The sequence below is a fragment of the Toxorhynchites rutilus genome, chromosome 3, assembly GCF_029784135.1.
Source record: "Toxorhynchites rutilus septentrionalis strain SRP chromosome 3, ASM2978413v1, whole genome shotgun sequence".
In the NCBI taxonomy this organism is placed as follows: domain Eukaryota; kingdom Metazoa; phylum Arthropoda; class Insecta; order Diptera; family Culicidae; genus Toxorhynchites; species Toxorhynchites rutilus.
In genome coordinates, this window is record NC_073746.1 from 36,700,712 (window position 1) to 36,826,624 (window position 125,913).

At 39.0% G+C, this 125,913-nt stretch overlaps 6 protein-coding genes and 1 long non-coding RNA gene across 15 annotated transcripts; 3 read left to right on the forward strand and 4 right to left on the reverse strand.

Moving 5' to 3' along the window:
• Positions 1-4,028: 4,028 nt before the first annotated feature.
• Positions 4,029-7,586, reverse strand: LOC129773034 (uncharacterized). Its single transcript, XM_055776587.1, has 2 exons — positions 7,576-7,586; positions 4,029-4,878 (listed from the first exon to the last, which is right to left on the reverse strand). Exons 1-2 carry the CDS (start codon positions 7,584-7,586, stop codon positions 4,029-4,031), a joined length of 861 nt encoding a protein of 286 aa, XP_055632562.1.
• A 3,938-nt stretch (positions 7,587-11,524) lies between these two features.
• On the forward strand, positions 11,525-12,570 carry LOC129774342 (uncharacterized). The gene is made up of 4 exons (XR_008742723.1): positions 11,525-11,822; positions 11,875-12,048; positions 12,120-12,289; positions 12,453-12,570. It is a non-coding gene; the product is annotated as an uncharacterized LOC129774342 (long non-coding RNA).
• Positions 12,571-19,949: 7,379 nt separating this feature from the next.
• On the reverse strand, positions 19,950-27,263 carry LOC129772876 (pre-mRNA-splicing factor CWC22 homolog). The gene is made up of 2 exons (XM_055776405.1): positions 25,874-27,263; positions 19,950-21,365 (listed from the first exon to the last, which is right to left on the reverse strand). The coding sequence occupies exons 1-2, from the start codon at positions 27,102-27,104 to the stop codon at positions 20,011-20,013; spliced, it is 2,586 nt and encodes an 861-aa protein (XP_055632380.1). The 5' UTR covers positions 27,105-27,263; the 3' UTR covers positions 19,950-20,010.
• Positions 27,264-32,515: 5,252 nt separating this feature from the next.
• LOC129772877 (FMR1-interacting protein NUFIP1) lies at positions 32,516-34,076 on the forward strand. The gene has a single exon (XM_055776406.1). It carries the CDS (start codon positions 32,592-32,594, stop codon positions 34,065-34,067), a length of 1,476 nt encoding a protein of 491 aa, XP_055632381.1. The 5' UTR covers positions 32,516-32,591; the 3' UTR covers positions 34,068-34,076.
• On the reverse strand, positions 34,068-34,654 carry LOC129772879 (mediator of RNA polymerase II transcription subunit 11). The gene is made up of 2 exons (XM_055776407.1): positions 34,518-34,654; positions 34,068-34,461 (listed from the first exon to the last, which is right to left on the reverse strand). The coding sequence occupies exons 1-2, from the start codon at positions 34,588-34,590 to the stop codon at positions 34,127-34,129; spliced, it is 408 nt and encodes a 135-aa protein (XP_055632382.1). The 5' UTR covers positions 34,591-34,654; the 3' UTR covers positions 34,068-34,126.
• Positions 34,655-43,125: 8,471 nt separating this feature from the next.
• LOC129772875 (rho guanine nucleotide exchange factor 7) lies at positions 43,126-119,996 on the forward strand. Of its 9 annotated transcripts, XM_055776400.1 has the most exons (9): positions 68,379-68,553; positions 80,290-80,512; positions 80,570-80,726; positions 89,543-89,743; positions 89,805-90,474; positions 90,741-92,310; positions 92,386-92,961; positions 96,960-97,197; positions 97,258-97,397. In XM_055776400.1, exons 1-8 carry the CDS (start codon positions 68,545-68,547, stop codon positions 97,187-97,189), a joined length of 3,636 nt encoding a protein of 1,211 aa, XP_055632375.1. In that variant the 5' UTR covers positions 68,379-68,544; the 3' UTR covers positions 97,190-97,197; positions 97,258-97,397. The 9 variants fall into 9 exon arrangements, with proteins under 9 accessions (XP_055632373.1, XP_055632374.1, XP_055632375.1 ...); XM_055776398.1 differs by lacking the exon at positions 68,379-68,553 and adding an exon at positions 43,126-43,640 and having other exon boundaries at positions 90,741-92,961; XM_055776399.1 differs by lacking the exon at positions 68,379-68,553 and adding an exon at positions 66,802-68,351 and having other exon boundaries at positions 90,741-92,961.
• Positions 79,061-79,775, reverse strand: LOC129772880 (uncharacterized). The gene is made up of 3 exons (XM_055776408.1): positions 79,447-79,775; positions 79,289-79,383; positions 79,061-79,228 (listed from the first exon to the last, which is right to left on the reverse strand). The coding sequence occupies exons 1-3, from the start codon at positions 79,602-79,604 to the stop codon at positions 79,092-79,094; spliced, it is 390 nt and encodes a 129-aa protein (XP_055632383.1). The 5' UTR covers positions 79,605-79,775; the 3' UTR covers positions 79,061-79,091.
• Positions 119,997-125,913: the final 5,917 nt, after the last annotated feature.

Consider the following 125,913-nt stretch of genomic DNA (forward strand, 5'->3'; position numbering starts at 1 on the left):
GCGACAACATGCTCCAATTGCTGTTCAATTAGAACTGAGTGGATTTCCGAGCGGCGCTCGCTTATTTACCAATTGGTGATTTCAATAGCCTATTTTGAAAGCAAATTTAAGACTATTGAAACAAGTTTTTGGATCAGAAAGTAACAAGTATAGAACGCGTAGACATTTTATCTTTCGAATGAAGTGTTTATCATACCATTTCGTTCAGTTGTTTAGGAGCTATTAACACTCAAAATCTCGGTCTCCGGCGTAACGCTTTCGTTTTCGAAACTTTGATTTTACACCCCGGTATAGAAATGAAAGACGTAGTCCTACGTCAAAATTCTCAGACGGACAAATTCCGTTAAAGTATCATTAGAGGGCTCCGCACTGTCAAGTTGGAACAAGAACGTATTTTACGGACTCCGATATGAAAGAAAACGTTGTGTTCGGTTTGATTAACTCATAGTCACTGACAGCTTTATTCTTGAGCACGGTTAATACAAAATATGCAATCGTGGATATAACCCAACTTCGTTACATCCCCCTTTTTATATAATGATATAGAAAATGAAGACAATACATTTCAGTTGAAGAAGGGATCAAAAAATAAGGAATTACATTAAGAAAAGATAAAGTGAACATCTCACAAATCTAGTCTATTGGGTGGTTTGATTTCACGACCATGCGGCTCAAAGGAATTGTCCGACTGCGCTGGAGTTATCTTTGGCATAGCTTGCGGTGATGTTGAACTCGTTACTGATACATCAATATCCTGAGCTTTTATTCAGCTAGTCGCCTCACTTGTGGATTCCGCTTGTTCCAATAGTGGATCAACAGGATCAGATCCAGATGAAAGTCTTGCGTATCTTTGTGGAACAATCGGCTCTCTTACACTTGTAGGTTGAATGAAGTGACTGCTGCGCCAAAGTTCACGACCGTCATCCAAATTTATCAGATATGATCTATCCCCTTTTTTAAGCCTTATTATTCCGGTCTTCCGAGCCGAGCCGTCTGGATTCTGCACACACACTCTGCTGTTTATGGGAATTTCTTCGATTTCAATATGTTCTTAGCGGCACACAATTGATTTCGGGTTTTTCTTCCAAGTAATCTCTCTACCGGCGAGTTTAAGTTTTCACCAGGTGTGTTCCTCATTAAAAGTAATCCTCGGGTCCTCTCCACTCAGTGCACATTTCCTAATCAAGTTCTTCGCACTTTGCACATAACGTTCTGCTAAGCCATTGGCTCTAGGGAAACTTGGACTTGATTTTTCATGCCTGAAGCACCACTCTTTTGTGAATTGTGTAAACAATTTACACGAATACTGTGGACCTCCGTCACTATTAAATTCTTCTGGACAACCAAAACATGCAAACTTTTCTTTGAGAAATTTAATCACTTCTTCTGACGACGATTCTTTGAGTTTTCGAAACTCGTAAAAACCGCTGAAGGAATCCACTAAAAGCACAAATATTTCGTTCTTTTGCTTAAATTTCTGCGTTTGTTGACAAATCTTGCACTTTCCCACATAGTCGCCGATAGCTTTTGCCATTCCCGGCCAAAACACAAACTCGCGAGCTCGTCTGACCCAAGCTTGAATTCCACAATGCCCCTCGTGTATGACTTTTAGCCAGTGCTGAAAATATTCACGTTCACGACAATCAAATTCGGCGAATTTCTGCCTTCCTTGTATTGATAACCTACTGCTCAAGCGAGAGTCGATAAATATGGAATAACACTATCAATGAACCCCAGTGGAATGAACATCAACATCAGCTTGCCATGAAGTTCATTTTTCATTTGCATCTTCTTTTTCGTCATGGTATTCGCAAGGTCGAAAATGAAGATCATTGCGTGTTAGTGAAAATCAAAGCATAAAATTCAGCGTCACCAATTGAGAGTGAAATCGATTAATGGTAAAGGATGGCAATTCATCACACAAAATTCTTGTTTTTGGCAACTTCGGCAATGGAATGTATAGAATAACTCTGGCTACGTTTTATGAATCTACTCACGATTGCCCGGAAATGACATACACCACCATTTATATGTGCAATGGGTAACACGTTTTCAATAAAATTTCACTGCAAGTGATGAAGATCAACTTAACGTTCGTGATAATCACCTGAAATTATTGACAGTAACGAAAGTGCCTGAATGCAGGCTTTTCGAAATTCGTTCATGCTGTTTTCGATCTATATACCAGACAAAGTTCACGCGTCTCGACTCTTGTGTTATACTCATTATGCCAGATATGGAGTTGAGTTTTAACAGAAGAGAGTTCATCCGATACTGGGAAAAATCTAATTCCTTCATTCGTGAATAAATTTTGATAATTTATAACACTGCTTTTAGCAATGCATTTCGTTCGGTCTCGGGAACAACAAGTTTTTCGCCTTTAAAGACCAAACCATCTAATTCCGACAACTGCTCACGAAACGAGAAATAATAGCGAACATTTTTCTTTACCTGTTGATCATTACTGGGCCACACACCCTATATACCCTAACAATTCCTGTAGATTACGATCTTCCGCAGTGGCTTTTTTGTAATGCTCTTCGGCTGAACGTTCAAGGCAAGAAACGGCATACACTTTTTTTTGGTCTGATAGTTCTTCTTCAATTGCAGCGCTTTCGGGATCGCAGATTCGGCTCAATGCATCAGCAAAAGGAATATCTTTGCCTCTTCGATACACAATCAAGCGCGCATAAGGTTTCACATCGTACAGGATTCGTTTTAGTCTAGGGGGTGCATCTACCAATGGTCTCTTGAAGATACTCTCCAAGGGCTTATGATCTGTCTCAATCGTCAATGGAGCTCCCCATACGTAATCATGAAACTTTCTGCAACCAAATCTTATCAGGCTTCTCGTTGTCGACCGAAAGTACTACTGGTTCTCCAACCTTGAAATATTGCAGAACTGGAGCTTCAACCAATCTGCTTTTAATCGATTTAAATGCTTTCTGCTGGTTCGAATACCATAGGTACACTACGTCCTTCTTCAGTAGTTGTCTTAGTGGTTCCGTTAGTTGTGATAAATCTGGTATGAATTTGGCCAAATATGTAATCATTCCGATGAATGTTTGTTCCTTGGAGCGTTCATTCACGTAATAGCTTCGACTTTTTCCGGACAGACTTTTAATCCCTCGGATGTAATCAAATGTCCTAAAAAATGTACTTCTTTTCTGTTGGAAATACACTTATCAGTTCAATCTTCATACCGTTTTCGTTCAATCTCCTGATGACCTCCTTCGTAGTATTCTGAAGCGTTTCTTCATCTTTCGCATGGATAAGTATATCGTCCATGGAAATTTCCACCCCCGCAATGTTTGAGAGCAACCGCGTCATTATCTGTTGAAACAGCTCAGGGGCAGATGCCAATCCGAACGGGAGGCGTTTGCAGGGATAGCGACCCCACGGTGTACTGAATGTGCAAAGCTTTGCGGACCTCTTTGTCAAGGCCACCTGCCAGAAACCCTTTCTGCAGTCTAATATAGTGAAAAATTTGCTGCCTGACAATCGACTGGCAATATCTTCTAACGTCACTAATGGGAAATGTCGCCTTTTCACATTTTTGTTCTCATCTGTCAAATCCACACATAATCTGATGTTTGCATTCCGACGTACAATAACGAGGGGAGAAACTGATTCTGTTGCTTCCAGACAAGGCTCAATAACACCGAGCTTCACCATTTTATCAAGCTCGGATTTCACAGCTTCACGCGCGCGATGGGGAGCACTTAGAGCGAGATGTATAACAAATTTGGGATTCTCAACTAGATCAATATCATACTCAAAGTCTTTCAGTTTTCCCAAGCCATCGAAAATGCGATTGTCTATCAATAAGTGCTGTACACGTTTGATGAGGTTGGCTTTTTCAGCAGAGATTCCGTCCAAGATAGTAGAACACTTTTGTTCAATGATTTGGAACATCAAATCGTACTTAAATCCGCGAAGCTCGCACGACAACATAGAACATCCTTTGACGATGATTCTGTCACCGCTGTACGTAATCAGTTTTTTGACGGACGATTTTTCAATTTTCTTCACACCGATTGCTGCGGCCGTCTTGGCGGACATAACGTATTCACAGCGAACACTCTCAGAGCATCAACAATTTTTTCTTCGTCATCACTTTCGTCTTCTTCACGGTCAAGCATTTTGGCATCGGCGTTACTTTTACTGCGGCAAACACTCCTGAAGTGGCCAGTTTTCCCACATTTATTACACTTTTTTCCATAGGCGAGGCACTCTCGAGGCCGATGACTACGTCCGCACCAGGCACACTTATTCATTTTTTCTTTCGGAGCTCTAAAACTTTTTACGACATGCACCTCGTTGCTACTACCGCTGGCACTCTCCGCAATGAGCTTATTCTGCTCAACAGCTGCCTCGTTGGCTTTGCAAACATCAACTGCCTTCTGGAGGGTGATTTTGTTGTCCTCCAAAAGTTTGGTTCGCAGCACTTCCGATTGAATTCCACTAATCAATCGATCTCTGATGAGGCGGTTAATCAACTCTTGACCATTCTCCGTATACTTGCACTTTTTTGCCTGAGCTCTCAATCTGATGAGAAAAGCTCCGACGGTCTCTCCTTCCTCCTGGGTGATTTTATTGAAAAGATACGACTCATAAATTGGATTGTCGTGTGCATCGAAATACTCGGCGAATTTATCTGAAACAGTCTTCAGTACTACTGTCTGTTCTGCTGTGAGCTCAAAGCTCTCGTAGACATCTATTATTTCCGGGCCCAGGCAGGAAAGGAACACGGCTACGTGTCTTTTTCCAGAAAGCTTCTCCAGCTCCACGCTGCTGGCGTACCAATCGAACGAAATTTTCCATAATTTCCATTTAGATTTTTCATCGCCTCGAACGGCTTTGGTCTCTGACCAAAAACTTTCGGCATTTAAGGATTATCCGGTGGATTCGCCATTCTTCAAGTGAAATCAGCCACTTCTGACACCATGTCAAGTTGAAACAAGAACGTATTTTACGGACTCCGATATAAAAAAAAACCTTGTGTTCGGTTTGATTAACTCATAGTAACTGACAGCTTTATTCTTGATGCACGGTTAATACAAAAAATGCAATCGTGGATATAACCCAACTTCGTTACACGCACTTCCAAACTTCGTTTCAATTGGTGCATTTCGTTTTCCTGTTCGATTGTTTGTACACCAGGCAATGAATTGCAACAAATGAAAGCAACTTGATCACTCGGCTGTCTACTGTTGCAACAAAAGGCGTTGCACAGATTGTGAAGATAGTATTGAAATATGTAGAAAATTTTAACATGACATTTTTTTGCAAGACATTTTATGTGAAAATAATTCTGACGTCGGACTACATTTTTCATTTCTATACTGAGGTGTAAGTTCAAAGCTTCGAGAACGAGAGCGTTACATTCAAAGAACAGGATTTTGAGCATTAATACCGGTTGAAAGAAATGGTGTGATAACCGCTTCATTCGAAAGATAAAATTTCTACGCGTTATATGTTTGTTACTTATTGATCCAAAAACTTGTTTCAATAGCCCAAAAATTGATTTGTAAGCAAGCTATTGAAATCACAAAAGTCTGTATATAAGCAGGTGCCAGCTCGAATTCTACTCAATTATAATTGTACAGCGGATGGATCACGTTATCACTGCTCAAAATTGATATGGCGAAACTACTTATATCACACACAAAGGAAGGAAGGAAGGTATTGTATTATAGAGACTTTAAACTTTTGCAGTTCATTCGTCTCTAGCCTTGAGAAAGGCCCCTTGAAAACTCTACTCTATTCTACTCCAGCGCTACCACCTCCGCCCTCTTGCCTTGAGAAAGGCACTCGATCCCTCGCCGTCCAGCCCGTCCAGCAACGATGTTGTCCAGTCGGTGTCCACACAAAGAATGACACAAAGGGGAGAAAGACTCTTGACCCTTTTAGTTTTGACAGACTGATTGATTCACCTTCACTATCGGTCAATTCAATCCGAATCGTGATCACTACCTATTAAAAATGCAGACACAGTTGGTTCTGCATTCTTTTTAGTCAACCTAGTATTTTTTCCATCGGACACAACAAAAACTTTCCTCAAAACGCACCTTGGAGAAATCAATGTTGATTTTTTTTAATGGGGGGATTAGCACTTATTTTATGTATTCCACATACGCTGAATATTCACATTGCATCGGAGAATATCCAATCATCGCCCACATTGCAAAAATCGATTCACTGAGCTTGCAGCTATAAATCATCCTGGAACTAGTGAAATTAAATATTGGGGTGAGATTTTTTGCTCTCGCCACATAAACTCACCTGGCATCTCATCTTTGTTGTACCGAATCATAAAATTACACCGGATCGCAAAAGGCAAACATTAATCGAAACTAATCAATCAAAACACGAAAAGATGGGTAATGCCGGGGACATAAACGGAGGGACGTAGGACTACGCCTAAGGTTGTCAAAAATATAAATAAAGGGTGTTCGGATCAAAAAGTGGTCAAACTAAATTGCGTGTAAATCGATTATTTGTTTATTAAAAAAATCAAAGTATCTTTCTTTTTGAAGTTCAATATGTATAAAAGACGGAAAAAAATACTCAGTTAAGATTCCGGTCGACCTAGTCTAAATTGGCGAGCCTTCCGTTTGACGCCTGCCATCACATTTTGTACAGTCACCTTATCCACTTTCTTCGCCGCAGAACGCCAGTTTGCTTTGAACTGCTTCTCGCTGCTAACAGTTTTTTGGGTCTTCTTAAGGTTCTGCTTAACTATCGCCCAATATTTTTCGATTGGGCGAAGTTCTGGTGTGTTGGGAGGGTTCCTATCCTTGGGCACAACCTGCATCTTGTTAGCGGCATACCACTCCATGACCTTTTTTCCATAATGGAAGGATGCCAAATCCGACCAAAACAGCACACGCAAGTCATGTTTCTTCAGGAAAGGCAGCAAACGCTTTTGAAGACACTCTTTCACGTAAATTTCCTGGTTGATGGTCCCGATTGCAACGAAAATGTCGCTTTTCAAGCCACAGGTACAGATAGCTTGCCAAACGAGATATTTCTTGGCAAACTTTGATAGTTTAATATGCTTGAAAATGTCTGCCACCTTTCCCCTTCCGGATGCTGTATAATACTCTTGTCCAGGAAGCTGTCTAAAGTCTGCCTTGACGTAGGTTTCGTCGTCCATTACCACGCTATCAAACTTTGTCAACAATGTCGTATACAGCTTCGAGATCTTGTTTTTGCCGCAAGGTTTTGCTTATCGTTGTGATTTGGAGTCACTACCTTCTTATAAGTCGATAGTCCGGATCGTTTTTTAGCTTCATGCACGGTTGTAGACGATATTCCCAACTTATTTGCGACATCTCGAACGGAGAGGTTGGGGTTGCGCTTGAAAGCGCTAGCCACCCTTCTGTTCGTCACTGCGGCTCCCGGCTTTCGATTTCCCCCAGATCCAGGCTTTCTAGTTGTCGACAAACGTTCCCTGAACACTTTTATTACTTTGGTGATTTGGCCACATTCAACGATTTTGCTATTTCTGCGTGCGTGTAGTTTGGATTTTCACGACGCATGTACAAAATTTTGATTCGTCACTCCTCTTACTTTGACGCCATTTTGATAACTAAAGATCTAATGTCAAAATCCAAATAGAGGCATCATTCTACACACACACACCTACAAAATGAGGGGTGATCAGGTTTTTTATATGAATGATTAGAAAAAATACGGCGAATTTAAGTTGACCACTTTTTGATCCGAACACCCTTTATTGTTTTATTTTCATTTGTTCGAATTTAGGTCAAGTTATTCCACTATCGAAAAACAAGCTCTAAATACGTAATCCATTGTTTGGCTTTTTGTTCATATTTATATACAGCGCAAATGTAATATAGATAAACTAAATGCGCAAACCATTATCAAAGCAGTGGAATAATAAAACTTCCGAATTAACTCTCGGCCTCAACATTAGCATGTTGATTGTTAAGTGCCTAGAGCAACCCTGAAACACTGAACTCATTGAATATAAAATTAGTTTTTCAGTATGATTACTGCAAAATTTAATCTCAAATGCTCTCAAAAGCATCATTCCCAAGTAAATAATCCACAAATTTGCTTATACACCACCTTTCGGGGAACGGCAACAGTTATCCTACCCGAACCGTTTGGTTTTGGCAACCGCAGTGAAACGAATGTTCACCTTTTGTTTTCAATCGAAGAAAAAAACCTCTCGCCGCTGCAAAATGCCTTCTTCGCGTCCAGCTTGACTTCTAACTCGGAAACAATGAAATAATTTGCGATAACTGAATGAACGATCGGGAAAAGTCACAAATGAGCCCAAAACACCCATAAATCCACACAAGATCTCCACCGTCTGGAAGCCATGATGTGGGCTGACCTGGTACATATTTTATTATTTCCTACATGATCAGTGTTCAAATTATCGTTTTACCACCCATATATTCCTGTTAAACGTATTCCTAAGTCAAAAATCAAAGCGGGGTTAAAAAAGCATAAATGTACTCACAAACAAAGATTCACGTCAAGTTTGAACACATTTCTCATAAATGAATGACAACAACTTGCTTGGTTGAAATTGTCCTATTTGAATTTTCTTGATGAGAAAGCGTAAAAAGAATAAGAAGAAAAGAAACTATCTGTCATTCAGCTGGCTCCTCTCTCTCAGGTCATGATGAGACTCCTTGCGCAAAAGGCGCCTCATTACGGCGATTCACCCCATGATCTTTTACAATACCCGGTGTACCATTTTGTCTCTAATTCCGAACACTTCATTTTTGAATGTAAATTTACTGAACTTTAATGTTATAAATAATTGAATAGGGGGTCTTTGTAGCCACTTGGTTACGCGTTCGCTTACTAAGCGATCGATCGTGAGTTCAAACTCAGGACCCTCAATTGACCATCTTTGTGTTGTTATAGAATAACTACGTCCAAGCAACCATCATCAGCGATGGAGATCGATCCACGGTCGAAATAAGATCGATTCATCCATACAATTGCTCTGCTCTGCAAGGACATCGGGCTGCTGTTCTATAAATAACCCAACAATGATCAATATCAACTGTCTCCGCCGTCCGGTCTGCTGAACAATGGAAGAACAGAAAGAATACCCTTACGCCTAAATGGCTACTACTGTGTAATTTACCATAATGTAATTGAACAGAAAAACCTAACGCCTAAAAATGGCTACTGTGTAATTTACAATTTATAGAAACATAAACATATGTACATGTACACGATTAAAAACTCGGCTCTGTTACAGCTAAAAAGCTAATGAGCCTAATAAACAAATAAATGGGATAAAAAAAAATAAATGAATAATAAAAACCCTGACATTCTTTGTGTTATAGGCTTCATTTTAACATAATTTATAGGTATCGATATTGCATATAACTTATAATACTAAGCATTTGCAAAAAAGTGACTGTCAAAACCAGCGATGAAATGCTTGCGTTAGCAAATTCGAAATTTGGATCAAGTTTCGAAGCAAAAAATCCAAATTTCTGGGGAGTATAGTATTTGTTCAAAGAAGAATAGTTAATTTGGTTTAATTTGATATAGGGGAAAAGCGGTTAACACCTTCGTCGCCCAGAGCGATTCGGTCGAGTTTCCTGCGGGGCCCAAATTCAACCGTCGGTGCACTAGAGAAATAAGCGGGCAACGATAATAATGAACTTGGGTTTCGATTCAAGACTACTTTTCTGTTGAACCCGAATGAAATCAACCGACTGCTGATTAGAAAACTTATAAAAATAAGTTTTCAGTCAATAATACAGTGTTGGAAATGATAATAAAAATGAAATTCAACCGAACGTACTTGCTTTATATACTATATTCGATGGCGATGAATAACAACTTCGATTCTCCGATTCTTTTAGACACACATGTGTTTTTATCATCCTTAAAATGTTCACCGGACGGCGTAATAGTAAATCTGAATGCGACGAAAGTAGTAATGACGAAATAGTGCGAAGCGTTAGAGGAAATGTTTCGAGCATTATCTCATCGATTTCCGATTAGGATATTGAGGGACTATACGCAAGTGAAGACCTGGACGATATGTTAGAAGAACTTACTGTACGACATAAAGAAATTGATTTTTAAACAGTACATTTAAAATGTGATTTTTAACAAATAAGTATGTTCTAATAGTCAAGCCATTTCGTTTGATACCCATATTGATGAATTGAAAAAAAGTCACATTTTTTAGCGGCCGCCATCTTGGATTTTCAAGATCATAGAATACGCAGTTTTATAACGATAGCTGAGATAAGGTTGTGCTCGAACTGAAAAGTTTAAACCCTCTTAAAGCCAAAAAGAAGAAGAAGAAGAAGGTTGTGCTCCAAATTTCAGATCAATCGGTCAACAGGAAGGAGGTTAAATTTCTATTGATGTGGGACAACCCTGCAGATAAACATACAAACATATTAACAGTAGGTAACGCTAAATAAAACCGTTTAAAAGTATAGTATAAAAACTATATTTTTATGTTTTTGATTTTTTGATTATTCTACATAACCCATATTTACATTTAAGTGCCTATTCTATGAATTTCCGTTTAAAAATCCTATTCAAATTAACACGTTTGACGCCCAACGCGACGTTTTTGAGTTTCTTGCAGAGCCCAACTTGCGATTAAATTATTAAATGAAGATCAAACTTAGTTTATAGATAACTTTTACATTATCTAGCAATGTTTGTTTTCAATTGAAGACGAATTGATGACAATAACATATGCCAAAGTCATAGTATAGAGGTTTTGCAAAAAACTGCAGTACAAACCATCCATACTATAAAATAATGAAAAGTATAGTATAAACAGTATAATATTATGGTTGTGATTCAATTATTTTTCTACATATCCTATAGTTACATTTAGGTGCCTATTCTATCAAATTCCTTCTAAAAATCCTACTCAATTTGAGCGAGGAAAGTGTCACCCATATCTGGGTGACGGGGCGTCGAAAGTGTTAAACGAGAAAAGTGTCACCCACATCTGGGTGACGGGGCGATCAGGGTGTTAAAATGAACACCCTATGGAATATGCTCATTGACTACGTTCACATACCGCTACAATTTCCGTTCTTCAAAAAATATTATACCTTAACTAATTGTTGTTAATGATATCCAAAGATTGTTATTGTAAAAAATAAAAATAGTACATTTTTCATCAAAAGAAAAAAAAAATGTAAGATCGAACATATTTTTATCGTGCGGTTAAAATGATCACATGGTGGTGGTAAAATGAACAATTACACATATCATGCTAAATGGGATTGATTTATGCGTTGTTCCTTATCTAAATTTGTTTGAATCATTTTTGAAACAGTAGGTACATGTATGAATCAAGCAGAGCTAATTCACCTCGAGTAGTAATTACAATTTTCTCATACGTACGAAAACGTAGTAAGAAACACATATTGAGGTTTGGTTTTGGTTGAGGTGGCATATTTTTTCTGGGACAAAGCCACAAAAGGAACCCCTTGATAAGCAACATGTGAGCTTTGGAAAACATAACATTGTTAGTCGTTATCCAGTGGTGGCTCATTTTGCCCCAAACAACAAAGTAATTTCGAATGCGAATTGATCACCGAAACCAAACTGATGATTTGTCGAAAATATCAGGTCGAATAATTTAAATGTCACCGGAAATTCTTTAAATACGAATGGCTACCGTGAGATACGAATACGAATTAAATACGAATGGCTACCGTGAGAAAAGATTCGTATATTTTACTACATAGCATTTGTAACCTTGTGTGTTTTCATGCCTAGCAAATGTGTGTGCAGTCGCCTTTTTTCTACTAGAAGCGAAGCGAAGCGATTTGGAGGTAAACGTTTTGCTTTTGCTCTGGTTCATTATATCTAAATATCTTTTTTCAGCTTCTAAGCGTAGATAACAATTTATTCACATATTATATGGCACGTTGGAGCAGCGTAACAGTAACGAAAATCAACGAGTGGAAAAACTAAAATTAATCAACAAAAATATAGTCCGTGCTCCGCTTGTTCGTAAGGATTTCACCAACAGCACTTCCTCGCGATCGAATTTTGCAGGTAAACAGGTTCATGATACAATTATAAACAAGCCTCTTTAGCTAAAATCCGCCACTTCTTCATTTCTACAGAAGTACTCTAGCGAAAACACAAGGGAGTACCGAAAGACAAAATTCTTTCACAATTTTAACCCCTCAGGAAGCGGCGTACAGCTGGGATGGAGAAATCTGACTCCGAGGAGATTTGCTAGACAACAGCTGGACAACAGTATAATTGCTTATGTGCAATTTGGAATTCGGAGGTAAGTATTTTGTTTTCATTAAATATAAATTTGAATCCGTCTCCTCGGTCGAGAATCTTTCCATATTTCCGCCGGGGAGAAGCTTTTTTTTATTTTATTTTTCAACTGGCATTAAAAACTAATATAAAATCATTAACATATTTATGTTTCATGTTTTCATTAGGACATGAGAGAAAAAATATGGAGGGAGAGTGCTGCTTTCTAGTATCATCGACTGCCTGCTAATCAGCTGTCACTGTCCCCAGAGAAAGAAAAACAGCGATGTAGCCAAAAAAGGAACTATTATTTCTATTATAAATTACAATGTTATGATTATTATTATGTAACTGTTATTGTAGAATTACTGCTTTTGTATATAGTTACACAGCTTTTTAAATGAATATAGTTAATTAAAAATATTGTCTCAACTCTGATATTTACCATTGGCGGACCAATAAATCTGTCATTATTAAACCGACGAATCGCTTTTGTTCGACCAATATTGATCCAATATCGGTATAACAAATCGTAATTTTTGCTTGACATATTTGCCTACCATTTGTTTTTCGTAAAATGTACCAATGATTAGTAGGGTCGAAAATCACTAAAGAATTGGTAACATGTACCAAAAAATTGGTCATATTTACTAAAGATTTCTCTCAGTGTAGTAGCTGAAAAGTTATGATTTTGACATAGGACTATGTCTTTGATTTCTATATAGGGGGGGGGGGGGGGGGCACTCTACGAAAAATGTAACGATTTATTAAGAGTTTTGAAACGCATATTACTCAAAATGGTTATTGCGACATATGTTGTGTTATATATCATTAGACAGGAAATTTATCCAGATTTTTTTCTGCTTGAAACATGAACAGTGAATATAGTTAGAAAAGGTTAACAATTTGACGATTTAATTTGGTATGTTTTCTTTCGATTGCACGAACCACTCGCTTCCTCCCGATGCAACGAGCAATCTTTTTGCCTAAATTCGGGCGTTAGCTCATAATGTGAGTTGATGCGTAAAATCTAGGTAGTGCGGATAGAATCAAAACGGCTGTCAAAAAAGGTCCAATTGAAATGTCAAAAGAGATCCAACGATTAGGAATGTTATTTTTCTTATGATAATCAACACTATAAAAAAAAGGTATTGTTATCAAAGGCAAAAATAATTAAACTTATAAAATGAACGAACTTCATTTTTCCGTCAATTGTTTAATTGGCCATTGCATCTCTGAAAGAGAATCTCATATTGCAAGGTATCAGAACCTGACCGATCATCAACAAACTACGAATAACGCTTAGTTCACTCCAAGATTTTAACGTGGGAGCGAAATTCGACATTGGCGAATTTTGATACGTACATACATAGCAAAAGTGAAATGTTTTGAGGACTATTTTTTCTAACGTCGGTGAAAACAGTTTTGCTAGTGAAGCTGGCTGAATGAAATCCGCGTAATTATGATCCGCTAGTACTGGTTATGAATATAACGGTAAAGCGATCTGCGCTTCGAGGTTTCTTTTCCGGTTGAAATGTAACGATGTATCTCTTTCAAAAATGTACAGTCGCAAGCGCACTAAAGAGAGAACAGATGCATGCGATGCAATCCCTCGACGCCAGATCCTAAAGTGCAATCCTCAGCTCTCCTGCAAAAAGAATCGAACATGCTCCGCCAACGGATTGGACAGCACACTAGTTCGATTAAAGACAGCAGAGTGTACGCAACAGCAGTAAATTTGAAGCAGAATTTAAGAAGAAATTTAAGTGCTTGTATAATTTATAACTCTGTATAATTTCATATATATTTCTATAGTATTAAGTAAAATACAATGTACATAGTTATAGTTTAAGCATGTGTTGTGTTTTGTCTCCGATGAAACGAGTCCCTCAATCTGCCACAGTGATGTGAAGTTCCATGCGAATGGAAAATCCTCGCTGCATCACTGCAATGAAGGCAGTCTGCATCGCGCCCACAGGGGGAATTTGGTTTCTCACGCTGGGCAATCCGCATAAAGGCTGCTTTGGTATCGCGCAGCGGGATTAAGTAGCAGTTTTTACAGTCCACTGTATTAAGACGCTATAAAAATAATCCTGAAAATGTGTATGAAAGGTTTGCTACACTTTTGATTTTCAATAATTCAAACATCGTACTTACTCCACAGATACGCGAATCCTTATTCGGAACTAGTTTGTTGTCTCCTTAAAAATCGACCCAGCGCGTCTGTAAATACGTTTCCGAGTGAATACAATAAAAGCTAACGCGAATATTTTCACTCGTATTCGGGCAGCCTTACACTGAGCAACGCATTTTTAATGTCCAATTTCCGTGATATAATATTTCTCCGAACGAAATAAAAACAAACGAAGTCAAAGTCACGTAAATGTTTACTCCTGCGATTTGAAAACATTCTATGAAAAGTGGAACGAAGAGTTACCAGATGATTTTTAAAAAAAAGTCTGTAAAAATATGTGAAAGTCTATTAAAAATGTGGAAATGTCTGTAAAAGTGTGCGGATCTGTAGAAATGTCTTTTAACGTTAATTTTTCCAGATTCATTGATGCTTTGTACATCGCGATGCTCGTGAGATTGTCTTTTGTATTATATATTATTGTATATTTTGTATATGTACATCTTTCATATATACAGCCATTCCATGCCCAACCGATATAGTGGTTCTCAGATTTCGATGAAAAGTGGTAGTTTTCTGCTTTATCGCAAAGCATTAGACCCTTTTTTTATTTTTTCGTTAGGGTGACCATTTCCATTTTAGAGTGGTCCGAAAAATCATTTTCCCCAGTTTTTCCCAAAACTGACTTTTTTCAGAAATTCTTTACTTTTGAATCACTGAACCGATTTAGATTATCGGCATATCTAATTGAGGCCAATGAGCTAGCTTTTCATTAAAATATAATATATTGAAATTGCAAAAAAAAGGATTTTGTTTTCGTAATTATCGATTGTAGTTTTTTTTTTATTATTTTCATGGCGTTGGACTAGAGCTATATATTTTTTATACTTTTCTAGAAAGCTGCGGATGTTATACATAACATATCTCGATTTCAGAGAAGCTTTTTTTACGTTTTTGAGATATGATTTTTAAGGTAAACTGGTGGTCCGAAAAATAATTTTTCCCCTTGAGCACCACTTTATTTGCATGAAATGACTGTATATACAGTAGTTTACATTTAATGCGACATTTAGCAAATTGAACAGACCTGTAATGCGGCACGTTGTGGGCAGAATACCACAAATACAATAAAATGAAGACAGCTCAAAAGTGACCTTTCCTTCATTGGATTTTGGGATAAGCAACAGATTTAGCCTTCCATTTTTATTTAAATAGATAGATAAAAGATATAGGAATGCGTTGTTTTGTCTGAAAATCCATTTCCACTTTCGAACAACGATCAACTTCGCTAGCGCATATATTGAATGGACTAAAAAAGCGTATCATGTTGTAATTTTCGGTCATATGGGAATTCATTTTTCAGAATTTTTTGACATTCTGAGTTTTCCGGAAACTTTCCGATTTTGCTCTCCACTATAATGGTCTACAGGAAGAGACGAACACAACAAAATAAAGAAGGCTAAAATCGGATCATCCCTCCTTCGAGGCCCGCTTACGAACATATTTGGCCTTCCATTTTCATTTATATAGATAGATATAGGCTAACAGTGCGAGGTTGAAGGGATGCTCAAGGACTGGGATGAAACGGTTTCCGTTTTCGCTCGGATGTAGTCAATCTCAATATTACTCAAAGTTGTTCAATTAACCCTTTCATTACGGCAGTGTGCTCCGCCACAGTGCTACACGGAATACTGCGCCGAAAAGTATGCACATCGCGCTGGTGTGATCGAAGAGCAGTATGAATTTCATGACGTCTAAAGACGACGCTTGGACATCACTGCAATGCGACCTATTTTGCGCACGTAATCACTGTGGTGACACCGGCAGTTAGGCGCTAGTTTGCGCACATAACCATTATTACTCAAAAAATAGGTCTAACGTCATGTGTATTGACATGAACTAAATATTTTTATTTATGTATTAAAACTATGGAAAAATGTAATACGATGAGTCAAATATCTTTGATGTGATAAATAGAGCCTCTCATTTCTCAAAAACCTGTGAAATATTGTTGTATCCAAAAAGTCTGCAACAAAAATAAAAAGAGTTTTACAGATATGTCTGTAAATTTACAAACATATCTGTTAATCTGGCATCTCTGGTGGTCTTAGAATTTATTGCAAGAAATCGCTTGAAAAAATCCATAAATTAACTTGAAAATGAAGTGGATTGAGTCCGCACCACTTAGCGTAAAATGAATTATTCTCCATTTACCGGTAATAGGCATTATTTTATATTATACTAGCTGACCCGATGAACTTTGTCCCGCCCAAAATAGATTTTTTGATTTGAATTCTTTCAAACATCCACGTTTTCTTACTAAGTGAACGTTAGTGAGTCCAATCACTGAACTCTTCATTGATTGATTACCCTTTGACCCTTGACAATTTCCTTTTACTATAAATTATCTAGTACTTCTACAAAAATTCGTCCTCATAATATAAAATTATTTTCAGACAGAATTCTCGTTCAAGATTCAAGCATTTGAAAATAACATGTTTCTCCGTTGCATGGAATACATGTTTGATACAGAGAATATTACAAAATAAAGACAGCTCAAATCGGACCATTCCTTCCTCGGGTTTAGACCACACCAACACATTTGGCCTACCATTTTTGTTTATATAGATAGAAGATATAGGAATGCGTTATTCCGTTTGAAAATCCTTTTCCACTTTCGAACAAAAATCAATTTCGTTAGCGCCAACATCAAATGGACTAACAACGCTTAGCTAATTGTAGAACGTATGGGAATTCAAATATCCGAATTTTTCTCTCCGCTATATTGATCTACGGGAAGAGACGAATACAACGAAATATAGATGACTCAAATTGAACCATTCCTTCCCCGGGTTTTGCGCTTACCAACAGATTCGGCCTTCCATTTTTATTTATAGAAGATATAAGAAATGGAAATGCGTTATTTCGCCTGAAAATCCATTTCCACTTACGAACAAAGATCAATTTCGATAGCGCAAATATCGAATGGACTAACAACGCTATATTATGATGTAATTTTCGAACATGTGGGAATTCAATTTTCCGAATTTTCCGACCTTCCTTCAGGATTTTCCGATTTTTCGCTCCACTATATTGATCTACGGGAAAAGACGAATACAACAAAATACAGGAGGCTAAAATCGAACCATCCCTTCTTCGGGTTTTCCGCTTACCAACAGATTTTGCTTTACATTTTTATTTATATCGATTGTATGTTGTCCAATCAATTTGTGCTCAATTCATGTTTTTATCGGGTAGGTCTCACTACTAACAATTTGTGTAATTGTGGTCCAGGATGTCATAATATCGAGTATGTTGTTTGGTTATGTGAAAATGCAATAAATGAGTTTAAATGGCTGCTGATTTAGAAGATCGAAAAGGTATACCCACGTAAATCAGGTTATGATAGTTTGAATAGTCGCGATTTCACAGGGTTATAAAGTTATTACAAACAATGTTCCGGACAACGTGGTAACGAAGGAGATAATGCTATTTTTATCTATAATGGGCCCTATTATAGAAATCGAATCGAGGATTCGATACAATCACTATCACTATCACACCGAGTAAAATCTGGAATTATAGAAATCGAGGAAAATAGCTCGATTCGTTACTCTGCTCGAATGTTAGTGGCCGTGCTAAAAAATTTTAAACTAGTTCGAAATGTTTCACAAAGCACTATAGAATGGATGCCAAAAAAAAAAAATTATAAATATCTATATTTCCAAAGGTGGTAATATGGTTATGTTTTGGAGAAAACTGATATTTCCTCGACGTGTGAAGCTTAATAGACGTAATGCATGCATGGATGTGTAATAAAAACGACATCATGGAACAATTTGCTTTACAAAAACTATAATTATTAGAAAATGAACTTTCTCATGTATTTTCACAACTGCAATCTATGGAATTCTGTGGCCCTAAATTCTCGCTTGTTGTGTGCTAGTGTTTTCTTTACCTTTCACCTCATGTCAATCCAAATCTGTAATTTAAAAAAAAACATTATTGTTTTGCAAGACATTTCAGCTTTAGCATATGATATAGAAAGTTTGGTATAGTATAGCAATAAAAAAGAAAATTGCTGACAAAAGTAACACGTACAAATGTACGCTAGCAGGAATATGCAATTTTTAGGTAGGAAATTCGGTTGATAATAATTCAAAGAATATGATAAAATTTACTTATGAAGTATGAAGTATATGGATCGTAGAAGAAACACTTACTTTCTGCCATTCTGAACCAAGACTCATTGATGGTCGCAGTGCATGAGGCTCCTCAATGAATTCCTTCCACTTTTCCTTAACCGAGATTCTATTTGAACTGCCTCCACAAATACCTCGAGCAATGTTTACATTCGCTTTCATTGGTTCTACGAGTCGTTCAAAATAGTGGTGATTTGTCTGTCCATTCATTTTCAGCCACTGAAATATGCTCTGGAAGTAAGTTCTGCATTCTAAATTATAACATGATTAATATAAATAATGCTGGATTGAACAGTTACCTTGTTTAGACTATTCTGGCAGCACCGTAAAACAAATACTGATCAAAACAAACGAACATGTGTTGAAAATTGCATATATTCAAGCGTTTCTAAAATGTTTCCCAAAGGAAAATATCAAGGACGCAAACCTAAACAAAATAATTCTCTGAAGATATGCAACAAGTGAACCAAACAACTCGAAAAGTTCTGACACTTGCATCGATAGCTATCACTCGCTCGTTGCTATCGAATTGCTCGATTTCTATAATAGTAAAACAGAGCTAACGAGCAAAATTCTTATCACCTCGATTTCTATAATAGGGCCCAATATATTTTTTGTAGTCATAGATTGATTTGACTCAGGCTTACATTTATGTAGGTTTTAACTTTTTAGACTTGTGTTTAAAAATGATACATGATGACTCTTTGTCTTCTTCTGCATGATTGAATAAACAGAAAAGAGGGTAGTAATAGCTTTAATTGTCTTTTTGTGTGCATTTTGAACAGAATGCGCTACCGAACACAATCACAGTCCTATGTCAAGATCCAGCCCCTAGTGCCCCTAGGCTCAGACCCATCAACATTTTTGTAAATCGTTCATTTGTACAGGCTCAGTCACATAAATTTTAAGGAGCCAAATTCTATATCAAATTTTAGCTCTAAAGCATATTTACAATTTAGCTTATTCTACGGTTAATAGGATGGGGAACCGATTACTCGCGGAGGACTCGAGGTTAGTAGGATGACAATTTTTTTATCAGGGAGAGGAAGGGACATAAGGAGGTTTGGATAATACTGATGATTAAACACGGAGATCGATAGTTTTGAGGAAAAGATAGATTTAGGACATGTAATCAAGGTCTAACCGAGCCAACACATCCCGCACCGACACATTAGTTTCTAAATTTTCTAAATTCGATCTGGCTACAAGATACATCTCGCTCGACCAAACAACATGCTCGATGTGGTGATAACCTTGACCACAAACGCAGAGGGGGTTGCTGGTAAGATTTATACCAAATAACAGCGCGCCTGAACGAATTTATAAAAAGGATAGATACAATGCCCTAATGATTTCTGCTGAAACACAATTTCGTCTGTATATTTCATCCAAATTACAAAAAGTTCATAAACTTTAAAATCTTTCTCCGCTCCTTCGTCGATGTCGTGCCGATCGGTCCTGATCCTTCCTCTTGTCCCGGTCGCTATTTCGTTCATTGCGTTGTCTATCTTCCCTCCCGTTGCGCCTGTCGTGTTCGTATCTATCGCGGGCTTCATACTGTTTCCCCCTACGATCATCACGAGCTTCACGTCCTCTCTGGTCGCGATTTTTCTCCTGATACCTGCTGCTGCTCCTGTGGTGATCCTCATCATCTTCCGATTGCTCTCGCCGTTTGCTTCCGTTTTTACTGTATTGTTCGCTTGTTGACTTCTTCGTTTTCTTCTCCTTAGCGCTCTCGGTCGGTTTTTTGCCTTTGTCTTTCTTTTTCCGCTTCCTTCGATCGTCTTCGGACTCCGAATCGGAGGAACTGCTACTGGATGAGCTTGAACTCGAATCAGAAGATGAGGATGACGACGATGAAGACGAAGACGATGAGTCAGAGTCGGCTGAGTGGTCGTCATCTTCGTCGGCAGCGGGAGCTGGCACCGGTTGGATAACCGGCTTGGGGGCATGCTTGAGGAAATCGCGCAGCTCATCCGTCAAACCTCCCAAACCAATGGATGTGAAGAAATTGATCGAGAAGCGGGTATTTTTGGGGTGGTCCCGAGGAAATATACCCGAGAAAGGCTCTGCCAGTGTGGGATCCTTGAAGCGTGCATTCAGCTTGTACAGACCCATATATTCTGCCAGTTCTTGGAATAGAATTTTGATGAAGATACGACTCGAACTGGTAGTATCCTCTTCGTTCAAGCGAATACATCGCAACACGTCCCAGCTGATGGAATCGGTGAAAAGCAAATGGGCGAAAAATTTGCTAACATTGCGAAGTCGATTCGTGTCCAAACGATGAGTTGTCGTGTAGGTGTCCTGGAAGATCTGCTCGAATGGTTCGATGTAGGTTTTGTTAATCATGCAGAACCTTTGCGCTAGCAACCCATAAAATTTTTCGTACGTTCTCTGTTCAGCGCAACAATCCAGAAACATGTGGCACAACTCCTGCTCCTGCCCTGGTTTGAGTTCCATCTTCATCAACTTGTGGGCACATTCTTCGTAATCCAAACTGGAATGGATGGTCAAATAGATTGTCCGACGCAGGGCAATCAAATTCGTTTCTGTATTATCCACAATTAACTGTTTCTGTGCTCCATCATTTTCTCCATCATTGTCATCGCTTCCATCTTCATCATCTGAATCACTGCCGCTTCCACTACCACTTGAGTCACCCTCTTCATCCTCGTCACCGCTCGCATCACTCCCGAGGATCTCCTTGCTGATTGCCTTGTACTTGGATTCGTTTTCCTCGTACTCATTGTCTACCTTGAAAACATCTGCAAATAGAAAAAAAAAACAAATTAATATCATGCAAACCATTCGCACTTCATCGTTTGCAAGGACAACATCGAAAAGTGAAGCCAGGCTTGTAAAATTTGATCGCGTTGAATTCTCATAATTGACGGAGGACGACGTCTTTCATTTCTATACTGGGGTGTAAGTTCAACGTTTGTCAAACGAGAGCGCTACGCCAGAGCAACAAAATTTTGAGCGTTAATACCTCCTAAATAACTCGACAAATTGGTATGATAAACACTTCATTCGAAAAATAAAATCTCTACGCGTTATATGCTTGTTACTCAAGGATCCAGGAACTTGATGCTTTCAAAACAGGCTTTTGGCTATAAAACTGGAAAAAAAATTAAAAAACTGGATAAAAGCTGGTAGAATTATTTTTTAAAATTTTTAACGCAGAAATCATCAGAAAACAGGTCACCTTTTTGTGCAATAAAATTAACGTTAATAACTATTTTGCCAGCGAACAAATTCTGATACTTTGAACACCAATGGAATCGGAAATTTTCTAAGATTCGTTTGATATCCTATACAGTACAATTCACTAACTAACGAACAGAGCTGTCAATAACGAACAACTGATACATTCGTTTCTGCCCGTTCTCAACATATTTGGTTTAAATAAGCCATCCGCGATTTGAAAAACCACACCACTTCTCGTTTGGTGCTCATCGATGCAACATGGTAGCCGAGCGGGAGAGGATTGTTTTCTTGTTGGGTGAAGGAAGAGTATGGAATAGAGTTTCTTTCCACCAGGGCCCTTCTCAGGGCTAGAGGCGGAAACCAAAAATAGAATAGAATGAAAACACAGATGCGTGTGCTAGCATAAAACAACGAGCGGATATCATTCATGCCTAATGCTGATTTCACACACATACACACACAGCTCGATACAAGGAGAGGAAGCCCTCTGTATCGAGCTGTGCTACGACAAAGAAGAACAACATACGCGATTTTTTTTTTCTAATGAAGATATGGAGGTGTATCCAGAATTTTTGAATATAGATATACACTGCATTTATTTAGATAAACGTATATTTCATGAAAGTTCCAAATTCCAGCAGGGTAACCTTACTGTTGCATGTTGTGAGGTTCGATCACATCTCAAGCGGAATATAGGAGCAAAATGGTTCATAGTTTGTGATCGATGTCTGAGTGGGAAGGAGGAAGTCTGATGCGAGTTGAACCAAATAAACGAGAAGTGCTGATAGCTTTCGACTCTACTCGAATCTTTCGAGTCTACTGAAGCAATAAAAAATTAAATAGCTAAAAAGATATTTAAAAAAATTTGATGCATTCTAAAATAATATCCGAAGTGATAAACAAGTCGATTGAATAATATAATTCCGTAGTTCTACGTCGGGAACTACGGTCGTGTCCTAGATACAACCCATTACATTTTTTTCTCATTTTTTTTATATTAACAATACAAATTAGGGTATACAGTAACAGTGCCAGTATGTACCACTGGTACTTACGTATTACTGCCACTGGAGCGTTCGTTATTTTCATTATGAATTTATTTTTTCGTAATAAAATTTATTGTGAGGCCCATGTAATGGTGGCGAAAATCTCATCTAACAATTTGTAGAAACTTTTAGTTTGCTCGCGAGAGGTTGCTGCTTTTGGCAGCGGGTCGGCGGTCGACTCGAATTGCGTCACCTCGATGGATTGGGGCCACCTCGGTTCCTTATCCTCGTTAGACGGGGACTTCGCCACCCCACTACTTTATCCTCAGAATGAATTTTATAGCCAAAAAATAAACTCATAAATAATTGCGCTCTGTTGGCGCTAATACGTAAGTACCGTAGCATTTTTAAACTTCCTCAATCTGTTTGTGATCATACATTTTAACATTATACTTTTGTTTTACATTCTGTGTCATTCTTTGATGTTTCAATAGTTACAAAAGTCCGTTTATTTAGTTTAGAACAAGGAAAGGGAAGTGGAAGGTAAAGAATTGCCGTTCGGACGTATCCCGTAAGTTTGAACTTATTTACATAGATGGTATCCAAACAACACTAAACATTGACTACAGTTTCACCGGCCAGGTTGATTGCCGTTATGAACCAGCACCAAAAAAAACAAAGCTGCAAATTATGCGCCAGTGATGGTACCACGATCAAAGCATTCCCTGAATCACATTAGCCGAGCCAGTTGGCGGAAGCATATGCATACAGGTTACTAGGTTACTATTTTCAACGACAACTGTTTATTTATTATACCGCTTCAAGTACCTTCGATGAAATCAAATGTAACCATACCAACGTAAGTAATAACATAAACAAATCCAAACTTTTCGTCTTGCCATTCCTCATACGTCTTTTCTAAATAGTGTAAATTACGAGCCACCTGTTAACTCCACCATCTTGGTTTAGAATAATTTTATTCAAACGATCTTAACACGGCAGTTACTACAACAATACTGAAGAATGACATTTTTTCGTATTTCTGAACTCTTTTCGAATTGGCTTTCGTTGACGTTTCATTCACTGGCGACGTAACAGTAGGCGATGTTTCAACAATTCCATTATCAATATTCAATTGCGAAGACGGAAAAACTTGATTGGATTCTTCGTCCAGTGGTGTGGTGGTTTCATCTCTGTCGATTTCTGGAGAACACATTAGATCAGAAGACATTCTGCGGCTCGACGGCGTATCGGGTTGTTTACGAGGCTTAAGATGTACTAAGGAACGACGGTAATCCGCCCCGTTGTCATTCACCAAATAGGATCTATCGTTGTATCGATGAGTAATCATTCCTGGCGTCCATAATTTCGATGATTCAGGATGCGCTTGAACATGTACCGGAGAACCAATCTACAGCTCTGGCAATTTTCGTGCTATGCGATCATAGTATAATTTCGATAGTTTACGATTCTCTTCAATTTTAGTGGGTACATTTTCTACCACCTTCGGAAGTAGATTTGTTGTTGCTGTAGGAACACCACGGCGAGTAGAGCGTGAGAGTAGACGTGCAGCCGGACTGGAACCAATTTTGTTAGGAATGTTGCGCCAGTGTAGCAGCGCATACCAAAAGTCGGATTCACGTTCCTCTGCTTTCTTCATCAGGTGTTTGGCGATTTTTGCTGCTGCCTCCGCTTTTCCGTTAGCTTGCTGGTAATGTGGAGCCGATTTAGTTAACTCGAAATCCCAATCTATAGAAAATTTGAGCATCTTTCGACTGGAGAAGTTGGTACCGTTGTCAGTAACTACTCTTTGAGGTATTCCATAGCGTGAAAAATTTTGTCTACATGCTGGAATCACGGATTCCGGAATCAAATCATTCAAAATATTAACATCGAAAAAATCGGAAAAATGATCAACTGTAATTGGGAAGGTGCGTTTGATACCGCTCATTTCTGCAAAGAAAACATCCATAGAAATAAGCTGATACGGATACACAGGGATGTCGTGACTCTTCATTGGCGGATTCTGCTGTGATGCTGCAAATTTCGCACAACCTGTACATGCTTCACCACATCTTTTATTTGAGATGTCATGCCCGGCCAGAACAGATTAGCACAAGCCAATCTCAATGTAGCTTCTATTCCGTTGTGACTTGCGTGGCAACTGTCGATCAATTTTCTGCGAAGTACAAGTGGAACCAAGATGCGATCTTCTCGGAATACTAGTCCATCTTGCGTCGAAATGTCATTACGATAACCGAAATACATCTTTAAACCATCAGGAACACTATCGGCGTTTTTCGACCACCCATTTCGTATATAATCAATGATTAGCTGCATTGTTTGATCCTTTTCTGTCTGCTGCATTATTTCATCCAGTCTGGCACTTGACACGGAAAGAAAGTTGCTTTATCTGATGAACAGCTTTGAAAATTTTGAAAATATTCTCCTTCCTGTACTCGTCTCAGGGTTCCATGTTCGGCAACGGTGCTCGAGAGATCGCATCAGCCATGACATTGTCTTTTCCGGTAACGAATTCTATTGACAAGTTGTATCACTGAAGGTTAAGCATGTGCTGCAAGTCATGGTTGAAAACAGGATTCACAACAATGAATACGGAAATAGTTGTTTGGTTCAGAAATACGCACTTCGGAACATAAAAACACAATTATGTTATCTCGCATCAGATCAGGCCATATAATTACAAAAATGCCTGATGCCTGTCAATCAAGGCGACTAATACCCGATGACCTTTGTGAAAAATGTTTGAAAACGGAGAATTTAGAACATCCCCTGTATGATAACTCAACACACCATTCAATCATATCTAGTTTTCCAGTATGTATTGGTATTGGGTATTTCCATTCAATTCAATTTTATAAAGAAAATTTGCTGTTGTAAGCAGTACAAACGCTTTTATGTACTCTACAGAACCAAAAATACGCGTTCGATTAATTAAAAAAAATAGGAAACACTTATTTTACAAGACTTGGCTTATGGATCGATAGATCGATAGCCAGACGACTGCTAGAAACAAAAAAATAACATGCAAACGAATATATCCTCTCTCGAACACTTACTCAAAATATCCTGAGAATCTGTGGCCTCGTCCAGCATAATCAAATGCGTGAATTGATCGTCCTCTTCCACCAACTCCAACGCGTCCACCACTGCCGTATGATCTTTGAAGCCATCCTTGCGAATCTGAAACACCACCTCAATCATATACTGCACTCGCTTGTCCAGCTTCCCTTCGTGCAAAATATTCTTCAACATCTCAAAGATGGCATTGATTCCTTTCCCCGAAACCTGCGTCAACTTTTGGCCAACTTCCTTCAAGAAAGCAATAGCTACCTCAACCGAATCGTCGGTTGGATTCTCCACCAGCAAGGTAAGAATTTCGAGCGCCAGAATTTCATGCGCCACACGCTGATTTACGAGGTGCGCCACGAATCGGGACGACGACAGGCAAATGCTTTTGTCATTGCGTCGGAATCCTCTCTTGAACTGAATGACCAGCCGCTTGAGCAGCAATTCGCCAATATTCGGGAACTTCGAATTGATAATAGCCACAAGCGCTCCGTACACATGGGTGAACGTCGGCGATGCTGCCTGGGCCTGAATAATCGACCGACAGAGTAAACCTCTACCGCGAATAATGTTCTCACGCAGCAATTCCCTGGTAATGATTCCAATGTTGTCAACGTTCACTTTGTTGATGTATCCATGGATAGACTTCTTCAGTGCTTCCCACGAGATTCGCTGATAAGCTGCCGAGGTTTTGTCCGTGATTTCCGCCTGCATCATTCGTAATTTAGCCGGAGGAATGTACGCTCCACCGGTTTTCGATGTCAGCAAATCCACCGTCCTTCGAATTGCTGGCTTTTCATTTTTCAGCAACGCCTCATCCCCATCCTCCTTCCCAGCAGGCTTCTTGGTTTCCGGTTGTTTCTTTTCGGTACTTCTGCTGCGGGATCGTTCTCCCGGTTCCAACGAGTCTCGATTATCTCGCCTCCTGCGAGACGGACCATCTCTTCGTTCTCTATTTCTGGATCTGGAACGGGATCTCGATCTGGATCGACTCGGTTTCCTGCGGTCATTGCGACGCCGTCTTCTGTCTACGCTTCTCGAGCGAGAACGTGATCGCGATCGTGACCGAGAGCGGCGTTCTGTTTCCTTGCGGGAAACTTTCCCCTCACGGCGGCTTCTGGTACGGCTAGTTGAGCGAGAGCGGGATCTTCGTGATGCTACGGGCGATTTGCTGTGGCTACGCTTGGCCGTTCGGAGTGCGGATTTTTCCAGGTCTGACATTTCGTTACGTGTTGATTAGTAACTTTTACACTCGTATTGTGGCAAAACAACTATAAATGAAACGAATAAACACTGTAGCAGAAACGTTTTGCGAACGCGTTGGATATTTTGACTCAGAAGGATAAATATTGGCTGAATATATTTCGGTTCAGTTTGACATTAGAAGCTACAGTAGAGTCTGCTATTTTGGAATTGAAATATTCCATCATTCAACTCAAGATGATGGAGTTAACAGGTGGCTCGTAATTTACACTATTTAGAAAAGACGTATGAGGAATGGCAAGACGAAAATTTTGGATTTGTTTATGCTATTACTTACGTTGACATGGTTACATTTGATTTCGTCTAAGGTATTTGAAGTAGAGATGGGCAAAAAGGTTCATTTCAGTGAGCGGTTCAGAGCCGTGCGCTCAATGAAAAGAGCCGGCTCATTAGAGCGGCTCGACAGCTCTTTTCAAGAAATGGTTTATTCGGATATGTGAAGAATGGAAGACATAGAAAATAAAGTTTGAAACAATAATCAGTGCAGAGAATAGTAAATATATTACTTTACTAAAGGTTTTCTCTGATATATTTCCATCACAATAATCTTCTTAATTTTTTTTCATTTATAAACATTATCTGTTCAATGTTATCTGATGAAAGCCTACTACTCTTTCACTGCAAACTTGTCCTGCTTTCGGAAAAACTCGCTCACATGGTACTGAAGCCACCGGAATATATAATATTTTTAAAACAAATTGTGGAACCGCGGAGAGATAGATTTCTTTTCATTGCACCAAAGCTAAGGGTCGCTTATTCTCACCAAAGACGTTCCGCTAAATATTTATCTACAATAGATATTGCAACAGCTTTTGGATCATGTGAGGATCGAAGATTCGCATTTTTCATAAATAACTGTGTTCTACTAGTCAAGCCCTTTCATTTGATACCCATATTAATGGGGTTTTGACGAAATGTGTTTGTCTGCCACTTATAACGGCCGCCATTTTGGAATTCCATTTTACATGAATAACTGTGTCCTACTAGTGGAGTTCTTTCATTAGATGCACATATTGATGGGGTTATGAAAAAAATACATATTTCGCCATTTTGGGGTGGCAGCCATTTTGGATTTGCATTTTACATAAATAACTGTGTCCTATTAGTCAAGCCCTTTCATTTGATACCCATATTGATGGGGTTTGGACGAAATTTGTTTGTCTGCCATTTTGTAACGGCCGCCATCTTGGATTTCCATCTTACATAAATAGCTGTGTCCTACTAGTCAAGCCTTTTCCAAAAATGTGGGTATCAAACATTTCTGGGGTTTCGAGAAAATACGTGATTCGCCAAAATTTAAACCATACAAACAGCTAAATAAAACCGCTTAAAAAGCAGAATGGGAGACATATATTTCTTTTGCACTGTCGCAGGCCACGGTTCGCCAGAACGAGCGTACGATCCACGGTTCTTTACCAATAAGCCGGCTCATGAAAGAACCGTGGGTCTTTTCTGAATTGTGGTTCATTTAAGAGCCGTTCATTTGAGAGCCGCGGCTCATTTTTAAAGAACCGTGGATCGTACTCTCTTTCTGATGAACCGGCTCAAATGAGCGGCTCGTGAGCGTTCGCCCATCTCTAATTTGAAGCAGTATAATAAATAAACAGTTGTCGTTGAAAATTGTTACCTAGTAACCTTTATGCATATGCTTCCGCCAGCTGGCTCGGCTAATGTGATTCAAGGAATGCTTTGATCGTGGTACCGCCACTGGCGTATAATTTGCAGCTTTGTGTTTTGTGCTGGTTCATAACGGCAATCAACCGTGCCGGCGAAACTGTAGTCAATGTTTAGTGTTGATTGGATACCATCAATGTAAATAAGTTCAAACTTACGGGATACGTCCGAACGGCAATTCTGACATTACGTTTTACCTTCCACTTCACTTATCTTGATTCAACTCAAGATGTAGAGTTGACAGGTAGCTCGTAACTTACACCAAGATGATGGAGTTGACAGGTGGCTCGTAACTTACACTATTTAGAAAAGACGTATGAGGAATGGCAAGACGAAAGGTTTGATTTGTTTATGTTATTACTTACGTTGGTATGGTTACATTTGATTTCGTCGAAGGTTTTGAAGCAGTATAATAAAAAAAACAGTTGTCGTTGAAAATAGTAACCTAGTAACCTTTATGCATATGCTTCCGCCAGTTGGCTCAGCTAATGTGATTTGATTTATTCAGGGAATGCTTTGATCGTGGTATCGCCACTGGCGCATAATTTGCAGCTTTGTTTTTTTGTGCTGGTTCACAACGGCAATCAACCGTGCCGGCGAAACTGTAGTTAATGTTTAGTGTTCTTGGATACGATCTATGTAAATAAATTCAAACATACTGGATATGTCCGAACGGCAATTCTGACATTACGTTTTACCTTCCACTTCACTTTCCTCGATTCAACTGTTGTTCATTTGCGTTTCAGTAAGGATCGTCCGCATACTACGTGAATAGTTTTAAATTTATCAGGAGGTGTGAAAATGTCCACACATTGCCATGGTTAGGGAAGAAGGGATACATCTAAGGTGCGGCCAGAGTGAACGCAACACGCGATGCGATGTGATGCGATGTGCAGAGTAGACGCGATTCAATCGATTGAATGCGACAGATGTAAACAAGAGGTGCTATTTCCATTTCGTGTTCATGTTTCGAATTGGACTCTGATAAAGAATATTCAATGTCCGAAAGCGTACGTATTTTTTTGGAAACAAAAAAGGGTGCGGAATCCATCCAAGCAAAAGGAAAAAAGGAGAATACGGAGAATAGCATCATCTATATCAAGATATGTTTAATAATCCGAACAAATTTCACAACTACAGTAATTTACATTTAATGCGACATGCCGAGACACCACTCAGTGTCGAATTGGAGGTGATTTTAACAGTGTCGACGTCTGGTGGCGACATTCAATGTAGGGCCATAATTTGAGCCCCGAACTCGAAGTTTACAAAAATGTCCAATTAGAGATAAAAATGTCCAATTAAACGTGTCGCATTATAGGTCTGTCCAAATAGCTAGATGTCGCATTAAATGTAAATTACTATATGACAATTATATTGCAAGTGACTTGTGCTGTGGTTAGTATCAGGTTGTCTCGTATCAAATACATTGGGTTTAGCAGTAAAACATATGCTTTCTATATTTGTTTATAGCTTGCGTAATGAGACGCGTATACCTGAAAATTTTGTATACGTTGCTCTCAAACAGACTTCCTGTGTGCGCGCGGCTAAATTTCGAGAGACGAATATTGATCATCTCCTCCTCACAACCCCTTCATGTACAAGTGATGAGACCGGGCTCTACCACACGAGCCTGGGTTCGGCTTCTTCTCTTCTCTTTCGTAAAATATTGAGTATGCTCAAGAATCTCCGTTGCACCTCAACATGAGCGATGCACATGTGTTGGTGCTCACGAGACTTTCTGCCTGCCTCAAAGTGACATTTGGTGCTGTCGGGGGAAGTTGTGCTTCTTGTGTTAAAATTTTAATCTTCTTAATATGGCACGTAGAACAATTAGTGGTGAAGAACTGTTTCACATAAATATCGCTGCTAAAGTCATCCAAGCAATTCATTCATTTGTTGCACACAGCTCGCAATGATTGTGTGAGATATGAGGCCGAATAGGGCAAAGCACATTGTCTCTTCTACGTGCTTTGTGAGATCTCAGAGGCCTAACCAAATGTCGCTTTGAGGCAGGTACACGAGAAAGTTTCGCGAGCACTAATGCAAGAGCATCTCTTCGTGTACACGCGAAACGTGTACACTCATATACGATTTATTACAGACATAGAAAAAAAAACAAATGGCGCAAAATATTTTCGTGAAATGTTTATTATAGCCTCACGAATCGCCATTTTTATATATGAGTATTTATGTTCGTAGAAATATTAATTGTTTGATTGACTTGTGTTGGGAGTGGAGTATGAATGTTTAAAATGGCACAGATTGATGTTTGGTGTAAACTCCGATGTGGGTTCGAACTCCGGTCGTCTGGATTATCATCCACCAGCTATCTCGCGTGGCTATCTGAAAATTAATTCAACAGCGGTTAAAACTTTCGAGTGCATCAGCATTTCATTGACATTTCAATATGATGTAATATGTTCTTTATTAGGATCTAATATGATTTACTGTTTCATGATTTTCTTCAGCATGCAACACGATTTACTACAGTACTGAATCGATTTAAATTATACGCTTATACGACACACAAACTGCATCAGCGTAAGGCTAGGCGCAAATTGAGAAGCGTATAGCGCTCGTAAGCGAACGTGAGACTACCAACACGACTCATACGTGCCACAAACGTAGCGTGGTGGAGCGCATATTGAGTCGCGGTTTGGTGTAAATAACATGCCACTCGCATACAATGACTGATTAACACAAAGTTGCGCGATATATTTATTTACTAACACAATCACCCGACCAGTACAGCCATCCAGTGTCAAACCCACGGCGCTATATGATTGTTCACCAACACAACTACCACAACCGGCATGACCAGCACGAGAAACTGTGGTTCAGCCACAGCGTCGCGCGAGTCGTGTCTCACGAGTGCTCCACCATCTCGCGTCATCTGGCCAATTTGCGCCGTTCTATCTGTTTTCATTAGCCACAAAAACAAGTGCCCTATCGCGCCAAGTTCTTCTTCTTCTTCTTCTTCTTCTTCTTCTTCAATGGCACTAACGTTCCTAGAGGAACTTCGCCGTCTCAACGTAGTATTACTTGCGTCATTTTTATTAGTACTTAGTTGAGATTTCTATGCCAAATAACACGCCTTGAATGCATTCTGAGTGGCAAGCTCTAGAATACGCGTGATCACAGTGCAAGTCGGAGGAAATTTCTTTGACGAAAAATTCCCCCGACCAGAACGGGAATCGAACCCGAACACCCGGCATGTTAGTTATGACGCTAACCACTCGGCCACGGGAGCACATCGCGCCAAGTTACTCGCGCTATATGCGTCTCAATTTGCGCCTTGCCTAATATACGCATATGATGCGGATTAAATATATTTCACGACAATGTACATCATAAAATTGATGTTTATTATACCGAATTGCGACTTAATTTGATAATGGTATATAAAATTGAGTTTTTACATTTTATGCGATATCAAATATACACGATACATACTTTGATTGATATTATATGTGATTATGATTTATTCGGATTTCTTGTAAGACTTGGCACGTGTAAAATTATACGATTTAATGTTTGCTGGGATTTGTATTATTTTATCTGTTGACTAAACACAAATAAAATTTGAAATGAAATCTCTAGAATTACAACTGGGTGCACTGACATTTTATGAAATATTTCACGTTGAGCCGGAGAAAACCCGAATCTAGCATCGCTTCTAAATAAGAGTTTGTTTACATCTGGATTCTCAGATCTGGATCTACTCGATTTGTTGAACATTGGATCTCGCCGTCAGAAGTTTCTATAATCATGTCAGCAGCGGATAATAAACAGTTTAAGCTACCTACGCCAAAATTCAGTGATGAAACGGAGCAGTGCCGCGATAAATTCACCAAACTCCACAATCCACATTTCTCCACACCATCTGGAATGTTGCTACCACGTGATAAGCAGCCGCCACCAATGTATGGGCCTCGTGGTTCGACGATTGCACCCCGATTTTTGAATTATCAACACAATCGGAAAGGACCACCACAAGGGAACCACCATCAACACCGTTACAAGGGTCCCCGAGGATCGTTTAATAACAACAGTGGACTGGATAAGGATGTCATACCAGCACTTTTGGGAGTGAATTGGTCCCTTTGGTGCGAGGGTTGCGACGTAAATTGTACCACCGAAGACCACTATAAAAACCATCTTGCCGAGCATACAGCGTGCAGTGTTGAAGAATGCAAATATGTGGGCCATCCTGGTGTCATGAAACGTCATTGGCGCATGGCGCATGACGAGAAGCGGTTAGCCGAAAAGGCGCAAGCGAACACTAAGCAGACACCGGAGGAAATTGAAAAATGGAGAGCTGAGAGACGCAAACGGTATCCTACTCAAGGGAATGTAGAACGACGACAACAGGCACAGGATGAACGATTTAATCGTGGTGAACGTATCGAAGAGGACAAAAAGCGATTTCCCAATCGGAATCATCAGGATGGTCGAAATAATTTGCATACTCATGCTAAAAAGTTTGGAGGTCAACCCAGGCAAGGAACCAAAAGGTTGCGAAAAAGTAAGCCCTTCCGGCTTGAGAAGAAGGAGTCCGATGAATTAGATACCGACTCGAGGATTAGCTTCAAGGGTACCTCAAGTTTGAAGGATTATAAAGAAAAGGCTGTCAATGCTTTATCGCTTTTGACAGGCTATGGAAGCGAGAGTGAAGAGATTTCATCAGATGGAGGATCTAACGAAGAATATTTGGAAGCTACTAAAATTGTTTCGGATGCGAATACATCAAAGAAAAGTCTTCAAAAAGAAGCAGATCTTAGTGAAGGAGAACTCATAGATTCTGAAAATGAGGTCGGTAATCCCGAAAGAATACATATAAGCGATGATGAAGTATGCAAAGAATTAGATACTTCATCTAATCTGGATCAAGTCGTTGTTCCAGAACCAGAACAAAGCGAACAAAAAGATACAGAGTCGAAATCAAAACGGCGAAACCGTTTTCGGAAACGTAAAAACGATTCATCCCAGATGGATGAACCTAACCAGGTAACCCTTAGTAAGAAAAGAGTTCCTCCGAAACCATTACTGGATTATACGAAACTCCGGTATGCCCGGCAGAATACAATGCTTGAAAAGCTTCTTGAACCAGATATACGGCACGAACGGAACGTTCTTTTGCAATGTGTTCGATTTGTTGTAGAAAACAAATTTTTCGGTATAGGTCAATCCAAGCAAGAGTCAGCCGAAATTCCGAACGAAAATGTTGAGTTGAATAAAACATAGTTTATCGTAAAATAATGAGTTGTTTTTATTCCAATATCGTATGCCCATAACAGTATCACTTACAACATAACACCTGCTGTTGTGGAGGCAGGATTTTGTCCGACACGCTGCGACTGAAGCCTGTTGGCCGCCTGGACGTATTTCATTTTGCACTCTTCCAGCTCCTTAATGCGAGACTTGACATGCTGGATACGATGCCAAGCCATCTGGAGAACTTTTGCTGCCGCATAACCAGATCCCTCGTGTGGCTGTCCGGTGGACACCTGCGTCAAATAGTTGATTTGCTCGGAAAGTTTAGATTCGACAGTGTTCAATGATTTTAGGAATTGATTCGTGTGGGTTTCGGTGGCTTTTTGACTGGTCTTCTCCTTGCTGAGCTCGAGCAACGCTTGTCCTGAATTAGAAGGGATTTTATATCGGTTTTTTAGAAATATTTGAAGCAATCCTCACCTGCACTCTGTAAACACATGATCAGTTCCTTTTCGATGGAATCCAACACTTGTATTTTATCGATCGCAGTCATTTTGGTAGAGTAACGACAAATAGAAGCGGCTAATAAAATAAAATAAATGTTTTGTTTACTCTTCATTTGACAGTTTACTTTGTCGATATTCAGTTGCATCAACACATTTGAGATACCTGCGGTAAGCTTTGAATTTGGTGTGTTTGGAACTCAAGTTGAATAAAACATGGGAAGTTATGTGTTGCACTGTGCGTAAATATGATTCCAAAATATTAATCTACAGGGATCTTCTGCTTCTTGAATGGCGTTAACGTTCCCTGTGGAACTTTTGCCGTCTCAACGTATGCATTAACTAGCGTCATTTATTAATACTTAGTTGAGATTTTCTAAGCCAAATAACACGTCTTGAATGTATTCCGAGGGGCAAGCTCTAGAATACGCGTGGTCACAGTGCAAGTCGAAGGAAATTTCTTTGACGAACAAATCCCCAGGCCAGAGCGGGAATTGAACCCGAACACCCGGCATGAGACGCTAACCACTCAGCCACGGGGGCACCCCGTGATACACGCCCAGCAAACATTAAATCGCATAACAAGCGTATATATATAACATCATATGCCCTAAAATTTGGTTGGCATATAATGCGCCTAACTGGCATATGCATGCAAAAGTGGCCATATACATACATGGCAAATGCTTACCGAATTTGTTTGGATGAATATGCAACTTTGACCGGCTATAATAGCGATTATGTTGAAATTGAATTGCGATCTGATATGAATATATTCATGAATTGTCAAAGCACCAAATACGACTTTTGTCATACTCATATACAATTTATTACAGACATACAAAAAAAACAAATGGTGCAAAATATTTTCGTGAAATGTTTATTATAGCCTCGCGAATCGCCATTTTTATATATGAGTATTTATGTTTGTAGAAATAATAATTGTTTGATTCACTTCTGTTGGTAGTGGAATATGAATATTTAAAATGGCACAGATTGATGTTTGGTGAATACTGCTCCGATGTGGTTTAGAACTCCGGTTATCAACCATCAGCTATCTCTCGCGGCTATCTAACCACGGCCACGAGTGCACTCTACCCAGCAAACATTAAATCGTATAACTTTGCACATGATAAGTTACATATAATTTCGTATCAAATCACAATCGCATAAAATATGAATCAAAATATCGATCATATATATCTAAAATCGCATAAAATGCAAAAACACGATTTTCGATGTCATCGATGGATTGAGTGGTAACGTTGTCGTATCAAATCGCATATCAGTCCAAAAAGGATCGCATATCGTTATATACGGCTTTATATGCGTATAAAATATGGCATATACGTATATCGCCTCCACTTTTGTGTGTATATGCAAGTTATCTGCATCATATATCATACAAATGTGTCTTGGTTGTATGTATATTGCCTCCAATTATAGCTATTCATACGACTTAATGTTTGCTGGGTACAGTGATACAAACTCGAAATTGTACGCCATCCACCAACACCAACAAGCTTTCGGAACATTCAATTTAGATAAAGTCATAGTGTCATATGAGAGTTAAAAGGTTTGCTATCTATTTTGAGAATAATAGTTTTTATTTCTCTAAGGTGACGGTGACATTAGATGGGGAAATGTGGCCGTACAAATTATATACAATCGTGTAAGTAAACAACTACATAGAATTGTATTTGTGTGGTTACATTGCTTCCTCCTTGCTTCGTTCGAATTCGCCTACTTCTACTGATCAAAATTGTTTGTCAAGCTATCGTACCCTTCGTAATGATGTTCATACACTGTTTTTCCGAAACCAAATATTTGACTCTCCTTGACCAATAATATTTTATCAACGTGTACTGATCCATTTCCATTTATTCATCAAATGGTTTTTGAAATAGTCATGTTTAGAAATTTGATGGTTTCTAAATTTCCTACACAGAAATCTTCCATAGTTTTTTACAGGCTCAATAATTTTTGAGCCATTGTACTGTAACCATGTACGAACTTTATGTGCTTTGTGCTTTGGGTCATTGGCTAGGTAAAACTTGAATCTTCGATTCAATCTCACTTTGTTGACACCTTGCTTCATATTTTCCTTCAGGATGTTCAAGTAAACATTCTAATCCATTACACCATCGATGAAAACCAAGAAAAAAGAAACTCTTAGAGAAATAAAAACCCTTATTCTGAAGCAAACCTTTTAACTTATATAACACTATGACTTTACCTAAATAGAATTTTTCGAAAGTTTGTTTTCGTTTTTCAAAAGAAGAAAAAAGAGGTGGCATACGATTTCAAGTTTAAATCTCCCAAATTGCAAAGTCTCATGGCATCCCCATCGGTGGGTTGCTATAAACGTTGATAATTTCACAACTTTCAAGTATGCTACACATCCAACGTCCCCTCACCGTTTAGTCAACGTAAACGGATGAAACGTGAAATATTTTTCTTTGAAAATCGTATGGTTACATTCACATACACCAGCAACGCAAACTTGAACGTCGGCAAAATTAGTCCAAGAGAATAGTTGACGGAACGGTGACGGGAAGTTGTATGTGTAACGTTGCTATTTTGAATAGCAACCCATTTTCGTACCGGTCATTGCTATTATGGTTGCCATTTCACTACCTTCTTTTTCGCACCGAAGATGTTTGTTTTTGTTGTTATGATTGTTCGCTACGAGGTTTGAATTTTTCGTAAAAAGAAAAGCAAAAATCACTATTTTATAAAACAACTAATTCAGGATCACAGCAAAACGGAAAGAATCAAAACAAAATTTTGACGTTTGCTGTAAATAGCAATCTTGCGATGTAAAGTATGGAAAATTTCCATACCTCTACACCACGAACTGAATGAAGGATTAATCGGTTGATAGCAAATTAGTTACTTATTCCTTAGTACACTTTTTATTTACAGCAATCTACAAACGTAAACATTAAACTTTCTTAATTTAGCTCTTGATTCTATGAGTTCATCAGATAAAAAATAACTTCTTTCCAAATTTAAATTGAACTCTAATTCCTGCATACCGTGTAGATTGTTTGTGCTCGCAATGCTCTATTTTTTATGTGGAACTCTCAAGGGCCCACGGGTGGAACTTATGTTGGTGGTTGTATATTCTGTCCCTCCAGTGCACTGTACTGAGCAGTGAACTAAACAAACAGATTTTTAACCTTTTAAAATTGAATAAAATTAAAATATGGAGTCTTATATTTCAAATATGACGCGGGAATAAAGTCACGAATCTTTATTCGTGAATCCGGAAGTAGAAAAGGAAAAGGACGAAAAACATTCTAGAATATTCGATAGGTTTCGAAATCAAGAAACAATAGAGCTTTTCCTTCTTAGCCGCTGAACGAACCCGTTTATTTTCTTGAGTGCAATATTACAATAGTTGTTTTGAAATTTTCGGAGTTTTTAAAATCGTAAAAAAGCGTGAGTTGTGCAAATAATTGATCCGCCATTGTATTCCTGTGTATCGGTCGAGTACGCCTCGTGGTTGCGTATCACTATAGACCATTCTGGAGTGCGTTGGTCATCGGTGAGGAAGCTCGGTCCCACGACTGCCGTAGGTTACAAACGGCAATACTCCACCGTGGTTTGCCTCAGTTAATGGAAAAGTCCGCCAATGCCAGCGAGATTCCTGAAGAACTCACATCGGTGAATGGGAACAGTGTGTGAGCGCTTCAGTAAACATCAGGCTTCTCTATCGTTCCATCACCGTAGCTGCAACGTCATCGACTTCGTGAGTACCCTGAAAAACAAACCTGTGTGCACTCCAACCCCATAGTAGAGAAATCATTTATACCAGTAGGATACACATAGAGTAGGGTTAAGAGCGACGTCATCGTTAGGACTTAGGTTTAATTAAAAAAAAAGATTATTGAAAGAAAGAAAATTTCTGAAACAGTTTCAATTCACCATTTTGAAATTTCATTTAGTTTTTTTATTGAGTTTTAAAATTGTATAAATGTTGACAATGGTTGAATCAAAGAGGAAATTCGAGAGCACAATCAAAAACAAGTTGAAAAATGCATGGTTCCTGCATGTGAAAACTACCTTCGAAATACCGAAAGTAAAATATACGTGATTTGTTTTTGAGTTTTTGGTTACCTTATCATCATTTTCTCAGTTCAAAACCAAAATCCAGATGTCTCACAGGTCGTTCACGTTTTGCGTTACATCGCCAATAGGAATATTCTTACGCCGAGAAATGCGACATGTGTTGTGTATTGATAGAATAGGACCTAAACGGATAATGTGTAATAAATAAAAATGTGTATCGATGAGAAAGGAAAACTCTTATGCCTAAATGGCTACTGTGCAATATACAACATGAGAAAAATGTACACGATAAATTCGGCAGATGAATTGCTAGATGAGCCTAATAAAAAAAATAAACAGATGGGATAACAAAAATGTTGGCTGGTTTGGTCGATTTGTTTTTTTTTTTCTGAAATCGAAAATTTCGGATCGGTTTGGTAAGTTGGTTGAAAGGTTAATTGAAGGTCGATACTGTCGCAAAGCGAATACGCTAGTCCGGGGAACCTTAAATTTGAACCCCGATCTTAAGTCGGAGATTTTGGAGACCCGAGCTGGTTCCCCTTACAAATATATGTAGAAAATGTTGAAATGTGGTATTTTTTAAAATTCATAATTTTCACCATTCGTTCTGTGTACACATGGCTCAATATCTTTTTATGTTTCATTTACTAATGTGTAATAGTATTTAATAAATTATATATATTTTTTTCAATTTCAGAAATCTAAATATTATTTTTATATTTTTTCCAGCATATTTAAATTCTTGCAAAACTATGGGTGGGATATACCTGGGTTATACGGATAGAATCGAATTGATTGTCAAAAAGAATCCAATAGAAATGTCGAAAGAGATCTAATAATTGGGAGGGGAAAAAGGTGTTATTTTTCTTATAATTATCCACTACATAAATAAAGTAATGTTATCAAAGGCAAAATAAATCTAAATTATTAAAAAAAACGAACGTACTACCTTTTTACATCAATTAATGTCAGCGTTAAGAATCGAAAAGAATGTTTCAATCGCGATTGTATCATACTAACAGAAAAACTACCTTTGATATTTGCCACATATTGGTGCTTTAGCTTTTCCCCGAAAACCGACCAAGTGCATTTGTAAGAACGCATCCGAGGGAAACGATGGAAACATACGCGAGTATTTTCTATCCGTATTCGGACAGTCGTCACTGAACAACGCATTTTTAACCAAACTGATCACTTTCTCGATTAAAATTTTGTTTTGGACACAAACGTAAAGAAACTAAATCCGAGTCACGAAAACTTTTGTTTCTTTGATCGGAGAAACATTTGATAGATAGTGTGAGGAAAATAGTTCCAAGATAATATTTTTTCCAAGCAAAATGCACTCGAAAAAAATACTTCATTGACGCCGCATGACTCAAGGATATATCTATGATATAACCGCAGGATTGACGTAGGACTATAGTTGGTTTAGTGATCATTTGAGTGCATTGATTAAATTATTAATTAAACCAGTGATTGAATGTAACAATTTTCGAATTCAATTGCGAAAAAAAACCAATTTAGGTCAATTTATGCATTATAATAGATTACTTTCTTTGTTGCATGTCTAGTTAGCATGATGCTTTGTTTATTTCATCATCGTGGACTTTCAAAATATATGAACGGAAAAATGGCTAAACGATCAAACTGTTTTACATTTCCCTCTGAAGTTATTGCATCTTCCAAGTGTATGACTTTTCGAGCCGCAAATTTGATTTGATGAACTTTAAGCACTCAGTTATGATTTTACAGATCTCGAGAAAACGTATTTTCCAGATGATTTAAAGCAGTTGAAGCATCGCAGGGTCAAGAGTATCGAGCTAAAAGGAGACTATGTTGAGAAAAAATCGCCAATTTTCAAGTTTTTTTGTTTTTTTTGTAGGCTAAGTAATTAGCCGGCTGCCCTCGTAAGTTGAACGCATATTGTTCAATCGACGTTATTGCAGCAATTTGTTAACAATATTTTGCCAAACGGTATACGTGTGTACGTTTAGTGAGCTGAAGATATGTAGGGATATCTTCCAATGCAGTCTTGATAATCGAGCCAAAGCCTGTGTGCTCATTCCGGTCTGCAGAAATGCACGTGAGTACAAAAGTACCCGCACCATGCACCTATTTTGTAACGCCGATTTCCCAAGCTCATTAGTTTTGAAATCTGTGTTAGAGAAATACATTCCGTTCTGCAGAAATGCATGCGAGTACAAAAGTACCCGCATCTTGCATCTATTTTGCAACGCGATTTCTCCAGGCTCATCCGTTTTGAAATCTGTGTTAAGAAAACACACAAATTCCAGCGATCGTACATAAACCGATAGGCAATCATAACTGAGTGGATTTACAAGCGGACATTCATTTATATACAAATTTTAATGAAATGTTTCAAAGCACTTTCTAGGCTATTGAAACAATTTTTCGGATCAATAATTAACGTTCATATAACTCTTAGACATTTTAACTTTCGAATGAAAGTTCAACCGGTAAAGAGGTATCAACATTCAGAACACCAAGCGTCACGCTCTCGTTTTCGGAACTTTGAACTTATACCCCGGTACAAAAATGAAAGACGCAGTCCTACGTCAAAATATAGAATAAGGGTGATGCCAGAGTGAACGCGACATGCGATGGGATGCGACACTACGTGATTTTTGACAAGCCGCGCGTTGTCGCGCGACCAAACTCCGTTCATTCAATTCTGGCAAAAAACTATTTCATATGCCAGAGTAAACGCGATGCGATGCGACGCGACAAGCGAATTTCTGCGCGAAACAAAACCAACCTCGACATGCACAGCTTTTTCGCGCGATGAACTCGCGACAAGTGAGTGTCAGTTTTATATTTTGTTTACATCATGGCGGAAGAAGATGTGTCTGTGGATGTGGAAGCACTAATCGGAGCTATATTTCAAAGAAGTGCACTTTGGAATCAGTAAACTCGACACTACAGGAACCGGGTTCTTGTTAGTAAAGGGTGTGTCACATCAAATTGCATCACGGAAAAAACGCTGTAGAAATTCGCCCAGTAGACCGATCCTTTTGAAAATTTTAGACAGTAAAATAAAAACTATTGAACAACTTTTGGCATTTTCTTTTTATTCATACTTCGAGCCCAAGCCCGTATGCTCGCACCTTCCTCTTTACCCCGTCCATAAGGTTCTGTACAACGTCAGGTTGTAGTTTTTTTTAACAGAAATCCATTTTCTCTTGAAGTCCGCCTCCGATTTGACAACTTTTGGGTTCTTCCGGAGGGCCTGCTTCATAATCGCCCAATATTTCTCTATTGGGCGAAGCTCCGGCGCGTTGGGCGGGTTCATTTCCTTTGGCACGAAGGTGACCCCGTTGGCTTCGTACCACTCCAACACGTCCTTTGAATAGTGGCACGAAGCGAGATCCGGCCAGAAGATGGTCGGGCCCTCGTGCTGCTTCAATAGTGGTAGTAAGCGCTTCTGAAGACACTCCTTAAGGTAAACCTGCCCGTTTACCGTGCCGGTCATCACGAAGGCTTTCCGCAAGAGCAGATCGCTTTCCACACCATGTACTTTTTGGCAAACTTGGATAGTTTCTGCTTGCGAATCTCCTCCGGAACGCTGAATTTGTCCTCTGCGGAGAAGAACAACAGGCCCGGCAGCTGACGAAAGTCCGCTTTGACGTAGGTTTCGTCGTCCATTACCAGGCAATGCGGCTTCGTCAGCATTTCGGTGTACAGCTTCCGGGCTCGCGTCTTCCCCACCATGTTTTGCCTTTCGTCGCGGTTAGGAGCCTTCTGAACCTTTTATGTACGCAGGCCCTCCCGCTGCTTGGTCCGCTGGACGAATGAACTTGACAAATTCAGCTTATTGGCGACATCCCGGACCGAACTTCTCGGATCACGTCTAAACTGCTAGAAACCTAGAAACCTAGAAAGCACAGAAAAAATGATTGTGAAATAATGCCGGAAAACTACGTGAATGGGAAAGCGATTCAAAATCGAACATAAAGATTATTTATGAATATTTTCTCACCTCAGTGATCAAAAGTTTTTCGCCAGGCTCAAATGGAGTTTTAATAAAGTTGGTCCACTTTTTCATGAGAACAACTTCAATATGTCCTAAAATATATTCGAAAGTTTCGATTTGTTCGGATCTTTAACCAGATCTTGATATAGATGGTGGTATTCTCCGCATTCTCCTCTTTTCCTATTGATTGAATAAATTCCGAAGTCTTTTTTGTTTCCGAAAAAAAAGTACACTTTCGGACATTAAATACTCTTCGTCAGAATTCGTTTCGAAACTTGAACACAAAATGAAAATAAAACCTCTTGTTTACATCTGTCGCGTATGTCTGTCGCATTCAATCGCATCCACTCTGGCCACTATGTCGCTTTGAAAACAGCGTTCTTTTCGCGTCGCATCGCATCGCATCGCGTGTCGCGTTCACTCTGGCCTCACCCTAATGAAATAATGCAATATAGGTGGTCACACGGCTTTATGTCGACCGGTCGATCAACACTCACAAAACGTCAAAATCAATACACAACGAATGCGAGCCGTCCAAATAGGTCCAAATGCTCATCACATATGTGAAGAAAGAAGATTCATTCTCCGCGGATGGTTGTGGTATGTGAATTGTAGGCACGAAAAAAATAGCTCGGATACGGTCACGGTGGCGAGTGTGATTTCTTCCCACAGAACCCTGTGCACAAAGCAGGAAAATGCTCGTTTCTAATTGTGCCTGAAGCAACCGAAAAATATGTGCGCTAATTACCAGTGCTAGTAGTTATGTGATTGACTGTGATAGTTAAGATTGGTGGAATTTATCGATACAGTGATTCCTTGGAAGATGCTCTTTTGAGCATTTCTCTGCGGCGCGAAGCAAGGCAAAAATACACAAAGAAAGGGAACGAAAGGAACACACGGACACCGGGATTGGTTTGCTGATAATAAGAAGCAGCTCAAATACTGAGCTCTTGAATCGCCACAGAGTGGAAGTGATCTTTCGGTTTCTTCTCCGCAGCGTTTCCTGCTGCTGCGTGTCTCATCGTCTCTTCGTCCGTAAGTGATGCTAATAATAAAATGTTGAAATATTTTTAATTTTTTTCTCGCTCGGCTATACGCTCATTTTTACGACTTCAAAGCAAAAAAGTATCGCTTTCCTCCCGTCGTCGGAACTAACGACCAGAGAATACGTGAAAGGTTAAGGATACTTTTCAGTTAGAAAAATTAAACTGTCGGGAAATTAGTGAAGCAAGAGGCAAGAGTATGTTACTTCCCTTGCATCTGAAATGCCGCCAGTCCCGGACATCTGGTGCTGATACTTGACTGTTGAAGTTACTCATATACTTCTTGTTCAATATGCTTTGGGATGTTAGACAGAAAAAGATTCTCATATTATGAAACCGATAAAGTAGTTCTAAAAAGGTTGAGTCATCAACTAAACTATTTTTGATCTTTCACTGTCAAGTCTTGTGTTTTAATGGATCATTAGAAAAGACTAGTCAGTTGCTCACCTTCACGAACTTCAATGTTCAAAACTAAAGAAATGGTTCAGACTGATTGGACAAATTTACAAACACGCAACAACATCTCACATCCTCAATCAAAACAACTGAAAATCTGGAAGGCATTAATGGCAATTATTGCTGCATCCTATCAATTACGCGGAGGGTGTTTATGGCAACAGTTATTTTCCCTCCCATTCGCTGCGGTCGCACCTCGAAGCAGGTCACCACAGAGCTACGATATTCCACTTTTCCCATTTGAATGAATGAATCGCATTAAGAAGTACCTACATAGTCCATCCTGCCGAAAGGAAAGGGACGGAGAAAAGGCAATGAATTTACATCGTTTCTTGAGTTCTAACTCTTGCGCGCCCATGCGACTACTAGAGCGAGGAATCGTCGCATCAACAAGGTTTATTTGGTCGTTTTGCTGGCTGCTTTTTGGGTTTCTATTTTTAGTGAGTAAACAGAGTACACATTTCTACGGGCATTCGCTTACTTTGGATGGGGCGACGTAGTGTGTGACTGTGGCTCTCTCTCTGTGAGATGCCCAGAATGCCAAACGATCGTCGCGGCGTCTCCGCTGTTGGCTTCTACACTATCAGGTGTGTTGTATTTTTTTCTCCTGGCAGAAATCACGTTACATTTTATGTCCTCACAATGTTTACAAAAACGAACGGACCAAGAGTTGCCTAAAATGTCTCGAGAATTGTAATAAAAGTGATACCAATCTTAATTTTTTTTTGGCCAGCGACATTATGAATTATTGAATTTAATGTGTGAATCAGCTTTTACACGAAAATGCGTACATTGGCAATGAGGATTGATTGTGTGTTTAAAAATCCTTACATATTTTCGGACAGCGCTGTGTTTCCTCGTTTCTCACATTGTGTCTAAGGTCCCAGCGTAAATTACATTCAGCTGTTTGTTGTCAATTATTGTCTCGTATGGTGAGTATAAAACATTTTCATCTCACCAGACGACGGCTGGCGTAAAGTGAAAATGCCACAAACCCAAACATATTTGTTATTTTTCAAGACGATGTTAAATACTGCTTCAAAGATAAACAATTCGCGCGTGTGTGCTGAAGGAATGCAGTTGGTTTGTAACTTTCGCTAATGGTCCCTTAATACGCCTTCCAAATAACGCGACATTTGCGCTCGATGTTTGTTGTTTTGCCGAACCTTTCTTTTTATTCTATGAAGGAGTTTTCATTGTTCGAGGTTCGTTTGATGTGGAAATATACATTTGTTCTGTGGGACAAATCAATATCTGGCAATATACCATTTATTGAAACATGTCATCGATGGGACATTGTCAGAAGAACCAATATTGACTTTAGCAACATAATATTGAAGATAACAGGGCGAGATAGTATGTCGGTGAATATATCAATAAAAAGATACCAATAACTTCTAACGGGTGTTAAATAAAAAATGAGAATTTTTTCAATCACATAATTTTTCTTCTTCTTTTTCATCGATTTCAGTATTTTTTATTAATATCATAATGTATTTTCTTCAAAAAAATGTCAGTGAATGTTTGAGTAAGGGCCGTGGTTTGTTGTTCGACGCAACTTTGTCGAGATACTCTCACAAGAACGTTGTACGGTTCTACGAAACGCATTTCCAGCAAGGAAAAAAGTTCACGGTGGCACATTTTAAAGAAGAAAATGTACCTGTCAGTACGGTATATCGTATCCTGGGTTCCCTGAACGTAGAGCGGAAGGTCGGAAGTGGTCGTCCGGTGACGATAATGACGAAGCAGAGGAAGACATCGTTAAAGAAGCTGTTTGACAACAAGGACGCAACCAGCCTGCGTGACGCCGGTCGGAAATATGGCTGCTCCCACGTATTGATCCATCGGACCCTCAAGATGGAAGGAATCGTCTGCAGGAAAAGACTAGTTCGCCGGAGTACACGGAGGAACAGATTGAGACGGTTAAATCACAGTGTCGGTGGATGACTAAAAAATACCGCGGGACGTCTTTCGTTCTGGACGACGAAAGCTATTTTCCGCTGTCCGAAACGCATATTCCAGGAAATGATAGTTACTACTCCAGCGACAAGTCATCCACACCGCTTGAAGTGAAATACAAGTTCAAGCACAAGTTTGAAAATAAGGTTATGTTGTACATCGCCATTTTCGACCGGGGCATTTCAAAGTCTTGGTTTAAGCCGAGCGGTCTGGCTATCAACCAACAAATCTATCGAGAAGAGTGCCTCGATAAAATCCTGCTGCCGTTCCTGAACGAGCATCACGCGGATGGGAAGTACGTCTTCTGGCCGGACAAGGCGTCTTCCCATTACGCCAAGAAGACGCTGGCGTATCTTGAGGAGAAAAAGATACCGTTCGTGCCGAAAGATCGTAACCCAACAAACTTGCCCCAGTGCCGCCTAATAGAGGATTTCTTTGGCTCACCCAGTGCCCTAGTGTATAAAAACAATTGGAGGGCCAAGGACACGAAGCTACTGACTACAAGAATCCGGAATTGTATCCGGAAAATGGACGTAAGTGCCGTACAACGTTCTTGTGAGAGCATCGCGACAAAGTTGCGTCGAACAGCAGACCACGGCCCTTACTCAAACATTCACTGACATTTTTTTGAAGAAAATACATTATGTTATCAATAAAAAATACTGAAATCGATGGAAAAAAAATATTTTTTTTTTTAAATGTGATTGAAAAAATTCTCATTTTTTTTAACACCCGTTAATTACAACTGAAATTTTTTGTAGCCGATGGAATGACAGTATTATCATTTGCACATCATCCTACGAGAATATTCTGAGTCTTGGAGTTGTCCCATCCAGCATCCCCAGGAGTCTTGGAAATTTATTTATAGTAAAAAATTAAACAGTTTCAAAATTAACATGGGTATGTTTTTTCGATTGCACTAACCACTCGCTTTGCTTCTTGATGCAACGAGCAATATTTTTGTCTACATTCGGGCGTTAGTTCACAATGTTAATCGATGCTTATTATGAATTATTTTCCGTTTTTTGGACAAACAGGCATTTATAAGTTACCAGAATCAATGGAGGGATGAATTTCGAAGATGGTTTTACGCCATCATCCCCAAAGTTCAATAAATTCGAGCTCAATCCACGTCTTTATCGTGTAGGTCTTGCTACTAACAATTCATGTAATGTTGGTTCAGGATATGATGTCGAGCATGTTGTTTGGTAATGTAAAGAATGCAAATTAAGAATTTTACTGGCTGCTGATTTAGAGGTTTGAAATGGTATACTCACGCACAGCGGTGTAGTGAGGGGAGACAGCGCCCCCGGCAAACTATGAAAATGGTGCCCTCAAAAAGTACTCCTTTTTTCGATTTTTTTTCACTAGTTTTGAGATTGTGATATTTTGTGAATATTATTACAGTTTATTCGTGTTTAGAATTCTAGAGATATCATTACCAACTTTGCTTATTCTCTAGTCAAATATTTGCCTTGCGAGCTTTAGCTGAAGCAAAATGATCCACAATTGTATCTGAATCAAGGTCTTAGCGATTTTTTTCCAAATTTATTTGTAAACAGGCTGCCAAATAGTAATCTGTCAAAGGAGAGCGATGTTTTGTTCCGATTGTGTTCATAGTAGAAAATATTATTTTCGGGTATAAGTATATCCGAAAAAAGTTATCAAAAATGCAACACATTTCCTCGCAAACTAAATTCCAACAAGTAAATATATTTTGGAAATTGGAATATTTTCAAAATCAAGAGATTTTAAAAATATATCGCTATTAAAATTAAAGATTCCATTTTCAGTTAATGCTTTTTAATTTCATTGATATTTCTTCTATGTTGATGGCATCATTGAATGGAAATGACATGAATCATATCATATCGTCTATTTTTAAATATCTTCAAATCTTCTGTCGAACTCATTTCGTAGCGAAGAAATTTAATATGCATAACGATCGTATTCATGTGTTTTAATCTGATGATTTAGTCGCAATATTTTCGAATTGCTTCAAATTTCGTCTCCTAAATTGTACTCCTAAGAGTGTTTTCAGTTTTTTCCTTGATGTTTCAAATTTCAAATTCATTTTGCTTCGCTTAGATGACACAACGAAAAACGAGATCATGCATTATTTATTGAGAATATGATTTCTTGGCAGTTGCCATTAATTCTTTTTTTTAACTTGGCACCTCTGGGTGTAATAATAATAGAATCATTTGATTCACAATTCTATTGCCCTGAATTTGCGTTTCTGCAAATTGATTTCTATACGGAGTTAACTATTTTAATTAACTATATTGTGTCAAATTCCTTACATCATCGGAATTCAATATTTTTGCGCACAGTATTTAATGATGGATACAATGGTAATTGATAAAATTTGGAATACTACCATCCATTTTGCAATGATTCATAAATTCATTATGATTTCCAACCGTGCAAGGAGCTCCATCAGTCGTAATCGATATCAATTTTTTATTGGAAATCATGTTTTCGTGATGAGGGACCTGAACGAGTCGTATATATATATTTCGAGTTGCTTCATGCTTCGAGTTGAACTTTTAGTTTATGTTCTACCTATAATTGTATTTCTTTTTTTTTTTATTAAATCGTTTATTTTTACAGGCGCAGTTACATAAGTTTAAAGGAGCCAAACTCCTGACTGTATTGTTACAAGTATAAAAATGTTATAAACATTTTTCCTTAATTCTAATGTTAATGGTGTAGAAAACCGATTACTCGCGGTCTACTCGAGTTTAGAAGGGTGACATATTTTCTTCAGGAAAAGGAAGGGATAAAAGGATATGTTGACAATGTTCACTCTCACATTCACACTCACATTCATTACACTCAATTCTTAAGCCTATCTTATATCTAATATGTATTTACATTTCACCTTATTCTATTGTTTATAAGAAGGGATTTGATTTCTCGCGAAGGAAAAGGAAAAGAAGAATATAAGGATATAAGGACAATCACACACGAAGATCGATAACTTTTAGGAAGACATATATTTGGGACATGTAATCAAGGTCTAAACCAGCCAACACATCTCTCACCGGCACATTGGGTTGCCTTCCTCTAGCCCGAAGAGAGTTTTCTAAATTCGATCTAGCAACAAGATACTCCTCGCACGACCAAACAACGTGTTCGATGTCGTGGTAACCTTGGCCACAGGCACAGATATTGCTGTCGGCAAGATCAAAACGAAAGAGTAGCGCGTTTAACGAACAGTGATTGGACATGAGTCGGGAGAAGGTGCGAATAAAGTCCCGACTCAAGTCCAGACTTTTGAACCATGGTTTAAGGCTAACCTTAGGAATAATTGAGTGGAGTCACCGGCCCAATTCATCTTCGTTCCATTTGCGTTGCCAGTTAACGATGGTATTTTTACGAACTAAAGAATAAAATTCATTGAAGGCGATTTGACGCTGATAAATTTCGCCTTCAATTGCACCTACCTTTGCTAATGAGTCAGCCCTCTCATTACCCGGAATTGAGCAATGTGAAGGGACCCAGACAAAGGTAATGACATAACAGCGTCCGGTTAAAGCACTCAAAATTTCTCGTATTCTCTCAAGGAAGTACGGCGAGTGCTTTTCCGGCCTCACTGAACGGATAGCTTCGACAGAGCTAAGACTATCTGTTACAATGTAATAGTGTTCAACAGGTCTTGAGGCGACGCTGTCCAGCGCCCAGTGTATTGCTGCCAATTCAGCAATATATACTGAGCAAGGGATTGTATTTCTTGACAGCAACTTTTTTTTTTTTAATTAAAACAATTATTTCAGATTCATTGTTAGAATTTCAAACAATAAACTCCTTTCACCGTATTCAAAAGGCTTCTTATGCTTTAATAAAATTTCATTTACTTCAAATGCAATTGTGGCTGTTTCCGACTTCGAATTCGATTTCGAGAAAACTCGAGAAAACAAACTCTGCAAAACATTAATTTGGAGCCAATGATACTTTCTTTTTATTTTAATATTTTTGGGGAACGACTCCTTTTGTACATGACGGATTTTAGTAATGTGTAAATATCAGACAGGTGGTCGATTAGCGACCAGTAACTTTCGTTTCCATGCGTTTGAAGGTACAAATATTGTAAGGAGTGATGGTACTCACACTTATTCACACCCATTTCTACACATACACGCATTTTTCACCCACAAACTCATAAAGACGAAAGTTACGAATCGTTCATTCTTAGAGTCGCGTATGATTTTATACTTCTGGTGCGAATTGCGATTAAATGCTCCTCTAATTTACTCCAAATTTTGAAAAGCCGGCTGGAAAAAACGGCTAAACTTATCAATATGAAACGTTCACGGATGTTTAGGGAATACACTAGGCTAAAAATTTGTCTATGAACATTACAACTTACTGCGATATTTTCAGAATTATAGTGGATTTGGTAAAGCACTATAAAAATCCTGGTTTTGGGCTTTTTTTGAAATCGACGCAAAAAAATGAATTTTTTTTTCTTCGAAGTAACAAATTATCCTTGTGCAGAATTTATAGGAGTTTTCAAAACTGCTTTTCGATTTGCGGTGCGATTGTTGTTTTTCGAATTATTCATCATCAAAGACGAAGGGGTAATTTTTCATTCAAACTGAAATATCTCGGTGTGGGAAGGTCCTACAGGAACGTTTTTGGAACCACATAAAAGCTGGTTGATAAGGTTGATTGGATTTGCTGTTAAGTTGGTTAGCAAAAAATTGTGTTAGTTCGAAATATTCTTGAAAGAACAAAGATTTTTTTTTTCATTTCTTCCCGGTATTGATGCCCACTACATCTACACACACCTAGATAAAAATATGTACGTAAAATATTCTAATACCTGAAATTTGTAGCTTCAAAATCATGTGCATCCCATCAATATGGGTTCTTTTTTCACGAAGTTACAGCATGTTAAAAATCACTTGAAAATTCCAACTGCGTTTTTCTCGAAACTAGTTTTTTCAAACTGGCGTACACGATATCTCAAATTCTACAGAACCGATTCACGTCGATTTTATATGAATACAATCTGCATGCGTCTCTCTATCGCATGAGCCTCTAAAAAAATGATATTTTTTAAATTTTACAATTTTTAAAAAAATCGGGAAACGCAAGAAAAAACTTATTAACCGCATTTTGTTTTTCAAACGGTCACCATTTTGTCAAAAAAGGTATTTTTGACTTGTCCGAGGTTCATGCGATAGCGGCATCTTCACTGATTCATAATCTGTTCGATTTTTTTTTTATTTCAGACAACCAGAAGGGCTGGAATCGTGTACGCCATGGCACATTTTTTTTTGAACTCCCTAACTTTATCAGCTTGTAACTATTCTAGTTATAAATATTTTTTATCTAAGTCCGTAAGAAGTCCGAAATTTCCCAAGTTGGATTGAAACTTCGAACCGAACGTGCTGAAAATAGACCGAAGCAAGTACCTCCTGGTTTACACGGTTCTCTACTAACCAGGGGTCCTAAGCACGTTCCGGAACAACACCCAATACGTCTGTTCCTTTTTCGCGGTCAAAGCAACAGTCACGCTTGTTTGCGCTTTCTGACCTGGTGGACAACGTTTTGAATGCTTTGAATATTAATGATTCTCTTAAAAGCATAGTATTATGTTTGCTTCCGGTAGTGAGAACATTCTTGAAAGAAAAATGTGCCTTTTTAGCAGCGTTCATTTCCCTCGATGCCTGATTCAGTGCAAGAGGTCAAGGAATTGACCACTGTAATACAGTGGAATTGCAGAAGCATCATTCCTAAACTAGATCAATTTAAATTTTTAGTTCATAACTCTAACTGTGATGTATTTTCCCTCTGTGAAACATGGCTTTCTTCAGCCGACGAGCTGAATTTCCACGATTTCAACATTATTCGCCTCGATCGAAATGACTCGTTTGGTGGCGTACTATTGGGGATTAAAAAATGTCACTCCTTCTATAGAGTCACTCTCCCATCGATGACAGGCATTGAAGTTGTTGCTTGCCAGACACAAATCAATGGCATAGACCTCTGCATTGCTTCGATATATATCCCTCCCAGAACTACGGTAGGCCGCCATCAGTTCTTTGATACTATCGAGGCAATGCCGGAGCCGCGGTTAATCTTAGGTGATTTCAACTCCCATGGAACAGCATGGGGATCACTTTACGATGACAACCGTGCCACTTTGATTTATGATCTGTGCGACAACTTCAAATTGACAGTTTTGAATACTGGGGAAGCAACCAGAATAGCCAATCCTCCTGCACGGGCAAGCATGCTAGACATATCTTTATGCTCTTCTTCGTTATCCCTGGATTGCATGTGGAAGGTATTCCAAGATCCCCACGGTAGTGATCACCTACCAATAATTTTATCGATCGCTAATGAATCAAGCTCTCGTGAGTCAGTCAATATTTCGTATGACCTCACGAAGAATATTGGCTGGAGAACATTTGCGGAAATAATATCTGAAGCAATTGTTTCAATGCATGAACTTCCTCCACTCGAAGAGTATAACTTTATATCGAGTTTGATTTACGAAAGCGCACTTCAAGCTCAAAAGAAACGTGTACCGGCTACCACTTTCCGACGTCGTCCTCCATCACTTTGGTGGGACAAGGAATGTTCAAAGGTCTACCTTGAAAAATCATCCGCTTTCAAAAAATTCAGGAAAACTGGATTAGTGGAATGGTTTCTAAAGTACCAAGCTCTAGAAGCCAAACTAAAAGGTTTGATTAAAGCAAAAAAGCGTGGATATTGGCGGAAGTTCGTCAATGGTTTGTCAAGGGAGACCGCTATGAGCACTCTTTGGAATACGGCTAGGAAAATGCGTGGCTGGAACCATACAAACGAAAGTGAGGAATACTCTGACCGTTGGATTTTTAACTTTGCAAGGAAGGTTTGCCCCGACACCGTTCCTGCACAAAACGTCGTACGCGACATTCCACTTCAAAGCGATTATGAGAATTTTTCGATGGTGGAATTCTCAATTGCCCTTCTCTCATGTAAGAGCTGAATATTGTCCCGCATGACTGGAGACAAGTGAGAGTGATAGCCATACGGAAACCCAACAAGCCGGCTAGCGATCACAACTCGTATAGGCCGATTTCAATGTTATTCTGTATTCGTAAATTGTTAGAGAAAATGATTCTACTTCGTTTGGACAAGTGGGTCGAAACGAACAATTTGCTGTCAAATACGCAGTTTGGCTTCCGCCGAGGTAAAGGGACAAATGATTGTCTCGCGCTGCTATCTTCTGAAATCCAAATCGCATTTGCTCGCAAAGAACAAATGGCTTCCGTTTTTCTCGATATCAAAGGGGCATTTGATTCAGTTTCCATGGAAATTCTCTCAGAGAAGCTTCATAATCGTGGACTTTCACCAATTCTCAACAATTTCCTGTACAATTTACTGTCAGAAAAGCACATGATTTTCTCTCATGGCAGCTCGAAATCTTCTCGTTACAGTTTTATGGGCCTACCACAAGGCTCCTGCCTAAGCCCCCTCTTGTACAGTTTTTACGTCAATGATATGGATGATTGTCTAACTAGAGACTGCACGTTGAGACAACTTGCAGACGATGGAGTTATTTCCATCACGGGTACTAATCCCGTCGTTCTGCAAAAGTCGTTGCAAGATACCCTGAACAATCTGTTCACGTGGGCCCTCAAGCTGGGTATCGAATTCTCTACGGAGAAAACTGAAATGGTTGTTTTTTCTAGGAAGCACGAACCCGCCCAATTCCAGCTTCACCTATCCGGCAAAACGATCCAACACTCTATGTTTTTCAAATACCTGGGTGTATATTTTGATTCTAAGTGTACCTGGGGGAGACAGATTGCGTATTTGAAACAGAAATGCCAGCAAAGAATCAATTTTCTCCAAACAATTACCGGAACATGGTGGGGTGCCCATCCAGGAGACCTCATTCAGTTGTACAAAACAACGATATTATCAGTGTTAGAATATGGCAGTTTTTGCTTCCGATCAGCTGCCAGGATTCATATTCTCAAGCTGGAGAGAATACAATATCGTTGCTTGCGTATAGCCATGGGGTGTTTGCATTCGACACATACGATGAGTCTCGAAGTTTTGGCAGGAGTACCCCCGCTTACTCTTCGGTTCACAGAATTATCCTACAGATTTCTCATCCGTTGCAAGATCATGAATCCATTGGTGATTGATAACTTCGAAAATCTACTCCAACTGACTCCTCAGTCAAGTTTTATGTCTTTATACCATGAGTACCTTACCCACGATGTGCACCCTTCACCAGGCATCTCCAACCAAGTTTGCTTCCCATACTTCTGCAATTCCTCTGTCATTTTTGATCTGTCCATGCGACAAAAAATCCATGGAATCCCAGATCACCTACGCTCCGATCATATTCCGCCGATATTTTCGGCAGAATATGGGAAAGTTGGATCTGATAAAATGTTCTTCACTGACGGTTCATTCATAAACGGGTCCACTGGCTTCGGCATCTTCAACGAAAATTTCAGTGCCTCTTTCAAACTCAAAGATCCTTGTTCCGTGTATGTCGCTGAACTGGGTGCGATATATTACGCATTAGGGATCATTGAAACATTGCCCATCGACCACTATTTTATTTTTTCAGACAGTCTCAGCTCAATAGAGGCAATCCGCTCAATGAAAGTTGATAAACGCTCATCTTATTTCCTAACAAGAATAAGACAACTATTGAGTGTTTTGGTCGAAAAATTATTCAAGATTACCTTAGCATGGGTTCCCTCTCATTGCTCGATTCCGGGGAATGAGAAAGCGGACTCGCTAGCTAAGGTGGGCGCTTTAGAAGGCACACTTTTTGAAAGGCTAATTGCTTATAATGAATTTTTCCACATTCCTCGTCAGTATACGCTCGTAAGTTGGCAGCGCATGTGGAGTGGTGATGAGTTCGGTCGTTGGTTACACACGATTATCCCTAAGGTCTGGACGAGTGCATGGTTCAAGGGATTGAATGTAGGTCGTGATTTCATTCGCGTGATATCTCGGCTTATGTCCAATCACTACAACCTAAACGCGCATCTCTATCGCATTGGGCTCGCAGCAAACAATCTTTGTGATTGTGGCGATGGCTACCACGACATTGAGCATGTTGTCTGGTCGTGTATCCGGTTCCATACTGCTCGCTCTCAGCTCTCTAGAGCACTGAGAGCACAAGGTAGACAATCGGAGATCCCCGTCCGGGATATCTTAGGTAGCCGTGATCCCGATCTTCTGCTTCATCTATACCTGTTCCTCAGAAACGCCGATGTCAACGTTTAATGATGTTTCCTTCGTTGTGTCCCCGTTTCATATCCCTCCTATCCGATCGATAAACTTTTACTTAGTCGCGGCAATACATACACACACTCTTTACAGATGCACGGGTTGTACCGCTCATGACAACTCTACACGAGCTGATGATTGCGCCGGCTAGTGACCATTCTATCCTGGATTCCTCGAGTCGACAAAGACGCACCACGCTAGATATGGGGTACAGACTAGGGGGGCGTTGCTGATTAATGGTCAGCTGCATCCCAATAGGAAGTATCCCGTGTCGGGCACACGTACAGAGCATCGAAGACTGCAACATACCAATTATGAGCTTGTAATTACTAACCTCGAGCCAACCGCGAGTAATCGGTTACATATTACTAACATAGTTGTAAGACAAAAATTGTCAAAATATTGGACTCCCGGCCCCGTCAGGCTAACGCCACATGTGCCTTAATAAAATATATATTTTGGGAAAAAAATTTTTTTTTTCTCCGTTCAATTTTTGTTTTATTTTTTTCTAAAGATAGATGAACAAATAATGGTATGATGGATAATGAAAATATTCTTTGTTTTATTTTTAACGAAGCTCTAAAACACGTCCGAAATTCATGTCTCTACACTAGATTACCTCCTTAAGCAATAACCGTAAAACAACGCATAGCATGGAGGGGCGCCTAGCATGCGTAGCGAAAAATCAAAAGAGTATTGGTGTAATGTGATGTTGTTTGTTTCAGTTTTGCGAAGAACAAAGAGAGGTTATTGGTTTCATGTACGGACTGAAACAATGGATGTTGCTTTACTCAATTGAAAGAAGAAATATAATACGGTGAAAAAAATTGCAATTGGAAATTCTTGGATTTGGGCGCCCAAAGAGTCGGGCGCTCCCGGCAAATGCCGGGTTTGCCGCCCGCACACTACGCTACTGCTCACGCATATCAGATTATGATAGATTGAAAAGTCGCGATCTTAATATATGTAGGGGAAATCAGGGTAAAACCGACACCCTAAGGATTTCCACATATTACCAAGATCTACCATGTGTCTTCGACTTTAAATCGTTACAGAACCTCTCTTCAACTATTTATGAACCATTCTACAGTATCTGTTGATTATTTTCCGAGTAGAACTTGAATTTTAATAGAATACAAAAATTGATGTTTTCAGGTGAAATAAATGGGAGTTTGGGTGAGATCGACATCCTGTCGGATAAAACCGACACCTTTGAAGAAACGAAAGAACACTTGTAACAATTATTTCAAACTATTAAGAGGTTATCTATATACTATGTGGACATTTTAAGATCCCTGCTTAGGTGAACATCCACGTGAAATGTGCCGATAGACGTTGAACGAAGGGTACCATGAACTCTGCCAGGCTTTTTTTGTTGATATGCCCGATTCAACGTTGGGTTTTGCTGGTTTATCAGATCAGCTTAGCCGTTTTGCCTTTCGAATATAAACACGAGGCATCTACAAAAAGTAAGAACACATCTTTCCTGTATGTGAAACACAAACCAGGTGTCGGTTTTATCCTGAATTAAGGTGTCGGTGTTACCCCGAATGGACTCGAAATTTCAAAACAATGTTTTCGAGCTTTGATTAGCAACAACACCACCTACCGCCTCACAAACTACACTGAACAATTTTCCAAAATTTTCCGACTTAAACTTAAATTCCACCTGCGAAATTTTACATGGACTGTCTTCTGTTTGCTAACCGGTTCTGATTTGTTGTTTGTTTTGACCGCAATGCGACTTCCGCAGCTGTGGGGTGACTTGAGCGGGAAGAAATGACAAGTGTGTATCAAATTATTTTCAAAAAATTGCTTCTAACAGCAAAATTCAGGGGGTGTCGGTTTTACCCTGATTTCCCCTATGTCTTCCGTAGAAGCTCACTTCACTTTCTCGAATGCACTTGCCCATTCTCCTTTCCCTTTCCTATACATAAGCAGAACTTAGCACCCAATGAGATCATTTCACTACAGCAGCTACACGAACTTCCCAAGAGAGGACTCAAGGCCAAGGGATACTTGATATACATCACCTGGCTATAAAGTTATGGCAACGAAGGAGAGAATGCTATTTTTTATCTATAACTAGCTGACCCGACAAACTTCGTCCCGCCTAAAATTTAGTTTTCGTTATAAAATTCACGTTTTCATACTGAGCGCACGTTCACGGGTCCAGTCGCATAAATCGATCTTCTAATCTACCTTTTAAAATTAACTTTTACTATAAAATTCCTAGTACTTCTACCAAAACCCGTCATTATGATATCAGATTATTTTCAGATACAATTCTCGTTCAAAATTTTTCAACAACTTGCAAATAGCATCTGTCTCCGTTACATGGAATAAATTTTTGATACAGAAAATATGATAGAATAAATACAGCCCTAAATCGGACAATTCGTTCCTGGAGTTTTGCTCTTATCAACACATTCGGCGATCTTTTTCTATTAATATAGATAGAAGAATATGTAGGAGTGCGTTTTATCACATTAAAATCCATTTCCACTTTCGAACAAAGATCAATTTCGTTTGCGCAAACATTGAATGAACTAATAACGCTTGTCACTATGTAGAATAGTGCGGGGCAAAACTGCGCATTGGCCTTTTTGAAGCAAACGAGCATAAAAATTCTACAACAGTGTATTCGTTTGACACACTATTACACCAGCAGCTCCACACATATCACGATACATTTCATGAAAGTGGCAAAAAGTTATGATGTAAAAAGAGTTTTGCGATGTTTTGATCTAATTTTTCCAATTTTGGAGATGACGATTTACTTACCTAAAATAACTGGAAAGTTCGAAACTACACTGTCTTCATTCTATAGTAGATGATAGTGCGTATTCGTTTTTGTGAAAAAGTTCAAGAGCTTTTCTAAAAAATTCGATTTGTTCAAAAATTGCTTGTGGGGCAAAGGTGCGCGGTGGCTGTGGGGTAAAAGTTCGCAATAGCGTTTTGCTCTGAAAAAAATTTATAAAATGTTTTCAACAAAATTTTTAACGGGACCCACAAGATTAAAGCTGATTTGAAGAAATGCTCAAATGGCCCGACAGAGGCTTCGGGAGGGAGTATCGAAGCGTCGGATTTGGGTAGACCTCGGTATTTCTGAATCGGCTCTGAGGATGAGGCTCATATTAGAAAGTGATTTACGATTTAAATCTTCTTTTATTGACATTTCTACTGGTTCTACTGCTGGGATGTGTCTGCGTGCACCTAGGGCGGTTCAGATAGATATTTACGAGTGAGCCAGTATCAGGACTGATGCGTCTTAGTCTGCATCAGGTTTATATGTCAAAAAAGAAATTATATACCGCGAGTATAGATTACGTACATAAAAATAATTTCTGTGGGAGCTTGAGTGTTCGAAATGATTTATATCAATATGGGTGGGACGAAGTTCGCCGGGTCAGTTAGTTTGTTAATAAAAACGAATTCTGTTTAAAATGTTGGACATTTTCGGATATCTTATACTGTCAGTCTCCTCCCTCTCAAAAATTTCCACGTGGTATGTTCGACCATAACACCCACTCTTCTCCGCCCATAAAAAAACTATAGAACACCCCCCTCCTGCCTACTGGACGGTTCATTTTTGGTATAAGTTATCCCAGAAGTTCAATTCCATAAGTGCGCAAAGGGGCAAAGGTGCGCAAAGGGGCGAAGGTGCGCATTTGTCTTTTTGTATTAAAATATGTATTTGTCCAACTACAAACACAACTCGAGAAATCCTTGTACTACGTTTCGAAGGTAATATATATAGTTACAATTTGGTACGCAAACGGAATTTTATTTGCTTTGATTTCAAGAGTTATTGGACGACAACAGTTAGGTGCGCACATTTGCCCCGCATTACTCTAATTGTAGAATATATGAGAATTAAATTTTCCGAATTTTCCCATTTTCCTTCAGAGTTTTCCGAAAATTTTCAATTGACATGTTTGGTTGAAATATGTGTAATATTTTTATGGAACCCCGCTCCATTCCAGAGGAGGGAGTGGTGTCATGCCACCATAGAAAAGTTTCTTGCCTCATAAAACCTACACATGCCAAATTTGGTTCCGTTTATTTGTTTAGTTTATGAGTTATGCAGGAAATTTATGCTTCGTTTGTGTGGCATCCACCCCTTAGAGAGCGGAGAGGGGTCTAAGCTATCATAAGAACCTTTCCCGGCCAAAATTAACATTTAATTTTTTTTTTAAATATTGTTAAAAAATATTGTTTAAAATTTTATTGTAAAATCTTATTAAATTTTACAAATCTAATCTGCGAAAAATATGAGAGTCTTGACCATTTTCGTGAATTTCTTGAAATTTGAAATGGATCCTATGACCAGATAGGTCAATTCCAAGACTCGACCATATATTCTCGTAGGATGGTGTTCTTCTAATTCAAATGAAAAAATTGTCATTCCATCGCCTCCAAAAAATATTAGCCTTAGGACTTGTCCATTTTCGTAAATTTCTTGAAATTTCAAATGGTTGCCATGACCAGATGGGTCAACTTCAAGACTCCACCATCTCAGAATATTCTCGTAGGATGGTGTGCTTCTAATTCAAATGAAAAAAATGTTATTCCATCGGCTACAAAAATTTTTTGTTGTAATTAGAAGTTATTGGTATCCTTTTATTGGTTTCTTCATCGACATAAAGAGGCTTGAAAATTCCGTTATCGGTTACCGCGTGATTGTTGTTTTTTTGCCGCTGAAGAGTTCATTTCGCTATCTGGATAGTGAGTGAAGTGCCCTGCCTGCAAGTGGATAGAGGCTTTCAACCTCGGAAAGTCAAGCATTGGTTTTTGTTTTGTCGCTGCTTCGCCGACATTGGAGATTTCGCCGAGTCATCGTGCCAACAGTGACAGTGCGGGTAAGCTTTCACCGACGACTGTGTGTAGTGGTGTCGTAGGCACATTCCCACCACCAACGAGCTTTCAGCACGCTCCCGTTCATCTGCACTGGAGTGCGTTCATAGGTGAAAAACATTAAATATACTGAGAGAAAATAAGTTTTTTTTTTGTTTTTGTGAATTATTTTATTGTGAAATATTGTTTAAAAAAAATACTTAGAATATAAGTGAAAATTTAAAATGGCAGAGAGTGTGGGACCTTCGGATATGGAGGTCTCTGACTCTAGTTCCCTCCTAACGGATAAAAAAAAGTCACTCAAACGTGTTCCAAATACGGAAGATTCTTCTGGGGACGAGTCAGCTAACCCTACCAAGCCTCCCTCCAAAAAACTAGCAAATCTCCCACCTGCCCTTAACGATCCCATTCTACCTTCAACCTCGTCTTCTCCTTCTGTTCTTCCCGCTCCTTCTCAACCTTCGCCTTCCCACTCTCAATCCCCGTCCTCGCCCCCCCCCCTGTTATTCCCACTCCCCGTGTAAAGGTCTATCCAGAAGATGCGCCCGGAACTGGTCCCTGGGTTGTTTTCTTCAGGCCTAAGCCAAATGGAAAGGCGTTGAGATTCATGCAGATCGCGAAAGATCTGGCAAGGTATACCTCCGTTTCGGAAATTTCGAAGGTTAGACCAAACAAATTGCGAGTTGTCGTGAATGATCGAAAAGACGCAAACAAGATTGTTGTCGATCAGCATTTTACAATTGAGTATCGGGTCTACATTCCCTCTCACATATTCGAAATTGAGGGTGTGATAACCGAAACGGGCTTGATGTGCGAATACATTACGAGTGAAGGTACCGGCCGTTTTAAAAAACTGCCCTCGACGACTGTTAAGATCTTGGGTTGCCGCCAGCTCGGAACAGTCTCCCATGAAGGAGAAGAAAAGAAATTTACGCCGTCCAACTCGTTTCGAGTCACCTTCGCTGGTTCAGCTCTCCCTGACTACGTGATGGTAGATAAATTGAGGTTAGCCGTGCGACTTTTTATTCCAAAGCCAATGACTTGTCTAAAGTGCAAGTCAGTTGGTCACACGGCTGCTTATTGTGCCAATAAAGAACGATGTGCCACTTGCGGAGAACAACATGAGGGGAAATCCTGCAGTGCGACTGAGCATAAGTGTCCATATTGCGGGGGATCCCCACACGTGCTCTCAGCTTGTGAAATATACAAGGCTCGCTGGGAGAAACAGAAGCGCTCTTTGAGGGAACGCTCTAAACGCACTTTCGCAGAAATTTTGAAGGGCGCTTCTCCACTGGCTCAAGAACAACAACCAATCAATACACACAATGTCTTCGCTACGTTGCCAGTTGACGAAATGGAAGCGGATACAGCTAACGGGGGCACGCCGTTTATTTCTCAAGGGAATCCCCGGCGCAAAAATGTGACCACTCCCAAAGTTCAAGGACAAGTCCCTCCGGTGATACCCCCTGTTAGCTTGCCCAAAAAATCGAGTGCAGCGGATAAGCAAAATCAGGTCCCTCCTGGCCTCCGTGGTAATAGTTCACCTTCGAACGACCCAGCACTCGAGGGGACATCAAAAACCCCAACTGTCCCTGTTTTTCCGTCAAGTTCAACTTCCCAATCGGGATTTATAAAGTTGTCTGATCTTGTGGATCAAATCTTCACGTGTTTTAATGTTTCCGACTCCATCAGAACCATTGTCACCGCAATGCTTCCAGTACTAAAGACAATTTTGCAGCAATTGATGCAAACATGGCCTTGCAATGATTATCTCTCTTGATGTCTAATTTAAATAGAGAGGTCGGAGGATCACTGTTTTACAGTGGAATTGTCGTAGTCTTATCCCTAAATTGGATACATTCAAATTTCTAATTCATAAACTCAATTGTGATGTTTTTGCTCTGTCCGAAACCTGGCTCTCTTCTCAAAATGATCTCTCTTTCCACGATTTTAATATAATACGCTTGGACCGCGATGACAGATACGGAGGGGTACTATTGGGGATCAATAAGTGTCACTCATTTTTTAGAATTGACCTTCCACCTATTGGAGGGATCGAAGCTGTTGCTTGTCATGCAAACATCAGAGGCAAAGACCTCTGTATAGTCAGCTTGTATTGGCCTCCGAGAGCTGCGGTTAGCCGCAAGCAACTTGTTGACATGTGCTCACTCCTTCCTGAGCCACGATTAATCTTGGGAGACTTCAACTCTCACGGAACTGCCTGGGGGGAACCGTACGACGATAATCGTTCATCGTTGATATATGACCTTTGTAACAGCTTCAATATGACCGTTTTGAACACTGGGGAAACAACACGTGTACCTAAACCTCCTGCTAACCCAAGTGCTCTTGACCTCTCGCTTTGGTCGAATTCACTATCGTTAGATTGCAAGTGGAATGTAATCCAGGATCCCAACGGTAGTGACCACTTGCCAATCAAAATTTCTATCACCAATGGGTTGAATTCTTCTGAATCAATAAACATGGCATACGACCTCACAAGACACATTGACTGGAAAAAATATGCGGACGCGATTGCTCTAGCCATCAATTCCAGAGATTGTTTGCCTCCATTGGAGGAGTATAACTTCATTTCTCGTTTGATCTATGACAGCGCGGTTCGCGCTCAAACGAAACCCATCCCAGGTTCCACTATTCGTCGAAGGCCTCCCAATCCATGGTGGGATGGCCAGTGTTCCAAGCTTTATGAAGATAAATCGAATGCATTTAAAGCTTTTCGGAAACGTGGAACCATTGAGAATTTTCAAACGTATTTGGACCTTGAAAATCAATTTAAAAACTTGATTAAAGGGAAAAAACGTGCTTATTGGCGAAATTTCGTGGGAGGTTTATCACGAGAAACGTCAATGAAAAAAATATGGAAAGTGGCTCGAAACATGAGAAATCGCTCTTCATCCAATGAAAGCGAGGAATATTCACATGGATGGATTTTTAATTTTGCACGAAAGGTTTGTCCCGATTCCGCTCCAGTGCAAAGAATTATTCGAGATATACCACAAGATAGGTGCGATCTTGATTCCGAGTTTTCGATGGTAGAATTCTCTCTTGCTCTCCTTTCATGTAACAATTCTGCTCCGGGATCGGATAGAATTAAGTTCAACTTGCTAAAAAATCTCCCTGATGTGGCGAAACATCGCTTGTTGAATTTATTCAATCGGTTTCTGGAGCATAATATTGTTCCAGATGATTGGAGACAAGTACGAGTTATAGCTATTCAAAAACCCGGAAAACCCGCGTCCGACTTCAATTCGTACCGCCCAATAGCAATGCTGTCTTGTATACGGAAATTGTTGGAGAAAATGATCTTGTTTTGCCTTGATCGATGGGTTGAAACGAATGGCCTACTCTCAGATACACAATATGGGTTCCGCAGGGGCAAGGGGACGAATGATTGTCTTGCGTTGCTTTCTTCAGAAATTCAAATGGCTTACGCCGAAAAAAAACAAATGGCTTCAGTATTCTTGGACATAAAGGGGGCCTTTGATTCTGTTTCAATAGAGGTTTTGTCAGACAAATTACAATCTCGGGGTCTGCCGCCTCTATTGAATAATATGTTATATAACTTGCTTTGTGAGAAACATTTGAACTTTTCTCACGGAGATTCGGCAGTAAGTCGGGTCTCTTACATGGGACTCCCCCAGGGCTCATGTTTAAGCCCCCTTTTGTACAACTTCTACGTAAGCGACATTGACAATTGCCTTACACAAAATTGCAGCCTAAGACAACTTGCAGATGATGGAGTGGTGTCTGTCGTAGGATCAAACGAATCCGACCTGCAAGAATCCTTACAAGATACTTTGAACAATTTTTCAACCTGGGCCATTGGGCTAGGGATCGAATTCTCCACGGAGAAAACAGAGATGGTGGTTTTTTCTAGGAAGCATAAACAAGCAAAACCAAAGCTTCAACTTTTGGGTAAACCGATCACTCATGCTATGTCATTCAAGTATCTTGGGGTCTGGTTCGACTCTAAATGTACTTGGGGGGCCCATATTAGGTATCTGAGTAAAAAATGTCAACAAAGAATAAACTTTCTCCGTACAATTACCGGCACCTGGTGGGGAGCCCATCCCGAAGATCTTATAATGTTGTATCGAACAACAATTCTCTCAGTGATGGAGTATGGCAGTTTCTGTTTTCAATCAGCTGCCAAAACACACCTCATTAAACTCGAGCGAATTCAGTATCTTTGTCTCCGTATCGCGTTGGGATGTATGCCCTCAACGCATACCATGAGTCTCGAGGTTTTGGCAGGCCTACTCCCACTAAAAGATCGCTTCAATTTATTATCTCTTCGGTTCCTCATCCGGTGTAAGGTTATGAACCCATTGGTGATCGGAAATTTTGAGCAGCTGATCGAGCTAAATTTTCATTCTGGATTCATGAGCTCATATCATGAATTCGTCTCCATGCAGGTTAATCCTTCTTCGTATATTCCCAACCGTGTTTGTTTTCCTGACTACATCAATTCCTCTGTGCATTTTGATCTGTCCATGAAGCAGGATATCCATGGAACATCAGATTATCTTCGATCGAGGATCGTTCCAACGATCTTCGATGCAAAGTATGGGGATATCAATTGTGATAATATGTACTTTACTGATGGGTCCTCTATGAATGAGTCCACAGGATTTGGAGTGTTCAACGAATTTTTTAGCACCTCACACAGTCTTCAGAATCCTTGCTCAGTGTATATTGCTGAATTGGCAGCGATACACTGGGCGCTGGACAGCGTCGCCTCACGACCTGTTGAACACTATTACATTGTAACGGATAGTCTTAGCTCTGTCGAAGCTATCCGTTCAGTGAGGCCGGAAAAGCACTCGCCGTACTTCCTTGAGAGAATACGAGAAATTTTGAGTGCTTTACCCAGACGCTGTTATGTCATTACCTTTGTCTGGGTCCCTTCACATTGCTCAATTCCGGGTAATGAGAGGGCTGACTCATTAGCAAAGGTAGGTGCAATTGAAGGCGATATTTATCAGCGTCAAATCGCCTTCAATGAATTTTATTCTTTAGTCCGCAAAAATACCATAGTTAACTGGCAACGCAAATGGAACGAAGATGAATTGGGCCGGTGGCTCCACTCGATTATCCCTAAGGTTAGCCTCAAACCATGGTTCAAAAGTCTGGACTTGAGTCGGGACTTTATTCGCACCTTCTCCCGACTCATGTCCAATCACTGTTCGTTAGATGCGCTACTCTTTCGTATTAATCTTGCCGACAACAATCTTTGTGTTTGTGGCCAAGGTTACCACGACATCGAGCACGTTGTTTGGTCGTGCGAGCTGTATCTTGTCGCCAGATCGAATTTATTAGTCACCCTTCGGGCCCGAGGAAGGCAGCCCATGGTGCCGGTGAGAGACGTGTTGGCTCGGTTAGACCTTGATTACATGTCCCAAATATATGTATTCCTTAAAGCTATCGATCTTCGTGTGTGGTTGTCCTTATACCCTTAGTTTTTCCTTTTCCTTTTCCTTTGTGAGAGATCGGATCCCTTCTTAAGAATAAGATTAAATGTAAATACATATTAGATATAAGATAGGTCTTAAACTTAATTGAGTGTGATGAGTGTGATTGAGAGTGTGAGTGTGATCATTGTCAACATATCCTCATATCCCCTCCTTTTCCTGAAGAAAATATGTCACCCTTCTAAACTCGAGTTGACCGCGAGTAATCGGTTTCCTATATTATTAACATTAGAATTAAGGAAAAATGTATATATACTAGTAACAATACAGTAAGGAGTTCGGCTCCTTTAAACCTATGTAACTGAGCCTGTAAAAATAAACGATTTAAATAAAAAAAATAAAAAAAATAAAGAGGCTTGCGCCCAATTCAGGTTGAAAGAAGCAGCAACTTTCAATGCGAATTATTTCAATTTTTCTTCCACTTTCAACGAACTTATGCGAATTCAACTACTCAATACGGTAGCAGAGAATGTTTCATGTTTCATCATTCATGATCTGTTGGTTTTTGATAGTTTCTGTCAATTTCATGGGGAACGCATTGCTTTTTATTCGCTGCTATCTTAATTATGGAGACGCTGGATAATTCACATTCTTAGATATCCTTTTCTACCGGCTATTCCGATTTCCATTCAGCAGGTCATATTTGCCTTTTTATAGCAGCTGAGGTTGATTCAATCTCATACATTAATGAGAGTGCTCAGCCCGCTCGCAGATTTGCGTTCTTTCCCCTTCCCCATGCAGCAGTTGTTGATCCATCGCCGCTTTGACTCAGTAGAGAAAGCGTCTGTTTGGCCCGGTTCCAAGTACTTGGGAGCGTCTCACTCCTCTCCTGGTCGGGGGTGTCTCCCTAGTGAGGGCGATGTGGTGCACATGAAGTGATTAGAGAGACGCGCGCGGTTGAATGACCGATTCCTTTCCCAGCGCTTCGGCTGATTCTACGCTCGCGCAAGATGCTCAGTAGCGCTTACTTCCAATGTCGCCGCGTCACATTGCGAGACGAAGGCGCGATGCTGATGCTCGAACGGAAGAGTAGAGCCAGGTAGAGCAGGTGCCGGTGGTGACGATTTTTGGCCACAGCTAATAATTATTTTGCACATATGAATGCTCTTCACCTCAATGTGAGGTGGGTTGTTGGTTGTGAACGGTCGCATTTACTCGCTAGTTGTGCTACGCGGTTAAATATTTTTCCGGGGAAAAGCGCACTTGTCTTAGCTGCTGCTGAGCGACCAGAACGAACGACTGTGTGACTCAAGCAAAGTCCAGAGGTTAATTTCGGGAGGAAATTAAAAGAAGAAGCTCAAAATAGTTTGTTGCTGATCTTTGTCTGCGGTGCGAGAGAGTTGTGTGTGGTTGGAGGTGGTTAAACAATCGTGGCAGATTTTTTTTTCTCCGGACGCAACATCGAGGGAAAAAGGGAAAGTGAGGACGAACTGAAAAGCAATTTTGAGTCATCTGAGAGCTGCTCAGGGTGGAAGAAAAAAAAACAATCCGACCAGCTGAAGGAAGGAAATTTATGCGACCTGGTGTCTGATGCCGTGCGTCTTCCGATTGCCTCATTTTGTTGGAGGAAATATAAATAAAACACATATATAGGAAAGCACACAAATATTTTTGGCATCACTCAATCGACAGTAATAAATTGCTGCTGGTGCACTGTTCGGTGATTCCACGGAAGGCGGCATTCGAATCATGCCGAAAATGAATCAAAATTACATGGTTCTCATATGGTATCTCATCATAGTCATCGTACTGATTTATCTATTTGCATTTTCTCAGTGACCAAAGATGATGAGGGGAAAAAATGCGATTGGGAACTTAGACGTTTATCTGTAGAACGGTATGCAGCTAGAATTATGATAAAACGACACTCGCAGAGACACATTCACACTCAGAGCAAAAGGACACACCGGCACACATATACTCGCACAAGGATTGCACACTTTTGCCATCGCACCGTTTGATGGGGACCACGTTGGATAATTAATTATACACATGATGTTTCACCTGCGCCCTTCTAGAATAGCAAACACATTCCCAGATATCAACGGGGAGAAGAGTCACGCCACCAAAAGATCCGCACATGTCACGAACCACCCCCCGTACCCCAGAAGTTTATTCTACCGCCAGCATCTTCCATCCTACAACCGAGAGACCTGTCATAGATAGTAATGAGCGTTCCGACGAAACAAAATAGCGCCGTCGAAAATCTGGGCGAGGAAAAGTCGCACCCCAAAGGAAAATGCGCATACCATAGCGAAAGTAATGTACACATACTTAATAATTATAATCGATATAAATAAATAACCGCGCCGTCGAAGAATGTGAGGGTTTGAGCGAAACGCATAAACAAATGTGCAACCCGTCGTCGTCGTTGTCGCTGTCGCGCGTTCATCAACATTTCGTCGCAGGCGTCGCAGGTTTGTCGTCGTGTCACTTGGTGTGAGCTTCTGGCTTCTGGAGAATTGCCCACACACGGTTGTGTTTGCCGATTGGCACCGTCAAGCACCGTCAGTTGCTAGGAAGTCGTCTAGTTGAACACATCGCGCGAGAAAAAAAGAAGCAGGAAGCGTCGTCAGTGCAAGCGCCAAAGCCAAAGGACGCTCGTCCCCGTGGAGGCAATCGGGCAAACGTTTGCCAATGGCTGTCAAACGGCTAACGGAAACGACACTGAAACCGAAAGTGTAAGTGTTTCGGCGGGATTTTCTTCCTCTGTGTCAGTAGAGCTGTGTCGGATAGATTTGAGAGGACATATGTGGAGGTTATATTTTTTGTGAAATAGAAAAAAGTTACTCAAATAGTCAAGTGAAATTGCAGCGTGCGTGAAAGTCAATGTGAAATATATTCCACAATTAGCCAGTTGCTTCTCGTGTGACGATGGTCAAGGTTCGTACCGAACGAATATTTAGAATCCACAATTTTAGAGTAAATGGCAGATGGGAGCGAAAGTGCATTCAATTCCGCTCTGTTGCGGCGCGGATCACAAGTTTTAAAAGTACATTAAAGGAGATGGTTTTACGACTTTATATCTCTATTAAAATCTACGAAACGATTTCCTTCTGATGTAAACTTAGTGCCCAGTAGAGAGATGTTGAAGTCAATTCGAACAAATTTTTAAACGATTTTTGATGAGCTGATGACGCTCTGAAATTTTTGTTTTATTTTCGAATTCTTCCAGCTCCCGAGATTTATCTAGTTTCTGAAGATTCGGTTTCAATCGGATGACCAGTATATGAAAATTATGCAATCGTTCTGTTTTAGAAACAAATAATTGGCGTTGTTTATTTTGTGCTGAATATTTTTTGCACTTTTATTGCTAAATTTCCCGCAATTTTTGCTGCCTTGTTTTATTTAGAAAAAATACAGCCGTAATACACAAATCTATTTTTTTGTGTTAAGTACGACAAGTTTCATCCTCTAAGTAGTAGTTTACACTTAGGGGAAATGACATATCAGTTATGAAAATATGGAACAGAATTTTATAAACAGTTTTTACTGTCAATGTAGTCTCCGTCAAAACACTTGCCTTTTCATATTCTGATGTTCGGCAAAGGTTTTTAATTCACAACAAAACAAATTTTATATAGTAGCAGCACAGTTCTGGAGAGCGTTGAGTATGTCGATCTTTGTGGGTAAAAAGTACGTTAGGCACTCAGTATCAATTTGCTTTTACCATTTGAAGAAAACTGCTGCAAATCTGAAATCCCTCGCTCTAAAGATTGTACAAAAGCATATGGAAAAAACACGAGTTCAACTGCATTCATGGTTTCCAGGCCTATCTTTATATATAAAAGAAGAATTTTCCCACGTACGTATTACTCATCATCACGGGAGAATGGCTGACCAGATCTACGTGGTCCATATATTTTTTGAGTTTGTCTTCACCCAAATTAGAATGATAGAATACCTTGGAGGGTATTTGAGATAAATAGGAAAATTCGAAAACTTGACTATGCATATCTTATATATAGAATACGGATATTTTGAATAAATAGGGAAGTTCTCTTGAAATGTATTCGTTATGTTTACCAATCAAAATATGCTCTAGAAATAAATTATATGGCAGAACAACGTTTGTCGAGTCAGCTAGTATGATATAAAATTATCCGAGTCCGTCCGAGGTATATAGGTGGTAAGTCTGCTTTTCTGATTTGGATTTGCTCTTTTGTTTATAGTTGCCTTGAACTCCTTCCCTGTTAGGAGTTCATCTAGGCGCCTTAGAATGGATCTCGATTTTATTAACTCACCTTTTTTTAACTTTTTTTTTGTGGTGAACGTGTTTATTTTGTGGGTGTGTGGGTGTTTTTCCCTGTACGTCACGCACATTAAACGGGATAATCAGTGTTGTGTTGCTATCCTGGAGGAAGCGATAACGTATCACATGTATTGGTGGTATTATTTTGCATAGTTGACAAGTTCTTTCTAGCACTTGGGTGGCCGTGACATGTTATTACGTATGTCGCGCAACTACGTCACTAATTATAAGTTTCAACCTCCAGGATTTTTAATTCCATCTCCTATTTCCTTTGTGTAAATGTGTAATTCTTGTATTATATTGTATTCTATATTATATGTTTAAAATTTTGATCAGGCAGCTATCGAATATGGCCCCATTTTTTTTTACTGTGTTCAGTTTGGAATATTATAATATGTTAACTTGGTAGCACTCTGTATTTGTTTTAAATTATTTGTAGTTAATGTTTGACAACATATGGAATCTGGAACGCTGAATGCGTCTGAATAGTACTTTTGATTTAATTCTTTAATTCTTTAATTTTTAATTAATTAGTTGTTTAATTATATAATAATTCTTAAATTCTTGCCCACCGTCGTGATTGCTGTTCGATAAATAATACGCTCGTTGGTTAACGGAATATTTCGTTAGCCCGATTGATTCTGAACGAGTTTTCTCGGTTATCTTCTAAGGTTTCCCAAAGATGATTCTCCGCTGATACGATTCAAGTTAGATACAGATTATGCGAAATGAATGAAAGAATATATCGTGGGTCCAATTGATTTTAGATGAGTTTTATTGGTTACCTTCTCAGGTTTCCCAAAGATCACTCCGTCCTCGCAATTGAGGTTTTCCTTTTCAGGACACCTAAAGATAATCGTGACACGTGAGATTTTCGGAATTTCATTTCGTCAAGTGGTCGATATTTAGCGTTTATATAATCACATCACTTGCCTCAGTGAATCCTGTTTCTACCTCTCCTTACCAACAACTATCCCTCCCATGATAAACGCTAGGGAACCACGCTATAGAGGCGACCCTTCTGGCCTTCGGGCGGCGAATATCATACTAAATTCCTTCCCTTCCCCTGGTGACTGTAAGGACGTGGCCGGCGTCGTTATTGACCATTTAAAGCTCGAATCACCGAGAATTGCACAAGGAGAATGATTTGCTAGTCCCAAGCGTCATTCTGTGTGTTATTTGTGCAGTTTGGTTGGTTCAGGTCAATCACGGAGAGCAACTACGAATTATACAGTCTACCCAAGCTCAAGCTCACCAAGTTTAACTTATTAGACTTCGTCCTTATATTAAACTGAACTAACTTACTCGTTGTGCTTGACGATCTGAACTAACGGTGACTTCAGACAACTTCGGATTGAACGATTAAAGTTTGAATTTGGACTTTGAATTTAAGAACTTGGACTGTGACATTCTCTTTCCACACAAATTTTTGAACGTTTCTAGAGGCGTCGACAGGCGCGTTTAAACTGCTCAGCCGGTATGGAGTTCATAATACGCGTCACATTTCGTTGAATGTGGTGAACATCGTCAAAACGGTCCCCTTTCATAGCGTTCTTTAGCTTGGGAAACAAGAAAAAGTCTGCTGAGGCGAGGTTCGGAGAATAGGGGGGATGGGTGATGACAGTCACTTTTTGTTTGGCTAGAAACTGCGCTACCAAAATTGCGATTTGCGTGGGCGCATTGTCATGAAGCAAAAACCATTCTCCAGATCGGTACTGGTCGGGCCACATATGCCGTATCCGTGCCAATCATCGTTCCAAGACACTTTTGTAGAAGACCGCGTTGGAGCAGAGATAGCGCCACTTCCCGATTTTAGTACGCGGTAGTCCCGGAACTGTTAATTGTTATTTGATTACTTTAATTTATTTTAGCCCTACTAACCGGGGTCGTAACACTTCTCTCTTTCTTTTTTTTCTTTATCTCTTTCTCTCTCACACTATCTGCTTCTCTTCTTTCTCTTCCTGTCTCTTTCTCTCTCTCTCTCTCTCTCTCTCTCTCTTCCTGTCTCTTTCTCCTTGTTTCTCTCTCTCTCCTTTCTCTCTTTCTGTCTCTTTCTCCTTGTTTTTCCTCTCTCTCCTCTCTCTCTCTGTCTCCTCTCTTTCTCTCTCTCCTCTCTCTCTGTCTCCTCTCTCTCTCTGTCTCATCTCTTTCTCTCTCTCTGTCTCCTCTCTCTCTGTCTCCTCTCTTTCTCTCTCTCTCTTCTCTCTCTCTCTGTCTCCTCTCTCTCTCTGTCTCCTCTCTTTCTCTCTCTCTTCTCTCTCTCTCTCTCTCTCTCTCTCTTTCTCTCTCTCTTTCTCTTTCTCTCCTCCTCTCTTTTTCTCTATCTCTCTTTCTCTTTCTCTCCTCTCTTTTTCTCTATCTCCCTCTCTCTCTCTCTTTTTCTCTATCTCTCTCTCTCTTTTTTTCTCTATCTCTCTCTTTTTCTCTATCTCTCTCTCTCTTTTTCTCTATCTCTCTCTCTCTTTTTCTCTATCTCTCTCTCTCTTTTTCTCTATTTCTCTCTCTCTCTCTCTTTTTCTCTATTTCTCTCTCTCTTCTCTCTCTCTCTTCTCTCTCTCTCTCTCTCTTCTCTCTCTCTCTCTCTTCTCTCTCTCTCTCTCTCTTCTCTCTCTCTCTTCTCTCTCTCTCTTCTCTCTCTCTCCTCTCTCTCTCTCTTTCCCTTTCTCTTTCTCTTTCTCTTTCTCTCATTCTCTCTTTTTCTCTATCTCCTTCTCCATTTCCCTCTCTTTCTATTTCTCTCTCTCTTTCACTCTCCTCATATTCTTCTCTCCTGAAATACATCATTGTATCTAACATTTGCGGGCGGAGACTAAGTTAGGTTCTAATACATGGCATTGGAGCCACCAGCACCCTTCATTCCCGAATTTCATCGATTAATTTTTCAAATAAAATAAAACAAACTTGTTTATTCGATCTACACTAGTAGCTTTTATATGCATATGCGTGTATCATATATCAAAATCATATAATGTATCAATATCATATACCATATATCAAAATTAGTGCATTTCCTCGACATATGCCTACTGGCATTTTTCTGCTTCAAACGACACATTGATATAAAGCGGACCAATGACTGTGAATCATGGTGATTTTTTTCAAAAGCATGAATTCATTCCGAACTCAAGGCGTAAGCGCAGCGCGTAGTCTAATAAGCGCATCATAATAAACTGATCCACTTTAAGACCGAACGCGACAACTCGAATAAACATAAACAGCAGCCCGCGTCAAACCAAACTTCTACATTTATGTTTAATTTATTTTTGTACTAACATAGGATAAGCGACCAACGATGTTACTGTAAACTTGGTTCTTTATGAACAGCTCTTCAGCTCAGTTATCAGTGTCGATGTCTGGTGGCGACTTTCAATTTGGGTCCCAAACTCGAGAGTGTAATCTTTATCAGATTAGGATACACGAAGCCAGTTTTAAAATGTTAAAATTTGAATGAAGTTTTTCACATAATGTTATTAAATTACTTCAAACGCGTATTCCGGACTCTTATTTAACCATTTGTCTATACATTTCCGACATTTTTACTGAGACTTTTTATTAACATATATAGTTGTCTTCAAAAACAATTTTTTATGAGGTTTTTTAACCGCCTGCAAACAAACTGTTTTTCATTGAAATAGAATATAAAAATTAGATACACAGAAGTTAATTTTCATTTATAATTTCAATTTTAAAAACGTGTTCATTGTATATGCTATATGTTCATTCTATATGCAAGCATTTCTTGCCATACAGACAATCATTAGCTGTCTAGTTTAACTAGTCAGCCGTAAAATGGTCGAGCAATAGCAGTGAGTCTTCAATAAAACGATATGCTGAATTGAACGTTGTATAAAAGATTATTTTGTTCCACCATTGATATTTATCTGGATAATACACCAGTGAAACGTTTTGAGAATGCTTTTATTTTCGTTTGTTCTATAAGTCATTATAAAGCTAATAGACGCAATTTAAGTTAGGAGTATTCCTTTTATTCGACTGTTGTCATTCCAGAGTAATACAACAATGCTGCAAAATATTGCGTCTACAGCAGAGCAATTCCACGCCGGAACAGCAGACCGCTGACCCGGGCCTCTTCAATTTTTTTGAAACTTATTACTTTTGATGGAAACTACCCAAAACCACATTTTTATTAGCATATAATCAATTCAAATTACGACTGTTTTTTTTCAAAGGGCGTATTCAAAATCATTGACTTTTCTTTTAAAAAATCGTAGTTCAAAATCTAGATGTCTGATTAAAATATGATGTTTGACAAACTATTTCCCACCCGAACATGCAAATAAAAAGTCGTATGAATTTTTTTTTCAGACGGCAAATCGAATTGCAGAAACACTAAACCAGTGAAATTGCATATCTATGGCGACTTCAATAAAAAAAGTAGACTACATTCCCGATAATGATAATGAATGCATTCTACTTCCAGTCGTCGGGGAAAATGAAACCATACAATATATATTTGACGAAATTGCACATCTCGGTCTTAACCAAATAAATCATGTAAAAAATTTCCAAAAATATTATCTAGACCTATTATTCACTAACATCACCGACGACTTTTGTGTGAATGAGTCCATGACTTCTCTTTGGAAAAATGAAAAATTTCACACAGCAATTGAATATTCAATCTTTATACATAATAGACAATTGCCCATCGACTGGGAGTATGAAGAAGTACCGGAATATAACAAGACGCACTTTGAAGCAATCAAATGTAGCTTACAAGCTATAGAATGGTAAACTTTATTAAACAGCGAACGAGATGTCAACTTAACTGTACATATTCTTCACGAAATTCTGAATAACATAATATCAGAATTTGTGCCGAAGAAAAGAAAACGAAGAAATTCAACCAGCAAATATCCTATTTGGTTTAACGTTCAAATAAGAAATCTAAAGAATAAAAAACAAAAAGCAGATAAAAAATACAAAATAGACAAAAGTCATCAAAATTTGCTTGAATATCAAAATATTTCCCAAGAATTAAATTTTGCAATTAAAAGTGCACACGAAGAGTACAATAGAAAGGTCGAAACTGAAGTCAAATCATGCCCGAAGAAATTCTTTAATTACGTAAAGTCTAAGCACAAAAGCAATAACTTCCCATCGCAGATGCATCTCGATGAGGATGTGCGGAATTCTTCGAACGAAGTTTGTAATCTCTTTGCAAATTTCTTTCAGGAAGTATATACCACATTTTCCGAAGAAAATCGCGATCGAAACTACTTTTCATTTTTACCGGAGAATCCAAATGACATATCGGTGAACTATCTTTCACAACAGGAAATTAGACGGAACAAAAGGACCAGGACCTGACGGAATAGCACCTATATTCCTAAAGAACCTGGCTGAGGAACTCACCCTTCCCTTACATTGCATTTTCAATATGTCACTACAAACTGGAATATTCACAGAAAAATGGAAACAATCTTTTTTGGTACCTATCTTTAAATCAGGCGCTAAATCTGACGTACGTAATTATCGTGGAATTGCCATTATCTCTTGCATTCCTAAACTATTTGAAGCAATAGTCAACGAAAAAGTCTTCCAACAAGTAAAGAATAGAATTACGTGTATGCAACATGGCTTCTTCAAAGGCCGTTCAACTGCAACTAATCTGTTGGCTTTTGTGACTTTTATTTTGAATGCAATGGAAAATGGCAAACACGTAGAAGCTCTTTACAGGGTGTCGACTACCTTGAAAATCCTTGAAAATCAGGGAATATCAGGGAATTAAAATAATGTCAGGGAAAATCAGGGAATATCAGGGAATTTCGACATCAATCTGGAAAAAAAATAAATTCAGTCATTTAGAATTTTTATTATTGCAGTAATTAGAAAATTTTGATAACACCAAATGCTGAGAAGGTATAGCTAGGGCTTGATAAAATGAGCTTCATGATGATATTAGACTTTGCCACGAACTCTAAAGCTGAGAATTCTGAGCTCGATGAAACTTCGTAAGATATATTTTGTCGTTGGTTTCGACGAGTCTTTGTACAAGACTACAAAGAGGCTGCAGTTGCATCTAAATATCAGATTTTGGGAGGAAGAATAAATGGAGGTGGTAAATCGTTACATGACGTCTATGTTCTTGGAGCGTTCTCAAGCATCAGAGATTAACTTTTCAAGAAGGTCTGGGAATTATATATTTGAACAAACCTACCAACGTGAATTGGTCATGTTACGCGAGCTGCAACTGGACTTTTACAAAGGAGAAGAAAAACTCTTGAATTTGGATAGCTCCGGATTCATCAATAGATTGATGGATAAAAAAATCGCCGAAATTTACGACAGACAAATCTTGAAATTTCGTCTGGGATGCGGAGTTCTGCTTTCGCTTTTAATGCTTTCAAGGCATTGATATATCCTTGATCTCGACGGCATTGATTTCGATTTAAAAAAATAGCTGGAAAACGAGTCGAGAAACTTTTGACTGTTGACTCTAGTGCTTTTTTTTAATCTTTGAAGGATTTTGAACGTATCAGTGGAGCTGCAGCAGACTTAGTACTAAAACAATATTGATAGCAAAACTAGCAACAAGTTGTGCTCCCTTGGCCGAGTGGTTAGCGTCACAACTAACATGCCGGGTGTTCGGGTTCGATTCCCGTCTGGTCGGGGGAATTTTTCGTCAAAGAAATTTCCTCCGACTTGCACTGTGATCACGCGTATTCTAGAGCTTGCCACTCAGAATGCATTCAAGGCGTGTTACTTGGCATAGAAATCTCAACTAAGTACTAATAAAAATGACGCAAGTAATACTACGTTGAGACGGCGAAGTTCCTCTAGGAACGTTAGTGCCATTGAAGAAGAAGAAGAGAAGCAACAAGTTTGCTCACTATGATCCGGAAAATAACCGACTGGAGCATTTTTTGGAAATGATAGGATTACGGAACTTTTTAACCAATATGGTCTTCTGTCTCTCGTGTAGAAACTCCAACGTTGAGAGAGCTTTTCCATTTATACCGAATGTTTTTAAAAAAACATTTCTGCCGAAACGTTTATGCTATGCGACAAGTTTACGATGGTATGCTTCACTTTGGAAGGATAGAATCAATAAAAATGTTGAGCTAGTTAATTCAACGAGTTCAAAATTCTCATTCTCTTTATCTAGAAAACAAGGAAAATTGAAAGAAATAAGAAAATTTTGGGAAATGCACAGAAGCCCGAAAGATTAACGATTTTACGACACTACTCTGTCGTCTTTTACTTATTTAAAAATCACAAACATTTTTTCCATTGGAATATATCGACAGACGTTCTTATATTTCATTGTTTAAGCTAACTAAATATCTTAGGAACTATAGCTAAAGCATTAGTAAAGAATTTGATTACTAGTCTACATCTGGAATTTTTCTGAAAATTTACTGGAAAATCAGGGAATATCAGGGAAATTTTCTTCGAGTTTTGAGTCGACACCCTGCTTTACACTGACTTGACACATTCATGGAACACTACAACTCTGTAATAAATAAGGCGAATAGTGTGTTAAGTTTTGTCAAACGCTTCTCACATAACTTCCAGGACCCATACAGAATAAAGCTTTTATATATTACATATGTAAGACCTATTCTGTACATATGTAAGACCTATTCTGGAATACTGTAACATCGTTTGGAACCCGTATATGGTCGTACATGAAGAACGCATTGAGTCAGTCCAGAAACAGTTTCTTCTATTTGCACTTCGTACACTCAACTGGACCTCATTTCCACTTCCTTCATATGAAGCACGCTGCATGCTCATAAACATCCAAACACTAAAAGAACGCAGTGAATTTGCAATGCTTTCTTTTGTTAATGACCTAATTTCGCAACGAGTACAGTCAGCTGAATTACTAGAAAAACTAAATTTTTATGTACCTGGGCGTCAACTAAGAACACGAAATTTGTTTCTAACCAAAACATCCAGAACAAATTATGCAAATAACGCCCCTATCAATCGCATGATGCGTATATACAATCAGCACCGCGAAACAATTTACACAACAATGAATAAAAAACAGCTATAAAGAAACATGTACCACAAAAATAATATTTAACCAAAGAAAACATTGTAACATTAGTGTATCAGTGTGTAGTCTACATTTGTTTGACGAAATGAATAAATAAAACCAACATTTTAAATGCACTGTTAAAAATCTAAATGAAGAGATGAATTTAGTATTACAAACTTTTATATCTCAAAACACCCAAAAAAACACAGATTTTCCGACAACTTTGTCAAACATTGCATTTTAATGAGACATCTATAATTTTTTTTAAAGAAAGATCAATAATTTTGAATACGCCCTTTGGAAAAAAAAACTAGTCGCAATTTAAATTGGTCATATATTATAATGAAAATTGTGATTTTGGGTGGCTTCTATTATATGAACTTAGTTTCAAAAATATAGGAGAGTGTTGGGTAAAAATTTGCTGTTTTTTGGTCGATTTGGCGAGGAATTGCTCAGCATAGAAAGATTTTGCTTTGTCAACTTTGTCCCAGGAAAATGTTGAACCTTATCAAAAAGCTTCGCCGCAGAAAACCTCCATTCGAGGACGGAAAAAGGGAAAACCATCACCTCCTGAGAGAATCTGGACAAATTATTTTTGTTCATGTGAGAATGGTGTTTTCTGACTTTAAGGGGATGAATCAAATATAAAATTCCTCTTTGATTTTCAAAAAACGAAAAATACATGCAACAAAAAACAAATAAAGAAAATAAATTGTTTTGACTCGATTATCCGGAGGATTCGATTATTCGGAGTGAAAAAAAATCAATACTCCGGATAATCGAGTCCGACCTGTACTACTAATCAAAATGACGTAAGTAATGCTACGTTGAGAAGGCAAAAGTTCCACTGGAACGTTAGTGCCATCCAAGAAGGGAAGGGTAAATATAATTATTTTTCTTTCCATTTCTCATGTGGCCTGTTTAACAGTTGTTATATTGTCATGTCAATGATAATTGTGAGTTTGCATTAAGTCTCAAATCATTTGTTAATCATTGCACTCTTGAACCATTTCAAGCATCCGTACCGTTACACAATCATATGATGCAGTTGTTCTCATAGAGACACCATAACCATAACATTTACCTCTCTGAAATATGTATGACTATGATTTTCACTCAGGAAGTTCGAAACATGCACAAGGAATTCAGCCGTATGTTTCATTCTTTATTAGGTTCACTGCTAATACTACTTAACGATTTGATTTTGCTAGATTCGAGCAGCCGCTTCAGAAGTTTCTTATCTCTTTCTTCTCTTGTGCCCATGATAGTTTCTAAAATTGGAATTGACACTGGTCCTGCAAAATTACCACAAATATTTTACTCGATTCAACAACGTGCATTTTTTGTTATCTCACCAGTGGTGTGAATGATATATTCCTTATTCTCTGCAGCAGATAAATGGTATTTATAACCATCTTTACCGTCCGGTCCATATTCCATGAAATGAATGCTGGTTTCCGAAAAAAACCAAGATCAATATCATTCACCAAATTCGCAAAAATGCCGACCTTACCTTGGCTGCTCAACCAAATCCTTCAAATTCTTTCTAATCACTTCCACATCTTGTTCCACGTGCTCGACAACTGGCTTTGCAGTTGTCTTTTGTTTCTCGGCCGCGTAAACTGCACCACATAAAGCTACCAAGACCAACAACTTTACGGTGAGCCGCATGATTTGATTGATGCCAAGCGTGGAATGCACTTCTTCAACCGCGACAGAAAATCAGAATAACACTTACACACCACCGACTATCTATCAACTGTCGCCGTCCGTGGCATGGATCGCGATACACATTTGACAATATCAATGATCTTCTTTTTATACCCACTTTCGCGACCTTGCTCTCCAGCCGTCGGCGGCGGAATAGGGTCGGACTTAGCGAAACTAGTTTTTCTTCTGTCCGCTCTCTGTGGTCGATTTGATCTCATTGTTTGCATCGCTGAGTAGTAGTGCGCAGACACGGGGGTAGATCGATACTATGCAAATTCCGGCGTTGGATACCACTTTTTGTTGTCGTTTTTTTCCTTGTATAATTGTATAATTTTTTTTCTTTTCGGGTGATCGGTTCAAACTAGTTTCCTGTCTCCGATCGTCAGGCCAATCGGTTTCGCGTTTTTCGGTTGCGATTGTTCTAATTGATAAATGAACCTTTATGTTACCTTCCGAGTTAGAGTTTATTGCAAAGCTAGAATTAACATTCAGAGCTGATGTATCTTTGTTGACGGAAAACGAGTTGTGCAAGGTTGGTGGGAGGACTTCGCGTTTATTGTAAACCCTTTGTAAATATCATGTTTCTTTCGACCATTCAAATTGTGCTCAAACCAACTAAACACCTTTTTTTTATCTTTATTCACAGACTTCACTACATCACATTGCACCTCCCGCAGTCATGGACCCCACGCAGGCTCAAATAACCGTGCAGGCACAGTATTCCTTCAAGGGGTCCAACAACGACGAGCTGTGCTTTAAGAAGGGCGACATCATCACATTGACCCAGCGTGAAGATGGTGGCTGGTGGGAGGGTACCTTGGATGAAAAAACGGGCTGGTTCCCGAGTAATTATGTCAAGGAATATGCCGGTATGCTTAGAACAAAATTGGTTGAATGAATAAAAAAAACGTTTCCATTTTCAACAGGACCACTTCCACTATCGGAGACAATACGCCCACCGGAGGAGATTCAAGCATTCCGATCGGTCGTTTTTCGTGATTTGCTCGAAAGCGAAAAGGCGCATGTTGCGGAGATCCGTGGAATGGTGGAAAATTTTCTGGAGCCCCTGGAAAGCAGCCAAATGTAAGTGGGGTCGTTGTATTCGAATGAAGACTATTTTATAATGCAATGTTTTACTCTCTTGCGATCACTTGCCATATTTTTCGGAAGAGACGCTTAATTTTCTGCTTTCAATTACAATCAAAGCTCTCTATAACGACAATCTTTATAGCGACAAATCTCTTTATAACGACATCTTTGAAGTTCCCTTCAAAATCGCATAGAAATTCTTTTCTTTATTGCGACATTTCTCTATAACGACCTTCCCTATAACGACACATTATCGCTTCTGTTTACCAAAACATAACATTCTCTTTTGCGACAATTTTCAATTTCACTCCACTAATAGTGTGTGTGTGTGTGTCAATGTTAGTACCTACGAACATAAATAGTGTTGTGTATTATAAAGTTTAATCAACTGTGGACATTTGTTCACGCCCAACTGATTTAAATTTTCGGATACTTACAAAAACAGAAATTCAATCCATAAAAGATAGGGAAAGCTTATTGAAACAAATTAATCGAAGCATTGTTGTACAAGAATATCGTCCTAGAGCAAAAGAATAAATTGCATTTTGCAATACATTTGAAAATGAATGTAATGTTTACGCAATTGTTTTATGGATGAAGCAATTACAAATTACCTGACGAATGAGCTGAATTTCATATTCATTGTTTAATGTTTTCAGTTCCAAGATGGTTAGACATCAATTACTTTTGTTTCTGATAGGATTTAATTGTTTGCGTGAGCTTGGGCGTTTCTCTCCTTATAGCGACATTTGAGCTCTTTATAACGACAATATTTTATAGCGACAATTCTCTATAACGACGGTCCTCTGCGATGTCGCCATAGAAAGCTTCCACTGTAGTTTTAATCTTTCAACCAAGGCATATTTGGTTGGGTAGTTGTTGGTACCATCTCTCTCTTTTGTTCAGTACGGGAAATAGTATTTCAATCTTCTGGGTAGTCATGAGTGTTGGGAACACTGCACTGAGCGCAAAAATCCCGCCGCTGAAAATTAGGTATGTTTACTAAGTGATCGCAGACAACTTCGGGAGCTATATGTTCTGCGGTGTAAACAAAACAAAAGGAGGAAAGTAAACAAATGGAATTTGAAAAACAAAAGAAAAGTTGGAGTAGAGAAAGAGTAACTATTCGAAATCAAAGTCAAAAGAAGTTGGAAGTAAATTAGATAGAGGTTTTTATAGAGATTTTTAAGTAGTAATTATTTGAAATCGCTGTAAGTAATCATTATAAAATATATTACACTATTCAATGTATAAATCAAACTTAACTTACAGCAATAGAAAAATGAAAAGCAGCAGGAGAATCGAGAATTCAATTCAATTATTAAAAAGTTGATAGTGAGTAATTAAAATATTATTATATTCATCCAAACTCATATAATTAAATCAAAAGTGAACTCAAATTAGGTTTGAAAAATAATCCGTCGTTATTTGAGCGGCATCTGCAAGGAACTTTAGAACGAAACTATAATTGTAAGTTTTATTATAAAATTTGAAAACAGATTGTTACTAAACTAAATGCAATAAATTTCAGCTTTGATCTGTCATAAACAAGACCGATTCAAGGAGTTTCGAACTAAGTCCGAACAATGAGTATCTGACTGGACGAGGTGTGTTTTCATTATTTTGTAATAGGATTAATAATGGTGTTCATGTTAATATCATTGATATAGCTGTCAGCATTGTATCGATAGAATAATTAGGGTAAATGATCATGGTTTGTCCAATTTGGGGTGTTTTTACGCAACTAGTAAATGCAAATCGATTTTTCTTCATGAAAATCACATATAATCGATACGAGTTTGGATTTGTTGTAATGCCCCAAGTCTCTGGTTACTTATACTACCATGAGGCGTTGAAATTATTCACATTTTTTTGTTTTTTTCAACGATTTTTCTCAAAGAGAAATTATGATCATGGTTTGCCAAAAAAAAAAATTATCATGATGTTTACAATATTTGTAAAAGTTATAATCCAGAAAAGGTCTGAATACGTGCCAAATAATCTGGTGATCGATTGAAAGTTAGCTCGAATGAGGGGCGCATTGACACCAATAGAAGGTGTATTTTATAATCCTTTAAAACATGTGATAAAATCCGTAAAAATATACTATAAAACTACTGTAAATCATGAAAAAGACAATTTTATTTATATGTTTTGAGACATTCGAATACCTGATTTGACAAAGGTGTGCTGAATTAGAGCATTCAAAAAAGTGGACAAACCTTGGTCATATTTTCGATTAGACAAACCAAAATCATTTACCTTACCTAGAACAACACGGTTCGGGCTTTAATTTCGGTTGAGCAGGCTATATCAATGATATTAAGCTAGATTTGACGACTGCATCATGTCTTTTTGCCTAGCATGTAGCTGAATTGCACGGGCATGAATAAGCTTCCGACACTCTGAAGCTTTGTCTGTAAGAACATTGAAATTTATTTCTTCAAATGGTTCAATAATTATTCATCGGTCAAATACCACCTCTGTTGGAAAACTTCCTTCCAATACGTAGTCGGTATGTTCAAAGTAGAGCGTTGAGGGCTTCGGATGACGGTACATCGTCTTCGTTTTTGAACAAAACGTTCTCCTTGGACGTTTGACTGTGGATAGTAGAGGGTGGTGCGAACGTGGATTACAAGAATTCTTTGTATCAATCCAATCAATGATAACGTCGACGTGGAGCGCGTTTGAAAAATGGCATCTTGCTGAAAGAATCGATGATGACCTGAAAAAACATCGATCCCAGCGCTGTCCGAATGAATTCGTTTCAATAGATCTGCTTTTTTATTTCGCTACACTAACACATATAGATCGACATCCTAAAACGTTTTATATAACTATATTAATTCCAAGTCAATAGAAATACTGCGTACAACTGATTTCATTAGCTTCATTCCAGGGTGATCACGATGAAGTTGTTTCAGGATCCGAGAACAGAATACTATTTCATTGACACAAAATCATAAAAGCAATTCTTAATGATTGAAAGCTATTCTCGCCGCGCGGAGAAGATTTTGAGATTCGGAAAAGTGATTTGTATAATAAACGGACAACCGTTGTTACGGAATTTGCTAAATTCCTGTAATAACTTATTCTTTTTGCCACTGAACGAATCATTTCGAGCGTAATTGGAGCGTCCATCTCCTTTTCCAAACAGACTGTAGCAACTACAAAATCTGATTTTTCATGGTTGTTGATTAACTTAGAAAGTACGTTTGTGTTTCAGAACCAATCAGTTGGAATGTATTCCTCAAAGGTGATTTGCATCTTCGCAACAGATACTGATCATTGAAGACAGCAACATCACAATTACGAAAACACTTGTAATACTTACATCGAGCCAACCGCGAGTAATCGGTTACATATTACTAACATAGTTATAAGGCAAACATTGTCGAAATATTGAACTCCCGGCCCCGTCAGGTTGACGCCATATGAGCCTTAATAAAAATATATATTTTGGATAAAAAAAACAGATCTAATCGACCAAGCAAACATTAAGTCGCGTAAATTGGCATATTCTGAGTAGTTTATAAAGTGAGGTCGAATCAAAATCTTATATAATATCGATCAAACTTTTCATTGTGTACATCTAAAATCCTATAAAATGCGAAAACATCGATTTTATTTATCACTACAGATTAAGTCTCTATTCGGTATAACAAGCATCGGTTTTGTGATATACACTATCGGAAAATCGATCTATACGAAATCATCTATGTATATCTGGCTGATGCAGTTTGTGATTCGCTTGAATATATAAATGGAATCAATGTGGTGCTGCGAAAAATTGTGTTACATGCTGTGAAAAATCGTTCAACAAGTAAATTGTATTAGACCGTAATTGAGGCCGTATTACATCATATTAGGAATATCCCAGCAAACATTAAATCGTATGAATAGCCATAATTGGAGGCGACATACATACATCCAAGACATATTTGGATGATATATCATGCATATAACTGGTATATACACACAAAAGTAAAGGCGATATACGCATATGCCATATTTTATACAAATATAAAGCGATATATAACGATATACGATGCTTTTTATACTGATATGCGATTTAATCCATCAGTGGTAATCTAGTTTTTGCATTTTTTACGATTCCGGATACACCTGATGCACCCTTTGATTGATATTCTATATAATTGTAATTTGATTCGAATAGCGTGTGCAAAAGGTATGAGCGCATTCTGTTTCATGGATCGTCTCGTTTTAATGCTTTGCAATCTGAAATCCGAGTAATAACAATAACATCAGATCATTTTAAAAATAAATTGAAGCTTTACCTAAAATCGATCATAAGAGTTATCTCTATATAGAGTTCGGACAACCACAATGATGCACCTCAGTATTTGGTTTCTTCTTTTGTATGTTTGCCGATTTTCTCATAAGTCTCATCATTTTATATTCAATTTATTCTTTTTAATTATCTTTTTTACTATTTTATATTATACTAGCTGTACCCTGCCACGCTTTGCTGTGGCACATTGTGCTTGCATGGTTGAGTTGAATTTTTAAATTTTTTATGTTGTACTGTAGGAGCATTGAGCCCCTGCGACCTATAGATTAATGACGGAAAAGGTGTGATATCTACTAACTGCTACTTACTTAATTGTTTTGGACCTTCAATTTGATATATCGATCATCTGAATCGGTCCTGTAGTTATGATTTTTTTACCCATCGGTTAACTTTGAAAAATCGTAACTTAAAAACGAAAAAAAATCACATCTCTGATTTTTAAATATGTCATGTAAAAAGGGCCTTCAATAAAAAATATGAAAAAATATAGTGCCCTCTAGTCCAAAACCATGAAACAAAAAAAGAAATACAATTAATAATTACGGTATCAAAATTTAAATTTTTGGCAAGCGGAATATGTAATAACTAAGTAATTGGCTTTAATTTGATATATCGATCATCTGAATCGGTCCAGTAGTTAAAAAGTTATGAATTTTCAAAATTTTTGGGAAAAAGACGAAAAAAAAATTTTTTTGGACCACCCTTAATCGGAAGAGAACATCCTAATGAAAAAATAAAAAATACGGGTCTAATATTTCGCGATTAAGAACAAATCTACCAATTTTAACGAAAATCTTTGAATCACTCTATCGGTTTGATATAGAATGGCTGTATATTAGCGTAACAATGGATGTATGGAAAAAAACATCATCGAATTTCAAAAACCGACCATGTACATTTTGTTTATTGGCCTAAAAAAATAACCTGTGCAAAGTTTCAGCTCAAATTTTTTTTTCGATGCCAAATGACTTAAAAATGCATGAAACGTCGAGATCTGGTGTCATCTCGAAAAAAAAATGTTGGCCGAAAATCGACCTTTTGGGCCTGAGAGGCAATGTAGGATTTTTTTTTATCAGATAAGTCTTTTGAAATTTTTATCGAAGGCATAATCGAATTTGAAGAACCAACCATGTACATTTTGTTTATTGGCTCAAAAAAAAAAACCTGTGCAAAGTTTCAGCTCAATCGGACATGATTTAGGGGTCCCTCAAAGCACTCAAAGTTTTGATTATTTGACCACTCAGGCTCCAAAAGAAAGGTCGATTTTTGGCAAAAAATTTTTTTTCCAGATCACACCAGATCTCGACGTTTCATGCATTTTTAAGTCATTTGGCATCGAAAAAAAAACTTGATTTTCCAAATTGCCTTTCCCCTTGGAAGATTTTCAGGTCATTTGGTTTTTGAAATTTGACTGTATACAATACAATTTGAAAAAATATATATATTTTTTTATCATTCAATTATCACATATTTCAAAAAGGAAGGTAACCTTTCAACGTTAAGGTGAATTGACTATTTTAAGCATAGTGGGGTGAAAATCGTCATTTTTGGAGATTTTGCTTGAATTTTCACCAGGAATTGTTTATTTCGATATTGCGGCGAAATTCAGAAATATAGAAGTTGGGTGTCAAAGAACAAATTGTAAAGCGGTTAGAGAGCTTTAATTTAATTGATAGAAACAGTCATGTTGAATTTATGGATATATGAATTTATAGGATAAAATTAATAACAACACATTAAAAATTACTAACTTTTAAGTTTTTGCTTGCAAAATGTTATTTAAATCCACCAATTTAAATGTTTCACTACTGTATCTTGTACTAAATTTTCTCATCTTTCAAGTGGAAGCAACAGAATCGCGTATTTTTTAATTTAGAACCAGTTTGAGGCAACAGAGTCCGAAACAAAAAAAGGTCTAAAACTCTGTCTTTGTTGAAATTCGAACACATGCGTAGAAGATTTTTTTTATCATATATCATCGTCTATCATCTCCTGAGAGATTCTGGATATTTTTTTTTTTCATTTGAGAAAGGTGTTTTCTGATTTTAACACTTTCGTCGCTCAGAGCGATTCGGTCGAGTTTCTTGCGGGGCCCAAATTCAACTTTCGGTGCGCTAGAGAAATAAGAGGGCAACGATAATAATGATTTCGGGTTCGATTCAGGACTACTTTTCTGTTGAATCCAAATGAAATCAACCAACTGCTGATTAGAAAACGTATAAACATATTTTTTCATTGTACAGTGTTGGCAATGAGAATAAAAAATGAAATTCATCCGAACGTACTTGCTCTATATAATAAGTTCGATGACGATGAATAAGTACAATTTTATTGGAGAATATGGAATATTCTGTTCAATCGATTGCGAAGATTCTGTAAATATATTATACAAAGAACATACGTCACTTTTGAAGGAAAACAATCGTCATAAACTATATCACATTTGGCAACTCAGACTTTCAACGTGATTCGTTTACATTGTTCTTTGCGCTTGGTAGATAAAAAAGCTAAAAGGCAAATTGTAAGTTTTTTTTTCTGAGAATGAGAATAATAATTGCTCAACTCGGATAGGCCTCTGTTTATTCCAAAAAGTTTTTTTTCTTAGACGCCATGTGTATTTTTCATCCTCAAAATGTTCACCACGTAATAGTAATAGTAAATCTGAAAGCGAGGAAAGTAGTGAAGACGAAATAGTGCTAAGCTAGAAGAAAAGTTTCGAGTATTATCTCATCGAACTCCGATTCGGATATTGAGGAACTATACGCAAGTGAAGATCTGGACGATATGTTAGAAGAATTTCCTATAGGGGAAGTGGGGGCATAATGGTCATCATAAGGAATATGCCAATTTCCAGCGTCCACATACCGCTACAATTCCCGTTTTTTCTAAGAATATTATAGTTCAACTCATTGTTGTTCAAGATAGAATACGGACTTTACTATAAAAATTCAAAATGGTACATTTTCATCATTAGAAAACAAGGTGAAAAATCGAACTTTTTTTTTAGCTTGGAGGTAAAGTGGTCACCTAATGGGGGCAAAGTGGTCACTTGCACATATCATGCTAAATGGGATAGATTTATCCTTTTTTCTTCTTCCAAATTTGTTTAAATCATATTTGACATGTATAAAATAAGCTTGGTCTATTCTCCTAGAGTTTCAATTTAAATTTTCTCATGCATGTAAAAACGTAGTTAGAAACACATAATGTTCCGCATAATGAGGCTTGGTTTAGATGGAGTGGCATATTTTTCCAGAGTCAAAGATACAAAAGGAACCTCTTCAAGAGCAGAATGTGATGAGGTATATAAACATTTTAAATAGAACATTGTAGGTCGTTATGTACCTCTGACCACTTTGCTCCCAAACATCAAACATCAAAGTAATTGCTATGTTAATTAATCGCTGAGATTGAACAAAATATCTGTTCACCTCTCCTAATATATATGTGAACAGTCGTCCAAACTGATGTCCAGCAAATCAGATTGAATAAACTAAATTTCACGAGAAATTCCTTAGATACCATGTGTACGGCCGAATGGCTATCGAGAGAAGAATTTCTGTTTTTATTTATATTTCGACATGCCACAGCTCTACTAAAGTACAGGATGACTCAAAAGTCATTAAATTCTTCAAATATAAGATGCCTATCAATACGGTGTCAATAGGCAATAGTTTTATTACCAAACAAGCATCTGACCTCTTTGTCCCCACTGACCAATTTGCTCCCACTACTATAGCTTGAGCTTGAGCTTGGGTAGACTGTACAATTCGTAGTTGCTCTCCGTGATTGACCTGAACCAACCAAATTGCACAAAGAACACACAGAATGACGCTTGGGACTAGCAAATCATTCTCGTAGTGCAATTTTCGGTGATTCGAGCTTTAAATGGTCAATAACGACGCCGGCTACGTCCTTACAGTCACCAGGGGAAGGGAAGGAATGTTAGTATGATATTCGCTGTATTAGTATGATATATTAAGTCCTTCTTTTGTATTGAAAAAATGAAAAGTAAGTGCATAGAAAACGACTTTTTTTTGTTTGACTCGATTATATACAGGATTCGAAAGGATTGAAAAGAAATCCGAGACTGTAAATAATCGAGTCCGTCATGTATTCACATATAATATGTTTGATTCACTCAGTTTCTTATCCTATTGCTACAAATGCTGCTTGTGTTAAATGGCAGACGACGAGTTCTCTATTCAGATAATCTTCTTCGGCTCTCACTGGAACGGATAACAGCAAATTAGAAAAAATTGATATTGACATTATTTTTTTGTAAATTATAATCGATGAACATAAATTTTATTTCGAAGTCGTAGTTTAAAAAATTGTTGATAATTATCATTATTGAATTAACTAACAACTCATAAACGTTTAAAAAAATGGTTGGGGCCGCAATAGCATCGCACGAGAAAAAAACACTTTTTTGTAAAATAATCATTCCCGGAAAACATAATACACGTCAATTTATGTTAACTTCTTTTACTCATAGACTTACAACGGACGAGTATATACAGCTGATGTGTAATTTCGTTGAAGTTGTTGAAATGCATGAAGAATTTCTTCAAAGTTTGGAAGAGTCAAACGATCGCGTCGGAAAGGTGTTCCTTACTAAATCCCCCACAATGAAGAAAGTTCATCAGTGCTATTGCGCGGCACACCCACGTGCTATAGTTGTAGTTGATAAGTATCGGTAGGTTTGATGTTGCCCTGTGAAATCGTAAATTTGTTTGATCTTGTATGTTTTGTTTCAGTGATGAACTGAATGCCTTTATGGAGAAGCAAGGCGCGGCTAAGCCTGGGCTGCTCGTACTCACCACCGGACTGTCTAAACCTTTCCGTAGGATTGATAAGTATTCCGCCATTCTGCAAGAGCTCGAACGACACATGGAAAGCTGTCACCCTGATAGGGGTGACACTCAGCGTAGTATTGCCGTTTATAAGGATATGGCTTCGTCTTGTTCGGCTACCCGAAGGCAAAAAGAGCTGGAGCTGCAAATTCTAACCGGTCCCATTCGTGGCTGGCAGGGACAGGAACTTACCACGCTTGGAGATATTATTCACATGGGCAGTGTCGCAGTCGGTCCCGAGCACAAAGATCGTTACTTTGTCCTTTTTCCTCAGACGCTGCTCATTTTGAGCGTTAGTCAGAGAATGAGTGCATTCAAGTATGAGGGGAAGCTTCCACTGACCGGCATCAGTGTGAACCGGCTGGAAGACACCGACCAAATTAAGAACGCATTTGAAATCACAGGATCGTTGATCGATCGGATTGTGGCCGTCTGTCAAGGGCCCACCGAGGCAAACAAATGGGTTGATTTTCTCAACGCGAAAGTGAACTCCGTAATGGATGGACAACATGGGAAAGACATGAAGAGAATTGTTAGCAGCTCAGCGGTTAACATTCCGCAGCCTCCACCCCACGTAAGTAATCGTTTGAATGTGTTGTGTTATTGGTTGACTTCTATCCGAAATTACGGTGCGGTTTTTGCTCCCCCAGCCAGTTTCAAACCTTGCAATGATTATCGCTAAAAAGGAAATGACTTCTTAGCGACCCAAACGAAACAAAACGATACCACTTAACTGTCTCTACCTTATTTTATTTGTCTCTCTCTCTGTATTTCTTTCTTCCCGTCTGCCAAAACAAAACAAAAATCTTTCAAAAACCACCACCAAAACCAATCTATAAGCATATCCAGAGCAAAGAAACGCTTGACACACGTGGTTATCGCACGCGTGTATCCGTATGTGCATACAGTCAAAACTACCGCCCAACATTTCCACCTAACTCATACCCACCGACGGCCCCGTACGCAGCGTTAACCTCCTTCTTCCGACATCTGTTCAAATCGGGTGCCCTATCGCGCTATCTGATACAAGCACTACTTTACCCACAATTCAGACAAGACATCGACACGGCTGGGGTAACAATGCGGCGGAAACACAGGACCACGGTTCGGATGTATCGGCGCGAGTGTGAAGCAGTGGATGCCCGAAAGGCTCAAAATCACTGTGATGAATACGACTCGGATGAAGACGAGGATGATGAGGACGATGACGATGACGACGACGAGAGGATGTATACTTCATCTTGTTCAGAAAAATCCAAACTTTTCGAACGACAAAACGCCGTTGATTTCGGTGAAGATGATCCTTATGAGACGATCACTTTTTTTACCGGAAAAAAGAACGATAGCACAACTAGAGAGAGTACGGTCTACGAAAGCTACATTGATCATCCGAGATCTGGGGATTTGGACGGGTCGTTTGTATACTCCCAAGCTAAGGCATCGTCTAGTCATGAGAGGCAGAGTGTCGATAGTCACGGATCGTATATACTGGGATCGAGGGCGGTGCCTTGTTTGAAAGTGAATAATTGTGAATCCTTCGAAAGTTATGGGAACAGTGGGAAGCTGGCCGAAGGGTTAGTTCATACAACCACGGCGCGTTTACTGCTCGGGGAGATGAAGCAACAGTGTTCGGAGCAATCACAAATTTCTAGTTTTGAACACCGAGTGGATCAGGGACGTATGGCATGCGAGGATCTCGTGAATCTAGATGATTCCATGAAGATAAAGTACTCACTCCAACAGAAGCCAATCATCGAGGAGAGACACAGTATGCCAACGCTTTTCGTTGGAAATCGTTTCGCAAGTTCGTCTGTTACCGAGATTTATATTCCATCGTGGAAGGATCGGCAAGAGGCACAACAGCAACAGAAATCGGTGGAGGCTCCTGCTCCTGTCGATCGCACCAGTGTACATTCCAGTTCGCTCGATATTCCCGCGTCCGAGGCAACTCTTTCCGTTCCCGATCACATCACGGCCGAACTGCTGTACAACTTCTACAGCTCTTCACCCGAACATTCTTCCTCACTGACTTCCACCTGCAATATACTTACACCTCCACAAGAGTTCCGCACTGAGGGTCACTCTATTGGCTGCTTATCACGGGAGGTGACACCATTCCGTAAGCATTCAATAAATTCCGATAAAAAACTTCTGCTAAATCAAAGTCATCTCAAAAAGGGAAAAGATGAGGATCGCACAAGCTCCTCGGCGAGAAGGTGCGTCAGTTATCAGTACATCAACGTAAGGGATGTGAATCAGACGGATGCTGCGGAACAAAACGGGAACGAACATGAGACATTGCATACTCAAAGAAACACTAAAAGCAACCACCAAGAACAGCACTCGAAATGTCGCTTCTGTAACAGTAACGCTGGCTCACGTTGCCACAGTCCGCGATCGAGCGATTCAGGTATGGCCGGTAGTTGTACGATTTCCTCACCCGATCCTCCTAAATTATCAGGCGATTTTCTTCTTTATGATTCAGAACAACAAGACCCCGTAACAGCGACTACCAGCGATGCTGGTGGCCGAATGAGCGCTCCCCGTAGTGAAAATCGATTACGGTACTCGCGCTCGAGCCACAATATTGGCCAGTTTGCGTTACTTCGCGACAGCGAACTAAATTTCACCGACAGTGGTCAGTTCGATCACAGTCATCCGTTTCATGACGATACCCAGCGGAACAATACCCTTCAGAGCGAGGATTCCGAGCTGGAGCGAGTGAAATTTATAAGAAGTCGGAGTGAGGATAGGTTTTCAAGTGATGAAGATGGTCAGGGGGTCAGGACCCAGTACATTGGTCGGAGCAGAATAGTGGTTAATATGCGCGGGTACAGAAGAACAACGGAATCGGATGGGCTGGGTAGTACATCGGGGGATGATCAGAACATGAATCGGTCGTTTTATAAAACTGGACTGTATGCACATTGGTGGAAGAAGGAAAAATTGCCCATCCTAGTTGTTAGCCCTGAAAGGCTAGCGGCGGCGGCGGCGTCGAGAAAAAACGTTACAGCCGTTGCTACACACGATTTCGGTCATTTTGGTGCCGCACGGGGTTCAGGCAAGATTCTGGCTTTCTGTTTAAAGTGTTTTATTATTTGTCGTAACTTCATTTAGCTCTAATTGAATATCTTCTATTATTTCGTGATTTGTGCAACGTCGGTTTTTTACCGCTTCTTAGAGCAGTTCGAGAAGCATTTATTGTTTTAACTCAAGCTTGATGCATTCATTCATAACTCATTAGACTGAAACTAATATTCCTTAAGACGAATTTCATGTCAACTCGTCTTAGGAGTTGACAACACCATCTCAGATTGCAGTGAAACGTTGTGGGTGTAAAGGCATGGGCCATTTGAGCATAGATGAAATCTACAAGAAAGGATTAGACTACTTTTCGAAAAGGGCCTTTCGACTTTTTTTTACAATACTTTCTATTCAAAAACTATGATACCAACGAAATTCGGTCAAAGAATTCAAAAATTCAAAAAGTGATTTATTCGGAGGAACTTTTTATTCTGGCATGTTCAGTGTTGTCGCGCTCGCTGCATGTTCCATCGTGTCGCTTTCATCGCATATTTATCGAATATCAATATAATATAGTGAATTTACCAGCATATCCGATACAGTAGTGCGGGGCAAAGGTGCGCACCTAACTGTTGTCGTCAATAAATAAAAGCAAATAAAATCTAGTTTGCTTACCAAATTGTAACTATATATTAGGCTGTCAAAAAGTCCTGCGGTATTTTTTTTGAATTTTCATTTGTTCATAAAATTAGTTACAATCATCTGTTTTAAGTCAAATATGCGCCGTTTTGTTCGATGACTTGTTTCCAACGAGATGCCAACTTCATAAAACCCCTGTTATAGAAGCTCGCTTCCTTATTGGCAAAAAACTCGGATAGCCAATTTTCACCGGCCTCTTTTGTGGCTAACTTCTGACTACCTAGCTCGTTCGCCATGGACAAAAACAGGTGGTAGTCACTTGGTGCAAGGTCCGGACTATACGGCGGATGCAAAAGAACCTCCCATCCGAGCTCCCGGAGCTTTTGGCGCGTCACCAAAGAAGTGTGTGGCCTGGCGTTGTCCTGATGGAAGACAATGCGTGAGTGACCCACTTTTCATCGCCAGTCACCATCCGCTTCAGAAACGGGTCGATTTTGTTGCGATTCAGCAGCGATTCACATGCGTCGATACGGTCAAAGATGTTTTTTGCGTCAACGTGTGTGGCACCCATACATCGAGCTTCTTTGTGAATCCAAGCTTCTTCAAATGGTTAATAACGGTTTGATGACTTATCCCCAGCTCTTGGCCGATGCTACGGCTGCTACTATGCCGGTCTTTCTCGGTTAATTCAGCGATTTTGTCGCAATTTTCGACGACAGGCCTTCCGGAGCGTGGCGCATCTTCGACGACCTCTACACCAGAACGAAAACGTTGAAACCATCGTTGTGCGGTAGAAATGGAAACTGTATTGGGTCCATAAACTGCACAAATTTTATTGGCAGCTTGAGATGTATTTTTGCCTTTGTCATAGTAGTACTGTAAAATATGTCGGATTTTCTCTTTATTTTGCTCCATATTTGCGACACTATAACTCACGAACGACTTAACCAAACAAAACACTGTCAAGGACTATATTATAGCGCGCAAAAATACCTTTCCAACAAGCTATAGTATGACTCGATACAATGAATACAACTAGAACTACGCGCTTACAACGACACCTCGCGGAAATACCGCAGGACTTTTTTGACAGCCTAATATATTACCTGGTGGTGAAACAGGGACAGTTGAGGTTTTTGATGTTCCCTCGAGCGCTGGACTGTTCAAAGGTTAACTACTTCCACGGAAACCAAGAGGGACATGATCTTGCTTTTTCGCTGCACTCGGTTTGGTAGATCAGCCAACAGCGGGTTTCACCGGTGGGGCTTGCTTCCGAATTTTGGGTATGGACAAATTTTTGCGCCGGGGATTCCGGGGAAAAAATGTGACTCAAAACGAGTCTGCCGGCGTGAATATTATATTACCCCCTTAATGGGAAACTGTTCCGAGCTGGCGGCAGCCAAAGATTTTGACTGTCATCGAGGACAGTTTTTTAAAATTCGGGAATTACACCCTCAAATTCAAACACGATATTCTACGGTGAATTTCTGGTCGACAACAATTTCATTTGCGTGTTTCGATCAGTCACCACAATTCGCAGTTTGTTTGGTCGGACCTTTGAAATTTCGGCCACGGAGGTAAAACAGTCCAGATCTTTCATGATCTGCATGACTCTTAAAGGATCTGCATGACGAATGCGAGATCGGGAGTTGAGTTAAAGAAGATGGTTAAGAGGATTGAGAGGAGAGGTTTGAGGTTTTTTTTTTTACGGGGGCTATTTTGAGTGGGATGATTCTTCTTCGGAAGAAATATCTTCCAAAATTTGGTTGCGCTTGAGCGACTTTCATGCTTTCGTTTGAACAACTAAAGGGGTGTCATTTGTTTCAGAGTCAGAGATCTGAGACATCATATTATTGTATACACCGATTACTTGAAGCTGTCGGCGATGAATAACAAAAAGTCCATATTTTAATGAGATTTATTTTTTTTTCTCTATTATAGTGACTTTTGACTCTTTTTTGCTGGTTCGTCACTTTGCTTTCTATTTTGGAAGAGTGTCGGGAGTGAGGATTGAACTCATGATCTTTAGCGAGCAGGGATGTTACCACTACGCCATATCGCTTCCTACGATTTTTTAATGAGATCTAAAACTTTGTCAAACACACTTGTATTTTTTTCAAAGAAAACATGAAAATGTTGTTGTTAGAAGGACTCTTTCCCTATAACAGTGCCCTTTTCCGATGTATGGGTGACTTGTTGGTAATTGTATGGACTATGTATATAATTTTCTTTCAGACTTTTGAAAATATGTTTTCGAGAAAAATGAGTTTTAATTTTCAAAATATATTTTTTAATTTTTTTATGAAAGCTTAAAATTTCTTAATTTTAAACCAAATTTTTGTAAGACTTATAGTTTTTGAGTCAGATTTTTTTTGAAATTTAATATTTTTTTATAAGTTCATCACTTGTGAACCAATGAATCGATTTAGATGATCAACATATCAAATTGAAGCCAATGAGCTAGCCTTTCAATAAAAAATATTGAACTTGCAAAAGAAATGGATTTTATTTTCGTACATATTGAATGAGGTCGTTTTTTATTGTTTTAATGGCTTTGGAATAGAGGGCACTATATTTTTTTATATTTTTTTCTTGAAAGCTGACGATTTTTTCATAACATATCTCGATATCAGAGGTGGTATTTTTTCGTTTTTGAGTTATTATTCTGCATTCTTTTACCAAAATGTCTAATTCTTTTCTAGAGATTTCAAGTATGCAAAGTTTCCTTAAATGACCAATGTCTTAACACCTACAACGTTTCACTGCAATTTGAGATGGAGCTACCGATGGCCAGTCGAGTTGGCATGAAATTCGTCTTATCAATTCCTTAACAGTATCTTCTCAGCTTCTTCCGTACACGAAAGTGTTTGTAATTAATAGTTGTGGTAACAGTAATTTCAGTCCTTATACGTTGGTCAGCCCTCCAACCAAGTCTTTCGAAAAATCTGATAAATCATTATCATTTGTATTGACGCATCATGTGTATAACAGAGTTTGTTTTCAAAGCATTTAAACCGCTCGAGAAATAGCTTTATGGCATAAGTGTCTTTCAGTTTTGTTTTTGTGCACTTAATTTAAATTTTTGCGTTTGTTATATTTTTTATGCGTTTGCACTGCTGAGATTGCATTGCCTGGGCCCCATTTCGGTCATTCCATCGAAAATTTTCACCATCCTACTAATGACCATACCAGAAGATAAACACTTTTTTTTCTTACTTGAGTCACGTCATTCTCAGATTAATCAACTATGCGCGCTCCTACTCGATTTACCTCATGTCATCCTCGTTGCTTCCGTGCAGCAGTTGGTTGATGTTTATGACTTGAGTTGCGAAAGTTGCATTTTCCACCCATCGTTAATCGGGTTTTCCTTTTTTCCATCCTGATTCATCATTGCAGATGTCCCCACCAGCACTGGGCAGCAGCCATCCGTCCCGGGGCAGTTCCATCACGCAGCACATGTCGCAACACAAACGCAGCCAATCGTTCAACCATCATCTGAGCTACAATCAAGTGCAGCAGCAGCAACATCAGTCACAGAAACAGCAAGCCAACCAACTGCTGTCCAATCTTGCCATTCGAACAAGCGAACAAAGCCAACAACCGGTGCCAAACCTAAAGGGTATTAAGGAGAAAGGTGCGCCTCTGATTCCATGTTCCAAAATCATACTTAATCTCATTTCAAATCTTACCTCAGCTCATTGGAAGATCACAAACCTTCGACCGGCTCCACCCTTGCGTCCAGCTTTATTGAACGGCGGCGGCGGCGGCGGCGGCGGAGGAGGACTAGTAGGAGGTGGCGGTGGTATTGGCTCCGTTACTGGTCTCGCCGTATCCGGCAGTGTTCATCACAGTTTGTCACTTAGCCAGCAAAGCACAAAGGCACCACCCACGTACGAGGAGGATGCTCTGGTGCTGCGCGTCATCGAAGCATACTGCGCCGCCTATCAGAGCAGCACACGGAATACGATGCATTCCGGTGAGTTTTTTTTGCCCATTAGCGCTCGATTGTTTGCCTTTCTGCAATTTATGCGATACATCCACACATTTACATGCACTTATTTGTCCCCTTTGTTGCAATATGTTTTTAATAGAATCGGATTGTTTAAGCATTCAAATTATGAATTGATTAACTGGTTTCGACTGAACAGCATGCGTTTCTCCGTCCTTTCCAAGAATGTTTCGGTGTTTTGCGATATATTAAAAATACCTTATTGAATTAAATGCCGTTTCATTGGGTAACATCACATTTTGTCTATCATTTTTCAATGTTTAGTGTTTGTGTCAGTAATATTGTGCATTTAAATTTCTGAGAAATGAGGTACGCATATGTATATTTGGCAGTGAAAATCATCATACAGATCTGAACGATACAAACTCTCTTAAAATATATTCGTCATTTTTTACCAACCAAAATATTCTATAGAAATAAATTATATGGCAGAACAACGTTTGCCGGGTCAGCTAGTTTTTCATAGATTCATGATACATCACACCTGTGTTTGAGCAAATGGCTTTGAGCAAATTAATTTGTTAACATGTTTTTTCCGAAACCAGGCAGCAGTTATTTACGAAAAAACTAGAAGTATGTTATATCTGATATCGATTCCTCTTCAGAAATGCCAAGCACAAATCGTAATTCGGTCCGGTGGCAGAAAAGAAATAGGATTGGGAGAGAAGAACATAGTGCTTAAAGCCTGTCCACGTTAAATTTCGGACACTTTTCTTTCAGTGTAGTTTATGAAATATTTCACTAATCAACGAAATATTTCACTTATCAATGAAATATTTCACATACATGACAGCTCCTCTTTCTTTCGACGTCCAACATGTTTACATTCTTCTTCAGTTTGTTAAAATGGCGTCGAATCAAGTGGAAGTACGCAAACGCATTTTGCGCGAACGGCAGCAAAATCCAACACTGTCGGTACGCGATCTTGCCAAAAAACTAAAACTGCCGAAGAGTACCGTGTTTAGTGTGTGCAAATCGTTTGACCAGCGCTTAACTGTGGATCGGATCGTTGGAAGCGGAACAAATCGAAATGTATGCTCCCGACAGATGGACCGAAAGGTGGTTGCCATTATTAAGAAACATCCCAACATTTCAGTTAGAAATGTGGCTCGAAAGGTTGAAAAATCAAAATCATATGTACAAAAAGTGAAGCAGAGGTATGGACTGAAGGCGTACAAAGTGAAAAAGGTGTCCAAACGTGATGATAGGAAAAAATTTCACTGCAAACAGCCGTGCTAAGGGGCTCTACACCCGGTTTTTGCAAAAATGTTCATGCATAATGGACGTTGAAACTTATGTTCTCGAATATTTCAAACAGCTTCCGGGTCTCGCTTTTTATACTGCAATGCGAAGGAATGCCGTAGCCGAGTGTTTTCGGGCCAAGAACCAGTCTAAATTCCCCAAAAAGTACATGGTTTGGCAGGCCATATGCAGTTGTGGCCGAAAATACAAATCTTTCGTCTCTACAGGCACTATCAACAATGATGTCTACGAGAAGGAATGTCTCCAGAAGCGGTTGCTACCATTCATAAGAAGCCACCCTATTCTTCAGTGTTGTTTTGGCCAGATTTGGCCTCTTGTCACTATGCAAAATTTATCCTGGAATGGTATAATGCACATGAGGTCAAATATGTGCCATAAACAGCAAATCCACCGAACTGTCCAGAACCCAGTGGAAAAGTACTGGGCTCTGATTAAGCGAAAACTATTCGAAATTAAGAAGAAAGCGAATGGTATTAATGATTTCAAGAGGAGATGGAAAAGCGCCGCCGCCGCCAGCATATCTGAGGATACTGTACGGAACCAAATGGCAGATGTTCCCAAGAAAGTTGGTGAATTTTACAGACAACGTAATTAACATCGAAGTAAGCTTTCCTAGTTTTAGATATAAGTCTAGTGATGCGGGCCGAAATGTGCAGGAATAAGGAAGGAGGCATCTTTACGAACGAACGCGAGATGATCGAGAGGTGGTTCTTCAAGAGAGGTCCGGAAAAACTTATAGAGTGTATGCACCGGTTGATAATCAAGATCTGGGACACAGAACAGCTACCGGAGGAGTGGAAGGACGGGGTAGGGCAGATATCTATAAAATAGGTGACAAGCTGGATTGTGGGAACTACCATGCAATCACGATTCTGAATGGTTCAGTATCAGGTCCTCTTTCGACGTCTATCGGCAATAGTAAGTAGGTTTGTGGGAAGTTATCAGGCCGGATTCATGACCGGTTGTTCGACGATGGACTAGATTTTTACATTGCGGCAGATTCTATAAAAGTGTCGCGAGTATCATGTCCCTACGCACCACGTCTTCGTTGATTTCAAGGTCGTATATGATACAATTGATCTATGGAGAATCATGGACGAACACGGCTTCACCCGAAAGCTGACAGGACTGATTCAGACAACGATTAACGGTGTGCGGAACTCGGGCGATCAGTTGAGAATCTTTTGTAGATGAGATGTAGCTCCATCGTAAAAATACAGAAATGAAAGACGTAGTCCTACGTCAAAATTGAACTATAATAGGGTGTCGACTACCTAGACCAGGGGTTCTGAAACTAATTTGGGTAAGAGACCCCTTTTCCAGAATGAAGTGATAACTCAGACCCCCATGGCCAAACTTCTTTGATGGTGAACCTAGCAGCAGCAGATACGGTGATGACTATGAGCGGATCAGGACCAATGACAACGGATTTCGATATTTGTTCAGGAACCACTACCCAGAAACAGACAACGAGATTTAAAGAAAACTGATCTTTTCCGACAACGGTTTGTAACGGTTTGTTTGTGTTTGTTTTCAAGTAAACTTTTACACGACTTGTGTGCTTTGCTATCTATATTCAAATGATCCAAGAGCTCGAGCTTTTATCCAAAAAATTGTGATCGGGATATTGAGACACAATCGAGAAACGGTTTGAGCTCAAAAATATTTCACAGGGTATTCACAATTCATTTTTAAATTGGATTATAAATCTAAATACAATTTTTATCTATCTGTCCTATTGAATCGGAAGTTATCTAACATTCTTCTATCATACGAGATAATTAAAAATTGAAAAACTTTGCTGTTCCTAACCTTTTATATACACTTACAAAGACTTTTCATAGACTTACAAAGAAAATGACAATTTTAATCTCTCATCAAATACACCATTGATTTTATTGAAAAAACTGCATGAAAATATTATCAACTTGTTGCATTTTCAACGAGTTTCAACAAAATTTGCTTCCGGTGCTTTAAAATCGTGGTTTTTCTACATAACAATGATTCGCAAATTAATATCGCATTTTCTTAGCAGCCCTAAAAAATGAAATATTGTCAGATAATTTAGAAGTCTTTAGTTAAGCAAAATATGGAAATAATATTCCAAGTGCGGCGAAGAAAATATTGTTGTGGGTGACAATATAGTTGCCACGGCCTTATGAAGGGTTAAGTGATTTGACATCATTTTCCCAACGAAATTAAACGAAAAACATGAAAAAAAACAGTGTGATGGAGGAACCTGGTGTTTTCCTACCAATATATCTAGATCCGGTTCAAAATTAGTGAGTTAAACCCCTAAATCTCGATATTTTCAACAAAGTTTCACAATACTGTATTTCATAGTTGCGTTGCAACAGGAACTTCTGTTAGCAGCTTCTGTTAAGCTCCGTGCAGAAGGTAATAAACTCTTCTTGCATCGTCGAAATTGGCTTCTTCCATGGCTGTGATATTGTAGGGATTTATTATTCATTGAGGAATTTGTAATAATATGATAGTAATGTGATACTTGGAAAAAAAAACAAATCGAACATTCATAACTTTTCGGTAACAAGTTTCCGGGAATTACAGGGAAACTTCGATATAACGTACCCTCGTTATAACGTACCCTCGATATAACGTCACTCGATATAACGTATATTTTACCTCGATATAACGTACATATTTCCAAAGTGTAAAGGAAAGACAATTTTCATTATTTTTTTTTCCTGATAGAACAATGAATTATCTGTATTGTGATGCTAAAACAAGTTTTGTACATTCAATCAATCCCGAAATACAGCTGGTTTTGTGATTCCAGGTTCTAAACGAATCAAGCTTTAATCAACAGTACGAAGGGAAACATCATGAGAAAGGCTGGTTTCATCTTCTGATTGAAGTTATTCATTAACTTTACTAAAACAGCAACACAATAATGTATTATAGACTACGTTTGTGAGTATTTTATTATGCTTCGATATAACGTACAATTCGATACAACGTACAATTCTGAAAGTGAAATGTACGTTATATCGAAGTTTACCTGTATTTGAAAAAAAAAAATTGAAAAATATTGAAACATGTTTTGTTTTCTACTCTGTTACTTTTTCATAAACAGCAGAAAAGTAGGTAACTAGGGATTTTGTAAATTCTTTTTCAATCACTTTACTTTAGTTCACTTTATTTCGACACCTTTCAAATAACAACATCCAACTCCAACTCTCAACGGATCGTCATTCAGGACGTCTCGTATATTGATCCCGTACATGTTTCTCAGGTCCTCGTGGTTCGAGCATACGCACAAGAAAAGCTCGATAGAATTGTGGATATTACAACAGTGTTTGTGAAAAGGTCCCTTGTTGAGCCCGTGCGAAACCGAGCAATGTCCAGTACTTAGTCTGGACAGTACTCGTTGATCCCTCATAGCTATGACATCATCGGACTTGGTGATGAAGCTTTTTACTCTACATAGAATTCGACTTTTCTCTGCGAGAGGTCACGCAAAACGTGTGAAAGGACTTGGTGATCCACAATTTTACATCGTACAACGACACTTTCCGTGTAATAAATTGTACAGTGTTACTAATTCCAGCAAACTGGATCAATTTCAGCATTGTAGGATGAGGAGGCGATTTGGCATAGTGGTAATCATCTGTACCTCTCACGCTAAAGAACATGAGTTAAATTCTCACTCCCGTCATTTTCCTTCGGAATGGAAGTAAAGCCGTGGTCCGAGTGACGAACTAGCCAAAAGGTTAAAAGTTACTATACTATAGAAAATAAGTATTGCAGGATCACGTCGTTATCTGCAATGTATCTGTGTCCAGAAATCGACATGTGGAATCCAATATGTACAGGATCGTAGCCCCCGCGTAGATTTTGGTAATTTCAGCCGAGAAGACCTGGCAGATGTCGACAAGTTGCTTCCAGGAAATTAGTCTGTTAGTTTTGTCACTTATCCCAAACCCAAAACTCGATGATCCTTATCACGAGAAATGTGAAAACGGCATTTCTCTCTTGTCAATAGTGATGTCTAAATTTTTCATTTATTCGATTATCGATTAATCGTTGAGGAATTTTTCAATATTCGATTCATTCGAATAATCGTCTTTCAATATTCAATTAATCGAGCGAATATTTTTTTCTTATAATAATCAAGTATCATGTTGTCATTCTGGTCGCGTGGTTCAGAAGTTGCCGATGTTCCATTATTGGATAAAAAAATTATATAGCTTAATTCTTAACCTAAAAATGCATTAACCTTGCCCTCTTTCATTAATTATAGTTACAGTTACAGTTACAGATTACAGTAACAATTAATCGATGTATTCATATTTTGATTTTAAATTATTCGATACAAAATTACTCGATTATAATTTCAGATATTCGATTATTTGAATCAATCGAACGATTAACCGACGTCTCTAGTTGTCAATGCCATGAGAGTCTGTTGCAGTCTGTTGCCGTCTTGAAAACGATCGCCGAATCGATAAGCATGTCGAAAGGGGATTCACACAGAGACTGCATGACAGTAGACCGGAAACAGTGCGTAGTGTCTCGGAGTTGGGATACTGGTTGAAAAAACGGGCCCATGAAATGATGGAAGGAATCCGGAATCACAAAACCAGCTATCTCTCGCGATTGGTTAAAGCTAGGAAAATGTTTTCATATCATCATATCATCGAATCATCATATGGCCACCTATCTGCGTTCACAGTTTTTACCCTCTTTCAGCTCATCACTAGCCGATGGCTTTGGTAGCTGCCTGAATTCTGATAGTGGGATTTTGTACAAGTCTCTTACTACCACCAGAAGAATTCCATTCGCGTAGACACATACGAAAACTGCCCACAGCAGAACCTGAAACAGGCTGTTCATGGCAAATAGAAAGTGTGTGGTCTTAGAACAGAACCTTGAGATACCCCGATGGAGTATGGGCAGACGACTGATTTCATAGACTGGGAAGGATCAAGGGTGGAGACCAGTGCTTAAGATTGAGCTTGAGCTTGGGTAGACTGTACAATTCGTAGTTGCTCTCCGTGATTGACCTGAACCAACCAAATTGCACAAAGAACACACAGAATGACGCTTGGGACTAGCAAATCATTCTCGTTGTGCAATTTTCGGTGATTCGAGCTTTGAATTGTCAATAACGACGCCGGCCACGTCCTTACAGTCACCAGGGGAAGGGAAGGAATGTTAGTATGATATTCGCCGACCGAAGGCCAGAAGGGTCGCCTCTATAGCGTGGTTCCCTAGCGTTTATCAAGGAAGGGATAATTGTTAGTGGGAAGTGGTAAGAATCAGGATTCACTGTGGTAAGTGATGTGATTATGTAAACACGATCTATCGACCACTCAACAAAACTAAATTTTGAAAATCTCATATCTCAACACGCGGCAGAGATCTTTAGGTATCCTGAGAAGGAAAACTTGTAACATTAATTAGATTTTCAATTTCTCGCACATATTGGTTATCGAAATCCAATCGTAACCGCGAAGTTTTAACTGTGGAAAACCTGAGAAGGTAACCGAGAGAACTCATCTAGAAACAATCGTCCTCCATTATAATATAAATTAACACACTAAAGCTACTATGTTCATACTAGTTCCATATTTTGGTTAGATTTGATGAACCCCTGTGTGAAAATGGGGCCACTCGAATCGTATGCAATCGCGAGAAGTAAACAGCTACGCAGAATTGCACCGGTTCAGGTGTCAGTGCTCCCTTGCCACACCCGAAATAGGCCACACCAAGCGAATAAAATAGCCCGTTTCCCTACGTCAGCTATCGTACAATCAAACCATCATATGTACTCAGACTCAACATAACTGCACTTCAGGCTACGTTGACAGTGGATCCGAAGGATCAAGGGTGGAGGCCAGTGCGGCAACAAATAAAACTCAATCGTAAGAAATCGATAAAAATGACAAAGAATAGGGGATTGTAGTCCAAATCCGATCGGTGAATCTGTCACTGTTGAAGGTTGAGCGAACATTGAGTAATGAGCTTCCGATTTGGTCTCTGTTCCCTCCCTTTTTCACACTTATGAACCACACCGACCAGTGGAGAACATAGTTAAAGAGTTGTCCTATATATTTCAATACCGAAGTGGCAAAAAACAAAGATTTTATGTGATGAATGACCGTTGCAATTTAGGGGGTCGGATGAAGGCCATCTTCTTCTACCATTGGTCATAAAAAATCATTACTCGATCGTTTGAGATTGTTAGTTAAAAGATCCTAAAATTGTCAAACGAGAAGCTATTCCTTCTCTTTTGAATATATTGAGTCGGACGAAAACAAATAATTCATTTTCGTGACCTCGGCTTTCCGCAGTGAAAAACAAATTCGGTTTATTTACTGCCATACAGGCAATGCATGAACAAAGCAGGCGATGGGAGAGCATTTTTTAACGCCTCATTATTCATGTGTTAACATCACACTGTCAGACTAGTACGAAAAGTGTAAGAATGAAAGAAACGGAACGGAATGGATTCCTTCAAACCTACTGTCCCTATCTGGAAACAAACCAAATCGTCGGGTGTCTATTGACTCTTGGTCACTACTTTAATTTATAGAGACGAATGTAGATCTCAAAGAACAGCATGACAAGCGGCTTACATGAAGGATCCGTTATTCAACTTTAAGATAAGATCAGACATTAGGGGGTCTTCTACGGACCAAATTTCTGTCAGATACGGACCAAATTTCTGTCAGTCGTTCTGATTCCGGACTGCCTGATTTCGATGAATTTTGTAAACAAAGCCGATTTTTTCAGTGTTGCCAATAAAAATAAATAGCATTGGATTTGTGTTGACTTTAGGAATTGTGAATTTAATTAATATTACGATATTTATTTTAAAGGAAATGTGAAGGAATAATATGCAAGTTTATGTATGTGTTTTTCACAATGGAATAAAGAGAACGGCAAAACACTCATTTGTCAATTTAGTTTCGTTAGGTCCCTAATGCGATTTCATATTTCGGAATATAATTTCCATTGCTAAGAAGGAATGGAAAGTCTCATCATTCACTATGCAGATGGCAGAGTTGTTAGCTCTAGGTCGTAAATATGAAAAAAGATGGTTGATACCATCCAGGTTGTGTTTAGCTGACTACAAATTGTTACACCGCTGACATGTTCTTTCCCGCTGACTTATTTTGATGATGTAAGGAGCTACGCATTTTGTTCTGTTCTGTCGAGGAAAGTTTTTGCTTCATCGACGGTGTACTCATAGTCGAATTGAATATTCATCCACATTATCACTAAAGTTAGATGAAGCTGAAATTCGATATGATGTCGATGCTGCTTCACTGTCCATCAATTTCTGAACTGAACATTCTCCTCGCCCCTTTGATAGCAAGTCCATCAATCCAGCAAGATGTTCTTGTGTATCGGCTGTATGCGAAGCATTCGGTACTACAGCCATGTATTGCGAAAGAGTCACGATTTTCAAGTTGTTTCTGAATTACAATGGAGTTGAGCGCCGTTGTTTTGCACGAAACAACGAGAAAAGATTCTCCAGACAATCTTGAACGAGTTGTTATGGGTATCACTATTATATCATAGATATGGGTATTTAAAAGACTTGATTTATCCTTTACCCTTTTTAAGATTGCAAAATCATTAAATCAGCACCAATTATTTTCGATTCATAAAAAACAGAAATTAAAAAAATCCGAAATTTTATAATATTTGGCAACACTGGCATCTTTATGTCATGGCTTCGTTTTTGTACGACGAAGAAGAGTAAGAAGCCAGTTGTCTCATCTTGTTTTATATTCAACCGAATGGTAGGGATACAGTTAGAAGAGATTCGTATGAATAAAAATTTTCGCTTGACAGTAGCCCAATATAAACGGAAGGAGACGTTCTGCAGGCACTCTTCCCTATACATTTTCGAGCCCATTGTCTTGTTTGTGTCGAGAACCATGGTTTTCTGTTCACACCTGTAAATCCGTTGCCAAACCAAGAACTTCCTGGCAAATTTATCAACGAAAACAAACACATAAAATTGCAGGGCACATTTCCACTGCCAGTGGCCTTATAGAATATCAGGCCTGAGAGCTGTCTAAAATTTATCTTCACGTACGTTTCGTCATCCATTAGCATGCATCATTCGTACTTCGTTAAAACCCAGTTGTAGAAACCTTGTTTAGTACCTGATCATACAGGATTTTTAATGTGGGTTGTCCAAAATCACATTTCTTCTCTCGGCTTCCATCCTGCACAACTTTTTCAGAACAAAACGGATCAACGTGAAATTTTTACTGTGGAGGATTGAGGCTAACATGATCCGCAAAATCTCAAGCAGAACTGTCAGTGGGAAACCCAATTCAGCGAGTAAACAAAACACCAGTGAACAAATATTTCGAGCAGGTCTTGTACCGCGCCGCAGATAAGTCAGAGTCGATTTTGCGATAGTTGAATAATCTTCATTCGCAACTAAAAATTCTCTAGAGCGTGTATTTTGAGTCACAATACGAAGGGTTATTGAAGGATTGGGGCTATAAGTACAGATTCCTCAGAAGTCTACAGCTTGACTGTTCAATGATGCGAAAATCAGATAAGGGTCTGACCTAAAATTATTCAGCTGCACAGATATGGCACTTTCCTTGGATAAACAAGATGGAAATACACATAAGTTCTTGGATTAGTTCGTACACCTTCAAACACAATTGCTCAAAATTTGGGTAATGGGTAATTTCTGAATCTATTGGGTTAATCCTGTCTCGAGACATTTCCGAAGTCAGCCTCGTTTCGTGCAGTCAAACTAAGTTAGAATAAACTCAAATTTCTTTTTTTTCACTTAACATAATTTAACATAACACAACAAAAATAAAACTGCGAAGTTTCATAACCAACTTCATCGTATGGAACCGCTGGGTTCATGTTCGCAAATCTTGGCATTAATAGGAAACCGTGAACTTAATGACCAATTTTAGTTCTCATTCACGATCTAATTATACGACATAAAATAAATCATCCCATCGAGCATCGTACAAAAAGTGTTATGTCATATGTCGTTCTATGTTTCAGTTTACCGCTTCACATTATTACTAACAAGTCCATTATTTTAACATAGTTGACATTCAAAAAAAAAAAAACTACAGCATGATGTGGTCATTTTATTTGTTTTGTTCATGGATTTTTTTAGTTTTGATAGCACCCCTCCTGCTTCATTTTTTTCCATTATTCACATACAATACAAACTATTCACATTTAAATGTAACATCTATGTTACTAGCGATTCGCATTTGTAGTGGGAACGTTACATTACGTTAAATGTTATCTTCTAAAAATGCTACCAAACATTTTAGTTGATGCTTCCCGACGTTGCTTTATGTTCCGTTCGTTGATGTTACATTGAATGAGAATAGCACCTTATTCGCAAGTATAACTCATCGAAAATGTAACAATCAGTAGTGAAAATATCTATTTCTTTCTCTCTTCTTTTTTTTCTCTTTCTCTTTCCGTCCGCGACCCCCTCCAAAATGGCTTCACAATTTGATCACAACCAAAAACAAAAATACAGCAGCCCTCCAACCTTGGACGCCCTGTCTGCCCATCCGGGGCGGCAAGCTGAAAACGAGCAAACATTTTTCGTCCTCGAATCCCCAGCTACCGTTCACGTGTTCATCGCTGTCGTCCTATCTGGTGAATCCAGCCGCAGGAATTAAGTATAGCCACAGTCACAGTCACAACACTGCCTCAACCAATAGCATTAACACATCGCACATCTGGCGTGAAGCAAGTCCGAACAATTTCAACCTTTATTCGGCATCGATCTGCTCGCTCAGCTCGTCCCCCAAGTGTCGAGCGCGGTACTCCGTCGGTGGTTACGGAAGCACCGAGTGGCGTTCGCACTCGGAGGAAAAGACTGTCACCAGCAGTGCCACAGGAAGCACGCTCAAACCTTTGGCAAATCCTATCGCTCGCTCCGGGTCAAACTACGACAACATCTTCATGAACAATAACACAAACACGCCACTGCTTTCGCGTGTTTCAAAGCAGCAAACGGTTTGGATGAATGCCAACCAAATAAGTCGACATCGGTCCACCAGCAGAGAAATTGAACCTTCTCCGAAAAAGGATAATCCGCCTCCACCACCGGCACCGGAAGGTGGAATGTCAGCCCAGCAGCAACTGTACGATCGTCGTCTCAACCGGTCATTCGAGACGGCTCAAGGATTGAGTCGGAACAGCAAAATTTCCCAATTACGTCGCTCGACCCCTCAACTGAATGGCGAAGAGGACGATTCACTGAGGGACGATTTGTCTCGTAACTCCATGTCGTGCTGCAACAAATTGCTCATGTTTTACTGGCAAAATCGATAAAGAAAGTAGAGGTTGTAGAAGTCCAACCGAAGTAGTTACATCGACTGATTTTATGTTGCCTTTCACGAACACAAAAACGAATGTTCGATTGCGTTTTGTTTCGTATTTGTGAATATTTTACAGTAGTTTGATGGTTTCGAATTTACTGAAGTTGTGAAGTTTTTGGGAGGTGGAAAAGCGTGACAATATGCGTATGGATAGAAGCAGGAACATTGGTTTCTAGTCAAAACTAGTCGTATGTATTTACAGGAGATACTCATACAAGCACACATACACACACACCCACACACACATCGTATCCATTTTTGGCACTGAGCAAAATAATAACCGTACTAATTGTTAACTTATTCGAAACGAAATTGTGCTAAAAGTCTGAAGGAACCATTAGAAGTTAGTCTCAAACGAACCTTCTAGCGTACACAGTGAGCTCTAATCCTTTCGATAATCAAAATTTAGTGAGTTATGAAGCATAACGATACGAAGATAATAATATTTGTAACCGTAGGAGAAAACACTTTGTGATATTAGTTAAAATAACGTTCTTTGTATTTGCAACTGATTTATTTTGACAAGCTGTTTCGCATGCAAATTTGAGATATAGTATTCAGCTACATGTGTCAAAGCATAGTTGTAGTTTAAACTAGAATAACTAATATATACACCACGTGGAAGAGATATTTATAAACTTTTTTCAAAGCAACAAGAGTGAAACTCGAGCCATATTTTTTCGGTAGTGAATTATGCGAATATTTAGGATTGGAAATTATTACTAAATATATTGGTGCATCATTTACACAGTTTTTTAAGTATGTTTTAAAAATCGTGTTTTTCATTATTTTTTAAATTATAGTATATGACTCTAGCCTCAAAGGAATTTTAATTGTTACACCTTTAATGATATGTGCAAAGGCCAACAATGCGCATTTTTGTTCGATATTGAAATAAAATATTTGTACTCTTAATGTCGTATGGTGTTTCTTTTCTTCAACAACTTCCTGGAAGTAAATGGAACCACGAGATTTAGGAGATTCTCGAGAGGAGATTCCACGGATCCAGATTTTATTCCTGACTCGGTTTATAATAATAATTCTGGTCAAAACAAATATCGTTTTTATTTGGAGTTATATTACTGATCAGAAGGAAGCGTAAATCATGCAATGTAAAACAGAATTTTTTTTTCCATTTTGGAATTTGAAACAATTCGGAAATATTGTATTGTTTTGAAAAGAAAACATCGGTACTCAACCGATGCTCCGTTGCCGACAGTGGCGCAAAGCTTGTTCAAGGAGGGCAAGTGTCTTATCTAAATTCATATTATCTCTCATCATCTTTTACCGTCCATGAGCCGTAAGAGTGCAGTTAAACTGTCTCTAAAAATTTTTCGGTACGTTATACATTACGGTTTACTGATCCATAAAGGATTCAAATTAACAAAAACTAGGTAGAATACACATTTTTCTATCGTTTTCTCGTGTCCGAGAGGTACAGTATTTAAATATCACTGCTAATCGAACGAGCGGTCGCTCGAAATGCAAATGGATTGACAACAATAAACAAACCATTTGCGATTTCAAATTACAGTATTTACTCATCAGTCACCTAGCTACCGACCAGACGACAGCGAGACTTTCGAAATGATCTTTCTCAAGTTTAGTTTAGTTTTCCGAATTGGTTATTGGTTTTTTTGCATGTATTTTTCTTTTTTGAATATAAAAGAGGAATTTGATTTTTGATTCATCCCCTTAAAGTCAGAAAATACCTTTCTCATATGGAAAAAAATTAATTCATCCAGATTCTCTCAGGGAGTGATAGACGATCTTATTTGATCAAAACATGATCCTTCTACGCATGTGTTCGAATTTCAACAATGACAGAGTTATAGAACTTTTTTTGTTTCGGACTCTGTTGCCTCAAACTGACTCTACATTACAAAGTACGCTACGGAAGACGATTATGTTGCTTTCATTTGAAAGGTGAGAAAATTTAGTACAGGATATAGTAGTAAAACATCTAAATTAATGGACATTTTGGAAGTGAAAAACTTAAAAGTTAGTAATTTTTAATGTGTTATTATTATTAGATTGTTTCTATCAATTAAATTGAAGCTCTTTAACCGCTCTACAATTTGTTCACCCAACTTCTATCTTCTTTAATTTGGCTGCAATATCGATATAAAAAAAGTCCTGGTGAAAATTCAAGCAAAATCCCCAAAAATCACGATTTTTACTCAACAGTACATACAAAAGCGACATAAATTACACCTTAACGTTGAAAGGTTACATTTCTTCTTGAAATAAGTCGTATTTGAAATATAAAAAAAAAATTATTTTTCCAAACTGTATATAATCGAGTCCAAAATTGTATATAATCGAATCACATATAATCGAGTCCGACCTGTATATAGATAACATATAATGAGTACGAAACGCATGTGCTTTTTTATGATTTTATAAATATAACAGCTATCGCGGCGGGATTTTTTCAGTTGACATACACATGGCCACATGCGATAAAATGTTTATTGCTCTATGTTGACGGTACGGGTAGGTAAACACACAAATGAGCGGAACAAGTTATCATCAAAGTCGAAGGTGTAATTTTTCATTTAAACAGAAATACCTCTGTATGGAAAGGTCCTACAGGAACGTTATAAGAACCTGAGAGAGAGGAGCCAGCTGAATGACAGATAGTTTGTTTTCTTCTTATCCTTTTTGCGCTTTCTCATCAAGAAAATTCAAATCGGACAATTTCAATCAAGCAAGTTGTTGTCATTCATCTATGAGAAAAGTGTTCAAACTTGACGTGAATCTTTGTTTGTGAGTACATTTGTGCGTTTTTATCCTCGATTTGGTTTTTGACGTAGGACTGCGTCTAACAGGAATATATGGGGGGAAAACGAAAATTTGAACACTGATCATGTGGGATATATTGAAAGATGTACTAGGTCAGCCCACATCATGGCTTCCAGCAGCATCGGCCCACTCAAACAAGTTTCTTTTACTTCTGACTATTTCGATATAGTTGTCCTGAAGAATTATTTCGATGATTTCTAAAACAATATCCGAAATAATAAGCAAACAAATTTTTATGATTCCTTTGCCGGATGAGATCTTGTGTGAATTTATGGGTGTTTTGGGCTCATTTGTGACTTTTTCCGATCGTTCATTTAGTATTCGCGAATTCATTCATGGTTTCCGGATTAAAAGTCAAGCTGGGCGTGAAGAAGGCATTTTCCAGCGGCGAGAGCAGTTTTCTTCGATTGAAAACAAAAGGTGTTTCGAATGTTTCGTTTTGCGGCGGTTGCTATCACTACGCTGTCAAAATATTACCGGTTCGGTTCGGTTTACTGTAGCTGTTCAGCGAAAGGTGGTGCAGAAACAAATTTGTGGATTACTAATTAGGAAACGATGTTTTTCACAGCATTTGAGATGATGTTTTGCTCTTGGCACCAAACAATCAACATGCTAATGTTGAAGGTGAAGGTTTACTCGGATGTTTTATTGCTTTACTGCTTTGATAATGGTTTGCGCATTTAGTTTGTCTACATTACATCTGCACTGTATATAAATATGAAACAATAAATTACGTATTTTGAGCTTGTTTTTCTGAAGTGAAATAACTTGACCTAAATTCGAACAAATGAAAATAAACCAATATTTATATTTTTGACAACCTTTGGCGTAGTCCTACGTCCCTCCGGTTATGTCCCCGATATTACCCTTTACCCGACGCAATGTGCAGCGTATCTGGAATATATTATTTTATTATTATTAGTTTCTACAAGCTGCTATTTGAGGAAAGTTTTTTTTGTGTCCGATGAAAATAATAATAGGTTGACTAAAAAGAATGCAGTACCAACTGTTTGCATAGGCAGTGATCACGATTCGGAAGACAGTCTCTCGACGTTTTTTTCCTTTCATGCTCATCGCTGGTGACAAATTCATATTCAAATTTCAAATTTGGCATGCAGGTCGCTTATCAAGGCAGTAGAAGCACTGAATGTCCAATCAAATTGACCGATAGTGTTCCGTTTTCAACGGAAGTAAGATTCATGTATTATAAATCCGCCTATTGAGAGCCACAAATCATGAAATTTATAAGTAGTCACAAACCCATTTTCTACAAAACCAGTGCACAGTCTGCGCACGATATTCAGTTTCACATTCTATTCGACCATGATACAAACGACAAAATTCCAAAATAATCCTACCGAAGCAGAAACGAACCACATAGAGAAAAAGCACTAAAACAATAACAACAGCAACATCAACGCACGTCACGTCATCCCCACTGCGCATCAGCCCATCAGTGGGCAATGAATTACAGCAGCGTAACGAAGTGAAATCATTCCTTTCCAAACAGTCAGAGCGAACACGTCCTAACGTGAAAGTGCAAGCGAAAAATACCAGAGAAATATAGAGAACTTTTAACCTACAAATTGATAGTTTATTTCTAGTAAGTGTGTGACCATTGTTGTCGGCGGGTTTTCCTCAAACCGCCCGAACAGATAGTGAAGGTGAACCAATCAGTCTCGTCCACAAAACTAAAAGGTGTGATATAATTAGCTTCACCATATCAATCTTGAGCAGCGATAACATGATCCATTCGCTATACAATCATAATTGAGTGGATTTCCAAGCTGGAACCTGCTTATACAGATTTTTGTGATTTCAATAGCTTGCTTTCAAAGCAATTTTTGAGCTATTGAAACTAGTTTTTGGATCAATAACTAACAAACATAAAACGCGTAGACATTCTATCTTTCGAATGAAGCGGTTAACATACCATTTCTATCAACTAACAATGCTCGAAATCCTGTTTCTCTAATGTAACGCTCTCGTTCTTGAAGCTTTGAACTTACACCCCAGTATAGAAATGAAAGATGTAGTCCGACGTCAAAATCATTTTCACATAAAATTTCTTGCAAAAAAAATGTTATGTTAAAATTTTCTACATATTTCAATACTTCCCCTTGGTTCACCGTGACTGGTTCGCGCTGACATAAGGGCCATCACAACAAACGCGAGCTGGCTCCTCTCTCTCAGATAAGAACCAAACGAAAGCTGGTTGATAAGGTTAATTTGATTTACTATTGAGTTGGTTAGCGAAAAATTGTGTTAGTTCACAAAATCACAGTTCATAGAAAAATCGATTTTTATTTCTTCCCGATATTGCTGTCCATTACACCTACACACATAAAGAAAACAAAATACGTAAAACATTATAATACCATTATGCTTCGGATTGTCCGATTTGGGTCAAATATACACCGTTTTGTTGGAAAATTTGTTGCCATTCTAAAGGTAGCTTCATATTGTCTTTATCATAGAGGTCTCGGTCATTATGAGCGATAAACTCTAGCAATAGATTTTTACAATCTTCACTTTATCTCAATTTCTTATCACTCTGGAAATTTTTGCAGTGCGAGTAAAAGGTGGTAATCGCTTGGTGCCGGGTCCGGATTATATGGTGGATGCATAAAAACATCCCAATCAAGCTCTTGGCCTTGCGTTGTTCTGATGGAACACAAAACCCCTTCTGTTGGCCAATTTTGAACGTTTCTGGTCAATTGCTAGCTTCAAAGGCACATTTGTTGACAGTTGTTACTGTGGTAATTGTTGCTCGCAACAATCGACCTCAGACTGATAAAGTAGATCTCAAACTGCCTGCGTTATTATCACAGGCAGTAACTCAAACAATCCACGTTTTCCCTTTACGCTTGGGAAACCAGAACCAACCAAAAATCAACAAAGAATAACCAACGGGGAAAGCAAGGCTGGCTAATTGGGATCTCGTCACAAAACCAGTTTTAGAACTCTATTGTCCCCGAAACCGACAAAAAAGAAGCTAAAGGAGACTTCTAACAAAAAAAAAGGAAAAACTTTATATGGTCTCTATAGGTTCAACAGAAATATTTAATATTTCTTTATTAAAAACTATTTACATTTTTCTTTATTCTTTCATTTTCCCCTCTATCTCTTTCCTTTAATCTTTGAATCTCTAACCAAAAACTCCACTACACTATCCCTTCCTTATTCGGCTCTTCAAAACTATCTAAACTTCACTACTAAAAATCTTCATTCATCATTACTAAACTTTCCAGGTACTTCTCCACCACTTAATCAATCAATCGTGCTTTGTCCGGTGCTCCATCTTCATCTTCTCACTTTCATTCCTTTAGGTTAATATGGATTGGTGGGTGTGGTATATATTTGCGTGTGTGCTATTCATTCAATATTTTTAATCACAACCAGCGGAGTAAATGCATCGTTGGAACCTAGGGGGATTTTGGGTATCTTACTTCAATCAAATCAACACGTACGTGGAAAATCTCATTTTTCTCTATATGATCATTTTTCATAATTGAGATTCGAACCGGCTACCCTTATAATGGCAGACCGGACAATCAACTCGCTCGGCTACGATCGCTACTTCTATGCTTTCGCGACCGTACCGACTTAAATATCGTCTTGCGCAAGGAATATATATTTTTGGTTTGTTACTCACGAGTTCGCTGTCCAATCTTAACATCGATGCTACGTATACTGCTTAGGATAGAAAGGCTTCCTCCCGCTTGTCGATGCTGCTGTTGCTGAGATTAGCGGTGTTTCTTCCCGCTTGACGTGGATGTTGCTGCTGCACGGATTAGCGGAACTCCTCCACTTTCGTCGTCGCTTTTGCTGCTTCCTGCCAGCGCTTCGCAGATCAACCAGGCGCGAGATCAATTTTGTCTCAGTTATGTAATTGCCACAAAAGTGCGCAAGTACATAACATTTCTAAAGTCGATTATCGTGTGCAACAATTGCCTCAATCATTAAGGCCATCCACCTTTAATCCCAAGTGCCTGATCTTGCCGGACCTTCCGTCCAACGCATATTTGGGCACAAAGCACCTGCTCTTTTGCAGAGTTTCAAACCTAAAACAGGAACAGCTCTTTCACTCCCCCTTTGGGTGAGGATGCAGCTCAACGTTTCCACAAAAGACATGTTCCAAAACAAAGAAGAAAATACTGAGTGCCGCGTCGCTAGAATGGAATGACTTCTGTCATCCCAGTTCTATCGACGTCTAAGCACTCAGTGGAACCCTACAAATGCCTCTTGTGGAAAGTTGCCCAAAAGAAGCAGTTCCGAAGCTTTGCAGAATCAAGGGGCCGGCATATCTGAGTTTGTGTACCATGCTACAAAGTGTGAAATGTACCGAATTTTCTCTTTGTTGACCTCCATTGTTAACACCCTGTAACTCACAACTGAATGGAACAAACAAAAAACAGCAACAGATTTTTTTTGGTGTGAAATGCCACCTTCACAACGAGCCTAAACTTGAAATTGTCTGATCGATACTACGCGAGATCACTAAAATTAGCAAACGAGAAAATAATGGATAACTTTTTCCCCAACCTGATATCATCATCGTTTGCAACAAAAATAGTTATTAACGTTAACACTAGTTAGTAAAAACGTGACCTGTTTTCAGATCTGGCACCCTCACTGAAAGACGTAGACCTAATTCAAAAATAACACTGCTCGTGAATGACGTTTATCTGGCATAAAAATCGATGGTTGAAACATCTGGCCTTATAATCTCATCAGGGTTTTATTTACTCTCTTGATTTAAATTAATTCCTACTTCAAGTTCGACCGGCGGATTGATTTCGTCTCAGTGTATCATTTGTAGATCTGATTCGAATGTTCGAAAAGCTTGAGCAAGGGTTTCATACACGAGAAGAAATATACATAAAACTATTATAAGTGTTATCTTGTGGTATAAAAATCGTCATTCTCAAAACAGAAAATATTGTAAAGCTATTCTCTAAAAAAATTCCATTTGTGTGATTTTGTAGATTAGAAAGATTAGATCCTATAGACAGATTGTAGTGAACATTTGGACAGTAATGTTTTTCAAAAGACGCACATGAAAAATTTTCAAAAACAAAAAAAATTTTTTTTTCAAAAACACAGATATTTTGGGTTTTTGGCATCTGACGTTTGTTACTACATTACTAGAACACTTTTTTTTATTCACCACCAGAGTGCGCTCATTACCGCCGGAGATCCGAGTGGGTACCAAATTACCCACGGGGTACCGAATTTGTACCAGTTCCTCTAATAATGCCAAATACCAATCAAAACACAAATAAATCGCGATGTACAATTTGTAATATAGAATTTTACTTTGAATCCAGAGTACCAAAGTGTCGGAAACCAAATCCAGAATCTGAGTCTGAAAAAACGAAATCAGGGATGTAAACATATGGCTGAAGCCACATTTATGTGAGTTCAATTTGCTGGTGCCATGGAGAAGTCTCGTTTTTTCACCTTACCAGTTAAAGTCAATTACTCTTAATAAAGCTTCCATCAACATACGTCGGCAAATACTGTCAAAGTTGCACGGAGAAAATTTTTTACCTTCCGTTTTCCATAGAAAACACAGCCATGATCGCTTGAAATTATTGTTTTAACATCCGGTTTGAAATGTGCTGCACTTTAACTTTACTTTTAACCCGGAAATAATGCTCGAATTCACGAAAATAGAAAGGGAAAAATCGCCAAAAAATCACGAGTCACGATCGCCGATCGTTGTTAAGCGTTCGCGGTTTTCCAAATGGTCTTACTCAATGCCGAGCGCTAATTCAGTTTTCCAAATTGGACGTTCTCAAGGCTAGAAGGCAAATGAACTAAGACTCCTATATTTACACAGGCTCGTACACAATTATAAACAACATTTTTTTATTACATAGCATATGATTTTAGAATGTATATAATTTTATAAAATGATTCTTCAGTAGAAATTTTTGGGTTTGGGTAGAATTGTAGAAGCAGCTGAAAGTGGTTGATACTTGATATATTTTTGTACACGAGATTTGTGTCCTTATTGCCAGTATGTATCTCTTTTTCTGGACATCCAGTGTGGTCACAGGTGAAAGTTCTACCGCCACTGTTATATACCTTTGACAACGCATAAAATCAATAACTCTCACGTTCGATTCAATCATACACAAACACTCTCCACCTAACGGTATAAACACCGACGCGGTACTTTCTATTTAATATTTCTCTTTTGCTTTACTTTCACCCGTCAGTGCAAGCTCTGTGCTATGATTGTTTTGCAAGTATTTTCAGAATGCCCTTGTCTGTTCAATCCGGTGGCAAAATTTCCAAACGTGTAACGTTCGTGACTCATCTATAATATCCTTTCCTATTGTGTTCTATTAAGAAAAAAAATGTTACAGCACTATATCGTTGCGCAGTAACTCAGAAAGATCAGTTTAATAAAACATTTCATGGCGTATCTTCCCGAGTATGATTACGTTCCATTCTTTTAAAAAGATCACACGAATATGTGGGTATATGTGACATACTGTGGAATGGAGTGCTACAGACAATGATCGCCGACGAAAATAAAAAGTAACAAATTATTCATTTTCTTGAATAAACGTATGTATAAAATGTAAAAGGGGAAATGCCAAAGATCAAAACTTTATCCATGATATAAAATTATAATCAGGCACAATTTTCGTTCAAGGTTTATCCCCAATTGCAGATAATGCGTTACATAGAACACACATAATTGATACGGGAGAGGTAATTTTCTCTTATAATTGTTGTCCTAAAAGCGTGTTTGTTACACTCGAAAATCTATTATCATTTTCGCTTCATATAAATGAAACACGAAGCTCAGGCTCATCAAATTTTGATTCTATGTCTGGGGCATAACCAGTCCGTTTTATTTTTATTTTATCTTGTTTACTGGTTCAAATAGATAGTACAAAAGTAAATTCTTATAATTATTTATCTTAAAGACAACTCGTCCGGCTGAAACCATTGTAGGGGAATGAAGTGGGACCATCATTATCAAAAATGATAAATAAGGCTGACCAGACTTACACTGCGTTTTATTTAACTCATTTAACTTGTTTACAACATAAAACATTATCGAATCTACTATTTGAATCGATTCATTATTATGACAATTTGGTTATTGGAATTAGGAACACAAATTAACAGAATTAAGAAAATTACGTTTTTGCTTGTTGGAATTAGGACCATAGGTGCAAAATATTTTTCATCATAGGTGGTATGAATACAGCAACGCTCTCACTTTTTACATATTTCTGAAAACTAGGAAAAAATGACTGGTTCTATAATTATGAAACGCAGTGTATTACTCCTGCTGTATCCAAGTTGTATCCCTGGCGGTGTGAACATAGGGATTGATAGTATTCTCATGAAGCAAGATCTGCCTCTCCTCTCACGCTATCCTTCTGCTTTCGTTTCAGGTTTGGAGTGCGACGACATGACCCCCACACTACGCCAACTGTTCATCACCGTGCGTCAGCTTCAGCAGGATATGACCCAGGTTAAGACCCAAATTTGTGAGGAGCGTGCGCTCCGCAATCATCTACAGCAGGTACTGATGGGACATTTGGAAAGCTATGGCACCTCGAACACGACATGCTGATAATTGATGTTGGCAATCACGTTTTTTTTTTGTGCCGAAATTGTTTTTACGGATTTTACTTCAACACAAAACCAGAAAGCTTTATAATTTTAATATCAATATCAAGTTTTAACTAGAACAGAGGTACAACAATAGTTGATTTCACATTTGTTTTCGATTTAAAATAACAGAATAACCTTAGAGATAGAAGAGAAAGACATTAATTTCTCTGCTTTCATGTATTTTTTTTTTCCTGGACGGAAATGCTCTTCGTTTACTTATCAATCGAAGATCAAGCGTCACATTCAGCCCATATTATTTAACTGGGATGATTTATTTACATGAAACACATATGAGATTCATAATTATTCGAGTATGAGTAATTAAAAAGATGTTTTAGTACTGAATCATTTGCCGGTTCACTTCTTCTAAAGCTGTCCGAATGCATCCTTTACCATCAACCGCCGTTGAAAGTGAAATTTTATTGTAATTCATGCCATAATTTGGTTGAATGATAAATAATTTACGACAAAATCATAATCTGGGCAAAGCGTAAATTTCGTCGAATGATAGGATGCTGCCGGAGAGGTTTGAATTAATTGTCATACCTTTTATTGTTCGCACAATCTTGATTTCCGGGTGACCGCTAAAATAGTTTCACGAACAAAAAAAAACGGAAGAAATTAACTTTCGGCACTTTATTTGAAGGTCATTTGCCCCTCGTCGTTTCGATTGTTCGGACAACAAGCAAACTTCACAGCTAATGATGAGATACTTCCAGTGGCATTCCAGAAGCAGGAATGAACCTCTGACACAATGGAAGAGGACCGCCTTATATTGCTGGTTGTGATAGGTTTGCGCACACTGAACGGACATAAAAAGCTTTGTGCTGCTGCGCGCTGATGGGCAGTCTCATTACAGCCCACAATGCCGGCTAAACGGAAAGAAAAGTCGGAAAAGGCGTTAAGTAGGGTATGGTTTTCATGGCCACCGCTGGTTTGCTGTGGCATTTTCTGAGCAAACAAAAGCTCGCTCCGCATAGGCGGAAAGGTGTGAAAAAAAGTGATTCGGTTTGAAGTTTTGGTTCATCGCATTGGCTTTATTACGCTCTATTTTTCTGATTAATGATATATTGACTTATAGTTTGATTGGTTGCTCTGATCGAGGTGGGTCATTCGAGCAAAGAAGGCAAACTTGTAATCTTTGGAATGACGTAATGTGTTTTGCATTCTTCCTAAGATTTACCGGAAGTTGATCATTTAGCACAACTTACCATCCAGCAAAATTTAAACGCAATTTGCAGAAGCGTCTCGTGAGTAAATTGACTAGTTGTGCACCTATGGTGAAAAAGAGCAACTCAAAATTTCAAAGTTTTTACTCAAAATTGCTTGATTGAAATTAAAAAATATATAGGAGGTTGTGTTCAAGACACGACCGCATTGTTGACGTAGAACTACGCTGTAAAGGGTGTGTCACATCAAATTGCATCACGGAAAAAACGCTGTAGAAATTTAATTTTCAGGAATTATATCTTCAGCTTTCGCTTTAAAATCAGATAAGAGTGTATAGATCACGTTGGCCATGCTTCACTGTCAATTTTTCGTAAATTTGGAAAAATGTCGTCGAACGAAAAAGAGAGTCGTGAATTAATCCTGTGCACTCATTTCGAGAATCCGGAGTTGTCACATCGGGGCATCGGTAAGATGCTGGGAATCGTCCAATCCACGGTCAGCAGAGTACTAAAACGATACTTCGAGAACCTAACCATCGACCGGAAGGCGAAGAACGGCAAAAATGGATGCTCCTTCAGTGAAAAAGATCACAAGCGCGTAGTTAAGCAATTTAGACGTGATCCGAGAAGTTCGGTCCGGGATGTCGCCAATAAGTTGAATTTGTCAAGTTCATTCGTCCAGCGGACCAAGCAGCGGGAGGGCCTGCGTACATACAAGGTTCAGAAGGCTCCTAAGCGCGACGAAAGGCAAACATGGTGGGGAAGACGCGAGCCCGGAAGCTGTACACCGAAATGCTGACGAAGCCGCATTGCCTGGTAATGGACGACGAAACCTACGTCAAAGCGGACTTTCGTCAGCTGCCGGGCCTGTTGTTCTTCTCCGCAGAGGACAAATTCAGCGTTCCGGAGGAGATTTGCATACAGAAACTATCCAAGTTTGCCAAAAAGTACATGGTGTGGCAAGCGATCTGCTCTTGCGGAAAGCGGAGCGCCCCCTTCGTGATGACCGGCACGGTAAACGGGCAGGTTTACCTTAAGGAGTGCCTACAGAAGCGCTTACTACCACTATTGAAGCAGCACGAGGGCCCGACCATCTTCTGGCCGGATCTCGCTTCGTGCCACTATTCAAAGGACGTGTTGGAGTGGTACGAAGCCAACGGGGTCACCTTCGTGCCAAAGGAAATGAACCCGCCCAACGCGCCGGAGCTTTGCCCAATAGAGAAATATTGGGCGATTATGAAGCAGGCCCTCCGGAAGAACCCAAAAGTTGTCAAATCGGAGGCGGACTTCAAGAGAAAATGGATTTCTGTTCAAAAAAAACTACAACCTGACGTTGTACAGAACCTTATGGACGGGGTAAAGAGGAAAGTACGAGCATACGGGCTTGGGCTCGAAGTATGAAAAATGGAAAATGCCAAAAGTTGTTTAATAGTTTTTATTTTACTGTCTAAAATTTTCAAAAGGATCGGTCTACTGGGCGAATTTCTACAGCGTTTTTTCCGTGATGCAATTTGATGTGACACACCCTTTAGTTTAATGCAAGTCGCTTGTTTATAACTGCGGATATTATTTTATAATGCTACGAAAATTTTGAAATATCCATTCTACCAGTTTGGTCGCACTGATTTTTTTTTTATTGTAAAATCATCTGACGATAATTGTTCGATGATTCATTCTAGGGCTTGCAGAACAATACATGCTCGAGATAAGCGCAGCTGTCACCCTTAGTGGAGAAAGTTTCGCTACTGGCAAACGAAACCGAATCACATACAAAATTCCAGAACTAATATCCTAGCGTAAATATTTCCCTACCGCTGTCTCCCCATCTTGTTTATATTTATCATTACGACTGCATAATTTGCAACACCAAACAATCGTCAAGCAGAGCATAAAAAAATAGGCGATTGTTCCATCGTTACAGGGCCAATGCACACGGGAGCAGATACAAATGGGGTTTTTGCGTAGCGTAGATGCACTATTTTTACGTACGGGTAATAAAGCACGCACGTACGCACACAAATATCCATATATCGATGGCTTGAAGCAACTGAATATACACACACTTATCTCTGTTTTGCGCTCTTCTCAACAGAAGATTGCCAGACTAGATCAGCTTAGCAGTCATCCTTTGTGGAGAGAGTTTTCCTACCATCATGCGGAACCAAATCACTGACAAAATTACAGAACATTTATTTTCATTTATATTTCTTAGCTTGATGATTCCCCAAACAATTGTGTAGCTCAGAACCTTAATACAATGGCGTCAGTTTGATGCAGTGATTGCAATGCCAGAGACATCAGTGAGTGAGTAATTCGGTCGCGTCCACAGCTCAATCCGAAACGAAGACGCAAAACAAGGAAAAACAAGCGATATTCGGCTTTGAACACAGAACGTTACTGAAAGTTTGCATCCCTTCCTTGCTTGAGACTTTAAACTTCTTCAGTTCATTCGTTTCTAACCTTCAAAAAGGCCCTTGGAAAACTTTACTTTATCCATCGTATTACTCCTCCATCCCCATTGCCTTGAGAAAGACATTCGAGCCCTCGCCGTACAGCTAGCCCACCAGCGATGCTGTTCAGTTGATTCCCTCACGAAGAATGAAAGTTTGCCTTAGGGAGATCCACTGTTTATACTCTAGGCAAATATTCCCTTCGTTCTTCTTCTTTTCCTTTGTTCACGGAGACATCTTACAATTTCCCCTTCGTCGCTCGTCGATAAGTTTCTCGTTATTGACAGCTCTGTTCTGGAAAGCACATAAAGGAACAAATGTCAATTTTCATCAATTTAACCCATATACAGACTATGGGATTGTTATGTATAGAATATCAAACAAATCTTAGGGAATTTCCGATTCGTTTGGTATGTAAATCGCCAAAATCCGTTCGCGGCAAAAATAGTCATTGACGTTAACTTTATTTCATAAAAACGTTACCTGTTTTCTGATTTGGCACCCTTAATAAAAGACGTAGTTCTTCGCCAAAAAAGTGTACATAAAATGCACACGCAAATGTCAACGGTCTACGATCAAAGTCAAAGTCATCTTCAACACGTAAACATAAACGCTCTTGCACAGGTACGCGTACATGCGCAGGGATGCATACGAAGAGTTTATTAAACGTTTCTGAAAACAAAATCAAATGCATTCCCCCTGTAGTGAGCGCCACTCGATGAATCAGGCTTGTGCGAGCCATTGATGGCAAGCGCCAGAGTGAACGTGTTAAACAATCACGATGTAAAAACTGGGCTATAGGTCAACAGCATGACAAGAGGCTTGAATTAAGGTTCTTTAAATCGAATTCAAGGGATACAGTGAGGAGAGATCCGTATGAATGAAACATGCCCATTCGTCAAATCAGCTCAAGAGCCTGCGATATTCTTGATGAATAGAAGCGCTATCAAGCTTGACTGATGGTAATTGTTCGTTCGAGTTCAATTGAATGACATGATAATTCGCAGCACTGTTTGTCATAGAGAGGAACAGGTTGTAATTATTGACAGTGTAGCTGTGAAGACCCTAATGCGAAGTGCGCAACTGCTGATCTGAAAAATAATGGATTTATTTTTCCCCAACTTGATATAATGGCTCGTCTTCCGCCTGTAATCCCAATTCAATTGATTCCACTGTGTGGTCTGCGCATCTCATCTAATTGACAACATTGCCAATTCCCACAGAGATGATTGATCGAGAACAAACCACTAGTATCAACCACCAATCAGAGTGACTAACTGGACTTTACTTCATCTCTCTTCCCACATGCTCGCTTCACTAATTTGACATTGTCCAAGAACCACGCCATCTCCCAAGATGCGTCCATGAGCGCTCCGTGGTGGTTGCCACGGCGGCGGTGGAGGTGATGATGATTGATAAACTGTACAGCTCACGCCAAACGAGCGAACTCCGAGCTGGAAGGGATTCTCAATGGCAGCTAGCTGCTGTTAGGCCACGAAGAGAGCCACCATAAATTAATGCCTATAAATATCTCCAGCCCTAGACATAGGACGACATACTTTCCAAACCGGCTGGGTTAGAATGACATTCGGATTCGGTGACTATCCAGCGCATCTCGCGTGTTTTTCTCTGCGAATTTGCTGGATGCTGTGCTTAATGCATAAATATCCGCGCGATGTTACATTCAGTAATTAATTCCGCATCTCTCATCCTCCTTCGCTGCAGTTATGGAAGGTGGATCAGTGGATCAACCATAGCTGCAGAGAGGAACAGATGAAGAGAAGGTGAAATATATGACAAATTGCATGGCGAGTTCTTCTCTCATCAGCATGAGAACACCCGCTGAAACTAATCGCTGCTGCGGGGCGAAAATTATGTTAGGGAAGAGCATGGGAAATTGTATCAAGACATCGCAGAGGATGGGTGAAATTTATCCAGGGTTGCAAAGTGAAAATTATTTTCTTCTTTGGTATACACGAAATAGGAAACACCGCTCGTGTTTGTCGTGCGATGCACAGATGAGCTACCGTGTTGAGGCTGCTGCCGCTGTTGCTGCTCGCGCTCCAAGGCCTCCAAGCCTCTAACGAGATACGATCAGTCAAAAGCACATAGACATTTCAATCCCCCTTGGTCTCTCTGCTAAGAGGCAAACTATGGCCCGATTGGGATGCTAATTTATACATGTTCTACAATGGGTTAACACAGTTTTGCACTTCCCGCTGCTGACAAAGTGTTCGCGAAAATGGGTAACCATTGCCGATTGGGAATTATGGGAAAGCTGCCAATTTATAACGTATTGTTTTGGAATCGTCTGCCGGAGGGGTCGGGCATGGCATGGACTGAATTCCAAGCCGTGATGAGAGCTTCAAATTGTTCTTCAGAATGGTACAGTATTGGGCAAAAAAAACGATTTGCATACACCTTCATCGGGATTTTCTCATCGATCAGACTCAGCCTACAAGCAACAAGCTTGTTTTCAAATTCGTTTTCATTGAAGGCTCTAATAACCAGTGTTGCTCCACAAAGAGTCGTCATTAGAGATCCCACCGAAAGCAGTTCGCGCAAATTGCGCGCTGTTACAGGGAAAACGGAAAATCATCACTAGCAGCCCATCATCAGACGGAGATTAACCTTCCTTTGGAG

Bases quoted from the DNA above. Each gene is read 5' to 3' on its own strand.
- LOC129772875 (XM_055776395.1), top strand. The intron at 89,744-89,804 runs GTAGGTTTGATG...GTTTTGTTTCAG, and splicing joins GTTGTAGTTGATAAGTATCG to TGATGAACTGAATGCCTTTA. The intron at 92,962-96,959 runs GCAAGATTCTGG...TCATCATTGCAG, and splicing joins TGGTGCCGCACGGGGTTCAG to ATGTCCCCACCAGCACTGGG.
- LOC129772877 (XM_055776406.1), top strand. From the start codon at position 32,592: ATGTCAGCAGCGGATAATAAACAGTTTAAGCTACCTACGCCAAAATTC.
- LOC129772876 (XM_055776405.1), bottom strand. From the start codon at position 27,104: ATGTCAGACCTGGAAAAATCCGCACTCCGAACGGCCAAGCGTAGCCAC. The intron at 21,366-25,873 runs GTAAGTGTTCGA...TTCTATTTGCAG, and splicing joins AGATTCTCAGGATATTTTGA to ATGTTTTCAAGGTAGACAAT.
- LOC129772879 (XM_055776407.1), bottom strand. From the start codon at position 34,590: ATGACTGCGATCGATAAAATACAAGTGTTGGATTCCATCGAAAAGGAA. The intron at 34,462-34,517 runs GTGAGGATTGCT...CTTCTAATTCAG, and splicing joins CATGTGTTTACAGAGTGCAG to GACAAGCGTTGCTCGAGCTC.
- LOC129772880 (XM_055776408.1), bottom strand. From the start codon at position 79,604: ATGCGGCTCACCGTAAAGTTGTTGGTCTTGGTAGCTTTATGTGGTGCA. The intron at 79,384-79,446 runs GTAAGGTCGGCA...TTCGGAAACCAG, and splicing joins GATTTGGTTGAGCAGCCAAG to CATTCATTTCATGGAATATG. The intron at 79,229-79,288 runs GTGAGATAACAA...GTAATTTTGCAG, and splicing joins ATATATCATTCACACCACTG to GACCAGTGTCAATTCCAATT.